A 106,687-nucleotide genomic window follows, 5' to 3' on the forward strand; every position below is an offset into this window, starting at 1 on the left:
CTATCAATATAAATATAGTAAACAATACACTTTAGAATGGTACCAAAATATAATTTACAATTTCACGTATTAAGAGTTTCTCAAATTTCAATCTCAAAAAAGTTTTTAAAGTTTAAGTAATGATTTTCATAAAAAAAGAAAAATCTCTTTTTCCCACAAAAAAAGAATGTTTTATCTGCATATAGTCAATACTATTGCATGGCACAGACAGTTCAAAACATTAAATATTGACTCAAAACCACTTTTAAGAAGTTTTTTCAAATTTCTCCTTTATGTTACTGCTTGAAAAATATCTATGGTTATACTTAAGTCTTACGAAGACTGTATCCAATTGAATTAAAGATGTCACATTCAATTTTCACACTCCTAGCAGATAATAACCATGAGTCATTTCTTAGAACTAGCTTTTCAGGTAATAGGGTAGGGACAGGCTGCACCATTTTGTACACTTCACAATTTTAGAAATATTTTATCACCATGACATGTGTAAGAACTTGTAATTACTTTATCTCCTTCAATCTGTGTCAAGAAGATAATAAATGTGCATTTTATACAGGGCACTAATACTTGGAACTGTGAGTTGAATAGCATCTCCTGTGTCTCTATTCACTAATACCTTGGGTAAAACACTTGACTGTCCTTCTAACCTAGTATCTCCACCAGAGTAATGTTATTGGTATCCATATATATTTAGATGTATCACAGAGCAAAAGGGCCATTATATGATCAATCTTTTACATCTTTGGTTGATAACTGTACTCTTTTTAGAAGAACCATTACGTTGAAAACCCCATTTTGCTACTATGCTAGACAGGCAATGATAATTGAAGGAGACCAGGGAGTCTCTAGAAGTAATGAAGGTCTAGCAATAAATAACACGAAACTGACCAGGCGCAGTGGCTCATGCTTGTAATCCCTTTGGGAGGCCAAGATGGGAAGACTGCTTGAGCCCAGGAGTTTGAAACCAGCCTGGGCAACATGGCAAAACCCCATCTCCACAAAAGTACAAAAATTAGCTGGACATGGTGGTGCACGTCTATAGTCCCAGCTCTTGAGAGGCTGAGGTGGGAGGATCACATGAGTCTGGGGAGGTGAAGGCTGCAGTGAGCCATGATCAAACCCCTGCACTCCCGCCTGGGCAACAGAGTGAGGCCCTGTCAGTAATAAACAAATAAATAACATGGGACTAAATAAAGTTTTACTTGGAATATGTATGTGTATTTGCTAAAGTTACAAGGGAAAATATTGCAAATTATACATCACTTGAAAAATTATCCCTCTTTAGTTAATTTTCAGTCACAATGTTGGATACAGCAGCTCCAAATAGAGGTTACCTGATTATTGCTTTTATAATTGAATTCTTAAAGAGTTTATATCATAATTATATAATTATATTTTTGAAACATCACAGAAACCCAACATGTACTGATTGGTAATCATCAGAGTATATACATCTGATTAGGACTCAGCTATGTTCAAGGCCTCATCGAGCCCAACATACAATTATCATTTGCATTTTCTGCCACAATCAAAGAAAACACATTGTGTGCTATTAGTTGCCATTGCAAGAAGGAAGATGCTGTTTTCAATAAAAGGAAATCAAGAACAAACAAAATAATCATCTTCCATTTAAAAAAAAAGCCTACAGAAAAGAGAAAAGGACAGGGTCCTAAAAACATCTAGTGATGCCAATAAAATGGAATGTTTTTTAAAAAGTGATTTGTCTCACTGAAGCTGCAGAAGGGTATCCCACACTTATATATTATGTGACTGCACTAAAAACAGACCCTTTTTGTGCACTGAGCGTTACAAAAAGGCAGAAGGCTCACAGATAGATGCAATTTCAGGTATGGGAATAAAATGACATAAAGAAACTGACCTTGTTATCAGTTTCACTATAGAGGTGAAAGATAAGGATATTTCAAGGAAAAACCTATTACAGGTAGTATATAGAGTACTTGGGCCCAGGTGAAGCCCAGGTAATGTGATGACAGTAATGATAATTGTCCACTGAATGCTAACAGGCAAGTATATATAGTTACAGCTGTACATGGATATCACAACCTTACACACAAATTCTAGAAAGATAATTGTGAAAATGACATTCCATAAATCACAGGGAATCAGCACCAAGTGTGTCTTTATGCATGCCCAAAAAGGAAGGAGAAACTGACATCTATCAATAATGAACAATGACTTATTTCAAATCTAATATCTAGTGCCGATAAATTTATTTTGTTGTTGTTGTTTAAACTAGAATGTTTCTATGGGCCTCCTAAGTCATCTTATGCCTAAAAATAGCAGCTCTTTTTTTGTGTCTTTCCAAGAGAGGTAATATTAAGAATTAATAGGTATTTCAGAACCTCCAAAACGAACTCACTAAACAAGTACCAACAAGTTACAACCTGAGCTGGATTTTATTTTTATATGATAAGCAAAAGCAATAAGACAATCCATATTCTATAAGCTACTTTTGTTACACATTAATGACTAAAACAGCTTCTGTGCAGATTTCAAATTAATCGGACAAAGAATATCAGCTTTATGGAATTAAACTCATTTGAAAAAGGAGTGGATGGCAGTAAAACAAAAGTTTTACCAGAAAACAAGAGTTATCTAAGCAATAATCCAGCAAGAAAAGAGAACTACTTCTGATTTCCTAGAATACATCCCTAACAGGTTATTATTTCTGATTACCATGGTAGCACACAGCATTTTTCATCTAACACTTCACAAAGATGCTTGGTCACCCCATGCTCTGCTGTATTAAACGATCTTTGTTGAAACCATTCATTTCCATTTCTCTTACACCTATAAAATGTCAAATAAGAGTAATAAGACAGTCATTTACCCTCAATTTTCTCTATAATGTAAGGTTTAGAGGAGTGTATTAGAACTCTAAAATAATAGACTAATATATTTTCTCAATTCTCCCTTCCTCCTTTCTTTCCACTGGAAGGAAATCTATTTCTGATAGCATCTCTTCTAAAGTTTAGGGAACTAAAAAGTGCTGCTGTTTAACCGAAAAAAAAAAAAAAAAAAAAAAAAAAAAAGTTCTAAAGCACAGTTATTTTGAGTAAATATCTTTCCAAAAACTCTACAAAAAAATATAAAATCTTCCCTGGAGTGCTTATAAAAGGTAACATAAAAGTAGCTATGAGTGAAAAAAAGAAATAATGTTTTAAGGACTGAAAAAAAAAAAAATCAAACGCAAGTAGTTCTACCCTACCCATCTCTTTTTTACCCTTCTTTTACACATGCAGAGACACACACACCAACCACAAGTTTTAAGAGCATGTATAAAGAAGCATACAAGAAAATCAATCTTTGTTTTACAAAGAGAGAAAGGTGGCCATAGAAATCAACACGCCACAGGAATCTTCCTTCCCTTACTCAGAGGATCAAAAAAAAAAAAAAAAAAAACAATGCTTCTAGACCAAACCAATAAGGGGCATAATTCACCTTTCATTTTCTGAACATATCGTGTTCAAACTAGGATAACACAGTGAAGATGCTATGAGGTAAATCATACTCTAATCCCAGTTTACGTTAAGATTTTGAAAAAAAAAAAAACTACAAAGCTATCGAAATCAACGATTTATATGTGAAAAACAAAGCATGGGTATTAATGGAAAAGAAAATCATCTATCTAGAAATACTCCTTAAAACTTACTTTTAAAAACCTTTTGAATGAATATTACAATTGATCCTTATTTAGATTATTTCTGTTAAGCATACTACATCAGCAACGTTAAAAAGTGCCCAGAAATCAAAATTACCAAAATTATATTTCAAAGAATATACTCCACACACATGAAATTAAACCAGAGTTAGTAAAGGTGTCCAAAAACAGATCTTATAGGACTTTTAAAAAAAGAGAAAAAAAAGAACGATGGGTCGTTTCTTCAGAGATGGAGTGTACACATCATAATCCTCTTCGTTTGGCATCACCAATGACTCCCCAAACATCAAAGACAAATTCGTCTGGGAACGCAAAGTCTCCAAGAGTTTCGTCAAGAGCCACAGCAAATTCATCTGGATTAACTTTGTCCTTTCCAGCTTCAAACATTGTGGTGGCTATCAAAAATAATATTTAAAAAATTAACAATAAATGAAATAGCATCAAAGGACTGAGAAAAATGGCAACAGGAAAATTACTTGCTAAAAGTAACATGCATAAATATATTTCAAGTGAAATGCAAAATTAAATGCAAATTAAAACAGTAAGATACCCTCTCTCACACACACACATCAAGGTGGCAAAGATACTTTTCAACAATGTGTCCACTGCACCCAGGTTTGCAGCTGCCACCCTTGCCCTCTACCCAACCTTGGAGCCCATCAGTTGGGAACCTCTAGCATTCCCATAGAACAAGATCCCCTGAAAGAAACCCTGTGGCTATGACTAACCCTAGCAGGAAACTAAAAAACACCCCTTCCCCAACCTCCTGAAAGTCACTACTCTTTCTCCCTCCTCCACCAGTCCCCCACTGCCAACTGAGATGGAGTCCAGTCCTCCCTACCCAAAGACAAAAAGACAAAGGATGACAGCTTGCACTGGAGCGTCAAGCTGGGGAGAAGCAGAGGAAGACATCTGTCCACCTGTGGAATCAAGGTACCTTTTCTGAGCCCCTCTCCAGTTTGGGATAGAATGTGAAAGTGGCGGCCGTGTTCAGTTTTTCTACTAAGTTGCCTAGGTTCCATATTCTATGTCTTGGAACCGGCATCTTCAGGAGTACTTAGGACTTGCCCCAGCTGCCTGGGAGCCCAGGAGGCTCAGTGGATTTCCACTCAGCACCCTAGAAGTGAGAGGTGACAGCGTGCTGGCAGCCCTCACAGCCCTCACTCACTCTCGGTGCCCCCTTGGCCTCGGCGCCCATTCTGGCCATGCTTGAGGAGCCCTTCAGCCCACCACTGCAACCTGGGAGCCCTTCTCTGGGCTGGCCGAGGCCAGAGCTGGCTCCTTCAGCTTGCCAGGAAGTGTGGAGGGAGAGGCGCGGGCGGGAACCAGGGCTGCACGCGGGCTTGCGGGCTAGCTAGAGCTCCAGATGGGCGTGGGCTTGGCGGGCCCCGCACTTGGAGCAGCCAGCCGGCCCCAGGCAGTGAGGGGCTTAGCACCTGGGCCAGCAGCTGCGGAGGATGCGCCGGGTCCCCCAGCAGTGGTGGCCCACTGACACTGCGCTCAATTTCTCGCCAGGCCTTAGCTGCCTTCCCGCAGGGCAGGGCTTGGGACCTGCAGCCCGCCATGCCTGAGCCTCCCCCACTGCTGCCATGGACTCCTGCGTGGTCCAAGCCTCCCCTACGAGCACTGCCCCCTGCTCCACGGCGCCCAGTCCCAGCGACCACCCAATGGCTGAGGAGTGCGGGTGCATGGCACAGGACTGGCAGGCAGCTCCACCTGCAACCCCGGTGCGGGATCCACTGGGTGAAGCCAGCTGGGCTCCTGAGTCTAGTGGGGACTTGGAGAACCTTTATGTCTAGTTAAGGGATTGTAAACACACCAATTAGCACCCTGTGTCTAGCTCGGGGTTTGTGGATGCATCAATCGGCACTCTGTATCTAGCTAATCTGGTGGGGACTTGGAGAATCTTTATGTCTAGCTAAGGGATTGTGAATACACCAATCGGCACTCTGTGTCTAGCTCAAGGTTTGTAAATGCACCAATCAGCACCCTGTCAAAACAGACCAATCGGCTCTCTGTAAAATGGACCAATCAGCAGGATGTGGGTGGGGCCAGATAAGAGAATAAAAGCAGGCTGCCCGAGCCAGCAGTGGCAACCCGCTCTGGTCCCCTTCCACCCTGTAGAAGCTTTGTTCTTTTGCTCTTTGCAATAAATCTTGCTGCTGCTCACTCTTTGGGTCCGCACTGCCTTTATGAGCTATAACACTCACTGCAAAGGTCTGCAGCTTCACTCCTGAGCCAGTGAGACCACGAACCCACCAGAAGGAAGAAACTCAGAACACATCCGAACATCAGAAGGAACAAACTCCGGACATGCCGCCTTTATGAGCTGTAACACTCACTACGAGGGTCCATGGCTTCATTGTTGAAGTCAGTGAGACCAAGAACCCACCAATTCCGGACACAGAAGCACCAGCAACCAGAAAGAGACCGTGTAAATGTGATGTGGGACTTGGGTGAAAAACCTCCATGTGAAAGAGAAACGCCAAAGGCCCAGGGAAAAGCTCCAGCATCTCCTTTCCTTCCAGGATAAGGATGAACTAATCCAAGTTTGTATGCCTTCTCTGAATGAGTCACAAGGTCTAGACAGATAAAAGCTATGCCTCTTCCCATCAGTTCAGTCCTAACACAAGGCAGGCTAGGAAGAAAGGGAGAGGTGTGGCCTATAGAAGGGCACCAGGATCAGAGCAGAAGTAGGGTGGGGGTGCAGTGAACTAGTAGAGGGATCAAACCTCTAGTAAGGTAAGGAGGGCTTCTATATGGCCAGGCAGCCTGGCGTGGGGTGGGAGAGCACAGATGTGGTGAGGAGGGCATGGGAATGGGGAGGGAGTACAGCAGCCACGGTGATGAGAGATTGGTTACACATGTGGGGATGGATCACATACATACATACATACACACACACATACATACAGAACAATAAGAATCAGGTTTGTCACTGCCGGAGAAGGATAAATAAGGAAAGGGAGAAAATAAGAATGAACCCTATGGAATTAGAATTGTAGATATCACTGGAAATATATATCTCCAATTGAGGTGTTATAAAAATATAGACATAAACACATACATGCACATGTATACACATTCCTCAGTCCTAGAAGCATGACACCCCAACAACAATGAGTACACAAAGCACCCAAATCTTGGTTCTTAAATACCATTCTCCATTAGAAAGACTAAGACTTCCTCAGAAAAATGGCAGATTCCAGGGCTGGAGCAGGCAAAGTGCAATATGAACCAAGAATATCTTGTACTAGAAAGTAAGAAAGTGTCACAAAATGATGGGAACATGTGAAAAGGATATAGATGTCAGAGTGCAAGAGTTCACACTGACCAAATCAGGGATAATTTAAACATCCAAATAAGTAATGATGGTAATATATTATAACTCCAGTGAATAAAACAGGAAGCCATGAATCCATAATACACAACTGACTGAAGAGATAGATTAAAGAAAAAATAAAGAAGCTGATTGATTCAAAAGGAACAGTATATTTACATAGTTTCAAAATGTCTCCCCACCAATACCTATCAATGAAACAGAATAATTTTACAGTGCAGAAGCCTAACAAACACCACCTTAAGTGATCAAAGCGAACATCCCTAAGAAAAAAATAAAAAACCTGTGCTTCCCCATAAGATGTAATGAAAAGAATACACAATCACATTTGTGACGTTCCTGCCAAAGAGGTGTAACCTGAGTGTACTTATGAAAAAAATATTAGACAAACCAACGTTGCGAACATTCTACAAAATAACTGGCTTGTACCCTCCAAAACATCAAGGTCATGAAAACTTAGTAAAGAACAAAGAACTATTCCAAATTGGCACAACATGATAAGTAAATGCAACATGTGATTTTGAACACATTCTTTTGCAATAACAGATATTAAGGAACTTGGTAAAACATACATAGAATATGAATATTAAATGGCAGTAATGTATCAATGTTAATTTCATGGTTTGGATGGTTATGGTTCAATAGGAGAATATCTTTGTTTTTAGGAAATACACACCAAAGTATTTGGGGGCAATGAGACATCATTAAGGTAACTTACTCTCAAATAGTTCAAGAGGAAAAAGTCTTTGTACTGTATTTGTATCTTTTCTGTAAATTTAAGATTGTTTCTATATATATAAAAGAATGGCAGTGAAGAAGAGAAATTGAATCTCTTCTCTTTATTATCATCACCTCTCTCTCCATCTTGCCCCAGATCTCAGCCATTACTCAAAGCCTTCTTCATTTACCATCAATCTGGAAGCAAACACTTCACAAAGGAGCTGGAACCTCTGCTCCAGCCCAAGGGTCCTGCCAAGTTACCCAGACTCTTCCAAAGCTCCCGAGTGTATTAAAACTTTTCTGTAATGATATGTCAAGGATGGCCAGGATATACTGAAGCAAACACTCAGACACACTGGTTTGACTTTGTAAGTTTGGCTTTTGAAAAAAGTTTGGCAACAAGTATCAAAAGCCGTAAAAGTGTTTGTATCCTTTGATCTACCTAGAATTTTTACTTCTGGAAATCTAGACGTCAAAAATAAAATTTTAAAAACAGAAAAGAATTTAGCATAAAGATGTACCTAACAGAATCCAAAAAAAAATTCTAAAATGTAGGGTCATTAAATTACCTCTGCTATGATGAAATATATTAGGTGAAATATTTTTAAATCATTTTAAATAATGTTTATAAATAATTCATAATAACTTAGGGAAATATTTTTATTCTAATATTTACTGAAAAAGCAGTACATATCTTTTTTATTATAATCACAACTATATTTTTATAAAAATATTTATATAGAATGACTAAATCAGGAGGCAGGTGATAAAGTAATTATAGTAAAATATTAACGGTAGAGTCTAGGTGACAGGTATATACAGAGGTATTCACTAAAAAGTCTTTCAACTGTCTATCTGTTTGAAAATTACCTTAGTAAAATATTGGGAGAAACCTCTATGAAGCCAATGGAAGAAAACTTAGCAAAACCTAGTACATAAATTCAAAGTAGAGAGAAAAAAATTTTTCAGTTAGCGCTGTGTTTGATGCAGTAAAACTATACCTGACTTGTAATATTTATTGTGTGCCCATAGGTATTAGCTGTATTTGGGAAATTATTTCCTAAGCCACTAAGGGATGCCTTAATGTCTGTAAGGAATGTTTCACTTCTTTCAACAGACAGTCATGGTACTATAGTTAAGAAAGGAAAAAAGCTGCCCTTAGAGTGCATTTTCACACCATCAGATAAGAAGCCAACTGCTCAGGGAAGCAGTGCCCTACAGTATTCTATCGGTCTTTCAAATAAGTCTGGAGGTTCTGTCTGTGTCTCTTCTCAGACTATCTTGCCTTGGAGATCTTATCCACAACCCCAGGTTAAGCATGACCATGGTGCAGAGAAGTCCCAAATTTTGCTTCCACCTCCAACTTCTTTCATGAGTTCCACACACTCATTTCTGAGTAACTGGTGGGCAATTCTTCCTAGGTGCTCCATTAGCATCTCAAACAACATGTCCAGAAACCAAATATCACTTTCCCTTCTAAAGAAACTGCTACTCTTTCTCTCGTTTCCACCACTATTTTTTTCTTCTCCCAGGTCTTCACCCTGTACACCAAACACTTGTCTCCCTTCATTCTACCTTTGCAAACTCTCTAATCCAATTCTTTCCATTTCATTCCCACTGCTGCCATGTTATTTCCTAATCTCCAAGTCCAGTCAGCAAACCATCCCACATAGGCACATTGGACTCCCTTTCCTAAAGTACGGCTTTGATCCCACTGGGTATTGAGACAAAAGGACCATGAAGCTCCTGTCCACCTCTGAGATTATCTGTCATTCCCATATACAAAAATATTCCTTCTGGGCATGGTGGCTCACGCCCACAATCCCAAGCTACTAGGGAGGCTGAGACAGGAAGATCACATGAGGCCAGAGGTTTGAGACCAGCCTGAGCAACACAGCAACATCTTGTCTCTTAAAATAATATGTTTAATTAAAAAAATAAAAAAAATGACAGTGCACATCTGTAGTTCCAGATACTCAGGAGGCTGAGGCAAGAGGATCACTTGAGCCCAAGAATCTGAGGCTACACTGAGCTATGATCATGCCACTTCACTCTAGGCTGCACAATGGAATGAGGGTCTGTCTCTTAAAAAATTTTTTTCAATAAATTTAAAACATATATTTGTGTATATATATTTTTAATGTCTGTATGTATGTGTGTACATACACACACACACACACACACACACAATCTTTTTTCCTTGTGTAACCAATGTTTATCTTTAAAACTAAATCCTAGTGGCAGTCTAAAGAACCCTTGGTTCTCACTACACTACGCTACATCAATGCTGTACCCTCATACCACTCAAACTACTACTCAAACTACTACTACTCAAACTGCTACTCAAACTACTACTCAAACTACTACTCAAACTACTACTCAAACTACTAAAACTACTACTACTCAAACTGCTACTCAAACTACTACTCAAACTACTACTACTCAAACTACTACTACTCAAACTGCTACTCAAACTACTACTCAAACTACTACTCAAACTACTACTACTCAAACTACTACTACTCAAACTACTACTACTCAAACTACTACTACTCAAACTACTACTCAAACTACTACTACTCAAACTACTGCTACCCTCTAACTACTCAAAATGCTGTCTTCGCTGCTTTCTGCCTTTGCCCAGGATAACCTCCTCCTAGGCACCAGCACCACCATCAAAATCCTTTCTCTCCTTCAAGGCTGTCTCCTCCATGAAATCCTTTGTCCACAGCTGGAAGATACATCTCCATTCTCTAAACCCTTCTGCCAGTGTTTTTCATGCTTAAATGCACAAACAAATCGCCTAGGATCTTGGCAAAATGCAGATTTGGGTTCAGTAGTTCTGCAGCCCTGAGATTCTGCATTTTCTACTCCCAGGCGATGCTGGTCCTCAGGCAACACTTTGAATAAAAAGGTCTTAGACTGCAAATTCAACATTGCTCTGCACTGACATTTATTTTTCTGTGTATTTTTTCTCTCCTACTAAAAGAATAAACTCCCAACAGATTTTGAGTAGCTTATTCAGTCTTTTATGCCCATAGTAACTAACTCAGTGTCTCATGCATAATAAATGCTAGTGAATGGGCGGTGCAAGAGGAGGGTTTGTAATTACACTTACATACTTTTTGCACAGGCACAGTTAGCATGCATTGGGGAAAGTGAAGTCCAGAACCCTGGTCTCATAGCCAGAATGTAAAAGAAGAGTAGCCAGAACGTAAAGGTGAAGTATTGCTGAAGTAGAACTCCAGTTCAGAATTTTGCTTACTCTACCATTTTAACTCTGTCGCATAGGCTTTACAGGTGGCATTTATTAAGACAACAACCTAAAGATTATAATGACATATGGGTAACACATGTTAAGGAAGAAAGCTAGCTGAGGAAGAAATAAAATGCATACAGATAAAGACATAAGAAAATGTACAGACCATTCAGAAACAGAAAATAACAGTATAGATGACACTCTTAAATGCTGGGGCAGACAATGACAAACACACACACACACACACACACACACACCCTTGGCTATAAGAGGGAAAAAGAAACAACTTGGTATATGGTTTTTTATACCTGAGGAAGCTCAGCAGCATTGTCTAGTGCACTAAGCCCGGGAACTCCATGTTGTAGATCTGACCTGCACTGACTTGCAATGTCTGCTTTGGGTTTCTAGTCACAAAAATGAAAGAAAATGCTGCTTCAAGATGCCCACAGTCTAACTTCACAGTCCAAAATGCATAATCTCGCTCATGCACTCATTCTGGCACAGCAGAAAAGTGAAGAAAAACCCCCACACTGGCTACTCAGGAGGCTGAGGCAGGAGAATGGAGTGAACCCGGGAGGCGGAGCTTGCAGTGAGCCGAGATTGCGCCACTGCACTCCAGCCTGGGCGACAGAGCGAGGCTCCGTCTCGAATAAAAAAAAAAAAAAGAAAAACCCCCACACTTAGTACTGCCCAGAGCTGCTGATACAGTCTAGTTATACAGCTCCACACGTTCTCCCTCTATTACCACTGCTGTTACAACTACTAATAATCATTAGTGATCATCACTAAGAATGATAATACCTACGCCCATTATTATTTATGATGTGATAGGAACTTTATGCAGATTATTTAATTTGATTCCTTGGCAACCCTATAAGATTATTTTTATTATGCCCCTTTTATAGATGTGAAAATTAGGATTCTAAGTTTAATAATTTGCCCAAGGGCCAAAGCTCCAAACTAATAAAATTAGGACTCATGCTCCCTGTGAATTCACTACTTTTGTGACTCTCAAAAGACATTTAACAAGTACTTACTCTTGGAGAGGTACTGTGGTAAGAGCTGGGATTAAAACTGAGTAAGATATGGTATCTGCCTTCAAGAAATACCTGATCTTGTAGAAGCAACAAAAAATGCCAATTAGACAGCTACATAATTGTGCTGGAAATACTGCATGTAATATAGTGCTCTATACATCTTTTTTTTTTTTTTTTTTTTTTGAGACGGAGTCTCGCTCTGTCGCCCAGGCTGGAGTGCAGTGGTGCAATCTTGCCTCACTGCAAGCTCCACCTCCCGGGTTCACGCCATTCTCTTGCCTCAGCCTCTCCGAGTAGCTGGGACTACAGGCACCCGCCACCACGCCCGGCTAATTTTTTGTATTTTTAGTAGAGACGGGGTTTCACCGTGGTCTCGATCTCCTGACCTCGTGATCCACCCGCCTCGGCCTCCCAAAGTGCTGGGATTACAAGCATGAGCCACCGCGCCCGGCTCTATACATCTTTTAAAAGCCAGTAATTTGCTATATGAATTCAAAAATGGAGCATGCAACTAAATATGTTATATATTTTTCCTAATGCATAAAAATTGCTTTTTTATTTCTCATCCTCAACTGGGTTTGGTAAACATAGCTTTTAAGACATCTTTACAGGAAAAGTAAATGGTAAAATTCACCCTTTTTGATAAAATATTATAGCTCTGATTTAAGACAAAAGCAAAAGAAACTTTAGCAAAATAAAACACTTTTTATAAAGGTACAGCATATTAACATAAGATAGCTACTAAGATTATTTTCGTCTGTTGATTATAATAAAATTGCAGTATACTGCATAAATAAACCTGAATGCAATCTGGCAAAAAATATTCCATTAAAAGAGTAGGATTTTCTTATAATATAATGTTTAGAAACACATGAGAAAAAAGAAAAAAAATAGATTTTAAAAAATAGTAAAAATTTTAACCTGTAATCCCTGCTATTTGGGAGGGTGATGCAGGGAGATTGCTTGAGTCCAGGATTTTGAGATCAGCCTGGGCAACATAGTAAGACCCCATCTCAAAAAGAATTTTTTTAATTGTGTAGAGAATTTTTTTACCACATATAGCAGCTAAGTGCTGACCTCTGGTGGCCGTTTTTATTACTGCCACTGAACCACATTTACATTATTATTAATGACAAACCTGTTTTGGTGATATAGATCAACATATAATTTCCATTAACTTTTTAAACACTTAAACAGAACTTTTAAATATAAAATATCACTTTATGGTTAAAAATCTTAGTATCAGTTTCAGAATTAAATCTTAGTTTTTAACTTATTAGGTGACTTTGGGCAAGTTATCAAACTCTGAATTTCAGTTTTCAAATCTATAAAATGGCAAATAGCAAGATTTAAAGATTAGTTATCATTATTGTTAGTTTAATCATAAAATATGCAACTATATCTCATTCGGTGGAAGGTCTTCAAGGCTTACTTTTCCTAAGACTATTTATAAATATCAATGCTTTTCAAACAACTCACAAGTCAAACAGCAAAAATGCAGTCAATGTAGAATGTTTTCTAACAAAAATTTCTAAAACTTCATTGGATTTATCTGAAAGGGATGACTTTCTACACTGTTCACTGTTTTGAATTCACTATAAAAAGAAAGTGATCTGGCCAGGCATGGTGGCTCATGCCTGTAATCCTAGCACTTTGGGAGGCCGAGGCAGGCAGATCACAAGGTCAGTAGTTCGAGACCAGCCTGGTCAACATAGTGAAACTTTTTGTACTAAAAGTACAAAAAATCAGCTGGGCATGGTGGCAGGCACCTATAATCCCAGCTACACAGCAGGCTGAGGCAGGAGAATCGCTTGAACCCAGGAGGCGGAGGTTGCAGTGAGCGAGATTGCGCCACTGCACTCCAGCCTGGGTGACAAAGCAAGACTCCATCTCAAAAAAAAAAAAAAAAAGAGAAAGAAAAAAAAACAGTGATCCTAGGAAGAAAGGAAGAAATGTAATTCTCACTATTAAAACACCATTATTGCATACTTTTTCAAGAGCTATAACAGACTTCCTATCTTCTCCAAAAGCAAAGTAGTAAAATTTTTAAAAAGAAAAGATGTTATAGAATAAATGACTTAGAAATAATCAATTTCTTTTCACACATCTCAGGATCTCAATAAATTTGAAATCCTAAAATTCTGAAGTTGCTTGGATGATCTCCAAACTCCTAAATTGGTATCATCAGAAAACATTATAATTCTATATACAATTTACACAGTTTCCTTAAACATTCAAGAAGAAACTTGTATGATACAACTTTCTACTGAGTTAGGTCAAGACTATATGAGGCCTTATAGGACTCAACGTCTTTTAGAACGTTTTTTGTTTTCATGGATAACATCTCAAGGTGACCTGTGTTGACACTGGTTGGTAGAAAAGTCATAGTTCACAACTTAACTTTACAATCAAATGAAGCACTTTCATCTTCAGGATTACTCTCTACAAAAATTCATTTAAATTGCCGGGCGCGGCGGCTCACGCGTGTAATCCCAGCACTTTGGGAGGCCAAGGCGGGCATATCACGAGGTCAGCAGATCAAGATCATCCTGACTAACATGGTGAAATCCCGCCTCTACTAAAAATACAAAAAATTAGCAGGGCATGGTGGCAGGCGCCTGTAGTCCCAGCTACTCGGGAGGCTAAGGCAGGAGAATGGCGTGAACCCAGGAGGAGGAGCTTGCAGTGAGCCGAGATCGCACCACTCCACTCCAGCCTGGGCAACAGAGCGAGACTCCGTCTCAAAAAAAAAAAAAAAAAATTCATTTAAATTATTTTCCATTTTCAAATAATAAAACCTCTTAATCCTTTTTTGAGGATAGCGTTCTAAGTCACATTGTTGCCATATTACTTTTTAAATTTTTAAAATATATACTTACATTAACAAATACAGGAAAATGTGATGTCAATGTAATTTGCATTAAGAATTAATATTTCTGAAAGCTAAGAAACACTGAGAATATTTATATAAGTAAATATATTTGTCTGTTAAGTCAGTATCACACTTGTGATTTACGTTTCATGCTAATCAGATCTGAATAATGAAAGAAATTCCTAATGTAACAATGGTTTACATTCTGCAAATAATTACTTTCTTACACTTTACCTCCCTAGGTAACTTATCACATTGCTAATCATGTGTAATGATAATGGCTTTTCATGTCAATTAGAGGAATTTCTTGCAGATGACTAATTCACTTTACAAAGAAATTCCTAGTGAATTTACAAAGAATTTGTAAGGAATGTTTAGTGCCCTGAATTTCCTTTTTTAAAGCTGCATTTTCTTTTTTTTTTATTTACTTATTTGTTTTTGTTTTTTTAGAAACAGGGTCTCGCTCTGTTGCCCAGTCTAAAGTGCAGTGGCACCATCCTAGCTCACTGCAGCTTCAAACTCTCGGACTCAAGCAATCCTCCTGCCTCAGACTCTCAAGTGGCTAGGACTTCAGGTGCACGCCACCATGCCTGGCTAATTTTTTTTTTTTTTACTAGAGACAGGGTCTCCTCTCACTATGTTGCCCAGGCTGGTCGATTTTAGGGTTAGGTTTAGGGCCTCGAGCCAAATACATATGCCTGTAAGCAATACTACATCATATCTCTGTTACTGTGTGTGAGCATAAATACACCTATGCATATGTGTGTATGTATATGTAAAAATTCATGTATGCATACATATATTTGCTTCCCTCCTATATGGCAAAATACCATTAAAGAATGGCCCACAGCCCAAGACTGTTGTATGAATAAACATTTCTATTCTAAATCTGATTTATGTACATGTTGATGCCTCTATTTATATGTTACATATTTCCTTATATGTCTAGAAGTATTCATGTTTATGTGTATGTTTGTCTTTATTCCTAGTTAAATCTTTTCCTAGGCCCTGTGTCTGTGATTCACTCCAGACCATAGCATGGATTCTATTGTTCCTTGAGAGCTGCAGTTTCAAAACCGGAGACTGAGGCTGGGCTCCGTGGCTCAACGCCTGAAATTCCAACACTTTGGGAGACCAAGGCAAGAGGATGGCTTGAGCCCAGGAGTTCAAGACCAGCCTAGGTAACACAGGTAGACCCCATCTCTACAAAAATTAAAATTAAAAAAATTAGCCAGGCAAAAGGATTGGAAAGAGAAGTTCTGAGACATTGGTTTTCAGCTTTAACTTCTTGTCCGCACAGAGGATAAAAGTATCCACATGAAAATTTTATATTTTTCTCTAAGGAGCAAGGAACAAACTACCAATGTTTTTAAGTTGCAGACAGCATCTGTACATCCAGCACAGAAATTTTATTTTAAGAGTTCACTCAGGGCTGGCAATGATGGCTCACACCTGTAATCTCTCCCTGCACTTTGACAGACAAGACAGGGGGATCACTTGAGCCTGAGCAACATAGCAAGACCCCATCTCTACCAAAAAAAAATTTTTTAAAGTAAAATAAAATGAACAGGTATGGAGGCACACACCTGTGGTCCTAGCTACATGTGAGGCTGAGGTAGGGGAAGTGCTTGGGCCCAGGAGACCAAGGCTGCAGTGAGCTATGATTGTGCCACTGCACTCCAGCCTGGGTGACAGAGTGAGATCCTGTCTCAAAAATTAAAGATAAATAAAAGTTCACATAGGCAAGAAAGAAAATAAGAATAGATTGCTAAATAAAATTTATAGGAGGTGATTGGTTTGGACTGAGCTCCTGTACTAGGCCTAACAGATCAAACCAAAATGGAGTTACTCATGCTGAAGTTCCACTCACTAAGCCAAACTAAGTTGTTTATCTGACCTTCCACGAAATCAGGAGAAAGAGAGGTAATAGCCAAATCCCCAAATGGGCCAGTTTTAGCTGGTGTGATAAGGAAATTCCCTCTGCTTTCACCTTTACAAAGAAAGTAACCTTGCAACGGGAACCCACTTTTTGTTGTTTCTGATTTCTTCAGCCATTTTCTGACTCTAAAGTCAACTTCCTCTGCGCAGCTCATCAGAGCACTCATTTCAAGGTGTTGCCTGATACTAGAGTTGCAAATAAAAGCCAATTAAGATTTTTAAGCTAAATTTGTTTCTGCTCAGCTCATCAGAGCACTCATTTTGAGGTGTTGCCTGATACTAGAGTTGCAAATAAAAGCCAATTGAGATTTTTAAGCTAAATTTATTTTGTCTTTTGGTAATTCTATAAGGAAAATGGAAAATGAGTGGAAGTAGAAAAGGATAAACGAGCTTCAAATACTCTACCTGGTAGCAGATAAACAAAATAGTCAAGTTCTTACCTTTAAAAAATGTAGAAAGTACCTGATTCAAATGCATACCTGTGGATGCATGCAGACATAAACCCCCACACTGGAGTGCACATTTACTCTCTTTTCTCTACCCAGCATGCAACTGCCCTACTTAGTGGAACATTTATCTTGCTTCTGCGTGGGAAGGGTCAGGCCTTTTTCACACTCTTGACCCTTGTATTTCAGGGTCACTCAGTTCCAGAGCGTTCAACCCAGGCCTAACCATCATCTTGGCCTCAGTGACTGGCTCACTTGAGCCAATCAGACCAACCAGAGACAATATTGGGCATTTTGCTTGAATGATTTGGAAGAGGTCCTCCCTCTTTCTCATTGTGCTTGATGCCACGAGGATGCAGAGGGTGGAGCAATAGCAGTCATTTTGGCCCCATGAGGGAGAGACTGAAGCTGCCAGGGGATACCACAGGGACCTGAAATGAAGCCACCACTGAGAGAAGAGAAGAGAAATCATACCCTGATGACAGCATGAGAACTTGGGATCCAGCCATTCTTTTTTTTTTTTTTTTAAGTGAATACTTACTTAAATTTTTTTTTTTATTAATTTTTTTTGCACACAAAAACAATAAACATTTTCTAAAAATACATACAAACAAAAAGATGCGTATCAAACATATTAGGAAGGTTACACATGGGAAGTCGGGGAATAGAAATGGGGGGTGGGAGTTAAAATAAATGAGAGAGGGACTTTATATGGATCAGTGATAATAACTCAATCCTCTATTTGACAAAGAAGAGGGAGAAGGAAGAGGAAGAAAAAGAAAGTGGGATAAAGGATCAGAAAGGGAGGAAAATAGAAAAAATTAGAGTATGACTCCAGGGTAGACCTGTTTTGTTGTCACTGGGTTGGTTGGTTTGTCTGTTGTATTTTTCATGTTTCGCCAAGTTGGCCAGACTGGTCTCGAACTCCTAGCCCGAAGTGATCAACTCGCCTCGCCCCCCAGAGTGCCGGGACCACAGGCGTGAGCCACCACGTCCAGCCCGCACATTGCTTCTGGCCTCCGTGGTAGACCTCCCAGACGGAGCAGCCAGGCAGAGGCGCTCCTCACTTCCCAGACGATGGGTGGCCGGGCAGAGGCGCTCCTCACTTCCCAGACGATGGGTGGCCGGGCAGAGGCGCTCCTCACTTCCCAGACAGGGCGGCCGGGCCGAGGCACTACTCACTTCCCAGACGATGGGTGGCCGGGCAGAGGCACTCCTCACTTCCCAGACGATGGGTGGCCAGGCAGAGGCTCTCCTCATTTCCCAGATGGGGTGGCCGGGCAGAGGCGCTCCTCACTTCTTCCCGGGCGGGTCAGCCGGGCAGAGGCGCTCCTCACTTCTTCCCGGACGGGGCGGCCGGGCAGAGACGCTCCTCACTTCTTCCCGGACGGGGCGGCCGGGCAGAGGCGCTCCTCACTTCTTCCCGGACGGGGCGGCCGGGCAGAGGCGCTCCTCACTTCTTCCCGGACGGGGCGGCCGGGCAGAGGCGCTCCTCACCTCCCAGACGATAGGTGGCCGGGCAGAGGCGCTCCTCACTTCCCAGACGATGGGTGGCCGGGCAGAGGCGCTCCTCACTTCCCAGACGGTGGGTGGTCGGGCAGAGGCGCTCCTCACTTCCCAGACAGTGGGTGGCCAGGCAGAGGCGCTCCTCACTTCCCAGATGGGGGGGCCGGGCAGAGGTGCTCCTCACTTCCCAGACGGGGCGGCCGGGCCGAGGCGCTCCTCACTTCCCAGACGATGGGTGGCCGGGCAGAGGCGCTCCTCACTTCCCAGATGGGGGGGCCGGGCAGAGGTGCTCCTCACTTCCCAGACGGGGCGGCCGGGCAGAGGCGCTCCTCACTTCCCAGACGATGGGTGGCCGGGCAGAGGCGCTCCTCACTTCCCAGACGATGGGTGGCCGGGCAGAGGCGCTCCTCACTTCCCAGACGGGGCGGCCGGGCAGAGGCGCTCCTCACCTCCCAGACGATGGGTGGCCGGGCAGAGGCGCTCCTCACCTCCCAGACGATGGGTGGCCGGGCAGAGGCGCTCCTCACTTCCCAGACGGTGGGTGGTCGGGCAGAGGCGCTCCTCACTTCCCAGACGGTGGGTGGCCGGGCAGAGGCGCTCCTCACTTCCCAGACGGTGGGTGGCCGGGCAGAGGCGCTCCTCACTTCCCAGATGATGGGTGGCCGGGCAGAGGCGCTCCTCACTTCCCAGACGGTGGGTGGCCGGGCAGAGGCACTCCTCACTTCTTCCCGGACGGGGCGGCCGGGCAGAGGCGCTCCTCACTTCTTCCCGGACGGGGCGGCCGGGCAGAGGCGCTCCTCACTTCCCAGATGGGGGGGCCGGGCAGAGGCGCTCCTCACTTCCCAGACGGGGCGGCCGGGCAGAGGCGCTCCTCATTTCCCAGACGATGGGTGGCCGAGCAGAGGCACTCCTCACTTCCCAGACGATGAATGGCCGGGCAGAGGCGCTCCTCACTTCCCAGACGGGGTGGCCGGGCAGAGGCGCTCCTCACTTCCCAGACGATGTGTGGCCGGGCAGAGGCGCTCCTCACTTCCCAGACGATGGGTGGCCGGGCAGAGGCGCTCCTCACTTCCCAGACGATGTGTGGCCGGGCAGAGGCGCTCCTCACTTCCCAGACGGGGTGGCCGGGCAGAGGCGCTCCTCACTTCCCAGACGGTGGGTGGCCGGGCAGAGGCGCTCCTCACTTCCCAGACGATGTGTGGCCGGGCAGAGGCGCTCCTCACTTCCCAGACGATGGGTGGCCGGGCAGAGGCGCTCCTCCCTTCCCAGACGATGGGTGGCCGGGCAGAGGCGCTCCTCACTTCCCAGACGATGGGTGGTCGGGCAGAGGTGCTCCTCACTTCCCAGACGGGGCGGCCGGGCAGAGGCGCTCCTCACTTCCCAGACGATGCGTGGCCGGGCAGAGGCGCTCCTCACTTCCCAGACGGGGCGGCCGGGCAGAGGGGCTCCTCACTTCTTCCCGGACGGGGCGGCCGGGCAGAGGCGCTCCTCCCTTCTTCCCGGACAGGGCGGCAGGGCAGAGGCGCTCCTCCCTTCTTCCCGGACGGGGCGGCCGGGCAGAGGTGCTCTTCACTTCCCAGACGGGGCGGCCGGGCAGAGGCGCTCCTCACTTCTTCCCAGACGGGGCAGCCAGGCAGAGGCGCTCCTCACTTCCCAGACGATGGGTGGCCGGGCAGAAGCGCTCCTCACTTCCCAGACGATGGGTGGCCGGGCAGAGGCGCTCCTCACCTCCCAGACGATGGGTGGCCGGGCAGAAGCGCTCCTCACTTCCCAGACGATGGGTGGCCGGGCAGAGGCGCTCCTCACCTCCCAGACGATGGGTGGCCGGGATCCAGCCATTCTTGAAGCCAAGGTCTAGCTCTAGACTTTACTTTTTTTTTTTTTTTTTTGAGACGGAGTCTTGCTCTGTCACCCAGGCTGGAGTGCAGTGGCACAATCTCCGCTCACTGCAAGCTCCGTCTCCCAGGTTCACGCCATTCTCCTGCCTCAGCCTCCTGAGTAGCTGGGACTACAGGCACCCACCACCACGCCCGGCTAATTTTTTTGTATTTTTAGTAGAGACGGAGTTTCACCGTGTTAGCCAGGACGATCTCGATCTCCTGACCTCGTGATCCGCCCACCTCGGCCTCCCAAAGTGCTGGGATTACAGGCTTGAGCCACCGCACCCAGCCTAGACTTTTCAATTATAAGAACCAATAAGTTTCTCCTTTTTTTTTTTTTTTCCATAAGCCAGCTGGAATTAGGGTTTTTTTGTTGGGTTTTTGTTTTAGTCATTTGCAACTGGTAGAGTCTTAACTGATAAACAAGACCCTGACAAGCTAATGATGACATAATAGCAGAAAAGCAACTGCTCAACTGCCCTTCTCAGTCATACGCCAAGTGTGTCCTCTTTCTTCATATTTCTAATTCCTTGTTCATAGAGCTTCAGTAACCCTGTTAAAGGGTGCAATACAACCAGTGTACATCTGATATATCAAATAATAATGCCTTTTATATGTATCGTCTACAAAATTCATTTTATGTATATTTTTTAAATCCAAAAAAAAAAAACACCAAAGGAGATAGTAGTCACAGTTTAATGACTAAGAACTAACTAAAATGTTTTAAAGTTTACTTGGCACTAAGACCTCATAGCTAGAAGGCAGTAAGGGCCAGGTCCTCGTTATTCTTATTTTTATGTACGTTATTCTTTTCATCACACCACAAATATTTTTATCTTCAAAAGTATAATTGGCTGTATGTACAAACAAGACATAAACATTAAGCAGATTAAGAGATATAAGACTTTTTTAAATAGTATAATCTTACCTAAATCAGTATCTCGAATTCCCATGTACAACTCAAGAACATCATCAATCTTTTCAATTGCCTTTGCTTTGGTTTCAGAAGGCTTTATCAAAAAAAGAGAGAAATAAGATATTATATAACAAAATCTCTTGATTGTCAGGGCATACACAAGAGAAAGCCTGATGTGGAGCCAGTTCATGACTGTGTATTTCAGCTAATTTTAATGGAAATATATCTAGAATGTGCTCTGTAACTAAATACAAATCAATACTGTAAATACCTGTTTTTAGTGTCAGCACTAAGTGTTATGGATTCAAAAAAGAAAAGCCAGGAACATGATCCCCAAGTAGCTAACAATCTAGAAGAGGAAACAGATGTGAAAATAAATAACATGTAACAGTTTTTAAAGGATATAAAAGGCACAGAAGCATCACAGGGGAGGAAGCAAATTTATATCTCTAACAGTCATGGAAGACTTTAGAAAGAAGGTGACTTGGCTGAGCACAGTGGCTCATGCCTGTAATCCCAGCACTTTGGAAGGCCAAGGTGGGAGAGTTGCTTCAGCCTAGGAGTTCAAGACCAGCCCAGGCAACATGGTGAGACTCCATCTCTACAAAAAAAAATTCATTAAAATAATTAGCTGGGTGTGGTGACACATGCTTGTAATCCCAGCCACTTGGGAGGCTGAAATGGGAGGATCACTTGACCCTGAGAGGTCTAGACAAGCCTGGGCAACATGGCAAGATTCTATCTCTACTAATTAATTAACTTAATTAAAAAGTAACCAGGTGTGGTGGTATGCACCTTTAGTCCCAGCCACTCAGGAGTCTAAAGTGGGAAGATCACTTGAGCCCAGGATGACGAGGCTGTAGTGAGCCATAATTCTGCCACTGCCCTCCAGCCTGGCAATAGGACAAGACCCTGTATCAGAAAAAAAGAAGGATGTCTTAAGAACTGTGGCGGGGTTTGTTTTGTTTTGTTGTTTTGTTTTGTTTGAGACACAGTCTCATTCTGTTGCCCAGGCTGAAGTGTAGTGGTGTGATCTCAGCTCACTGTAACCTCTGCCTCCCAAGTAGCTGGGATTACAGGTGCGCGCCACCATGCCCAGCTAATTTTTTGTATTTTTTTAGTAGAGACGGGGTTTCACCATGTTGGCCAGGCTGGTCTCAAATTCCTGGACTCAAGTGATCCGCCCACCTCGGCCTCCTAAAGTGCTGGAATTACAGGCATGAGCCACCACACTCAGCCAAGAACTGTGTTTTCAATGACGAAAAGGAGATAAGCAGGAGAGGACACTTCAAGTAGGATGCAATAGATAGGCAAAGTCTAAGTAAGGTCACAGAGTCATGTTAGAGGGATGCCAGAAGTCCCATGTAGCTGGAGAACACAGTGACAAATATGGCTAGATCTTGAGGGGTTCTGTGTACCATGAAAAGGACTTTGGTCTTTATTGTGCAGGCCGGGGTCTCCAAACTTTTGATGGCTCATCCCAATAGTAAAACATTTCTGAACAAATACCCTTATTGTGTATTTTTAACTTTATTGTATGTATTGCTTATAAATTACACATTTATTACCATATTAATATATTGTATACATTATAAAAATATACCAAAAAAGGAAATTTTATAAGAATGAGATGATAAAATAATATTTTTAAATCATTTTTGTGTTATGTATTAATGGTACCAAAACATTTTTGTTCTTCCCAAAACAATTACTAAACATTTCAGTAAAAATATTATTTTAACTTTTTGGTTTAATATTTGGTAAATTCTGCTCAGTTTATTTCAATACTTGGCTTCAAATGGCATCATAGCTGAAAATGGAATTGCCCAAAGATGTTAACTACTCAACTATATGTGCAAATGTAGAATTCATTATTTAGATTATAAGAATTTCATGTTACTTTCAATACTGTTATAAATATATGTTGTTTTGTAGTCTCAAATTTTATTAAAATCATGCATTTTATAGCAAATAAAAATCTATTTCCTTGAAGATATTAGTACAACTTTCCCATATTTTTCTTTACAAGAACTAAACCTTAAAAACAATAAGAGACAATATATTGCTCTTGCCTTCATTACAATGTATCTTGAATTGTCTGTATAAAGCAACAGGCTATGCAAACTAACAGGCATTAACCTTTATATCTATCCAGGCACATTTTAAGTTACGGTGACAAGTGTCAGTACGCCTCATACACAAATGGCCACCAATATTTTACCATTCTAATATTTCCTATTTGCTACGGAACAGATCTGGATCTATCACCTCTTCTCCATCCACATTCTGTTTGCCAGTGTTTAGTCCTCATCTTTTTTGATTTGCAGAGGTTTCCTATTTTGTCTCCCTGCCTTTGGTCTTCACCCTCTCAAATCCAAGCTGCTCAACAACCCATTCCCTGGAACCAAGGGATTTTTCTAAAACACAAAACTGATTGTGTTACTCCCCTCATAATTCTTAAATGGCTCCGTCATTATCCACAAGGCCCTTCACATCCTAACCCCGGCCTATGCCTCGAGCTTCATCACCCCTACCTAACCAGTATTTCCAGCACCCCACACTCCAATCTCATTAACAGCTTACAGGTCCCCAAAACCCATTATTGTTCCATGCCTAGAACACTCTTCTTCCCCATTTTGAACTCACTCACTCATTTCTTCCAGAGAGAAACTCTTTCTGACCTCCTTTTTTTTTTTTTTTTTTTTTTTTGAGATGGAGTCTCACTCTGTCGCCCAGGCTGGAGTGCAATGGCATAATCTCGGCTCACTGCAACCTCCGCCTCCTGGGCTCAAGTGATTCTCCTGCCTCAGCCTCCCAAGTAGCTGGGATTACAGGTGCCCGCCACCATGCCCAGCTAATTTTTATGTTTTTAGTAGAGAGGGGGTTTCATCATGTTGGCCAGGCTAGTCTCGAACTCCTGACCTCAGGTAACCCACCCACATCAGTCTCCCAAAGTTCTGGGATTACAGGCATGAGCCACTGCACCCAGCCTTCTGACCTCCTTTCTTTCCCCAATCCCTGTCAATGGTCGATCAGCCCCTTCTTTGTGACACTGTGTATCCTGCACCTGCTTCCATTAAACCTATCCCACTGGGTTGTAATAGCTTCTTTTCATGCTTCTCCTTTTAGAAGAGAAACAGGGTCTTTATTCTTCTTTGTATCACCAGCACTTAGACTGTGCCTGTCTCAGCAAGCACATATTGAATAAAGTGTGAGGTTATGCAAGTGGAGAATTGATATGGTTTGGCTCTGTGTGCCCACCCAAATCCCATCTTGAATTGTAATCCCCACATGTCAAGGGAGGGACCTGGTGGGAGGTGAATGCATCATGAGGTGGTTTCCCCCATGCTGTTCTCATGATGGTGAGGGAGTTCTCACAAGATCTGATGGTTTCACAAGTGACAGTTTCTCCTGCACACTCACTCTCTCCTGCCACCATGTAAGATGTGCCTTGCTTCCCTTCACCTTCTGCCATGATTGTAAGTTTCTTGAGGCCTTCCAGCCATGAGGAAATGTGAGTTAATTGAATCTCTTTACTTTATAAATTACCCAGTCTCAGGTATTCTTTATAGCAGTGTGAAAACGGACTAATACAGAGAATCTTACACCATTTTCAGAATTTGTGCTAGGTGATTAAAGGAGTGATTTGTTTCAAATCCCATAAATCCTTTAAATCCTTAAAGTGTTTGAAATTAGATTTTAGGTCATTTGTATCAAATTTAATATTAGCACCAAACAGCTTTTTCCTTTCATTATGAGCTATTTTTAATTGCCCTATTTTACTAAACAGGCTATGAAAATAGGAATGGATTTTTAGATGTTTATCTTTGAATGAATCTTTCCTACCTCCCCAGGTAGATCTTAAGCTGCTCTTTTTCCATTCCGGCACCTTTGCCACAGCAGGTGCTTAACAAAGAGTGATGAATGATTTAACCCTTAGAAGATGCTCCTCCTCCTGAAGGGACATGGTGTTTTTCCTGCTGACCTGCTTCCTTTGTGAGCTGTTTAAAGGTCTGCTCATTTTTCCTCACAGCCTCCAGCAAAAGGCAGAGCTGACATTCTCCCAGCTCCCCACAGCCAGCTCCTTCCCTCTGTTCTTCCTTCTCTGATAAATTCCTTTCTTCCACTGAGATTTGCTTATTCATTCAATAAACATTTACCAGCCTTCAGCAATATACCAGGCAGTGTGCTGGGCCACAGAGGGAAAATAACAGCTCCAAACGCCCAGAAGTCACTGCCCTGGGTTTCCTTCACATACCTTATCATATCTCCTTTTCAAAACACTTTTTGCTCTATCAGGTCTCTTCATTGCCGTTTGCCTCTGATCGGTCCTTTCATTCTCCCAGAACCCAGGCATTTGACTCAGGATCTTCCTCTAGATCCCCCCAAAACTGAAAACACCCTGGGTGACTCGACACTCCTAAGGACAGCCTTGGCCTCAGGTGTTCCTTAAGTGTCTTCTTCAACAAACCACCCCCATGACCAACCCTGGACATTGTCACCCAACAAGTTTTGGGATCCCACTCTGTGAAACAGCCTCAAAACTGTTTACCTGTCTTTTTTCCTTCAAACGCATAGGAACCCGGACAGCATTCACATACAGAGAGACCCTAGAAGGGCCCAGTGCCTTGCCCGTGCCCCCCGGAGCTCGCAGGCATCAGTCACCTACTCGACATCCCGTCTGCCCACAGGAGGGCTTTGACCCCCAGGCCTTTGCTGCTGTTGTGGGCCTGCTGCTTGCCACTTGGAATCCTTACCATCACCACCCCAACCTTGCAGTTTTCTTCCTCCACCCTTCTTGCCTCTAGTTGTCACTTGTCCTTCTGGTGTTTTTCACTCAAACACTGACCTATATATAGACAAAGTCATTCAAAGGGAAAAACCCTTGCTTTTCTCAAACTAAAAGGAATCATTTATTAATTCATTAATGCACCAAAGATTTCCATTCCTTTGGTATATCAGGTCCTATTCTAGGTGCTGGGGATGCGGCAGTGAACAAGACATGTGAGCAAGGAGCTAGACAGTAGACAAAATTAATCAAAGATATAGAGTCCTAGGGTGTTTAGTGCTGATATGGTTTGGCTGTGTCCCCACCCAAATCTCAACTTGAATTGTAGCTCCCATAATCCCCACATGTTGTAGGAGGGACCTGGTGGGAGGTAACTGAATCATGGGGGCAGGTTTTTCCCATGCCACTGTTAAGTCTCACGAGATCTGACGGTTTTATAAAGGGCAGTTCCCTGCACACACTCTCTTGCCTGCTGCCATGTAAGTCATGCCTTTGCTCCTCCTTCACCTTCAACCATGATTGTGAGGCCTCCCCAGCCATGTGGAATTGTGAGTCCATTAAACCTCTTTTTCTTTATAAATCACCCAGTCTCAAGTATGTCTTTATTAGCAGTGTGCAAACAGACTAATACAATTGCTTTGACAAAAATTAAGGGCATGGAAGAGTGGGCAGTGGGAGGGATGGAGGGAGTTGCTGTTTATACAGGATGCTCGGGAAAGGCCTTTGAGATAGACAATGTGTGGGCAGAAACCTAATGATGGCAAGGGAGCAAGCTATTCAGATAAATGGGCAAAACATTCAGGCAGAGACAACAGCAGTACCGAGAGCCTGAGATGGGGATACACCTGAAGTGTTTGGGAACAGCAAGGAGACCAGCATGACTGAAGCAGAGGAAGCCAGGGCAAAGGGATAGGAAATGAGAACAGAGAAGAAAAATAGAGTTCGGTCATGTTGGTCATTCTGAGGACTTTAGCTTTTATTCTTAGTGTCATGGGAAGCCACTGGAGGGCTGTGAACAGAAAAGTGACATAATTTCTCCTGCATATTTTAAGGATCATTCTGAGGGTTGTGCTGAGCACAGGTGGAAAGAAGGCAAGGGTGAACACACGTGGACTAAACAGAAGGTGATTGCAAAATCCAGGATAAGATGATGGTGCCTTGGGGCACAGTGGTGGGCAGGGGTGGTGAGAAGTCATTGGACTCCAGTATCTTATAGAGGTAGATCCACTAGGATCTGCTGATGGAAGTGACTTGGGACATGAACGAAAAGAGTCAAAGATGACTACAGGTGTTTTATGTGAGGAGTTTATGAATATAATCTTTCATTATCAATATCTTCTTTTGTTTACTCCTACAGGTGGCTCTGAAACTTTTTCTTGGTTCTCAGAGAGCTTTGGTTGACTTAGGTTTTTGAGATAGTCCAGCTATCTATAGAGTCTAGAAAAGTCACCTACAGGTAGCTGAGAATTTCTATAGATCACAATCTCTTCTCATGTCCTTAATTTCTATATTTCCTTTTTAAATACCTTCAGTAATTTCCAGATTGTTTAAATAGACAATGAATTAAAAGTCCAAGTTTTGATTAGAATGAATGGAATTTTATCTAACTCAACATTTCCAAGCAGAACAGGAAGTAAATGAACATAACATACCATTTCTTCCACGGTGGCAGGACCTTTTGATCTCAGGCGAAGTGTTGCCCTTCCACAACCAATTTTTTCTCCTGATGACTTTCCAGCCTTTGACCTCGGCTCTATTTCTACAATACAAAGAACAGAGAAACATACATATACACAGAAAGCATCCCAACAGATTACTGTGAAGGCTAATGTAGTTTCTATCACAAAACTATATACAATTGTTATAGAAATTTGATAAAAGGTAGGCCTTCTTATAGAATTTCCTGAAGCAAAATAAATGTACTTGTCATCCATTATTCTTATAAGAGAGTCTTTATGAGAGAGTTCTAACTCCAAGAAAAGGGAATATGTGAAATGTAGAGATGGGAAAGACAAAGTTACAAGGAAGAAAAAACAGTAGGCTTTATAAAAAGAGTAAAGAGGAGCAAGTGGTTTCATCAAAATCACAAAAAAAGGGAAAGAATCATGTCTTGAAAGAAGAGAGGTTTCTTCTCCCAATGGACCAATAGAAAAAGAAGAAACAAAAAAAATTTAAAGAAAAAAAAGAGAAGAGAGGGACAAGAGCACTATTATTTGAGGATCTACCCTCTGCGTGATGCTTTACATTAAAAAATCCCATTTAATACTCATACCAACCTACGAGACAGGTGATTGCCCTCATTTTACTGATAAGGGAACTGAAGGCGGTAAGAAATGGGGCTGGGATTCAAAACCAGGTCTTGCAGATACAGACCAGATTTCAAAGTTCATATGCTTTCCTGAACAACGCTCCAGCCCACACTTCTTGGAAGCACAAGGGATAAAATCAGAGTTGACGTACTAACAGAAATAGGGTCCAAAAGAAAAAGAGCCTGAAAGCAGGTTCCAAGGAAGGAATTCCCTGCAGACAGCAAGGACAAGAGCAGGGAGCAAGAGTCCACAGGGAGCCACTACTTTCCTTATGCTTGTTTTTTCTGTTGTGTCTTATCCTGTATTTGCAACAAACTAAGCATCACCACCAAATATGTTACCAAGCAGTAACATAAATGAGTGAAAGGGAAGGGCGAAGAAAGAGGATAATTGGAAGAAATGTGCCCTACCTAGGCCCCACTCCAATAACTTATTGCACTGTGGGAATATAAGCCCTGCATAGCCAGATCATTCACTTTTTTTTTTTTTTTCTGCAAAGAAACTGGAGACTCAGGCCAGGGCGATTACAGTAATCTCATGCCTGAATCTCAGCACTTTAAGAGACCAAAGCAGGCAGATCGCTTGAGCCCAGGAGTTCAAGACCAGCCTGGGCAACAGGGTGAAATTTCATCTCTGCTAAAAATACAAAAATTAACCAGGCATGGTGGCATGCACCTGTAGTCTCAGCTACTCAGGAGGCTGAGGTGGGAGGATTGCTTGAGCTCAGGTGGTCAAGGCTGCAGTGAGCCATGACTGCAACACAATGAGACCCTGTGAAAGAAAGAAAAGAAAAGAAAAGAGAGAGAGGGAAAGAAGGAAAGAAAGAAAGAGGATGCTCAGAGTTTCGTGTGCATCTCCTGATTTTTAAATTTTTTAAGTTTGGACAATTAAATCAAACTTTTAAAAACAACATATTGGCAAAAACAAAAGAGATCTATGGGTCAGATTCCAACCACAGGATACTAATTAATAACCTCTGCAAATACCGTGCGCTTCCTTTACTGAGCACTCCACATGGCAGCAGCTCAGGGGAAGAGGCAGGTGGGGAGGGGATGCTGCACTGAAGTAGGGGTCTCCAACCTCCAGGGCCGCAGACTGGTATCAGCCCGTGGTCTGTTAGAAACTGGGCCACACAGCATTACCTTATACCCTGAGCTCTGCCTCCCTTCAGTTCAGCAGTGGCATGAGATTCTCATAGAAAATGAACCCTACTGTGAGCTGTGCATGTGAGAGATCTAGATTGTGCATTCCTTATGAATCTACCTAATGCCTGATGATCTGAGGTCGAACAGTTTTATCCCAAAACCATTCTCTCCTGCCTGCCCCATCTGTGGAAAAATTGTCTTCCATGAAACCAGTCCCTGGTGCCAAAAAGGGACTGCACTAAAAAAGGGTTCCCTAAAAAGAGGACCGGACCCCTGCACTAAAGAACTGGAGATAACTGAGCACTCCAGTGAGGCATCACAGGACAGGCTCGTGAGTACGAGTAGGCAGTGAGGTCTGTGCAAAGCTCTCATGACACAGACATGAAGTGGCCTGCATTCTTACTTAGAACCTAGGCGATATGTCTTCTTTTGAGAAGTGTCTGTTGATATCCTTTGCCCGCTTTTTGATGGGGTTTTTTTTTCTTGTAAATTTGTTTGAGTTATTTGTAGATTGTGGATATTAGCCCTTTGTCAGATGAGTAGATTGCAAAAATTTTCTCACAATGAGATACCATCTCACACCAGTTAGAATGGCGATCATTAAAAAGTCAGGAAACAACAGGTGTGGAGAGGATGTGGTGAAATAGGAACACTTTTACACTGTTGGTGGGACTGTAAACTAGTTCAACCATTGTGGAAGACAGTGTGGCTATTCCTCAAGGATCTAGAACTAGAAATACCATTTGACCCAGCCATCCTATTACTGGGTATATAACCAAAGGACTATAAATCATGCTGCTACAAAGACACATGCACACATATGTTTATTGCAGCACTATTCACAATAGCAAAGACTTGGAACCAACCCAAATGTCCAACAACAATAGACTGGATTAAGAAAATGTGGCACATATACACCATGGAATACTATGCAGCCATAAAAAATGATGAGTTCATGTCCTTTATAGGGACATGGATGAAGTTGGAAACCATCATTCTCAGCAAACTATCACAAGGACAGAAAACCAAACACCACATGTTCTCATTCATAGGTGGGAATTGAACAATGAGAACACTTGGACACAGGAAGGGGAAGGTCACACGTGGGGACCTGTCATGGGGTGGGGGGATGGGGGAGGGATAGCATTAGGAGATATACCTAATGTAAATGACGAGTTAATGGGTGCAGCACACCAACATGGCACATGTATACATATGTAACAAACCTGCACGTTGTGCACATGTACCCTAGAACTTAAAGTATAAAAAAAAAAAAAAAAGAACCTAGGCAATATAGTTTGGCTCTGTGTCCCTACCCAAATCTCATCTTGAATGGTAATCTCCATAATCCCCACACATATAGGGAGAGACCAGGTGGGAGGTGATCGGATCAGAGGAGTGGTTTCTCCCATGCTGTTCTCACAATAGTGAATCAGTTCTCATGAAATCTGATGGTTTTGTAAAGCAGTTTTCCCTGCTCTTGCATGCTGTCTTTCGTCTGTTGCCATATAAGACATGCCTGCTTCCCCTTCCGCCATGATTTTAAGTTTCCTGAGGCCTCCCCAGCCATATGGAACTGTGAATCAATTAAACCTCTTTTCTTTATAAATTACCCAGTCTCAGGTATGTCTTTACAGCAGTGTGAGAACAGACTAATAAACCAGGATAATCCCCATCTTCAGCCAAGTACTGTTTTGCTATTAGGAATCTATGCCAAAGTGATTAAGGATTTTGCATATTAATTTTGACCTGTATTCAGGAACAGAATCACCAAAACATAAAACATAAGTCTTCCTCTGAGAATAAAATTATTAAAAATTAGCATGTAATTAGTACACTAGCCCCGCCTAACCAAAAACCTATAAATGGTGGCTGATGATTTGGGGAACATCCAAATGCTAATCCGGGTGACACAACATTCACAGGAGACCAGAGCTGTAGTAGCACACCTACAGTATTGGCCTTGCCAGTTATAGTATGTCCTGTGTGAGGGAAGAAAGAATTCTCATGCACTCAGCATAGAGTTTCAAAAAGAGTACCCAAAGATTAAGTTGACCTATCATCAGCACTGTCCAGGATTCTGTACTGCCTAGCAATGTAAGTATCCCCAGCCCAGAGTCATGTATATCCCTCAAGTGGTGAAGATAGCTTCGTCTTAATGGTAGTAACCTTAAGACATGCAACCTCCTTCCCCAACCCTACTGCAATTTCACCAACCTACTTGGTATAGTTCGTCTGCCCGTATACATTTCCTGAAGGGTGAAAAATGAACTTCTCATCTACCACATGTGCTTTGGTTTACCATTGATTACACATTTCTAATTGTAAAATAATATATTGCCAATCTGACTGTTCAAAAAGTGTCTCTTGTAAGTTTGGTGAGCATGATATAGCCCTGAAAAACTGAACAACTCTACATACATTGAAAAAAAAAAATAAAAATAAAAAGGTTTCTGGGACTTACAAAGCTAAGGACCCAGCCTCTGGAGTGTGGGGCTTCATAAAGATTGTCTCATCCCTGCCCAAGAAGTCAGCTGGCCCCTCTACATGATGTTTCTATCTTATCTTGCTCTTACCTGCAACACTGGTAGCCAGAAGGGAAAATGTATGTAGCATAGAAGACTTTTCATTAATAAATCTTATTTGATAGAGCAGTTTTAGGTTCAGAGCAAAACTGAGCAGAAAGTACAGAAGGTTTCCATATGCTCCCTATCCCCACCACACAGGCACAGCCTCTCCCATTATCAGCCTCCAACACCAGAGTAAGACTTTTGCTACAACTGATGAACCTACATTGACACATCATAATCACCCAATGTCCGTAGTTTAGAGTTCACTCTTGGTGTTACACATTCTATGAATTTGAATAAATGTATAATATATATCCACCATTGTAGTATTACACAAAATGGTGTTACTGCCCTGAAAATCCTCTGAGCTCCTCCTATACATCCCAGATTTTTTTTTTATCATTATGTATTTGCCAAGCCATCGTCTCAAAAGTGGCATCTCAAAGCTAACCACTTGGTGGCAACAAAGCAAAAGTTAAATTTTAAATTCTGGCTTGGACCAGCCTCCAGAAAGGTGGTTTTCACCTCTAAGGAAACAGAAGCCGTGTTTGTCTATGAGCCTATGATCCAGGTACATAAATCAATCTGTTTATACACAAAAACAAGCAGGATGGTCCTGTTCATCCACAGGGGAAAAAACAGGTTTTGTGTTTTTGAAATGTTTTGGAGACCACAAATATTTATAGCCTGGCCTACTTTTGGGGTGCTGGCCTGTCTAAGCACATCTGGCCAACCAGGCCAAGCCCTAAATCAGTCACTTCACATAAATGAATCTGCACGAGGCTTCTCTTGGGGCTGAGCTATGAGAGGGATGCAGTGGATACAGGAGGCACTGGTAACCAGCCTGCACCTGCAGCTAGCTGACTCACTATATGCACCAGGGCTCCCCAGTTGAGGGTACTGGCCATCCGCCTGCCATACGTCACTTAGGGCACAGGAATACATGGCTTGTGGGTGCCTAACCGCTACCCCAGTGGAGTTGCACATAGCCTAGAAGCAGTCAGGTTTGTTCCCAGACCTTTTTGTGGCAATTGTATCTGTTACTCTAATTATGTGCTTTAATTTAAAAGTACATGAGCTGATGAAATGAGTGTAAAACAAGGAGTTATTAATGCTATGAAAACTAGGTTGATGGTTGACTGCCTTGGATAGACTCCATAAGGGTGAGTTGCAAAAAAAAAAAAAATTAGGTGTGGGCAAGATGACTCTAGGAGATTAGAAAAAATATTTTTGGCTGGGTTCAGTGGCTCACGCCTGTAATCTCAACACATTAGCAGGCCAAGGCAGGAGGATCACTTGACCTCAGGAGTTCAGGACCAGCCTGGGCAACAGAGCAAGACCTTGTCTCTATTAGAAATTTTAGGCTAGGTGCCGTGGCTCACGCCTCTAATCCCAGTGTTTTGGGAGGCCAAGGGTGGCGGATCACTTGAGCCCAGGAATTCGAGACCAGCCTAGGCAATATGGTGAAACCCCATCTCTACAAAAATTACAAAAATTAGCCAGACAGGGTAGCGTGCACCTGCAGTCCCAGCTACTAAGGAGGCTGAAGCAGGAGGATTGCTTGAGCCCAGGACATCGAGGCTGCAGTGAGCTGTGATCATGCCACCGTGCTTCAGCCTGGGTGACAGAGCAAGAGCTTGTCTCAAAAAAAAAAAAAAAAAGAAAAGAAAAACAAAATGTTTCATCAGCCAGGCATGATGGGACATGCCTGTGGTCCAAGCTACTCAGGAGACTATGGTGTGAAGATCATTTAAGCCTGGGAGTTTGAGACTGCAGTGAACCATGATTGAAAAGAAAAAAGAAAAAATATTTTTAAACAGCCATCATTTCACATATCTGTTTTTTTTAAATGAAATAGAACCCACACATATGCATTAAGGTTGTGATTACATAAGACAGACATCTTAGAATTCCAATTTGTGTCCTCTACTCAAAGAAAAGGCCTTTTACATTAAGAGTGATAAGAGAATGTACACTTCTATGTTTTAAAACATAGAAGTGGGATCTTTCTGTACTTTCTGCTCAGTTTTGCTATGAACCTAAACATTGATTTTTAGTTTTTATGTCGGGAGCACGAGTGCAGGTTTCTTACATGCATATGCTGCTAGTGGTGAAGTCTGGGCTTTTCATGTACCCATCACCCAAATAATGAATGCTGTTCACTATTCACATCTATGTTTTAAATTAAAATAAAATGTTTATATACACATGTATCATTCTTTGCAAGAGCTATTTTAACTGACATTTTCAATAAACAGGCAAACCCCTAGTTTTTGCTATTTGATGAAGCTCAGGTAGAGAGATAGGGAAATGGAAAAGGCAGAAAGGTATCTGTCTTCCTCCCAAAAGCCTGTGCCTGGGCCCCAGGGAAAGAAGTGCTGGCAGAAGACAAAAGCACTGTTTTCAGGAGTAGCACATGCAACACGGCTTAGATCCTCAACTGTTGAAGGACCAGGCAGTGGGGAGGCTGGATATTCTCCCCACTTCCGCACAAAACGAGGCCTTGTTCTGGTCCCATGAGAGCCCTGGCTGGCCTGGAGTACGGAGCAGCACCTATGGGGCCTGGGCAGAGACCATAATTTCAACATGAAGTGGGCACAGATGGACACTGCTGTATCCAAGTTGCTCAGTGAACAAGAAATAGCCCAAAGATGCCCAGAGGGAAGAATGGGATGCTACGGACACAGAGAAGGTCAACAAGGTTGCCTAACAGGATCATACTTCCTTGGAGCACATGTGAAACCCTTTAGAACATCTGGAAATAGTCGTAAAGGGGGAACACTGTAGTGGGCTGAGCGCCTGTGTGAAAATGAGGTAGGAGAAAAAAATAATGAGTGGCATTTTGGTGACAAAAAGGAAACAAACCAATTACTTTCAGTTCCAAACTGTGAAATAAAAGTTGTTCTAATATTTCTGATTAGATCTCTGCTGAAAGGAAGACCCTGATAAAATTTTCCTGACTTCTCAAAAGCCTATTATCTGGCTCTCTTAAAACATCTTACGAGGACTTTGGTACTGAGGTCTGATTATCTCTACCATGACTCTGTTTTCAAATGTGGTATCACGATGCTTGTAAGTAATGTTCTCAGTTGCATTCTGATCACTGATATCTACTGGTTTACTTATGAGAAAATTAGTATTTTGGTTCAATCTGTACTGTTATTCACAGTGTTGTGGTTAAGAACATGGACTTTGGAATCAGAGCACCTTAGTTAAAACCCCAGCTCCTCACCTTGCAAGTTGTGTGAACTTGAGGAATAAGTTCTTATCTACAAAATATTTACACCTATTTACAGCATAGTTTTAAGCACTCAAATGACCACTGTATGAAAGATGCTTTGCCCAGTGGCCTGGCTCATGTTAATAGAATGCTGCTGCTAGAGTTTATAATTTGCTTCTGCTGGTGTGTTTCAACCTGTAGAGAGGGAAATGTGCCCTTCCACTCTCTCCTAACAAAACAACTTATGTAGGTTTTCTCTTAAAAATGAAACATGCAAAGGTTCCTCTTAAAATGTTCAGAAAGCTGTCACTTGAAATGCCAGGGGCAAAGGTCTCTTCTTTATTCTATTTTATTTCTTCTTTAAAACAGTATGATTTCTCCCTAAAATTTAGAGGAGGGTGGAAACAACAGATGGCCCCTCCCATTGCTCCATCCGAGGTCCTCTGAAGTGGATGAGTGTAAGCCCAGCCCCTCACAGGGCACTTAGTAATGGGCTCCTTCCAGTGAGGATGGGGAAGAAGAGCCCTCTGAGGGGCCCAGAGAAAAGAGTAAAATCCTTGGACTCTGTGGTCTCTGTCCAGTACCTCCCGCTGCCCCGATATCCCCTATTACAGTTTTATCACACCATGTGAGCAAGTGACCATCCACATCACCACTCCATCCCAGAAAAGTAAACATGCCGCTCCTTCCCCTAACCACCCATGTAGGGTGAACTCAGCTATCTCATCAAATTCGACCAACAGTTTCTGTACTTTCCATCTCTGAAGTTACAGAGCACCAAGAGAAACATCAAAAGGTGGGCCAGGTGGCAACTCAGCAGCACTCTGCAGGGTGTGTACACCAACAATCCTCAGCATTGCAGACCCAGGAATGCTTGTTTTTTTCAGTGTTCCCAGAGCTGATCTGAATCTTAGGGATTGATTCACACTAACCAAATTCACAAAGAACAGATCTCACCAAATCAGCTTATTAATCCATAGGGAGAAATGTTATCAAAGGCCCAAGTAGGCTCCCATGCTTCATTCTCACACGCCTGAGACTTCCTGGAGAAAGTGATTTATAAGCAGAGACTCAACCATCACAGGTAAAGATAGCAAGGCTAGATGGGTAAAGGGGAGGAGTAGAGAGGGGAAAGTGTTCCAGGCTATATAGTTCAGCAAGTTCAAAGATTCCAAAAGCGATGAATGGAGAGTTTACATTTCCAAGTCCCTCCCATTTAGGCAACTCTCAGTTCATTTGTTCTCTATCCCTTCCAGAAATGATTCCTTTCAAGTTTTCTACTCACAGGGTACCTGAGAGGTTTATTGTGCATGTCACCAGAGCAAGGACTTTGGCATTAAGGACAATTCTCTCAGGACAAGACTACAAACAGGGAGTTCACAGTTACATATAGTATACAGACATATTTGTTGGATGTGCAGTGTTTTCAGATTTTTTAATTAGTCGCAACCTTTTAAATATTGGGTGATTTCTTATAAAAATTCAAATTTTAGGTTTCTCTTGGAGAATGACGCATTTCTACAAAGCAATAATAATTAGAGGCAACAGCTCTACCTGGGCTTTGTGGCTTTCTGCCTTCATTTTCAGATATCTCTCAAGGTGTAGAGGTTCCCTCTACAGATGGCTACCTATCAAGCATCATAGGCTCTTTTTTTTTTCTTTTTTATTATACTTTAAGTTCTAGGGTACATGTGCACAACGTGCAGGTTAGTTACATATGTATACATGTGCCATGCTGGTGTGCTGCACCCATTAACTCATCATTTAATATCAGGTATATCTCCTGATGCTGCCCCTCTCCCCTCCCCCCACCCCACAACAGGCCCCCGTGTGTGAAGTTCCCCTTCCTGTGTCCATGTGTTTTCATTGTTCAATGCCCACCTGTGAGTGAGAACATGCAGCGTTTGGTTTTTTGTCCTTGCGATAGTTTTCTGAGAATGATGGTTTCCAGCTTCATCCATGTCCCTATAAAGGACATTAACTCATCATTTTTTATGGCTGCATAGTATTCCATGGTGTATATGTGCCACATTTTCTTAATCCAGTCTATCATTGTTGGACATTTGGGTTGGTTCTAAACTAGCATTATTCTTAAAGACCAATTTTATTTCAAAAGAAAAAAAATACACTATATTCATCTAGGTAAGGTAAATTATTTGGGGTAAGTCAAAGGTAATGCCTTTTTATTAACTGAGCATTGACTATATCCCAGGTAACAGCATATAAAATTATTTACATGTTTTTAATACTCATAAAACTATTATGAGATAGGTATGATTATTATCCTAATTTCATGATTCAGGAAACCAAGGCTTGGAAAAGTGAAATGATTTCACCAGGATCACAGACAACCAAGTAAGTGGGCAGAGCTGGAATAAAAGGCCAGGCAGGTCCACTCTAGAAACACTACCTCATTTTGCATTCTATTAAAACTTATGAGTTGTCATTGGTAAATAACTTTCATTGGTTGTTTTAGTACCCATTGGTCATTTAAGGATCACTGTGGTTCAGGGGAAGCTGACCGCTCCTAGCTTCAGATATGGGCCAAGCCAAACTGATCCCCTTCATCACAGTGATTGTTTCAGAGGCAAGCATGTGACTAAAGGCTGCAAGATCAGAATAAATCTCAGGACTTTTGCTAGAAATTCTGAGCCAAAGTCTCTCCTTTTCTGCTCTGCAGGAATAAGAAAGCAGATGGTCCCAGCAGTTGCTGACCACCATCTTGGGCCACAGTGTGTAGCTAACCTTAATATGATGATACCTAAATGATGAAGCAGGTACATCAGACAGAACATCAGCACAGAGAGAAAAGGCAAGGAACTGGGTCCTAGTCACATTGTATGGGCCCCACAAGCCTAAAGAAAAACAGTCAGCCGGGCATGGTAGGTCATGCCTGTAATCCTAACAGTTTGGGAGGCCAAGGCTGGCATACTGCTTGAGCCCAGGAGTTCAAGACCAGCCTGGGCAAAAAAGTGAGATACTATCTCTACAAAACACTGAAAAATTAGCTAGGTTGGTGGCCTGCACCTGTGGTCCCAGCTACTTGGGAGGCTGAAGTGGGAGGATCTCTTGAGCCCTGCAGTGAACTGTGACTGCACTACTGCACTCCACCCTCAGAGAGTGAGAGTGAGACTCTGGAAGGAGGGAGGGAGGGAGCGAGGGGGAGAGCGAGGGAGAGAGGGAAGGAGGGAAAGAAAAGGAAAAAGGTAGGGAAAGAAAGGGAGGGAAAGAGGGAGGGAGAAAGAGAGAGAGGGAGAGTAAGGAAGGAAAGAAGGGAAGGAAAGAAGGAAAGGAGGAAGGGAGGGAGGGAGGGAGGGAGGGAAGGAGAAGAAAGAAAAAGGAAAGAGAAAGAAAAGCCATCCATAAACTCACCACCTAGGCCGGACACAGTGGCTCACGCCTGTAATCCCAGCACCTTGGGAGGCCGAGGCAGGTGGATCACCTGAGGTCACGAGTTCGAGACCAGCCTGACCAACATGGAGAAACCCCATCTCTACTAAAAATACAAAATTAGTCATGGTGGCACATGCCTGTAATCCTAGCTACTTGAGAGGCTGAAGCAGGAGAATCACCTGAACCTGGGCAACAGAGGTTGCGGAGAGCCGAGATAGCGCCATCGCACTCCACCCTGGGCAACAAGAACTAAACTCTGTCTCAAATAAATAAATAAATAAATAATACACTGTAAGGTATTTTTCTTCTACACTTAAACATAGTTTTTGCAAAACTGGGATATTACAGCACGTTGTGTTGTAATCTGTCTTTTTTTTTTTTTTTGAGACAGAGTCTTGCTCTGTTGCCCAGGCTGGAGTGCAGTGGCGCGATCTCCACTCACTGCAAGCCCCGGCCCCTGGGTTCATGCCATTCTCCTGCCTCGTCCTTCCAAGTAGCTGGGACTACAGGCGCCTGTCACCATGCCTGGCTAATTTTTTTGTATTTTTAGTAGAGATGGGGTTTCACAGTGTTCACCAGGATGGTCTCAATCTCCTGACCTCGTGATCCGCCCGCCTCGGCCTCCCAAAGTGCTGGGATTACAGGCGTGAGCCACCACGCCCTGCCATAATCTGCCTTTTCACATTTTTCTTTCTCTTTTATTTTTTTTTTTTTTTTTTGAGACAGAGTCTTACTCTGTCACCCAGGCTGGAATGTAGTGGCGCGATCTCAGCTCATTGCAACCTCCGCCTCCCAGGTTCAAGCGATTCTCCTGCCTCAGCCTCCCAAGTAGCTGGAATTACAGGAGACTGCCACTATGCCCTGCTAATTTTTTGCATTTTTAGTGGAGACGGGATTTCACCATAATAGCCAGGCTGTCTCAAACTCCTGACCTCAGGTGATCCGCCCGCCTCAGCCTCCAAAGTGCTGGGATTATAAGCATAAGCCACCGTGCCCAGCCTCACAAACATTTTTCCACACATAAATCAACTTGCTTATCTGCCTAACTTATCTGAAAACATACTCTGACTACGATTTTTAACATAATTTATTAGATCCATTTTCCTATAATTAAATGACAATTCCCATTGTAAAAATACTCTTGGGTAGAATATGTATTATTTATATAATTGCTGTTTTCTAATAAGTAACACTGTAGTCATACTATTCAGTTAGATTAGAAAAGCCACTTACATTTAAGCATCATTTTTTACCCCTTCATCTCACATTGCTATTTTAATTAATAAGCTTAAAAATAGTTGAAAACTATGATGTACCTCCTATTCATGGTTGTTATTAGCTCTAAATGGTCCTTAAAAAACATTACAGTTCTGGTCGGGCAAGGTGGCTTATGCCTGTAATCCCAGCACTTTGGGAGGCCGAGGTGGGCGGATCACAAGGGCAAAAGATTGAGACCATCTTGGCCAACATGGTGAAACCCCGTCTCTACTAAAAATACAAAAAATTAGCTGGGCGTGGTGGTGCGTGCCTGTAGTCCCAGCTACTCAGGAGGCTGAGGCAGGAGAATGGCTTGAACCCAGGAGGCGGAGGTTGCAGTGAGCCAAGATGGCGCCACTCCACTCCAGCCTGGTGACACAGCGAGACTCCATCTCAAAAAAAAAAAAAAAAATTACAGTTACAAGACATCAATCACTGTTTAGGGTAAATGTCTTGAAAAATATAGCTTACAAAGTTTTTAGTATTATAGATTATAATAGTTTCATTTTTCTCAGATTAAAAACTGAGCATTCGATAAAAAAATGTTTAATGCAAGTTTATGACCAGAGTAGAAAGGATCTATATTTAGGTATCCAGCTGGGTCTCTACCTTGAAAACCAATTTATCAATTACACTCAGCACTTGTCCAACACATCTGTGACACTCCACAAAAGGGAACTTGGATTTTTTTATTCATCTTCTCCCATAGTATCTTTGTGACAAATGCTAAGCCAAAGTGTAGCTAGATATGAAGAGGCCAGGAGAAACTCTACTACATAATAAGATGATCGACAGTATGCTCTGCCCCTCAAAATCTGTCACTGTGTACACTTACTTTGCCAAAAAATACATGAGAGTACCACTGTCAGATAGAATGCAATACACCTGAAACTGAACTTTTATCCCTGACTGTCCCTCAAACCATTTCTACATCCCAACTGCCTCATTTCCAATTATAGCATCATTGTTATCACAGGCTCCTAGGATAGAAATCTTGGGAGTGACATTTGCTTCTGAACCTTCTCCCTTTTCCCCTTTAGCTAAGTGTCATCAGCCCACCTCCTACCCCATTTTTACCCTTACAATATTACTCACACTTTTTTATTTCCTTTGAATTCCCACTGCTGCCCCTAATCCCAGCCCTGATCATTTCCTCCTGAACTGTTCCAACAGCCTCTTACATGGTTTCTCCTCTAGTCATATGTAGCCACATTGGTCTCCTGGGCTTAATTCCCAAATATCTGCTTCATCATGTCATTCTTCAGTTCTAATATCATCTAAATGATTCCCTATTACTCTGTAAAACAAGCCTGGGTTCCCCACCTAGTTTTCAGAGCTTTTATTAATAGGGTCCTGAGCTGCTTTTGCAGCCCGATTTGCTACAGATTTGTGTAGTGGCTTTTAAATTTTACTCCACAATTCTGAATGTAAGAAATGCCTAATTGGCCAGGCGCGGTGGCTCACGCTTGTAATCCCAGCACTTTGGGAGGCTGAGGCAGGCAGATCACGAGGTCAGGAGATCGAGACCACGGTGAAACCCCATCTCTACTAAAAATACAAAAAATTAGCCAGGCGTGGTGGCGGGCACCTGTAGTCCCAGCTACTCGAAGAGGCTGAGGCAGGAGAATGGCGTGAACCTGGGAGGTGGAGCTTGCAGTGAGCCGAGATTGTGCCACTGCACTCCAGCCTGGGTAACAGAGCGAGACTCTGTCTCAAAAAAAAAAAAAAAAAAGAAAAGAAATGCCTAATTGAATCTGACTTTGAGCACCACCCCCCGCCCCCCCTCCCCCACTACACACCACCGGCATGGCACAGGTTTGGTGACAAATTTACTCCTGGTTTTGCTTTGAAGGCCTCTCCCCATCTCCCAGGCTTCAAAAGGCTGATGCTGCACTCTGTCTGTCATAGACCAGACCATGAAGCTCTACATCCAAGTCAGTGTGTGCACTCACAGGCCACCCCCACACCCACACCCAGTGTGTACAAGGGTCATTCACCTGAGATCGCAAAGCCACAGCACTTAAAAGCTCTAATATCCTTATGCCATTCTATCAGATGTCCTGTCGCCTTTCATGAGAATAGGACATTGATCCCTGATACTGGTGGGACCTGCCATAAATCACCTGTCTCATAGCTTTCTTTGTTGAGGGAGTTTCCTTCCAATCTTACCACCTCTCAATCCCTATCACTCTCTAAGCCTTAGAACCCCTCCCAATCATGGAGAAGTCAGCTCTCAGATAAACTTCACTGTTTAAATCTGCACTATAGCGTGTATCATGGTCTGCATTATGTTCTGAAGAGGCAGTAACACATAATGTTCAGAGCACAAGCCTCGAGAGCAAACAGGACTGGAGTGCTATGCCCACACTTACGCCTGCCACTGGGCAGTCTTAGTGAATTAACTGCCCAAGTCTCAGCTTACTTAGCTGAAAAACCCTCATAGGAATGGCATGAGGATTAAGTCAGGCCATAATAGCAGTAGTCCTAGTCGCAATGGGTTGCAATTACGTAACACTGTTCTAAGCACATACATACATTAACTCATTTCATCCTCAAAATACTTTATGGGTAAGTAAATAGGCTTACAGAAGGGTTAAATAACACCCCAAATCACACAGTTTAAAAGCAGCAAAGATAGGAATCAAATCCAGGTAACTGGGCTCACAGTCTATGCTCTTCACCACTATACTATATTTCATTCAACAAATGGTAGCTATTATTGTTAGTAGAATTACTTGATTCTTCATGTATCTGCCTCTTTATGTAAACTGTAAGTTCCCTGAGGACAGCAAGCACGCTGACTCACTGTAACAGCTGTTAGAGAGCTGGCTCTGGAGGCTGACTGCTTGGCTTAGAAGCGTGCCTCCCTCGCTCACTAGCTGTAACCTTAGGCAAACTGCTTCACCTTTTAGGTTGGTTGTGAGGACTAAATGATTTCCTACTTAGAAAGTCCTAGGAAAAGCGAATGGCAGCTACTATTATGATGTACTGACATATTTCATTAGTTGATATGAGATGTGATATTGCCACCTGTCTTTGCAGAATCCAAATAGTGCCAGAGTTCTCAACAAATAATTGTTGATCACCAATTCATCCACATTGCTTTTCCTGTTTCACATGGGTTTATCTTGTTTCTAAAATTATTCCTCAAAAAAAAAGGATACACCTTTATAATAATAGTAATAATAACAGATAACTCTTATTGAAGACTTACTATATACCAGAGACTGCTCTATGATTCATGTTTAATCATTTAATCCTCACAACAGCCCAATGTGGTAGACACATCTTCACATTTTATATGAGGAGACCAAGGCAGAGAAAGGTTAAATAACTTACCCAATGTCACATATCACAAGCCAGTCCCTGGCAGAGCCTACACACTTAACTACTGCAATTTATCGTCTCTTTTGTAACTTTTTTCATATTCCCAAATATATTCTGTAGAATTCAGTATATATGACAAGGTACCAAAAGTATTGATTGATTGAAATTTTTTCCCTAGATACAGCATGAATAATAAAAAGTAATTTTTAAATGTTTGAAATGTCTATCTAAAAAGTCATATAAAACTTAAAAGCCACAGTTTATCTAATATCAAATAGGCTTAGCCTCTGAAGTGAGTACATCAGTTAAGCTGAATCACGAAGATGAGGTCTGAGTTTTCCAGCTGTGAATGACTCAAAAGACTAAGATGCACTTCACATACTTAACATCCTATTCTGATGGATACACCGCACAGAAATGAACCTTCTAAAACAAGATATAACCCAATGATCTGTTACAAAATTTAACCCTAAAATAAAGACCACAAATGCTTTAGGAAGTAAGTTTCTTCTTCCAATTTTCTTCCTGCTTTTGAAAACTCTTACAGAAATATTTCAGGCCTCCTTCCTCAAACCTCTTTCCATAAAGGGCACGCAACAATCACAAATTGGAAATTTGCAGGATAAATGAAGTTGAGACTCATTTAAGTAAAACTAAATCAAAGCTTCATGGATTTGTTATTTTTCTACATTTAAAAGACCTTATAGGAAAACAAACGAGTTGGTCTTGTCTGGTCTTAGAGTCATTTAAATGGAAGAGGGATTTTCATGGCCTTGGGAAAACCTAGGTTTACAGGGCAAACTCTGCAAGGTTGAGCTCATTGTAAAGACATGTTCCTTTTCATTGGCAAAAGGAGAAAGGAAGTGAGCCATGCCCTAAAAAATACCACTACAGACATTCCAGCCGATACTTGATAAGGACTGGGAATGCTGCCATCAACTCATGGCTAGAAGAAGGAAAATTTGGATCAGTAACCAGCTGACCAGGAGAAACCATGTTAAGTATGGGAAAGATTTCCCATTCAACTACAAACTTTCAACAAGGGAGTCATTTAAGCCAGTGGCTTTCAAATGTTTTTTTCTGTGACCCACAGTAAGAAATACATACGTTATATCATGACCCATAAACATACACAAAGATAATAAAACTGAAACACACATATTTGTAACTGAAACAATATTTGCAATGTACAAAGCACAATATTTTCAACTCTGTTCTACTTTGTGTTCTAAACACACTGGTTGAAACCTACTGGCTGAAAAACAGTAATTTAAATTCTGACCAGCACAGAAGATTCTGAGGGTACATTTTCTAACGGCCTTTATTCCTCCCTCAGAGCCCCACAGCCAACTTGGGAAAGTGCAATGGAGCATCTGCTCGTGGGACAAGTGACTTGATCTTGAGAACTTGGATAAAGGCCACCCAGAAGGCCAGGTCCTCCATGTCTGGCCATTCCTCAGTGCTGGCTCCTCCTTCTCTTTCTGCCCCTTAAATGCTGGTGTTCCCCTCACTGTTCTGTTTTTGGTCCTTTTATCACTCTCAGTGATTGGATCTATTTCCATAGCTTCTGCTACCAATCAAAGAAAATTACTCATAAATCCATTCTCTAGGCCCCAATTATCAATGCTCATCTACCTCATGTGTGTGTGTGTGTGTGTGTGTGTGTGGTGTGTGGTGTGTGTGTGTGTATGTGTGTGTGTGTGTATTTTTTTTTGACAGGGTCTCACTCTGTTGCCCAGGCTGGAGTGCAGTGGCATGATCTCAGCTCACTGCAACCCCCACCTCCCAGATTCAAGTGATTCTCCTGCCTTAGCCTCCCAAGCAACTGGGACTAGAGGTGCTTGCCACCATTTCCAGCTAATTTTTGTATTTTTAGTAGAGACAGGGTTTCACCACATTGGCCAGGCTGGTCTCAAACTCCTGACCTCAATGACCTCCCTCCTCAACCTCCCAAAGGGCTGGGATTATAGGTGTGAACCACCGCACCCAGCCCTTTTGTACAAGTCTAACTGAATCATCCCACAGATTTCAAACTCATTTAGTCCAAAATTGTATTTATAATTTCTTTCCTATCCTATCTACTCGCCCATATCTATTTCTTTGCCAGCTTTCCTCATCTCAAAGAATGGCAGCATACTCCCTCCCTGAAGCCACAAATCGGAGATCATCATTTGCAGTCTCTCTTTCCTTTACTTCTATGTCGAACAGGTTACCAATTCAATCTTATTATTCAGTGGTGTGCAGATAAACATTTAACAATCAGCTCTCCACACTAAAAAAATTAAAATAAAGAGCCCTGACTTACAGGACTTACCTATTTCTCTTTTATAAATATCCCATTATAGCTCATTTGAAACAATCAACCTGATGCCAATGAAGGAGGAGTTGGGAAGAGATGTGTACAAATGGCTCCAGCACACCACCATCTATTCCTCCAAACCATTTCTCTTCTCTTCATGCCTACAGGCACTGCCTTAATTCATGTCTCTCGCACTGAACAAATTATAGTTATTATTGTTAATAGAACCTTTATGATCTCCTAAACTCTATCTTATATCCCTTTATCTAATAGTCTCCAAAATATCTTTGTAAAATTAAAGACTCATCATGTTACCCCTCTGCCTCTTCATTGCCCAGTCTTTGTCTTCATATATAAGGCCCTTGATATATTTGTTCTCTACTGACTCTTGAGCTTCATTTCCTGTGACACCACCACCTATAACCTCTAACCAAAAACACTGGCAAACACGGTGTTCCCAAATACATGATGCTATTCTGTACCTCTGTAACTTTGCTCATTCTGTTCCCACTTCCTAGGACAACCTTCCCCAATTCATCCACTAAGTAAGCACTATTCATCCCTTCAGACTCAACTCAAATCTCTTTCCTTAGAAAGCTTTTCCTGGCTGGGCGCAGTGACTCACGCCTGTAATCCTAGCACTTTGGGAGGCCGAGGTGGGTGGATCACGAGGTCAGGAGATTGAGACCATCCTGGCTAACATGATGAAACCTTGACTCTACTAAAAATACAAAAAATTAGCTGGGCATGGTGGCACGCGCCTGTAGTCCCAGCTACTTGGAAGGCTGAGGCAGGAGAATCGCTTGAACCTGGGAGGCGGAAGTGGCAGTGAGCTGAGATCGTGCCACTGCACTCCATCCTGGGTGACAGAGCAAAACTTCGTCTCAAAAAAAAAAAAAAAAAAAAAAAAAAAGAAAGAGAAAAGAAATGAAAGCTTTTCCTGAACTTCTTAAGTACACTTGATGTCTCCCACCTTTATACATCCAGTATATTTTAGCACCTCTAATCACCTTTATTAAATTTATTTATTTTTTCATATCCATCTCTTCTCACTAGACATGAGTTCCTAGATCTGGATCTTATTCATGCATGTACCAAGCAGGTGGTATGGTGATGGTATACAGTAGGCTTTCAATAAATGGTGACTACTATTGTCTAGGGAAACTAATACCCTAAGACAAGCATATACTAATTGCTCAACAAATGTCTGAATGGAAACATATCAGTGTGCTCCTGCTATCTTCCCAAGGCCAGAGGAATGCTAAAATACCTGTACCTTCTAGATTATTAGGAAGCCCAAGGTCTACTTCCATAGTCAAAGAACTGGTACTATAATTTTTTTCCTATTATCCTCTATAACTTCCTAGTGCTGCCATAACAAAGTACCATAGGCTAGGTGGCTTAAACAATAGAAATTTATTTTCTCAGAGTTCTAGAGGCCAGAAGTTCAGGATCAAGGTTTCTCTAGGGTTGGTTTCTTTTGAGGCCTCTCCTTGACTTACAGATAGATAGTTATCTTCATGTTCAAATGGCATCCTTCCTGTGTCTGTGTCTAAATTTCCTCTTCTAATAAGTACACCAGTCATACTGGATAAGGGCCCACCCTAATGATGTCATTTTAACCTAGTTACATCTTTAAAGGCCCTGTCTACAAATCCAGTTGCATTCTAAGGTACTGAAGATTAGGACTTCAACATGTGAATTTTGAAGGACACAATTCAGCCCATAACAGCCTCCTGCTAGATTATGAGCTCCTCAAAAGGCAGGAGCCCTGACTTAGTCTTCCTCCTTAGTATTTTCTATGCCACACAGAGTACCTGAAACACAGAAGAGTCTCAATAATTTGTGAGATACATAAATTTAAAATCTTCCTAGAAGTATAGTCAAAATTGGTAATTATGGTCCCCTCCAAATCTGATGGCCAGCACCAAGGAAAATGTGACTTTACTCTTTCTCTGAAAGAAAGTTGGATGCTGTCATCATCTCTAGATAGTCCACTGCTAAACAGCTATGTATGGGCACTCCGCTCATAGCAGAAAAATAAAATCCTTAAGGCCAAACACCCACAACCATTGACAATACCCTTCTCCCTCCAAATCTATTCGAATACTCCCAGACTGACAGATATCATACATGGCTACAGTCAGATTCAAAATCAAGAGAAAATCAATACTGCTGTGCCTGCAGAACAAGATATAACAGCTTAGAAGAAAGAGCAAAACGGGCATCTGCTACTTTTTTCCTACCTATAAGGAAACTTATCCCTTCCTGGTAGGTGTGATTTTGGTAGGTCTATCATATAGCCTGCCTTCCCCATTATCAAGATGGGCACAAGACCTACTTAGTTGCTCCACCTCTCCCAGGAATTTGAATCCTGAGTGAAGCGATATGAAAATAGAAAATAATTGCCAAGAGTCAATTCAGCCAGTGCCATGAAGGGTTCCTGGTACACACGTCCCTGAAACAGGCTTGGTTCCTGACCTTGTCAAGGCTCAATTGCCTGTTTCTGGGACCTACATGGTAGTCTTCAATAAATGCTTTTTCCTGAAATTAGATAGTGTTTATTATGTAGCTCTCCATCAAAGAATATTAACAGATGTAATGGCCCCTGGAAGTGGAGTGTAGCTAGCAGTGGACCTAAAATATGGAAATGAAGGGAGGCAGTAAGGATTTCCCTACCCACTACAAAGAAGTGGTGCTTGCAGTCCTAGTTACGCCATTGCAAAGCAGCCAACTATGCTCCTTCCTCTTGTGCTTTGGGATATAGTCCACATGCCTCTCCAGGCTAATTCTTTAGGGAAGTTGGTAGGAAAATGTCAAAATACTGGTGCATATAGCCATTTCTGACAGCTTTTGTTAAGATCCTATAAGTGACTTAGCTACAGCCAAGGTGGCCTATCTGAATGCAGAGAAAACTCTGCCTCACTAAGACTGGCCCTTCTCCTGGTAGAAATCCAAGAGGACAGAGAATTAGGCAATCATGAAGGACTATGAAATTTGAATTCTTGGCCCTGAGTCAATAATAATGCCAGAAAATACAGGAAAAAAAGGAAGGAAACATAGCAAAAGATAAGATTAGGACCAAGAGAATTGGGGGAAGCCTGATTCCCCAAGTACCCTCTGATGTATGTTCCCCTCTCTGGCAGAGCTAAGCGCTGGGATGAAGCCAAACGATGAGGAACAAAGTAGCTTTGTCTTTATCCCAGAGGCAAAACAATAAGCAGAAAAATTCAGGGCTGGAGGACAGGCAGAGCAGCCAGGCTTACTTTTAAGAAAGAAACCCCTCACGCTAGGGCCCAGAGTCAAGAATCAATCCACAGCACAGAAAATGCATAAAGACCAGCAGCTTGAGTTAAACTTCCATAGAAACCTTGGAAAATAAAAACTTATTCCTCCAAAGTCAATCTCTGGATGTCCTAACCAACAGCACTACCAGAATTCAGGATGCTCAAATAATATACCTTTATCAGGAAAATCCTACTCAGGGTACTTCGCAAATGTGTCCATTGATTTCATGAGGCAACAGAAAGCCAGTTCAATAGTAGTTAGGTACACAAGGCAGTGAAGTGTACTGACTCTACTCATGTCTACGACACTGAAGGGAAAATATAATCATGGAACAATAATAGCTAAATACAATGACCTTTGTAACATTTAAGACTATCACCAACCTAGCATCCAAGTTAAGGTATACCAACAACTTTCTTCAAAGACATAGGGTCCAAAAGATTTAGATGCAGACAATGGGGAAAAAAAACAGAGAGAAATTTACTCTGGAAACAGATTGTGTAGTGGAGATCCATACAGAAAAAAACAGATTTCTTGAGTTGTGCTAATAGAATGGCTTTGATTTACAAAGAGTCTAAATCAAATAAGAGTATTTATCTCAAACCATCTACACCCTGTCAATTTATTTCACCATGGTATCTGGGGAGTTAGGTTACCAAATGAAGCCATCTTGAAAGGAGTTACTGGATAGAAACCTGAGTGCTGCTTTCCTTCCTCTGTGAGAAGTGAGCTCAGATGCTGCAAGGCACCAGGCAGAATCACAGCATCTACAGAGGTAGTTCCTAGAGTGCTCCCTCCAGGAGGTACTGGTATAAGGCATCTTTTTCTTACACCTTCTGGAAAACTGTCTCCCACAGGTAATATAACCTACACTTGTATTTCTATTAAATGGTGCAGAAGCATGTAGAAGCAGAGAAAAAATTCTAATTCCATATGCCTAGGACCTGTCACTTACTTGCTAAGAGAGAGAAAACATAATTCCCCAGATCCACTGCATTCTTCCATTATTTCCAATAACTGCCCTGAGCAAATGGCATTAGAGACAAACTAAATGGAATATTTATGTTCTGTGAACAAAGGAAAGAACATAGGGTGCGTGGGGTCATGATGAGTAAGAGCAAGCCTGAGATGATTCTGCTAAAGATATTTTAACGCTGATGAATGCTAGGCCTTGGTTTGGCTTATTAAAATAGTCCTGGGTGGTAAGAGAGAAGCTGGCACATTTTTCTGTAGATGAGATAGCCCTGGGTGATTGAACAACAGTTGGAATACAGCTGCCATGGCTAAAACCAGGCAAGTACAGATGTCACCCCAAAGTGGAAATAATTTCATACCATCCCATGCTGCCAAATTTAAAATGCCAATGGAGGAAAGGTATTGGGGAAAGGGGTCTTTAAAATGGACTAGATAACTATTTTAAATACCATTCTGTATATAACTATAATTTTTGCTGCTGAGATCTGTAAGCAACAGTTATTATGGTTTAAAGAGCTCAGTCAAAAATCTTACTGCTCAGCAAAATGAAAACAATACAATGTGCTGTTCTCAGAGACAGGAACAGCCACATCAAATTCAGTCACTAGACATTAGACTTTGTAATTTCAAATGTTTGGAAAATGTCCTTTTACAAAGCAATAATTTTCTCTTTGTTCTTCCTTCAATAGTTGTCTTTCTTATAAGTAGTGCTACCATTTTCTATGTTTTTAACTGATATGTTAGATAAGAAGGCACTAAAAGCACATAGTACCGTATCACAGTACTCATTTCCCTTAGAAAGATAAACCAGGGAAAGGGAACATTTCACACACCCGCCCACCAACCCCTGACTTACCAAATGCCTTCTTAGGTTCTATTAACTTCATGGTGAAGAGTTCCTCCTTTTTTAATTCCTTTAACTTCTTAGCAACATCATAGTGACGCCACCCAACAATATTTTCTCCATTTATGGATTCAATATGATCCCCAACACAGATTGTTTTAACTGAGTCAATAACACCACCATCTTTAATTCTCTGAAAGAAAATTGATAACATAATATAAAATAGAACTGTGTAATGAATGCACCAATCTCATCTGATCTTGGAAGCTAAGCAGGTTTGGGCCTGGCTAGTACTTGGATGGGAGACTGCCTGGGAATATCAGGTGCCACAGGTTTAAAAAAAAAAAAACTGTGTAACAGTACTTTTTATGCTTTTGAGACATTAAATACAATGTATTGACATAACAATGCAGTCTGATGTTCAGTTAGAGATGGAAGACTGAGCAACCAAGAACCACTATCTTACCTCCAACCATTCTTCGTCTTCCTTATCATTCAGAATTCAGCTCACTCATACACCACCTCCTCTGGGAAGCTTTTCCTGACATTCCCAAACCACCCCCCCAAGAATGGGTAAGGTGCCACTCTCATGCTTCTACAGTACGTTTTGCTGTATATGCTGAATTCTAAACTAAGCACTTTACATTTGTTATTTCATTTAATTCTAACAACCTTTATGAGATTCTCATGTCACAGGTCAGGAAGATTAAAGCTTCAGAAGATCAAGTAATTTGCCAGATTCAACATACCACAGTGCGATTGTTCATTTACTTCTCAGTCTCCACTACTAAACTAATATCCTTGAGGACAGAGATGGTCTTATTCACTACTGCATGCCTGTGCCTAGTACGATATCTGCAAAGTCCCTTCATTAGTGATTACTGAATCATTTCAATTGAGGCCCATCACATAAGAATAGAGCTTGAGATTTTTCAATTGGCTGCATTTAGTTACAAATGCAAAGACACAAAGAATAATACCATCTTAGCTAAGATGCCTGATACCCAATAAAAGATAAGTATGGTTATCATTTTGGGAGCCAGTAAGGGTGATTTGATGCTATTGTTTTTCATTTATGTATTTTAGATGAAGAGAATGTAGGACCCCAAGGACAAACTTCAAGTTGGTCTTTCTTAAATCTATCTTACTTCTCTACAATACAACTGTAGGGTAGAGTCTCAAAATGATATCTAGTATTCCCAAGATGGCATCAAGAATTTCTGAAAGGATTTTAGGGGCAGGAGCTCCAGAAAACTCTTCCAGAATTGCAGAAAACAGCCCTGCAGAGGATGTACAAGTTCTTCCACGGTGATGAGGAATGGGGCAAAATGAAGGCCATAATCTGTCTCGGAAGTCCTAAATCCTTCATAGGAATGATAGCAATATCAGGAGTGGCTGCTATTGTATAATAAAGGTTGTGTATTCTTTACCCTTGCTAGGTGGAAGTATAACATCTTCTGAATCAGCAGGGTGATTGATCATTGTGTCCAAGAGCTAGGAGAAAACTGATCTCAACTACCTCCAGCATCTCTGTCATATGGTCATCAGGAACAAGAATAACTTCGGAAGGTTAAGCATTTTTAATGTTTAAATTGCATTATTATAAATCAAAACTCAAAATAGATTTCTCTTTTACCCCAAATTTTAAGAATATTGCTACGTTCATTCATTCTAATAGTGACTGTTAACACGCCATATGCAAATGTCACAATAATGCCAATTTACACAGAGCTCACTGTCATTAGAAATAGTTAAGCAAAGAAACCAGAAGTTTCATAATCTACTGACATTGTTTTATTAGAAACCCATATTAAACTTATATCTCTAACAGAAACAATGGGAACCACTTAGTACAACTAGAGTTTCTAAACTGTCATAGAAAAATAAGCAAGATTAAAGAAAAGACTAGAGTCTAAAGAAGAAAAAACTGTTAAATATTTTACACAATTCATAATTCATCAAAGAATTCAATAATCTATATTTAACTTTGATTTTTTTCTTAGTTCTTATTCTAATTTATCTCTTGATACATCTTGAACTTATTTTTTTCTTTGGTCAACTACACCATACAAATTTCAGAGTCTCATCACACAGTATTTTTAGCTTAAGATTTAGAGTTACAATTTTATTTAAAATAAGCATTATATAAAAGTTAAAGACTTTGAAGACACATCTGAATCTCACCAGTGAATTAAAGGTCAGAGTAACAGAAATCTAGGGTTGCAGAGGCCCATGAGTCGCCTCAGCAATCCTAGAGATGCCTCAGCAACCAGAAGAGTGCCCAGACAGAGGGAGGAAAGGCAGTTACCGGAAGTCAGAGCAGACAGCAGGGTGAGAATCCAGGTAGCAAGAGAAAAGTCACAGCACATTTCACTATCAGAGGCAGCAGATAAGAATCTGGAATGAAGACACAGGAAAATCAATATAGGAAACTTGGAGAAGACGAACCAGATAAAGAAGCAAAGTTGGAGACATGGATTATATATTTTATGGGTTACCTGAGCCTTAGCCTCCAAAGTGGGTAAAATAAACAATATGGAAGCAATGGAGACAAGTTTCTGAAACTTACTGTGCTTTGATAATCATACAATAACTTGACAGAGATTAATAATATTGCCAAAGGTACTAATCAGATGCAAAGGAATAAGAAGGAAAAAAGAGAGGCATTAATGCTATACTTTATTTACTGAGTTACTTATACTATTCTCTATAACACTTAGGAAATTTCACCTGTCTTTGAAGCTTGATGGTGCAAAAGGTAGAGAAGATTTATTTATTTATTGGAAGATAGGATTTACATTATTAAACACAGAAGTTTCCAACCATTTCAGATCATTATTATAATATCTCCCATTATGTTGATACCATATATTTAGAGAATTCTGCCTTCTCATCACAGATGTCAGCAGAAGTCTAGGGCAGCATACACTGTAATGCCCACATTAAAAAAGTTAGAAAGATCTCAAATTAACTACCTAACATCACAACTAAGAGAACTAGAGAAGCAAAAACAAATTAAGCCCAAAGTTAGTAGGACACAAGAAACAACCAAAACCAGAGCTGAACTGAACAAGACAAAAAAGAAAGCATTCAAAAGATCAATGGATCCAGGAGTTGGTTTTATGAAAAAAATTAGTTACATAGGCCACCAGCTAGACTAATAAAGAAGAAAAGAGAGAAGATCTAAATAAACACAATTAGAAATGATGAAGAAAATGTAACCACTGACCCCACAGAAATAAAAATAACCATCAGAAATTACTATAAACACCTCTATGCACACAAACTAGAAAACTAGAAGAGATGAATAAATTCCTGGACACATACACTCTCCCAAGATTGAACCAGGAAGAAACTGATTTCCTGAACAGACTAATAATGAAATTGAATCAGTAATAAATAACCTACCAACCAAAAAAAAAAAGCCTAGAACCTGATGGATTCACAACTGAATTCTACCAAATATACAAAGAAAAGCTGGTGCCATTCCTATCGAAACTATTGAGGAGGAGGGACTCCTCCCCAACTCATTCTATGAGGCCACCATCATCCTGATACCAAAACCTGGCAGAGACACAACAAAAAAAGGAAACTTCAGGCCAATATCCTTGGTGAACATTGATGTAAAAATCCTCAACGAAATACTTGCAAATCAAATCCAGCAGCACATCAAAAACCTAATCCAGCATGATCAAGTAGGCTTCATCCCCAGGATGCAAGATTGGTTCGACATAAGCATATCAATAAATGTGCTTCATCACATAAACAGAACTAAAGACAAAAACAACATGAGTATCTCAATAGATGCAGAAAAGTCTTTTGATAAAATTCAACACCCCTTCATGTTAAAAACTCTCCTCAAACTAGGTATTGAAGTAACATACATCAAAATAATAAGACCAATCTATGACAAACCCACAGCCAACATCATACTGAATGGAAAAAAGCCAGAAGCATTCCCCTTGAAAACCAGCACAAGACAAGGATGCTCTCTCTCACCACTCCTACTTAACATAGTACTGGAAGTCCTAGCCAGAGCAATCAGGCAGAAAAAGGCAATAAAGGGCATCCAAATAGGGAAAGAGGAAGTCAAACTATCTCTGTTTGCAGATGACGTGATTCTATATCTGGAAAACCCAATAGTCTTGACCCAAAAGCTCCTTCAGCTGATAAACAACTTCAGCAAAGTCTCAAGATACAAAATCAATGTACAAAAATGCCTAACTAGCATTCCTACACACCAACAGCCAAGCCAAGCACCAAATCAGAAAGACAATCTCATTCACAATTGTCACAAAAAGAATAAAATACCTAGGAATACAGCTAACCAGGAAGGTGAAAGATCTCTACAATGAGTAAATATTTTAACGACTTTGAAAGTAAAAATTTTGATGGGAAAGCCAAGAAATAATCCTGTGGGGCAGGACGACAATTAGAGGCATCGTTACGCATTCATAATTTTTTTTTTTTTGAGACAGTCTCCCTCTGTCACCCAGGCTGGAGTGCAGTGACATGATCTCGGCTCACTGCAACCTCCACCTCCCAGGCTCAAGTGATTCTCCTGTCTCGGCCTCCCAAGTAGCTGGAATTACAGGTGTGCACTACACCCAGCTAATTTTTGCATTTTTAGTAGAGACGGAGTTTCACCATGTTGGCCAGGTTGGTCTCGAACTCCTGACCTCAAGCTATCCACCTACCTCAGCCTCCCAAAGTGCTAGGATAACAGGTGTGAGCCACCATGCCTGGCCCAATTCATAACTTCTAATAAACACATTCTCTAATTCTACCACTGAAAGGATCTAGAAATAATGCACTCCAGTAGCAATGTATGAGCACAGCTAACACCAGAACTTGACTAACAATCTCTAGTAAAAATCAGAGCTTCTGAGAGAAATAGTTGATTCTAGGCCGGGGGAAAAGGAGATACAAGATGGGTCTAGAACATCTTGTTGTGTTCTAGAAAGTAAGAACCAACTCAATAAAATAACAGGAGCCATGTCAAAAGGACACGGGGGCCCACTTACAGGGGTTCCTGCAGGCCAAGTCTCAGGAAATTTGAGCATCAACATAATTGATAGTAATAGACTATAAACCACTGAGTAAAATACAAAGTCATGTACCCATGTTGACAACAAATAAGGGCAGCTTTTTCCCTACCACAAAATGCTTTCAGATAAACATATAAGGAGTGATGGAATTAGAAAAATCATCTTTTCCAACCATTATAGGAAAAACTAATTCAGGCAACACTCATCAACAGATGCTAAATTTGTGCCATGCAAGTAAGAAAACAGGATATTTTCATGATATCAAAGCATCTCTCCACAATTACGTATCACAAAGGAAAATAATTTTGTAGTGAAAAAGACTGATGGACACTACCTCAGACAAGTGACAAAAATTAACGTCACAAACAATGAGACAAACCAGTTTCATGTACCTTCTGATGTGGTGCACTGAGAAGGACACAGCATCACTTAAATTTTCCTGCCAAAAATGCACAATCTATTTATCAACATGAGGAAACCTCAGAAAAACCCAAATTCAGGGACATCCTATAAAAGGCTGAGGAACTATTCTAGATTAAGGAAGACTAAAAAGACATGACAACTATTCTAGATCATAAAGAAGACTAAAAAGACATAAATGAAATATAGGATCCTAAACTGGACCTGTAGGAGGGGAAAATAGTGAACACAATTAGGACAACTGATAAGACTACAGTGTGAACTATAGATTAGTTTGAAAGTATTATATCAATATTAGACCGTATGAATTTCATAATCGTACCATAGTTATATATAAGAGAATACCCTTGTTCTTAGTAATTACACTCTGAAGTACTAAGGGGTAAAGAGTATATATGTGTGTGTGTATGAGATAGAACAAAGAACTCAAACATGGCAAATGGTAAAAATTGGAGATTTGGATAAATGATTTATGGGAGTTCTTTGTATTATTATTGAAATCTTTATGTAAGTTTGAAATTACCCTCTCCCAATTTTTAAATAATTTCATCAACCATGTGTACAGTATAATATGCATCTCTCTTCTAAGTTGAACTATATGTTGGCAGTTTAGATTATGCCTTGCTTTCTCCTTTGCTAACATGCCCTTTATCTCCACAAGGCTAGTGACTAGTACTCTGAGGCAGGCACATGTTTGACGAAGCATTTTTTAAAAAATAGAAAGACAAACTCTGAATGTCAGAGGCTAAGATTTTAAAAATCCACACGTTTGTGAAACTTCCAAGCCCTTCTCTGCTGCCTGTGCCTCATGTCCTGAGCTTCCCTTGGATAATCCCATATGACTTTCCCAGTCACAGATTTTCCATTTGGTCACTCACTCAACCTTCAGCACAGTCATATCTTTTGCAGAGCTAAAAATAGCCATTCTATCAAGTGGGAAGTGAAAGTCCCATTTACAGTTAAGAAGATAACTTCCCTAAGATTATTTAATGGTGACAATGCATCAGCAAATCAAGATTTGGACAAAATAAAGGCACAAAATATTCTCTGTTGCATGAAGTCTATCAGTAATTCTTAATCGAGTAAATAGAAGTGCCAGCTCTGAAGTCAGACCTCATAGATCCAAATCCTGAATTTGTCCAGCTGTATAACTTTGGGCAAGCTACTTAACCTTCCTGATCCTGTTTCCACATCTGTAAAATAGAGTTAGAAATAGTACCTATCCATGGATCTCATAGGCATCTTTTTGAGCAAAAGAAGCCAAAAATTGTGGAGTATATAATATATGATTATATGAAGTTCATGGCAATAGATGCCAGAATAATGGCTACTTTGCACGGAAAGATTATTGACTGGGAAGGGGCACAAATGAGCCTTCTGGGTGGCAGAAATTTATCCTGGTCTGGGTGATGGTTAAACAGGGATAAGTATGTAAACATTCATTAAGCTGTACATTAAAAATGTCTTATACTGCAACAAAAAAAAAATACAAAGAAAAAACATAATACCAACCAAATAGAATTGTGAGAATTAAGTGAGAAATTGTATGTAAAGTACCTAGTACATGCATTCAATATAAGTCTGTCATTATTATAACTATTACAATAACAGAATTGTTATTTTTAAGAGATGAGTCTATCTTTCTCCTCAGTTCTTATTTTCACACCATTTCAAACTTTTATCTTGCCTTTGAAGCTCTATATCGATCTCTTTGTATTTGAATAAAGGAATTATAGTTGGCCCTGGGTATCCACAGGGGATTGGTTCCAGGACACGCCATCAATACTAAAATTCCACTGGTGTTCAAGTCCCTGGTATAAAATGGTGTAGTATTTGCATATAACCTATCTACATCCTGCTATATACTTTAAATCATCTCTAGATTATAATACCTAACACAATGGCAATGCTACATAAACAGTTGTACTGTATTGTTTAGGAAATAATGACAAGTAAAAAGGCCGTACATGCTCGGTACAGATGCCATTTTTTCAACTATCGTCAGTCTGTGCTTGGTTGAATCCACTAATACAGAACCTACAGATATGGAGATCCAACTTTATATACGTCCTAAAATTTTGAAGAACATTTTTAAAGAAGTAAATAAGGTAGTCAAAACTATGAACAGTTGGAAATAACACTAATTCAAGGGAAATAAACCTGAAATTCATCAGATGTTAAAACCTACAGACATGGAAAAGCTTATGTGGATAATGAGTAGGCACCAGGGTTAGACTTTCCTTTCAAATTCTAGGGGAAGTTTAAACTAAAGGGAAGAAATTAATAAAATAGTAAACATAAACTGATGTCTGAACATTTTTCAAATGAAAGTGAAACATTACCAATTCATGCATCCTTGCTGAGCTGGCTCTCACTCTGAAGATCATTTCTAACTTTCTTTGGCCTGGTAGATTCTCTTAAATGTTATCCTCAATTGGGTTACACTGTTATTTTTTAAAACTTACCTTTATAAAAGCATAGCCAACGCCGTTATCTGTAATGGTGAGACCAAGTGAATCTTCAGATTTATATACATTCACTTCTTTTTTGATTCCTTTCACATGGGCAAATATGAAATCTTCTAGTCCTACTTGTCCTCCTAAGAGTCTTTCCATGTCAATTTTAGGTGTGTTTAAAGTACAATATAAGATCTGCAAAGAAAAATAAAATGTCAGGTCCATTTCCACTTGGAATACATCTGACCATTAATTTATTTATAAATATTTATTGACTGAAATACTCCTCAATTTATGATGTAAAGAGCTACATCATAAAATGTGTTTTTATGTTGGCTAGAGAGATTCTGGGACACATTTTCAGAGAGTAGCATTAGGTAACATGTATTGAGGGTTTCCTGTAGGCCAGGCTTCACACTAGACAATTTACATCCTATTATCTCACTTCATCTTTACAGTAACTTTATAAAGTACATTGGTATCACCATATTACAAATGAGGAAACTGAAGCCTGGTAAAAATAAGTAATTTGCCTAAGGTCACACAGCCAGTACTTGTCAGAGCCAAGGATTTGAGTTCAGGTCTCACCAATTTCAAAGTGGTTTATGCCAAGGGACCTGACATTTTATAATGCTGAAATCAAAGGTTATAGTCCCAAAGGTCTGCATCATGCATACATTACAATTAAAATATAGGCAAGCCTATATTTGAAAGTTGGTAAATACATTTTTTAAATATAGACAATTTTATTTATCTTGCATTATAGTGCCTGAAAAAAAGCAATTTATTTAGTGAATGAGGTGTTAAAATCAATATGTTTTAGAACTAAAATGGACTTTAAAGACTATTAACCCAATTTTAAAAAAGGGTGAGAGGGGCCATGGAATTGGGGTCTGGAGATTTTAAGACAACTTGTACCAATTCATGTGACAGTAAAAAGAGAGAAAAAAGAAACCAAATGGTGAAAAGTGTGGAGATTTCAAAGGGGCTCTTTATGTTTACCAAGTTTTTATTTGACCTCATTTGCCTTCAAAAATATGACTCATTTGACTAAAATGTGCAGTGCTACTCAAGTTTGTCAACCACAATCTGGGTAACTTGTGGGGCCCAAATTATAGGAGAAGAGAAGCACGGTTGAAAAGGTATCATCGGTTAAGAAGCTAAGTTCAACAAACATGTATTGAGTAGCTTCTATTTAATAAGCCAAAAAGGGCATTTTAATATGGCTGTTTCATGCCAAAATAACTAAATGAAATTTATCAGGTAATGCCCACCACAGACATTCCAAGCCTCTTCCTCCATCCCGGATTCTTACCTCAGGCCTCACTCTCAACCCTCTCCCAGTATCCTGGAGTTTCACACCAGTCCTAATTCCTACCAGAACCTTGATTGAGCCTGCATCCATAACCTGCATCCCGCTCAGAAATAGGGTGCACTTACTACTTACTGAATGGCTTTTTAGGCCATGTCAAAATGTGTCTGAATCAGAAGAGCTTCATAAAATAAAGCTGTCCCTGCTATACAATCAAAGGTCAAGAGTGTTCCGCCAAGCTCAGAGCAAATCCCAGAGGTGTGTTAAAGGAGCTAGTGATGAGGACAAAACAAAGGCCACTGGCTACAAAATAGTGAATGCCTACAGGGAACAACTATGGCCCCCACCTTGTCCTCTTTTCATCCCAGTCTTTGTTGAGCCTTCAATTTAACCCTTTATGTTCCTGGCAAGGGCAAAATACATTCAGCTTTGTAGATAATAAGTTTTTGCACATATTCTCTAGTGTAAAAATGATATTGTTCTCAGGCGGAAAAAATCGGTTAAGTCAAGAATGGTGCATATTTCTGATCCTAACTGTAAAATCAATGGCATATTAGTTTGCTAACAAAAATCACTGTGAATGGGTAGAGGGGGAAGGGAGTATGTGTAGAAAACAGCTTTTCTGACTCTCCTTCACAAAATGATCGGAAGTAAGTAGAAGAAACAACATTTTTCTCCTCCTTATTTTGTTTTGTTTTATTTCCAGTGAATCTGTCCATGGTATTCATGGTGGGTCCCAAACACCAATATAAAAGCAATTTACCCATTAGCTAGGAAAAAAAAAATTAAAATACCACGATGGTATAACAGGATAGAGAAAAACAAAAGAAAAAAAAAGGAAATCTCACACAAACTGAACTTCTAATGACCAAGCCTCTTCCTTTGCTTCCTTTCTTTCAACTTTTCACATGCTTCAGTACAGAGCAAACATTAGATTTCCTGCAGGTAGAAGAACCCTTTTCCATCGTGCTTCCTCCCGTGCAGAGTAACATTCCATTCTAGACAGCCAAAAGTTGGCAAGCAGGGCATTAGTTTCTTTTTTCTGGAAGGAATGGAGCCAGCTATATCTTTCAGTGAATGGAACTCCATGGGAAGCTGTGTTGAAAACCTGTAGGAATGTGATAGCCACTGCAAGGTGGAATAAGAGCAGCAGGTAACTAAAGCTCCATGACTTCAGATCAGTTCTTCATGGGAGAATAGGAAGCTATCACAGTATCAATGCACAACTATCAGGAAATATACCTCTAAGTATGTGATAAAGGTCTAGAAATTCAAGCAACCTCAAAGATTTTATATTTTGAACTGCAAAATAAGAAAGTGATACACTAGTTTCTAAAGAATGCAAAGTTCCTGCTCATTCACTCATCAAAACATAATGAACATTTAAGTCAAAAGGAACCTTAAGAAGCTACTGTGAGCTTTCATACCCTCACTCATACTCATATGAGAACAATAAAATTAACAGTGAAGTGGCCATATTATCAATGCTCCTCTAAGAAATATTTGCTTCCAGAATCTAAGTAAGCTACACAACAGGCAGTGAAAGGCAGCATTTAATTTTTTTTAATATATAACACTCTCTGATGGACAAACTAAACTAAATCAAAAAAGATTTGGAAAGTAAACTCATAACAAGGTATCACACAACAAGGAAAATGACTGATTCAGTAGACATAATCTTAATGATGTTTTTCATTGTAAAATGAAACGCTTAACACCTTCTGGGGTAATCTGTATTTGTTGCTTTACTGTCATCATTGCCTATTTCCATAACTGATGGAGTACCCATGACTATTTCATTTTCTAGAGCATCACTGCCCAATAGAAATACAATGTAAGCTAAATAATTTTAAATTTTCTAATAGTCATAGCAACAAAAGTAATAGCTGAATTAATTTAATTTAAAATTATATAACCCAGTATATCCAAAATATTGTCATTTCAGCCTATAATCAGTGTAAAAATTATTAAGATGGTTTTCATTTTTTAAATTAAGTTTTTAAGATCCAACATGTATTTACCCTTACATCTTGTCTCAATTTGGAAGAACCAGCTACATTTAAAGTGCTCAGTATCCAAACTCGGCTAGTGGTTACAACATTGGGCAGTTCAGCTTTAGAATTTCATGTCTTTAGGCTGGGTGCAGTGACTCACGCCTGTAATCCCAGGCTTTGGAATTACTTTGGGAGGCTGAGGTGGGCAGATCACCTAAGGTCAGGAGTTCGAGACTAGCCTGGCCAACACAGTGAAAACCTATCTCTAAAAATAAAAAAAAAAAATTAGCCAGGCATGGTGGCAGGTGCCTGTAATCCCAGCTACTCAGGAGGCTGAGGCAGGAGAATTGCTTGAACCCAGGAGACAGAGGTTGCAGTGAGCCGAGATTGCACCACTGCACCTCAGCCTGGGTGACAGAGCGAGACTCTATCTCAAAAAAAATAAAAATAAAAATAAAACGTTTTAGTAAGTAGGGATTTTATCTTATTAGCCTTATTTGTCTTATTGCAGGGGTCCCCAACCCCTAGGCTGCAGACTGGTACCAGCCCTTGGCCTGTTAGGAACCAGGCCACACAGCAGGAGGTGAGTGGCAGGCAGGCAGGCATTAGTGACTGAGTTCAGCCTTCTGTCAGATCAGCAGTGGCATTACACTCTCATAGGAGCATGAACCCTAATGTGAGCTGCACATGCGAGGGATCTAGATTGCCTGCCCCTTATGATAATCTAACGCCTGATGATCTGAGGTGGAATAGTTTCATCCCGAGACCATCCCACTTGTCCCAATACATGGAAAAATTGTCTTCCATGAAACCAGTCCCTGGTGCCATAAAGATTGGGGACTGCAAGCTTATGACTCTGCCTTATCTATATGGAAGACAGACTAATTGAAGGAGAAAGCTATTGCCCTTTGGGGCCAGAAGATGGAGGGCCTTGAATTGTTATTATTGTGCTAGACATCAACATCTTCGATATCTATTCCCTTTCCCCCTAATTTTCCTTTGGAAACTTCTCTTCCCCATTTTAAGCCATATGGTAGCTTGGGTGGGAGTGACCACATCCTCAGTTTAAATTGCTTAATGACTACCAATTTAGGCCAAGAAAATCCAAGAATGAACTTATTGGGGGTTTGGGGAAAGAATCCTCTTCTCTTTTCCATAGAAGCTACCAAACGGTGGTTCTCTCTCCCTCACTTCTTCTAAATTATATGAAGTCTAAAACGACTGCAGTTATCACTGCAAACATTAGAAGAGGGCTGGCAACAACGCTGACATGAGGAAAGCAGAGCCTCTGGCTCCAGTCTTACTTCAAGACAGTCAGGAGTGGGCACTGGAGATTGTCCACTCTTTTCCCCTCCTAACACAATTCCCAGATGTGTACAGATTGCAAGCACTTTGGAGGAAAATGACTCACATCCCCTGTTCCAGGCATAAAAGCGAACTAGCCTAAGTGGTGGTTTAGGTGTAAGCATGTGGCCCAATGCCAGTTTATAAGACATAGGAGGAAGATGTCCAGGAAGCTCTGAAAAAGATTTTTTCACGCCTAACAAAGAAACACGGAAAGAGACAGTCCCTTTCTTCCTCTGTATTTTGCCCTATCTGTGGGTGATCTAGGAATTTCTACCACCATCTTCCTGCCAGCTGAGAAAGACACCAATGCCAAGAATGGCAAAGCAAAAAGAAGAAATAAACCTAAGTCCTTGGTGACATCGGTGAGTTGCTCAGTTAACCAATTTGGAGCCCACTCTACCTCTTTTATTTATTTTGAGACAGGGTCTCACTCTATCTTCAAGGTTGGAACACAGTGGTGTGATCATGGCTTACTGCAGCCTCAACCCCCCAGACTCAAGTGATCCTCCTGCCTCAGCCTCCCTAGTAGCTGGGACCACAGGCACATACTACCAAACACAGCTAATTTTTTTATTTTTCATAGAGACATGGTCTCACCATGTTGCCTAGGCTGGTCTCAAACTCGTGGGCCTAAGCAATCCTCCTGCTTGGCCTCCAAAAGCGCTGGGATTACAGGCACAAGCCACCACACACAGCTCTCTTTTATGTAAAATAATAAGTTATCTTGCTTTAGCCAGTTTGAGTAAGTAGTTTTCTGTTACTTGCAGCTGAAAACACGCTGTCTGATACACAGTCCTATCCCAGAACGTTTAGTTACATGAGTCAATAAATTTCACCAAGCCATCCTGGGTTGGATTTTCTGTTACTTTCAACTAAAAGGTTCCTAACTGATAGAATCATTATGCCTTGTATCTTTATAATTCTTCATAGTTTAAAAGTTCTTTCTGCCTACCATCTCATTTTATCCTTTAAAAAATATCTAGCCGGGCACAGTGGCTCATGCTTGTAATCCCAGCACTTTGGGAGGCCGAGGCGGGCAGATCACGAGGTCAGGAGATCGAGACCACGGTGAAACCCCGTCTCTACTAAAAATACAAAAAAAAAAAAAAATTAGCCGGGCGTGGTGGCGGGCGCCTGTAGTCCCAGCTACTCGGAGAGGCTGAGGCAGGAGAATGGCGTGAACCCAGGAGGCGGAGCTTGCAGTGAGCCGAGATCGCGCCACTGCACTCCAGCCTGGGTGACACAGCAAAACTCTGTCTCAAAAAATAAATAAATAAATAAATATCTAAAGTACATGGTGAATTGTGTTTCTTTTAATACACTGAGGTATTATGGCATCCTAATTTCATATTCTATCACCCCTAACAAAAATTTCAGACGATCTCACCTCCTTACTTTCAATATCAGTAAAATAAATAAATCGATAGACTGGAACAGTCTCATTCTTGTAATGTGTTAAATAGAAAGAAGAGAAAAAGAAACGTAAGAGATGAAAATAATGGATTAAGAGTTAAGAGTTCTGGATCTAGTTCCAATTATGTACCCTTCAATCTCAGAGGGTTTAGTTGAGTCATTTGGCCTCCTTGATCCTCATGTAAATTGTGGCATTATTAAAGTTTGGTCTACATCAAATGGTCATTACAAAAATTCAGTAACTGTATAAATATACTTTTTAAACTAAAAAGCTCTCAGGAGGCTGAAGTGGGAGGATCGCTTAAGGTCAGGAGTTCAAGACCAGCCTAGTCGCCTCAGCGAGACTACATCTCTTAAAATAAAATAAAAAAATAATTATCTGACACATGCCTATAGTCTCAACTACTTAGGACTGCGGCAGGAATACTGCTTGAACCCAAGAGTTCAAGACTGCAGTGAGCTATGTGCTGTGTGCTATTACACTCTAGCCTGGGTGACAAAGCAAGATCCTATCTCTAAAAAATAAGTAAATAAATAAAAAGACTCAATTTAAAGGTTTTTATTATTATTCCTGGAATACAGGGCTTCTTGAATAATGATATTTATACTTACGCTTGAAAGCTTCTTAAAGTGCATGAATTTTCCTGAAGTATCAGATTTTGCTCCTTTTTAATATCATAACCAGGATAAATTGCATTTTTCCTCATAAAAAATTATCCTTCAACTTTTGTTGTTGAAGGATAACTTGCAGACAGTTTTCTTGCTGTGCATTTATATTAAATTGCTACTTTCCTCAGTATTTTCAAATTCTTAACACATGGTTATGATTATTCATCACTGAAACTCAATATGGCTAGGAAGATAAAAGTTTGAACTATTGCACAGAGCCATTAATATCAATTAATATTGCTTTTTCTCTGGTGGCACCATTATATACTCCACAATGTGCTTTGTGAATAGCATTAAATAAATCATTTGTCATTAGTGTTTCAAAAGATATTCTGGTCCAGAAACAGGTTAACAAATCTCTCCCAAAACACATCAAATTCATGTTTAAAACTCCAGGAAGTCCACTTCCAACTTTCTTTTGTTGAATGCCTTCCTTAAACAAGAACTGAGCTGGCCAAAGATTCTACATGTTCCAAAGATCTCTGGAACAAATTATGGGCTTCTGCAGCTAGAGTTACATTATTTGTATATGTGATTTTAAACATAAGCAGTATTATTATTTTTATATGACTACCCTCCTACATCTCAATCTAACCCCAAAATTTTGCTTTTTTATACTGTATCTCAAATAAACATAGAAATATCAGCCAATGTCATTACAGAAAATAAAGAGAAAGTCTGCGTGTGATGGCTCACACCTGAAATCCCAGCACTTTGGGAGGCCGAGACGGGTGGATCATTTGAGGTCAGGAGCAAGAGACCAGCTTGGCCAACATGGTGAAACCCCATCTCTACTAAAAATTAAAAAATTAGCCAGGTGTGGTGGCATGCACCTGTAGTCCCAGCTACTCAGGAGGCTGAAGCAGGAGAACTGCTTGAACCCAGGAGGTGGAGGTTGTAGTGAGCTGAGATTGGGCCACTGTACTCCAGCCTGGGCAACAGAGTGATACTCTGTCTCGAAAAAAAAAAAAAAAAAAAGGCCAGGTATGGTGGCTCACGCCTGTAATCCTAACACTTTGGGAGGCCGAGGCAGGCAGATCACGACGTCAGGAGATCGAGACCATCCTGGCTAATACAGTGAATCCCCGTCTCTACTAAAAATGCAAAAAAAAATTAGCTGGGCGTGGTGGCAGGCGCCTGTAGTCCCAGCTACTCAGGAGGCTGAGACAGGAGAATGGCGTGAACCTGGGAGGTGGAGCTTACAGTGAGCCAAGATCATGCCACTGCATTCCAGCCTGGGCGACAGAGCAAGGCTCCGTCTCGAAAAAAAAAAGAAAGAGAGAAAAGAAACCATACTTTCTTCAGAAGTTAGTACCACATATTTATACATAAGAAAACCACCTGGATTATGGTTCCTTTGTTAGGGACTAAGGTTTTATCTGGGTTGTTCTTATTATCTAAGTCTCAAAGACTTTTCCTCAAAGAGAAAAAATAATAATTATTTGACCTCCATCTAAATTACTGTCCTTAAAGTTACAGGAATTAAAAACAACCTGAAACTAAGAATAAAATAATTATGAGGGAGAAAAAAATAGTCATGTACCCTAAGTGCTTGAAAAGAAAGGATCAGCTCTACCTAAGCCACAGGGGCAGAATCACACTGCTCAAAACTCTTCCAAAAAGCTCTGAGTGTCTTATGCTACATAATCGCCCCAAAATATTTGGTAAATGTGTCATATCAAGGAACTTCTAGAACTCAAACTAGTCTTCAATTATATGCATAGACTGGGCAACTGCTCGTCTCTCTTATTTGTACACAGTTTGGATACTGGCTCCCACTTCCAGTGAAGTGCTGTATCGTGAAAGTAAATGAGCTGGGGAGAGGAAGGTCAGCAAGGACTTTTTTCAAAATCAACATTAAGGTCCAAGAAACACTGATTAATGTACCAGCTACTTTCATATGTTACCTCATTTAATTCTCAACAACAATTTCATGTGAGATGTATCATAATACCATTTTTTTATAGATTAGAAAACAAAGGTTTAGAGGAGAAAATGGCTTGTGTAGGGTCACATATGTAGTAATTGGTGCAACTGGGATTCCAGCCCTGGTTGTCCAACTCCAAGGTGTTTTCCCGGCAATGCCTCTCTGACAATGATTGTCTGTGTGGGGACATCTAAGTTACTGGTCACTTCCTAATGCATTAGCTGAACTAAATCCTTGTGAGTCAGGTCATGAAGACAAGTATCAATATGCCCTGTGCAGAGAAGAAAACCAGCTCAGACATGTCAAGTGATTTGTGTAGGGTCACACAGCTAGCGAATGACAAAGTCAGAACTAGAATTCAGGCTTTTTCTAACCCAGGATACTGTAGCTGTGATGTAAATATAAACACAGCTTTGAATTTAAAACTTTTAGAAGACAGGCATGACGGCACACACCTATAGTCCCAGCCAAGGTAGGAGGATCACTTGCGCTCAGGAGTTCGAGACAGCCTGGGCAACTCAGTGGGACCTCTTCTTTTCTTAAAAAAAAAAAGAAGAAGAAGAAGAAAGAAGAAGAAGAAAAAAGAAGAAGAAGGAGAAGGAAGGAGGAGGAGGAGAAAGAAGGAGAGGAAGAGCAGAAGAGGAGGAGGAGCAAAAAAAAAAAACCTTCTAGAAGAGACTATACAGTTTTATACTCTATATGGAGCCAAATATACTGTGTTCATTTAATAAACCCCTCACTTTCTAAAAGGAGTAAGACCGTTTGCATAATATAACTATTTATAATTAGACTTTAAAAGCCAAATATAAATATCAAAATAACAATATTAATTAAAATTATTATAAATGATTTTAAAATTTATTCCCACTAGTTTTAAAAATGACTAGTTACATTTGTTTCTTTGTATTATAAACACAGTAATTTAAAATCTCAGCCTATTATTTTCCCAGTATAATGCGTGTACTAAAATTTCTAGGATTAGTTTTAAAATACGCATTATTTTATATCTACAGTGCCTCTGACTTCATCTTGTCAATAGCTACAGTCATCTAGAAACAAGTTTCACAGGCTGGAAAAGATATAACATTGGCAACAAGACAGATATTTAGAAACATGATACCGTATGCTCTATTTAGACCTTCATGAGTATATTGTATAAAGCCCTGTCCTGAACTGTGTAGAACTTTCTATAAATGATTCACTTCTAAATTAGCTGCCCTGGGTCAGCAGTGGCAAGCCTTAAATAAAAGGTGAATCATCACTCTTTGTGTTCTTCTCCAGTAGAACTACTTTTTTCAGTATTACTAATGAGTAAAATAATATGACAAATAAGAATTCTATCCAAAAAAAGAAAAACAGTCAAATTCATATTTTGAATCTACCAAATGACTTCCCAGCATAACCAAAAGAACATTTTTTTTACTAATGAAATATAACAAAGGAAACCGTGTATCCAAGAAAATCAAAATCCCAAAGCAATACTTGAGACACAAGAAAAGGATAACCAAAGCCTGGCAGAGACATAACCAAAAAAGAGAATTTCAGACCAATATCCTTGATGAACATTGATGCAAAAATCCTCAATAAAATACTGGCAAACCGAATCCAGCAGCACATCAAAAAGCTTATCCACCATGATCAAGTGGGCTTCATCCCTGGGATGCAAGGCTGGTTCAACATACGCAAATCAATAAATGTAATCCAGCATATAAACAGAACCAAAGACAAAAACCACATGATTATCTCAATAGATGCAGAAAAGGCCTTTGACAAAATTCAACAACCCTTCATGCTAAAAACTCTCAATAAATTAGGTATTGATGGGACGTATCTCAAAATAATAAGAGCTATCTATGACAAACCCACAGACAATATCATACTGAATGGGCAAAAACTGGAAGCATTCCCTTTGAAAACTGGCACAAGACAGGGATGCCCTCTCTCACCACTCCTATTCAACATAGTGCTGGAAGTTCTGGCCAGGGCAGTCAGGCAGGAGAAGGAAATAAAGGGGATTCAATTAGGAAAAGAGGAAGTCAAATTGTCCCTGTTTGCAGATGACATGATTGTATATCTAGAAAACCCCATCATCTCAGCCCAAAATCTCCTTAAGCTGATTAGCAACTTCAGCAAAGTCTCAGGATACAAAATCAATGTACAAAAATCACAAGCATTCTTGTACACCAATCACAGACAGAGAGCCAAATCATGAGTGAACTCCCATTCACAATTGCTTCAAAGAGAATAAAATACCTAGGAATCCAACTTACAAGGGATGTGAAGGACCTCTTCAAGGAGAACTACAAACCACTGCTCAATGAAATAAAAGAGGATACAAACAAATGGAAGAACATTCCATGCTCATGGGTTGGAAGAATCAATATCGTGAAAATGGACATACTGCCCAAGGTAATTTATAGATTCAATGCCATCCCCATCAAGCTACCAATGACTTTCTTCACAGAATTGGAAAAAACTACTTTAAAGTTCATATATAACCAAAAAAGAGCTCGCATCACCAAGTCAATCCTAAGCCAAAAGAACAAAGCTGGAGGCATCACGCTACCTGACTTCAAACTATACTACAAGGTTACAGTAACCAAAACAGCATGGTACTGGTACCACAACAGAGACATAGATCAATGGAACAGAACAGAGCCCTCAGAAATAATGCCACATATCTACAACTATCTGATCTTTGACAAACCTGACAAAAACAAGAAATGGGGAAAGGATTCCCTATTTAATAAATGGTGCTGGGAAAACTGGCTAGCCATATGTAGAAAGCTGAAACTGGATCCCTTCCTTACACTTTATACAAAAATTAATTCAAGATGGATTAAAGACTTAAATGTTAGACCTAAAACCATTAAAATCCTACAAGAAAACCTAGGCAATACCATTCAGGACATAGGCGTGGGCAAGGACTTCATGTCTAAAACACCAAAAGCAATGGCAACAAAAGCCAAAATTGACAAATGGGATCTAATTAAACTAAAGAGCTTCTGCACAGCAAAAGAAACTACCATCAGAGTGAACAGGCAACCCATAGAATGGGACAAAATTTTTGCAACCTACTCATCTGACAAAGGGCTAATATCCAGAATCTACAATGAACTCAAACAAATTTACAAGAAAAAAACAAATAACCCCATCAAAAAGTGGATGAAGGACATGAACAGACACTTCTCAAAAGAAGACATTTATGCAGCCAAAAAACACATGAAAAAATGCTCATCATCACTGGCCATCAGAGAAATGCAAATCAAAACCACAGTGAGAACCATCTCACACCAGTTAGAATGGCCATCATTAAAAAGTCAGGAAACAACAGGTGCTGGAGAGGATGTGGAGAAATAGGAACACTTTTACATTGTTGGTGGGACTGTAAACTAGTTCAACCATTGTGGAAGTCAGTGTGGCGATTCCTCAGGGATCTAAAACTAGAAATACCATTTGACCCAGCCATCCCATTACTGGGTATATACCCAAAGGACTATAAATCATGCTGCTATAAAGACACATGCACACGTATGTTTATTGCGGCACTATTCACAATAGCAAAGACTTGGAACCAACCCAAATGTCCAACAACAATAGACTGGATTAAGAAAATGTGGCACATATCACCATGGAATACTATGCAGCCATAAAAAATGATGAGTTCATGTCCTTTGTAGGGACATGGATGAAACTGGAAAACATCATTCTCAGTAAACTATCGCAAGGACAAAAAACCAAACACCGCATGTTCTCACTCATAGGTGGGAATTGAACAATGAGAACTCATGGACACAGCAAGGGGAACATCACACTCCGGGGACTGTTGTGGGGTGGGGGGAGGGGGGAGGGACAGCATTAGGAGATATACCTAATGCTAAATGACGAGTTAATGGGTGCAGCACACCAACGTGGCACATGGATACATATGTAACAAACCTGCACATTGTGCACATGTACCCTAAAACCTAAAGTATAATAACAATAAAAAAAAAAAAGAAAAGGATAAAGAATTGGAATAGGTGTAAGTCTTGCCTTTGTGGACGTTACACAAATATAAACCAACGAATAAAATAAATCAAATGCATATAGCCATATATACATCATCCTCTCCCACAATCTTTCTACACTCAGAGGAGATACCTGAGCTTATCCTAGTCTAATAATGCTGCAACACTGCATGCCAATTTGAAAGACATAATAAATCACTGCTATTTCCCCCTGTCAGGTGCTATTAAATTTTGCATGCTTTCTGAACCACTTATCTTCTTAAAAGCCTCCTCTTGTTTAACATTAAAGATGGAAGAGATTCTAAACAGGCAAGGAGAGACTATAACAGGGGATTTTATATGCTGGAATAGGATGGTTTATAAAACATCGTAATTATACATTATAATTATTAGTAAAGAGATTTGTAGATTAAACGTTCCAAATTACCAAACAAATATACAAATATAACTTGTAAAAGATTGCCATTAGACCTCAAAAGGATCCTTAAACAAAACTTTAAAATTTGTTTGGCAGAAGTTCGTAGAGCACTGCGTTCATTTTGGCCCACGAGGCTGAATTGTAACCCCTACAATGAAATGTCTGAAGAGAGTGTGATATTTAAAAACCAGCCAAATGAATCATGGAAAATTGGAAAGTAAGCATGGTGAGCCATTCAGGTGTCAAGAGGGAGTGATGGGGGAAGACAGTCTATTCCTTACTACATCCTACAACAGGAATTCTGACAGAAAGAGACGAGCACTCTATGGGGAAAATATGGGCCACCTGAGAAAATATCAAACATCTTGAGAGAAAAAGATGTTTCTTCTAAACTAAAACACCTAAAAGGCATCATAAAAATGTACTACAGGGGCCGGGTGCAGGGGCTCATGCCTGTAATCCCAGCACTTTGGGAGGCTGAGGCAGGCAGATGATCTGAGGTCAGGAGTTCAAGACCAGCCTGGCCAACGTGGTGAAAGCCCGTCTCTACTAAAAATACAAAAATTAGCCAGGTGTGGTGGCAGGTGCCTGTAATCCCAGCTACTCAGGAGGCTGAGGTATGAGAATCACTCGAAACTGGGAGGCAGAGGTTGCAGTGAGCCAAGATTGTACCACTGCACTCCAGCCTGGGAGATAGCGAGAGACTCTGTCGAAAAAAAAAAAAAAAAAAAAAAAAAAATATGAGGAAGCCAAATGATCTGGGAGAAAAGGGTGAAGGCAAATTCACTGACCACCTTATACACTTAAATTTTTCATTAGGAAGTTTGAGAGCATAAGAAAATTCACCTATGGGTAGGCCTGATAGGACTGAATCCACAAGTGAGGTTAGCCCTCAATCTGGAGTGTGTGTGAGGATTCTTCTAGGTTCAGACTTTTCAAGTTTGAACCACCTCCTGCCCCAGGGATAGAGTAAGCCCAGGAAACTGAGAATGGGAAAGGGTGAAGAGCAGCCAAGAACAGAATTCTGTCACAGACTTGGAGGTACCCAGGCACTGCCCTGGCTGACTGACCTTTGCTCGGAGTTGTTGATTATCAGCAACCTGTTCCCTACTCTCACCAAGCAGTTTCTTCCAACTCTCTGCTTGCCAACATTACCGCCGTTCCTGCCTGCAAGACTCACGATGCTAGGGGAGGCAGAGCACTTAGAAAAGAGAAGTAGAAGACCAAGCAGGGGCAGGAGCTGAAGAAGCTGACAGGCTACCATGGGACTCCATCCTCAACTCCCAGGAATGTGTCACCAAGCCAGAGCCAGGACGAGGAGTACCAGTCTCCTGGCTCCAGTCTGGGTGCTGACACTGAGCCCTTGCTACCTGCTTCCATTTTTAGGAGCACACATACTCCCTCTCCCTAGTCTTCCAAAAATGCCTATAATGCAAAACCTTCCTTATTCCCCAGGAAAATGGCCTATATATTGTTGGCAATTAATAATTATATGATAAACTTTCTCACATCATATTTTTCTTCTTTCTCCTTTTCTAGCAAGCAGTTTGGTTATAACTGGGATAACTCTAGGTCCCAGTTTATCCCTGTTGTTCCAGAGTAATTATAAATACTATCCTTTCACTCTCCGAAGCATCTGGGTTGGTTTGAAATATCAATTTTACACTAACCTGTTTATATTAAGCTGATCAAATAAGAACACTCCCACTTCAAGATGCTGAGACTAAGACAGCACGGGATAAAAGGAAAATCATGTGATTCGGATGTTAAGGAAAGGCAGTGGTAGAGTTCTTCTATCCCTTGGTATTGAAGTAATCTTCCCCACATGCCCCAATCCTGGGCTTCTCGGGAGAAAATACAAGTCCCCACAACTTGAGCATAATGACCAAGATTCTAGGAGACTTAATGAGTATGGGGAGAGTTGGATATTAACTCTACATGTTCAGTGGGGGAAAGAAGTAGAATAACGGAATTATATGCTGAAACAAATTCTGTCACAGGTACTCTCTATGCCTAGAAATACGACATGAAGAACTATGTGTATTACTAAAAGGGTTTTTTTGGCTTAGAAGAATAAGCATTGACAAACGCAATACAAAACAATTCTGAATAAATTGTATTATTGCCCAAGTTTAACTGAAATGTTCAACTTAGTTGACTGACATTGCTTATTAGGTTGATACTAAATTTGATTGAAAGAGCCCTCATCAGAAGAGTCCAGGCTAGTTACTATAAAAGAATCCATGCAGGTAGTTTAGACTAAGGACCATCCACAGAGAGTCCGGGTTAGTTACTATAACAGAATCCACACAGGTAGTTTAGACTGAGGACCATCTACAGAGATAGACGTTAAATTTGTTCTTATTTTCTGGATGTAGGCAAAGGGTGGGAGAATGAAAACTGTACCTGGTCTAGAATAGAAAAATTATAAGAAAAATTTGAGGCAAGGTGCAGTGGCTCACGCCTATAATCCCAGCACTTTGGGAGGCCGAGGCAGATGGATCACAAGGTCAGGAGATCGAGACCATCCTGGCCAACATGGTGAAACCCTGTCTCTACTCATAATACAAAAATTGGCTGGGCATGGTGGTGGGCACCTGTAATCCCAGCTACTTGGGGGGCTGAGGTGGGAGAATCGCTTGAACTAGGGAGGCGGAGGTTACATTGAGCTGAGACCACACCACTACACTTCAGCCTGGGCAACAGAGCAAGATTCTGTCTCAAAAAAAAAAAAAGAAAAGAAAAAAGAAAGAAAGAAAAGAAAAATGTGCAAAAATAAGTGTCATCCAGTATCTTTTTTGAGGAAAAGAGGAGTAACATTTATTGAACCATTGTACCATTGTTCTGGACACCTAACATGCTATTTCATTTAATTTTCACAACAGTCCTATAAGGTAATTCATTGTACATTTTATTAGTGAGAAAATGGCTAGAAGGTGTCATCTCCAGGAATCAAACCCAGGACAAGCCACCCTACCCTGAAACCCTCCTCCTCATCTGATCTCAAACCCTACGCTTCCCTGTCATTCCACCCTAACTTTTGCACCTGCTATAGGACTCTATAACCTGTCAAATAGCCACAGCAACAGGTGACACTTCAAGATATTACAAAAGATTGAGACATCATAAATTTTTCTAAAGTTGCTACGCAATTTTGCATATTTTTTTTAATTTAAAGTTCGGGGTACATGTGCAGGTTGTACAGATAAACTTGTGTCATGGGAGTTTGTTGCACAGATTGTTTCATCACCCAGGTATTAAGCCTAGTACCCATTAGTTATTCTCCCTGATCTTCTCCCTCCTCCCATCCTCCACCTTCCACTAGGCCCCAGGGTCTGTTGTTTCTCTCTATGTGTCCATGCATTCTCATCATTTCACTTCTACTTATAAGTAAGAATAGGCAGTATGTGGTTTTCTGTTTCTGCATTAGTTTACTAAGGATAATAACCTCCAGCTCCATCCACATTCCTGCAAAGGGCATGATCTTGTTCACGATCTTGGGCAACAGAGTGAGACTCCATCTCAAAGAAAAAAAAAAAAAGTTGCAGTGAGTTTTGATTGTACCACTGCACTCCAACCTGGGTGATAGAACAAGACCCTCTCTCTAAAAAACATTTTTAAAAAGATGGATCCTAAAACTAAAAGTACAAAACCAACAGGAGGTCTTTCTCCTTGTTCGCCCTCTTATTGTTTCCCATCCCCACTCACTCCCGCACCTCCCTTTTTATCATCTTCTAACTTCACAGTGTAGGACAATTACTTAACCTCTAGCAACCAGGTATAAAGTAGTATTGCTGGAGGTGACAGCCAATACCAGCCTCTAAGGAAACAGGTGGAAATATCAAGGGGTCTCTTTGGTTGTTAAAATGATTGTATGGCACCACTGGCATTTGAGGGAAGCAGGGCATGGGTCAAAGATTCTGTATGAATTGCAATGCTTGAGAAGCCCAGCTTGATGAAGAACTGCTTTGTATTCCACATGATGCTCAAATGTCCTATTAGACATTCATGCTGGAAGGGTGGGGGGAAACTATTACTATTTAAGCCTAGCCCTGAATTCTGTGTTACACACAGAGTTTTTTTTATTCTGAATTTCTATGGGCTGCAATTACCATGTAAATCAAGGGAAGACTGTACTTTTTTATGCAGTGTCTTACCAAGAGTTGTTTATCATTTCAGAAAATCAAGTCATTGACAGCAATGCTGCCCATGTTATTTGGGTTTGTAACATAAAATATTTATATCAGTCTGCTCCTGTTGTTGCACTATGGCAATTCTATGAGCATTTACAAATATTAATATCTCTTATTTTAAAATGTTGAATATGAGGAAAAAGAGACAAAAACAATCAATTGAATCCCGTCCTTTTTTTTTTTTTTTTTTTTTTTGAGACAGAGTCTTGCTCTGTCACCCAGGCTGGAGTGCAGTGGCACAATCTCAGCTCACTGCAGCCTCCACCTCCCAGGTTCAAGCGATTCTCCTGTCTCAGCCTTCCGAGTAGCTGAGTAGCTGGAATTACAGGCATGCACCACCATACCTGGCAAATTTTTGTATTTTTAGTAGAGATGGGTTTCACTGTGTTGGCCAGGCTGGTTTCGAACCGCTGACCTCAAGTGATCTGCCCGCCTCAGCCTCCCAAAGTGCTGGGATTACAGGCATGAGCCACGGCACCCGGCCGCTTGATGCCTTTTAAGATAACTTTTCCAAATACTTGGATATTAAAATCCATATTTGTTTTTAATATTAGAGTTAAGAAATCAATTATGTGTATAGGTAGAAAACATTGTTTAAAATCCTATTTCAGGACAGTAAAGATGGTATCACAAAATATTTGTTATTAGAGGAAGCCTTTGGGTCTGCTAAGGTTAAGAATCACTTATGTAAAGGAAAGAATACAGACTTTGACGTCAGATAGACCTCAAGTCAAAGATATCCCTCTGGGCTGTGCAACTTGAGTAATTTACTTTTACTCTAAGCTCTAGTTGCCTCTTCTATAGATTGTAATAATTTCTGGGAATTCTGGCAAGAATTACCATTTCCGTTAAGATAGCACAGGTTAAGTGGTAATAGGTGTTCAATAATAATTCCTTGGCCAGGCACGATGGCTCATGCATGTAATCCCAGCACTTTGGGTGGGTGGATCACCTGAGCTCAGGAGTTCAAGACCAGCCTGGGCAACATGGTAAAACCCCATCTCTACCAAAAATACAAAAAAAAAAATTAGCCGGGCACTGTGGCGCGTGCCTGTGGTCCCGGCTACTTAGGAGGCTGAGGTGACAGGATCACTTGAGCCTGGGAGGTGGAGGTTACAGTGGGCCGAGATCGTGCCACTGCACTGCAGTCTGGGTTACAGACTGAGATCCCCTCTCGAATAAAAAAAAGAAAAGAAAAGAAAAAAAACACAGTAATTCCCTTCTCCTCAATTCTTAAGATATGCTTCCCTTCCTCCATCCACTTTTACATACAGGCAGGAAAATGGAGAAAGGAAGGGGAAAGCACAGAGGACACAGAAGAAGGAAGGAAATAACAGGAATCATGACTAGCACCTAATACCCGAACACACTACTAGTGTCAAATGTGAGAAGCTTCAGGTGGTTAAATTAAGGTTCTGGCCCTGGATCATGAGGGACATAGTGTTAATGCCAGTTATACAACCACTACTACATTAGTGAAATATATGGATATGTAAACCGTTTTAAGAATAGATACACAATTATCATTTCCTCAACTTTGTTACTGTGTATCTCTTTAAGGCTACTTTAACACTGTAACTTAAGAACCTGTGACTTTTATAGACTGAGATGTAGAGCCTGGATTTTAGTCATCCCTCTCCATGTGCTTTGATTTATCTCCAGGGAGATTTTTATACACATAGCAAATACACATTCTGAATGCTTGAGTTCTTAAGCCTCTTAGCCACGCCACTTACAGAGGGTCAAATATGTTTCTAAAAAGCAAACATTCAGGCTGGGTGCAGCAGCTCATGCCTGTAATCTCAGCACTTTGGGTGGCCGAGGCAGGCGGATAACCTGAGGTCAGGAGTTGAAGACCAGCCTGGCCAACATGGCGAAACCCTATCTCTACTAAAAATACAAAAATTAGCCGGGCATGGTGGTGTGCACCTATGATCCCAGCTCCTCAGGAGGCTGAGGCAGGAAAATCGCTTGAAACTGTGGCCTAACTCAGTGTTTAAAATTAGTGTAAAGAACACTTTATTATAAATTAGCCGGGCTTGGTGGCTCGCACTGTAGTCCCAGCTACTCGGAAGGCTGAAACAGGAGAATCACTTGAACCCTGGAAGCAGAGGTTGCAGTGAGCTCAGATTGCACCACTGCACCCCAGACTGGGCGACAGAGGGAAACTCCGTCTCAAAAAAAAAAAAAAAAAACCGTTCTACCACTGACAAAGCTCTAAGTCCCTTCAACTTCCCACTCCACATTTTAATCACCCAAACCTCAGAATACTCCGCACACCCCAAACAGCAGGGCTAGAGTTTCTGAGATGAGTAATGAAGGCCAGTTTCTTGGATCCCAATTCAGACAAACAGTAACAGAGCCATCCACCTTCAGTTGGCTGCTTCTTTTCTTTGTCTGAGTGAGCAACTAGCCCAAAGGTGTTTGTTAGTTACTTCTCTCTGAATAAGCAGTGTCAAGGAGCATGTTTGGTTATGTCAAGTGATGGGGGTTTACACTACGGAGACACAGGGAAACAAAGGCAGCACAAGAAACCCTTTCAGGAAACAGGCAGACTTCTTAGAAATTATTAAAATTTGGCTAATCACCATTAAAGACACAGTGGCAGCACTCCTTGCACAAGGACTCCCTGGTGGCCCTATGAGACACTGCAAGGATACAGTGACTGCCATTCCCAGGCCTCAGCATTTCTTTCTTAGGGCTACCCCTCTTCTTCTCCCACTACCAACCATACAGAACAGAACACAACATGCTCCTAATTGAGTTAAAAAAAAAAAAAGAAGATAAAGTGGGGGGATATACCCACACAAATATGAATGTTTTATACACACACACACACACACACACACACACAAATTTATAGAGTATTTTTCTGGAAGGACAGTAAAGAAAGTGGTTACAATAGATGGTTCTGTGTGGCCCACATGTTTTGGATGTTTACCATGTAAAAATTAAATTTATATACTTTACTTTTTCAATTAAAATAATCATTTACTGTGTAGCTCCACTGTGGACTTCAGCTTTATAGAGAGTAATTTCTGCTAGTAACTTCAGTAAATGAATGCAACACAAAAGCAAGAGATCACTTTCCTTTGGCTGCCTCTGGTCAAACATTATGGATGCCCTCATTAACTGAGAGCCAACAGGTTAATGGGAAGAGGAGGACTTGAGAGGTAGGTTGCAGTTAACACTGAGATAAAATCAAGAGATGACAGAGGGTTGGTCGGCTGCAGTGGTACACACCTATAATTCCAGTACTTTGGGAGGCTGAGGCGGGAGAATTGCTTGAGCTCAGGAGTTTGAGACCAGCCTGGGCAACATGACAAAACCCCATCTCTACTAAAAACACAAAAACTAGCCACACATGGTGGTGCACACCTATAATCCTAGTTACTTGGGAGGCTGAGGTGGGAGGATCGCTTGAGCCTAGGAGGTTGAGGCTTCAGTAAGTGATGATCACTGTGGGTCCCAAAAAAAAAAAGGAGATGAGACAGGTTAGATTAGGAATAGATCTTATGAATTGATTACAGCCCACCTATATCCTTTACCTATAAAGCTTTGAAGTAACTATAAAAGAATTTGTGTAATATCACCATCCCAAATTTCCAAACATTACATTTGATGTCAGAAAAGCAGAAAATATGCTTCAGCTTCTAAAAAAATTCTTATTTCAAGTTTATACTACTATGCCTTACTGAATTATATTCATAAAATTCTATTTTCCAAAAGTCCTCATTAAGTTCAAAAATACTACATCTTCATTTTTTAATCTCTAATTCACAGAGTGCTATTGGCACTTCAGTTTTAAACTCTCTGTCTAGCACATCTCTAACAAGAAGTGATCTCTAAATGACTTTATTTTTTTATTTTTTTATTTTTGTTATTGTTTTTTGTTTTTTCTCACTCTTGTTACCCAGGCTGGAGGGCAGTGGCACAATCATGGCTCACTGCAGCCTCAACCTCCATGGGCTCAAGCAATCCTCTTGCCTCAGCCTCCCGAGTCCTATCCAAGCTTCAACTTGGGACTACAGCTGGAACTACAGGCACACATCACCATGCCTTACTAATTTTTGTATTTTTTGTAGAGAGGGGGTTTCACCATGTTGCCCAGGCTGGTCTTGAATCCCTGAACTCAAGCGATCCACTGACCTTGGCCTCCCAAAGTACTTGGATTACAGGCATGTATGTGCCACTGCACCCAGCCTAAATGACTTTAGATGCACCAGGGTCTCTACCATTTCAAGGATTTCTATAGTCAATCCACTTGCAAAACACTGTCATAGTCATCATTGTATGTCCCTCAATACTTTGTACATAAAGAAGACACTGGAATATTTTTAATTGAATGCACAAGCTCTGGAGGAACATTCAAGCTAGAAAAGACCTTGGATCTCTTCATTTAATTCAGTGGCTTCCAAACACACAATCTACCAATGGATGACAAGCCAGCCACCTAAGTATATCAGGGAAGCTTTTTTAAAATGACAACATTCTCAGGCCCTAGTCAAAATCTGTAGGGGTGAGGCCCAGAAGCCTGTGTTCTTTAAAAAGGTCACCAAGGTGATTCTAAGAGGCAACTGGCTTTGGGAACCACTGGTCTAGTTCACCTACCCCAACAAGAGGGAAGATTTGCCCAAAGTTGGATAGTGAGGAAGACAGGGCAGCAAAAGGATCAGTAAAGGACAAGGACAAAATGGAAGCTATTTGGCAGAGTTCTTTGGTGCTAAATGGACATTCACTATAATAGTTAGAATGTTATGAGTTATCATAGAGTCCCTTTTTATCACAGAATAACTGATGAATCATTTTTGAAAAAACATACCAGCAGGTTTTTGAAGTATATATCTTGGAATATTGGTCCACGGAGTGTTTGTTATGCAGGAAAAAAGGGAGAGCGCCATACTCAAATAAGTGAGGGGAATAATAAACATCAAGATTCTTGGATTTTTAAATTTTTAGTGGACTTCTCAAAGCCATTAATATGGATTATGAACTTACAAAATACAGTTCCCAAAGTTATTTGACAACTGGAGGCATTTTTTCTATAATACGTCAAGGGATTCATGTTGCTTGGAACACATTTTAGGAAACCTGCACTAGCTTGTCAAATTGTTTGTCATTGAACCGCACTCGACTGGAGGATGGGGCTATGTCATCTTCACCTTTAAGTTCCCAGCATCAAGCACAATGCTGAACTCCTAATAAGTGCTCTGAGTGACTCCTTCAATTAAAAAAAAATCAGTTAAAAGTAACTAAAGATGAGTTGTCTATTTGGTAAACAAGTTCAAAAGTTAGAATATAATAAAGACTCTTCCAACTCTAGAATTATAACTACCATTTAAAAAATACCTACTATGTGCCAGGCACAGATCTTACATATATGATTTTTCATGTACCCCTCACAACAACCTTTTGTGATGACAAGTATCATTAACCCCACTTTACAGATGAGGAACAGAAACAAAGAGCAGCCAATAACTTGCCCAAGGTCTCAGAGATAGTAAGCGGCACTCCTAACCACTAAGCTATACTATAATTCAATGCTTCCAAACAGAAGGGAGGTTTAAGAGTATATGGCACAGAGGGGGTATTAAGAGTGGCCATATAAATGATGGAACATTTTCCAGCAAAAAGTATAAACATACTTATGTTTTCCTCTTGCTTAGCAAAAGCTTCTAGGTCCTTTTTTCTAGGTCCTTAAGGAAAGAAATGTGGGTATAAAAAGAAAACCTATAAGAGTTCAGAGAATAACCCAACAATGTCTATTGCATTCAGTCTCATTGACTCAAGAAGTACCCATCTCATAGGATGGAGGACTGGAATGTAAGCTCCATGTAGCCGAGGATTATTGTGTTTTATTCATTGATGTAGACCAACATTTGGGGCAGTGACTGGCACAAAGCCAATAACCAATAAGTTTTCTAATGAAGAATAAAATTGAACATGCCTAAATTATCTACCTTCCATTTTAAAACCGTATTATAATCACTCTTTCCAGTTATAAATTCATAACATGTACAAATGATCAAAGTAAACTTTTTTGACATGATATACACCTTTTATTAGAGAGTTTTTAGTTCTTTCTTCCCTGTATTTGGTTCTTTACACACGTAACAGGAAGAAATATCTCTACAGTGATTTCTTTTGAAAAATTAAAATTCCCCATCCTGGCTAACACGGAGAAACCCCGTTTCTACTAAAAATACAAAAAATTAGCCGGGCATGGTGGCGGACGCCTGTAGTCCCAGCTACTCGGAAGGCTGAGGCAGGAGAATGGCGTGAACCCAGGAGTCGGAGCTTGCAGTGAGCTGAGATCACGCCACTGTACTCCAGCCTGGGCAACAGAGCGAGACTCCATCTCAAAAAAAAAAAAAAAAAAAAAGAAAGAAAGAAAAATTAAAATTCCACCAGTAATTCTAAATTCCCTGACTTTATCATTACATATTGCATGCCTGTATCAAAATCTCACACATATCCCATAAATATGTACAATTATAATGCATCAAAAAAATTCTGCCAGCATTCAGATGTAGGAAAAGCACATCTGGCTCTGCTGAGGGTATAGCTGAGAGGGTTTCTTAGGGATGAAGGGCTCACAGATAGTCCCAGCCATACATTCAGAGGGTTATAGAAAAACACAGTTGCTTCACTGTACAGACAACTGAAACAAAAAACATAGGAGAGACTTTTCAAAATCAGATGGAGTCTATTCCAGTAGAACAGAACTGATGACATTTTAAAAGGTAAGACCCCTAATTTATCTGTTGATTTTATTCATCCAATATAAAATTTTAACTACACTTTTGATATTGTCTCATCAGGGAAAAAAATCAAACCCCATCTGATTAAACCTAGACTACAACTATTAATTTATAGGAAATACAGTGACAGGGCATGCCAAACTAGACTACAGGAATGCAATCAGCAAAAAACAAACTGTGAAACACACAGGGTAAAAGATCAGGCTTCTTCAACAAATACACTGGAAAGAGAACAAGACGAAGGGGAATCTATAGATTGAGAAAGACTCAAAAACATATTTAAAAGAAGTCTAAATTACGGTGTTTAGGAAAGCACACAAATGAAAAAACTATATAATGGAATTCATTACCATGAAAGTCAGGATAGTGGTTACTCTTGGGTGCAAGTAGGAAGGGGCACATGGAAGGTTCTCAGGTGGCTGATAAAGTCTATCTCCTGACATAGGTGTGGTTACAAGGGTGTTCAATTTATCCATTAATTTACACATTTGTTTTATGTGCTTTTCTCTACTTGTGTTATATTTAATAAAAATTTTGTTAATGAGGGAAGAAAAGAAATGTTGGCAAATGTTGACAATCGCCGAAGCTGGGCACATGGAGTTAATTACACTATTTCCTTGATTTTGCATGTATTTAAAATTTCTGTAATTTTTTTTTTTTTTTTTTTTTTTTTGAGACAGGGCTTTTGTCGCCCAGGCTGGAGTACACTGGTGCAATCTCAGCTCACTGCAACCTCCACCTCCCAGACTCAAGCCATACTCACACCTCAGCCTCCCGAGTGGCTGGGACTACAGGCTCACACCACCATTCCCAGCTCATTTGTTTGTATTTTTTGTGGAGATGGGGTTTCACCATGTTGCCCAGGTGGTCAAGAACTCCTGAGCTCAAGTGATCCTCCTGCCTCAGCCTCCCAAACTTCTGGGATTACAGGCATGAGCCACTATGCCCAGCCATAAGTTTTACTGCATACTAACTGCCAGTTTTTGCCCAGAGTGGCTGTCAATCTTATGGAAGAGACAGACATTAAATCAACAATGACCATTAAGTCTGATAAGAGTTATGGAACTTTAGAGGATAGGCACAGAACCCAGTCCTGAGGTAGTGGGGAGGCTTTAGGTAATGACCTACAAGTCCTGCAACACAAGTAGGAGTTAACAGGGAAGGAGTAGGGGAGAGATTTCCAGATAAAGAGAACAACGCATAAAGGTCACAGAGAACGGAAAATGGTTTCATTTTCTAAACAGGCCATGGACAGTGTCTGCCATTTACATTCCCCTAAATCAAGATGTCTCAGAATACCTGCCAAGTGCACAGCTCTCTCCTGCAGGACTCCTTATCCACTGCTCACCTACCTCTGTACCACATGACCCTGTAGGCTCGACCAGAGACGAACCCGACCCACAGGCCCAAGGGTCCTGTCCCACCTGTGCTGTACCCTGACACAACAAAGACTCTTTCTTAGGAAGTTTAATAAGACACACAGGCAGGGCACAGAAAGTAGAGAGGTAAAGACACAGTGGGGTGAGGTAATAACGGGAGGAGCAAAGTCAAGAGGATGAGAAGAAAGAATCAGTCAAAAGTAGAATAAGCAGGGAGAGAGAGAGGCTGAGACAGCAGGTTAAGGACAACTAGACTTGCTCTCAGTTCTCCACAGTATAGAGCTACTGCTTTAACCTCAACAGAATGGGCAACGTTCCAACTGTCCATGGAACCTGACCGTGCAGCTGCAGAAGCTGTCCTAAGCTTCCTTACCTCCCTATACATTTTAATAATATAAATACTTATATGGACTGAACGTGTGTGTGTCCCCAAGCCTAATCCCCCACCTCCTACCAGGTGATGGTATTTGGAGGTGGGGTCTTTGGGAGGTGACTGGGTCATGAGGTTCAAGCCTTCAGGAATAGGATTAGTGCCTGTATAGAAGAGGCCCTAGAGAGAGCTCCCTTTCCCCTTCTGTTACATGAGGATGCAACAAGATGGCTGTCTATGAACCAGGAAGTGGGCTCCCACAAGATACCACATTGCCGGCACATCAATCTAGGACTTCCCAGTCAATAAATTTTTGTTGTTTATAGGCAACTCAGTTTATGATAGTTTGTTACAGCAGCCAGACAGACATACACATACATACAAATTGCCCAAGATAACCTGCAAGAGCCTTCCACTCCACTCAGGGTAGCTGGGTTGGTGATTGCAGGCGAGAGAATGTGAAGGGGCTGGCTATTAACCTACAGGTAGCCAGGGCTTGAAGAGGAGTCTACCCCTGCCCAAGGGTGTAAACTTTATTTTAGGGTTGTTCAGATATCTTCTTCTGGGTACTTCTAGCACAACAGCAGTCTTATCCATTTCATACCCTCCTGACAGCAATGAGGTCTATAAGGCAGCTGGTTGGATCCTCCTCCCACTTCTCAAAATGAGTCATGTTTTTCTTGCCTGAATTTTTCATATAAAAATGAGGTTGGTGCTCAGGAGGGGATATCAAGCCTACATAATGATTGTGATATATTTATAACTTCTCAGATGGTATGATGTAAATCCAGAAAATGCCACTATATTCCATTTAAACTGAATATTATTTAGAAAGAAAATAGAATAAATGGTTGAGTGTGCTTCTACTTTGTAAAACATGTGTCAGGGATCCTTGCTTCTTCCGAAAAAGATCTGAATTATTCTCATTGCCTACAGAATAAAATCCATACAACTTCAAGGACATTTGTAGTCTTACTACTATCTATATCCTCAGCTTCCTCTCCTACTGTATCCATTATCTACTTTTATTTAGTAAACTTTTAAGGAGCAGCTAAACCATCTAGCTAACCATCTAAGAATAAGATTTAAAAAGGAAAAAAGTCCCAGCCCTCAGGAAGAAATAGAGGAGTAACTAAATTCAATCTTATGTGCAAATGCTATGTTAAAAATCATGCAATAGCGGGTATCCAGATTTGTGGATTCACAGGGCAGGCTTCTTGGAGGAAATTACAGAACTAGAAAAGTGAGTAGGACTTACTGGAACAAAGAGCAGCATGAGAAAAAGCACAATGGAATGAAACAGTTAAATATTGTTGAATGTAAAGGGGATTATTAAGAAGTGAGATTGGAACAGTGGGCATAGGAGAGGACTCAAGAGGCAGACAGGAATATGAGACATTGTTTGGCTGGTAGTAATTGGTTTGTAAGTAATGGGGAACCCTTGCAGGTTTTTGTTTGTTTAGACAGTCTTGCTCTGTTGCCCAGGCTGGAGTGTAGCAGCACAATCATAGCTCACTGCAGCCTCAAACTCCTGCTTGAGTGATCTTCCCACCTCAGCCTCCTGAATAGCTGGGACTACAGGTGCGTACCACCACTTCTAGCTAATTATTTTTTTATTTTTGGCTTTTTTTTTTTTTTTAGAGGCAGGGTATCGCTACGTTGCCCAGGCTGTTCTCAATCAAACTCCTGGCTTCAAGGATTCTCCCTTCTCAGCCTTCCAAAGTGCTAAGATTAGACTGGTATGATCACAGCATTAAAATACTAAAAGAGGATGAGTGGAGTCAGGGAAACCAAATTCAGGCTGCCTCTTTAGAATCTGCATTGTAATAACCCAACAGTGACAAGTGACAACTGTCAATACCTTCCAGGCAAAGACCACCAGGAATTCTCACCTGCAGTTTATTGCTCCTTGTGAGGGGGGTGACAGCACTCTGTGGGAAATCCAGGGGGTTTCAGAAAGAGACATTAGAAAGGATTTGGGCTTGTGTTAGGTGATTTGGGAGAGGGTCCAAAGCATGGGTTTGTTCCGGATAGGGTGCTGTAAGGAAGTGGGTGCAATTCCATGACCAGGAATCTTAGTAAACCTATCTGTAAGGTAGGAGAAATTACCACAGTCAGAGCAGTCTTATCTGCTGTTGACATTCTGTGCAATTGTTTATGTGCAACAGAATGCCAAGGCCTTCCTGCAAGTGCCAAGGCCCCTACCAGGTGTCAGGGACTGCTTCTCACACTTTTTCTACTCAATTTTGATGGGCTTACGCCATATTCCTCAGACCTCAATAGTAATATTCGTGCCCAATTCCCAATTCTTTCATTTTTTGTAGATTTTTGTAAGTTGTTTTTCCAGGGCAGGGGGTGCTATATGCAAATCAGTAAAACCCTATTTTGCTCTATTCGTCCCAGTTTCCCATTTGTGAACCAGAAAGATAACAGTTCCACTTGCCAGTTATTTGCACTGCTGGGAAACGATAAAGTCTGCAGAACATTTCATGTCTTCTAGAAGTACCACATAAATACAGAATATTGACTTTCAAAAGAGCTCAGTGCTAGTGTCAGCAAGTTGAGAAAAGGAAGCAGCTTCTGGGAAGCCTCAGGAAGCAGCTCCTCATATGCTGTAACTCATTTAGGAAGTGACTTTGCTTGCAAACAGAGCCTCAAATTTCAGTTTCTTAGATGGATATATTTATCAGCTTGACTGTAATACTTATTTCACTATTTATATCAAAACATCGTGTTGTATACCTTAAATATATATTTATTTTCAAAAAAAATTTAAAGATATGAGTGATGTTCCTCACTACCCCCACCTAAAGGCTAGTCTCTTTCCTCATAGCAGAACATAAAAAAAATTAACACCTACATAAGATACTAGTATTGTAACCAATACTAAAGCTTTATGCTAAAGACACTAGGTTTTAACTACTGAATTGGTGAGGATCCTTTTATTCAACAAATATTTTTTAAACTCCAACTATAATATGTTTCAGGCACAGTCTAGGCCCTTGAGGGCCACATCAGTAAACAAAGACAAAAATCCTTGCCTTTGTGGAGCTTCTATTGAGGCAAGGGGGCAGACCATAAACAAAATAAGTTAAATATACGTAGGATAGTACGCTATGGAGAAAAGTTAAGCAAAGAAGGGAACAGGGAGTGTTGTAGCTAGAGACGATCAGTGCTAGCCTCACCAAGAAGATGACGTTTGAACAGACTTAAGGAAAGGCATTCTGTAGGAAGAGGTTCTGGCAGAGGCAAAAACCAATGCAAAAGCCTTAAGGCTCCAGCATTCAAGGAGACCAGTCTGGCTGGAGCACCAGGAGCAACGATTCTGAAGAGGTAACAGACCCCGTAGCCCATTGTAGTATTTTGGTTTGTTCCAAGTGAGAGGGGAAGCCATGAAAGGTTTAGAGCAGAAAATGAGATAGAAATTGTATCTCAGAGACAGCAACTTTTGAAGAGTTTTGCTATAAAGGAGAAATGAGGTGGTAATATAGGAGATGGGAACAGGTGTCAAAAGAAGGTTGGTCTGTTGAAGAGAAATAATAGCATGCTTGTAAGGATAAAATCTCACCTTAAAAATCACAATTCTAGGCCAGGTGCGGTGGCTCATGCCTGTAATCCTAGCACTTTGGGAGGCTGAGGCAGGCAGATCACCTGAGGTCAGGAGTTCGAGACAGGCCTGGCCAACATGGCAAAACCCTGTATCTACTAAAAATACAAAAATTAGCTGGGCATGGTGGCATGCACCTGTAGTCCCAGCTACTCAGGAGGCTGAGGCAGGAGAATCACTTGAACCCGGGAGGCAGAGGTTGCAGTGAGCCAAGATCACACCACTGCACTCCAGCCTGGTGACAGAGTGAGACTCCATTTCAAAAAAAAAAAAAAAAAAAAAAAGAATCACAATTCTTGCCTTTTCTGCTTCTCAAGTACTCTGCTTTCTTTGACTGCTTTATGTATGGGGAGAGAATAAGTCACTGAATTACTCATTTATTATTCAGTGAACTATTTGGTATCTAATATCACATACAAACTAAACAAGTAAAAGGAAATAATTTCTGAATTCTGCAGAGAAACTGCATCTGAATTTCCAGTTTCTGGACATGTAAAATTTCTAACTATAAAACTTATCTTTTTTTGTTAATAATATTTCTTTGTTATTCTTTTAATGTCCAAGGGTCAATAATGATGACATCATTTCTTTTTTCTTTTTTTTACATTTTACAAAATGAATTTATAGAGCAAAGTGGGGTTAACTTCTTTTTTTTTATTATACATCTTTTCTTAAGAAGTTTTCGCATTCATTATTTTTTCCTACAATCTTTCCACATAACAGAGAATTAGCAAAATATATCATGGTAAAAACTACTTGCCAAACAATTACAGTAGTCAAATATTCAAAATGCCCCTTCAACAAAATTTATGACCATAGCTCAAGAGTTTCATGTAACCTGGATATTTTAAAAGATGGTATGCATTGGCCGGGCGCAGTGGCTCACACCTGTAATCCCAGCACTTTGGGAGGCCGAGGCGGGCGGATCACGAGGTCAGGAGATCGAGACAATCCTGGCTAACACGGTGAAACTCTGCCTCTACTAAAAATACAAAAAATTAACCGGGCATGGTGGCAGGCACCTGTAGTCCCAGCTACTCGGGAGGTTGAGGCAGGAGAATGGTGTGAACCCAGGAGGTGGAGCTTGTAGTGAGCTGAGATAGCACCACTGCACTCCAGCCTGGGCAACAGAGAGAGACTCTGTCTCAAAAAAAAAAAAAAAAAAAAAAAAAAGATGGTATGTATTAAACTTTCTCAAGAAGAGTCTTTGCATTTATGTAGTAGTTAACGTTCTTTAGATGAGATTAATTTACAGGGTTTTCTTTTTACTGAATTATTCATTTAATTGTTTTGAAAAAAGGCATCAGATATGAGGGATTTTTGCATAACTGGCCATCTGTCTCAACTTAATAACAAATCTTAACTGATTCATAGGCTTCATTAGCTTATTCCTTCAGGGACCACAAAACACTAGCTGAAGTCCACAACTGTCAGTCTCACATCAGCATCTTTTTGAGGTGTTAAATATTTTTGTGGTTAAGTCTGAGGCTTTTATTGAAAAAAAAAAATTGTTTACAAAAGAGGTTTTTCCAGGTTTGTGTTTAGAATTTGAATGCAGCTACCAAGAATCTCACAGCTGCTATGTAATAGAACCAGGAAACCAGAATTCAAATCCTGGCTTAGCCACATACTAGCCTATTTAACTTCTCAGAGTCTCACTTCACTCAACTGTAAAATGAGAAGATTCTGGTGAGGATGGAGTGAACACACTGTAGGCTTACAGGCCTAGCACAGCTGTGGGCACATTATGGGCCCTGATTATCTGCTCCACTTGACATCAAGTCTTTTCCCTTTCTCCTCAATAAAGAGTGGCTAGCTCTTCATATAGTGCTACTTATATCCTTACAGCCACCACTCTAGAAAAAAGGCAGGACTTCTGAGTTAACTATCTATTCAATCCTATTAAGGGGGGCAAATGTTTTTGTTCCCATTGACATCTCAAAAGTTATTTACATCACAGGGCTGGGCATGGTGGTTCACGCACTTTGGGAGGCTGAGGCGGGCAGATCACCTGAGGTCAGGAATTCAATTCAAGACCAGCCTGGCCAACATGGTGAAACCCCGTCTCTACTAAAAATACAAAAATTAGCCAGGCATGGTGGTGTGTAATCCCAGCTATTAGGCAGGCTGAGGCAGGAGAATCACTTGAACCCAGGAGGTGGAGGTTGCAGTCAGCCAAGATCGTGCCACTGCACTCCAGCCTGGGCGACAGAACAAGACTCCATCTCAAAAAACAAAAACCAACAACAAAAAAAAAAGCTAGGCCGGGCGCGGTGGCTCACGCTTGTAATCCCAGCACTTTGGGAGGCCGAGGCGGGCGGATCACGAGGTCAGGAGATCGAGACCACAGTGAAACCCCGTCTCTACTAAAAATACAAAAAAAAAATTAGCCGGGCGTGGTGGCGGGCGCCTGTAGTCCCAGCTACTCGGAGAGGCTGAGGCAGGAGAATGGCATGAACCCGGGAGGCGGAGCTTGCAGTGAGCCGAGATCGCGCCACTGCACTCCAGCCTGGGGGACAGAGCGAGACTCCGTCTCAAAAAAAAAAAAAAAGCTGTTTACATCATTATTGCTGAGGTAATTGCTTGCTGGGGAAATGGGCTATGAAAATGGAATCTCCTTAGTGTGCATTTCATTTTAATAAGTTACTTCTGTTTCAGAGTGAACCACTGAAACATTATGCTATGATGACCGATACTTTATTCTACATATAATTAACTTTTTCTAATCCAGATGGAAAACTTGCATTAATGTTGGTTATATGCATAACCATGGTAAAACTGGGGTTTTACCCATATACCCCATATCCTGGGGTTATAAAATGTTATAAACTCTGATATAACACATGAAAACAACTCGTGTATATTATCTTGGAAACTGACCTTGCAAGTCAGTGCACTGAAAATGTTGAACGTGGCTACCAAGCTATTGCCGAGACTCTGGAAAACTTGGAAAACAATATAGCTTCATGGGAGGAAAAAAAAAAGATGGGTACAGTGGCTCCATGTCTGTGCTATTCAAGAGACTGAGGTAGGAGGATCACTTGAGAGTAGGAGTTTCAAACCACCCGAGCAACACAGAAAAACCACGTCTCTAAAAAAAAGTTTTTTTAATTAGCCAGATGCGGTGGCACATGCCTGTAGTCCCAGCTACTTGGGAGGTTGAAGCAGGAGGATTGCTTGAGCCTAGGAGTTTGAAGCTGTAGTGGGCTATAATCGCACCACTGCACTCCAGCCTGGGCAACAGAGTGAGACCCCATCTCATTAAAAAAAAGAAAAACAGAAAACAAAAATAAAGAATACACCGAATTCAAATCCAGGCTCTGCCACTTGCTATGTGCAATTCTGAAAAAATTCTGAACCTCAAAGTCTGTTTCCTCTCTGTGAAGAGGGGATATTAATAATAATACTTACTTCTTAGGGATTAAGTAGATTGAATAAAACCATGTACCTTGAGCTCAGAATAATGTCATATATAATGATGAGAAGTGTTAATGCAAAATACATATGCTCCTCTACTTACCAAGGTGTTATGTCTCAATAAATCCATTGTAAGTCAAAAATATCATAAGTCAAAAATGCATTCCATATCCCAATAAACCCATAAAGTGGAAAAAGCTTAAGTCCAGGAAGTTACATCCTAATAAATCCATGCCAAAGTCAAAAATCTTAAGTCTAACTATCATAAACCCAGGACCATCTGTAACTAAAACTGAAGTCCCTGGTTACAGCAAAGACATTTCAAGTTGTCCATTAAGTATGCTAACAAGCTCACTAGCTTAGGAATCAGAAGATCCAAGTTTAAATTACAGCCAAGATTTTTTCTTGTTAGGTATGTGACCTTGGCTAAGGGCCAATCACTTTGTACTTCAGTCCTTCATTTAACTGTTAGGTATTAATAATATTAGTTACCACGTATTAAGCCCTGACCATAAACTATGCAATCTGATACGTTTATATATGGACTCCACTCTTCACAACACTCTTCAAGACAAATATTCTAATCTCTATTTTATAGATGGCTAAAACTGAGAGAAGTTAAACTCATTCAAGCCCACACAGCTAGTAAAGGGTAGAACCTGGCTTCATGTCCAAGTTATCGTATTTAACCTGCCACCTGCCTCCCCTAGAGATCAAAGGAAAGTGTCCTGTGAAAGTGTTTTTTGAAAAAAAAAAAAATCCTATATAAATGTAAAGTATTATTATTAGTATCCTATATCAATACAAATAATTCACAGATGGGTTTGCGATTTGCCCCTTAGTGCCTGGGAACTTCGAAAGAACAAAGGGTTATACTTTAAGCTCTCTTTCGTCTCCTCTTGGAATTTTGCCTTGACCTCAATTTCCCTTGAACAGACCTGATAAACAACTAATTAAAGAACTCCAGGTGCCGCTGTATGCCTCAAAGACGGCTCTCTGCACTCCTCGGAGTCCAGGGCAACAAAATTATATGCTTTTCCTAGAAATGTGGACAAAATATTTTGTTGAGCTAAATTCTCACACCTACCTTTGCAGTTCACCTGGGTTAGCACAAATAAATTGGTCAGATAAACGTTCACATAAACTAGTGCTTTAGGTCATGCCTGTGTCAAACTTAGTTCCAGGCCCCCATGCAATCTAATTAAAGCAAATTTCAGTCCCTTTTTAAGGATATGATGTAAAAGAGCTGATCTTCCTCATGAAAATTTTGTTAACTAGTCCCACGTGATTAAGTATGAATCTCTAGGTTATCCACTCTTGGAATAACAGCCCAGCTTTTTAAACTTCTTGGAAATATCACCAAAGGGTTTCTGGTGTTGATGTTAGAAATGACAGATTGGAGGAAAGTGGGCCTCCGTTTAGTATTACCTGGAAGGCTCTTCAATTTTTTCCCCCCACTTAATCTAGGTATCACCTGGAAGGCACTTCAATTTTTTTTCCCGTTAATCTAGGGAGATGACCTGAGTGACTCTCATGCCTGCGGAGGAAACAGGGGAGTCAAGTCTAGATGAAGTGGAGGGTGTTAATCTGCCCCGCCAGATCTCGGGTCTGGGAAGGTGCTCACGCCTTGAACGGCCAGCGGAATCCGGGACACCTGGAGCAAACACATTTGCAAGCGGAAGAAAGGTTGCCTCCCCCAACCCGCTTCCCAAAGGCCAGATCTCGGAGCAAGGGGGAATGTGACTTTCTCCGTTCCTGCCAAGTTAAATTTTCCCTTCCAGGGAAGGCACACTCACTTCCCCCAGGGCGCCCCCGGCGAACTCAACACGGCCTCGGATTTCGCGCTCTGGGAAACGCCGCTCAACCCTCCAGGGCCCACCGAAGTACGTGCGGCGCGGCGGAGAGGCGGGAGAGCCTGAGCACCTGGCGCCTTACCTCCGACGGCGAGATTTCAAACGCGCGCGCGATCTGGGCGTAGAGCTCCTGGATGCTGGAGAAGCCCTCCACTCGACCTGTGGCGCTACCGTGCGCCAGCTGCGCGTGGAAGACCAGCCTGCGTGCGGGAGCCCGGGACGCTGAGAGGCTCCCGCCGCCCGCGCCCGTCGGCTCGCCCACCACCAGCCCGGCGGTCTCCTTGGACTTGGCCTTCTTCTTCCCCCGCAGCCTCAGGGGCATCTTGCAGGGCCGAGGGCGCGGGCCCACCTGCGCTACTGTCCGCCGCCTCCTCCCCCCGGCGCCTCGGACTTTGCGCCTCGGGCCCCGCGCAGGTAAAAGCAGCCTCCAATGGCAGCCGCGCTTCCGCCTGACTGCGTCGGGTCAGGGCTCCGACCTCCACCCCTGGAACGGAGCAGCCGCCCTCCCGCCCAGCCTCCCCCGGGATGGATCTGGAAAGAAAGTTACGTAGTCCCTCATCCTATCACCAGGTTTATCCCTACTCCTTGTAAAAAATGGCTTTATTTGCGTGAAGGCCTGAGGATGGCGACGCTACAGAACAGTACGCCTTAGAAGGCAAACACGCTGGCCCTTCTGTGCTTTTCATAAATCTGTAGTAGGCACCCACGCACGATTTGGCCACAGGCCTTCGAGTCCGTACGTCTGGGCTTTGGGGGATAGGGATTTAAGTACAAGTCAACCTTCGTCTGCATTTTCTGCGTCTTACACTCTGCAGGGCAGAATCGGAAGAGGAAGTCACATAACGTTGAGCTTGGTGCTACGTTGAATTCATAAACACCCTCAGCCGGGTCCTCGGCACCTCTGAGTTTCCCTTTTGCCTATTTCCTGGGCCGCTTCCTTTCCCAACATCCAGCACGCCTCCAAAGTCACTTGCCCCAGCTCTGCCCTTCTTAGTCTCTACAGAGGACCTTGCCTCATATAGTACAAAGAAAATTGAGGCCGTTCGCTGTTAAGTGTGAGTTCCCTCAATTCCCCACCTCGCGTTTATTGCATTGTTTTCAAGTCCAGTCCCTTCCAACTACGTTTTTTACAACAAAGCAAAACAGTCTTGAATTATTAGCTAGGAAATTTCCTCACTTCTTCTCTGCTCTTAGAAACACTGTGATCAGACTTTGCCCCCGCACTCTACTGAAATTTCACTTACTATGCAATTTCAGTGGAGTGAAATCACTACCATATCTTAATTACCAAACACAAGTAATTCTTTTAGGTCTTCATCTTACTTATCTGCGTTGTCCATTTCATTCTTCTTAAATTCTGTCCTCTTTTGGCTTCCTTACCTCTCCTCTCCCCGTCCCCCACCCTGCTCCTTGCTAACTGCTACTCTCCAGGAGTTGCATTCACCGACAGTTTTTCCTCGACAAACTTCCCCTCTTACTTAGCTTTGCATGTTCTTCCTGTGTGGTCATATCAACATTCTCGGTTTCACAGACGTTGTTGTCTACCAAATGTCTCCACCTCCAGCTTATTCTACCAGAAAGGAAATGTACTGTAGGAAACTCAAATTGAGACTGAACAAAACTGACCTCATCATTTCTCCTGCATCTCTTTTCTTTTTTTTACTCCTGATTTCAGTTAATAGGATCACCAAGCACTCCCAGACCAGACATTGTGGAGTCCTCGTGTCAGGATTTTTCCTCTTCCCTCACCTTTCACATCAATTCAGTCCTGAAAATCCACGTTTCTCAACTTAAGGTTAGCAGATGTACTGGGGGAGGAGAGTCTTAAGAATTCTTTAGGAGACCAGCGCGGTGGCTCACGCCTGTAATCCCAGCACTTTGGGAGGTGGAGGCAGGTGGATCACCTGAGGTCAGGAGTTCGAGATTAGCCTGGCCAACATGGTGAAACCCCATCTCTACTGAAAATACAAAAATTACCCGGGCTTGGTGGCGCATGCCGGTAGTCCCAGCTACTCAGGAGGCTGAGGCAGGAGAATTGCTTGAACCCGGCAGGCGGAGGTTGCAGTGAGCCGAGATTGTGCCACTGCACTCCAGCCTGGGCAACAGAGCGAGACTCAAAAAAAAAAAAAACTTTAGGATAACTTTAACATTTTTGTTTTATGTTTCTGTGACTTAGAAAAGTAATACAGGGACACCTGCACTCAGCCAGTGCTGCTGCTGTTGCTTCCCAGGAGAGCCAGGGCAACTTTCCACTTGGCCCTCATCCAGCTTCAAGTTTCTTCATCAAATCAGATAACAACACTTGAGCTTGTAGCCTTGTCCGGGAGACAGCAACACAAGGAGCAAAATAGTTTGTTTGTTGGAATGCTTTAATTCTCCCTATGGCACAAAATATTTTCCTGAATATGCAGCGAAAATTCCTGGTAAATCCACACAGAAGCTTTCTGAAGTAGCAAAGGAATACAGCGTCACTAGAGGGTCCATCCCTGAAAAGGATGCTGGGAAATTAGATAACACCTGTGCTGTGTTTGTACCTCATGGAACTTTACTAGTAAAGCAAAGAAAGGTCCATCTGCTTGACACTGGTGTTCCTAGAAAAATGACGTTTCAAGAATCCACAATGTTGAATCCCGGCAATAGTTTCTCCACATTTGATACTCCGTACTGCAGAATGAGTCGGGGCATCTGCTATGACGTTGGTTTGCAGAGCTTGCACAAATCTACACACGGAGAGGCTGCCAGCTGTTGGTTTATCCAGGGGATTTCAGTTTGACCACTGGACCAGCCCACTGGGAATTGCTTCAGGCTCTTGATAATCAGGTGTATGTGGCCACACTCTCCTGCCCGAGATGACAAAGCCTCCTATGTTGCCTGGGAACACAGCACCGTAGTGAACCTTTGCTGCTAGGGCTCTCAAGGAAGAAACAATCATGTATTCAGACATAGACCTGAAGAAGCTGGCTGAAATCCGTCAGCAGATCCCCATTTTTAAACAGAAGCAATCAGACCTCTGTGCGGTGGAGACGAAAAAGCTCTGAAGTTTATGTTTCCAATGTGTCACAAAACAAGAAGATATGATTCTGCAACATAATCAACTCCCTATTCTTTAATGAAGATCCTTTTTTTAAATTTCAGCCTTTGCCTTCCCAAGGAGCTCTCTATTAAGATGATAAATCCTCAGCAAGCTGATGTTTTCCACACCACATTAAGTAGTTGAAAAGGAGCCTAGAGTCGAAGAGCTGGCTCTGAATTTCCTTCCATATTTAAGTTGCCTCAGAGCAGTTTGTGAAAATAACAGATCTTGGTATCCTGGTGATTGATTCACCTAATACAAATATATTTGTGTCATGAACCTCTTATCCCACTTGCTGGAGTTGGAATCCATTATCTGGAAAACTTGATCTGATGCCATTCTTTTCCTAGCAGTACCTTAAAGTTCCATTTTTGGTCCACAAGTAGCTATAGGACGTAAGGTGATAGATCCTTGGTATTTGCTAGAGGAGGTTGCAGCCCCTTCCTTCCTAGCAGCCTTTGGGCTCTTCAAATTTAAGAAGAAGCTCATCATTCAACCCCAGACCCTGCTGGTCTTTGGGGGAAAGACTGGGTCAACATTGACCCCCATGGGAGAATGGCAGTGGTGGCATTTGGTGAAGGCAACAGTATGAATCTCTGCAAAAGATTTGATAGGGTGGAATATCTGGAAGTCCAAAGTCCCTTTTTTTTTTTTTTTTTTTTCACCTAGTAAGACTTTCTCTCTCCATAGATAAGCAATCACTATACCAAGTGATTCTTAGACTTTTTAGTCTCAGAATTCTTTTACACAGTTAAAAATTAAGGACTGAAGCCTGGCGTGGTGGCTTACACCTGTAATCCCAGCACTTTGAGAGGCAGAAGCAGGCCAGGACCTGGCCAACATAGTGAAACCCTGTCTCTACTAAAAATACAAAAATTAGCCTTGCGTGGTGGCACATGCCTGTAGTCCCAGCTACTCTGGAGGATGAGGCATGAGAATCGCTTGCACACGGGAGGTGGAGGTTGCAGTGAGCCGAGATCTCACCACTGTATTCCAGCCTAGGCAACGGAGCAAGACTGCCTCAAAAAAATAAAAAATAAAATAAAAATTTTAAAAATGAATTAAGGACTGAGGCCCAGCACAGTGGCTCACACCTGTAATCCCAGCACTTTGGGAGACCGAGGCGGGAGGATAGCTTGAGTCTAGGAGTTCGAGACCAGCCTGGGCAAAGTGGTGAAACCCTGTCTCTACAAAAGAATACAAAAAAAAAATCAGCTAGGTGTGGTGGTGCATGCCTACGATCCCAGCTATTCAGGAGGCTGAGATGGGAGGATTGCCTGAGCTTGGGAGGCAGAGGTTGCAGTGAGCTGAGATCGTGCCACTGCACTCCAGCCTGGGTGACAGAGTGAGACACACACACACACAAAATTAAGGATTGTCAGGCACAGTAGCAGGCATCTGTAGTCCTAGCTACCTGAGAGGCTGAGGCCAGAGGAACCTTTGAGTCCAGAACCTTGAGTTCAACCTGAGACCCCATGTCAAAAATATATATGTATTATAGGACTGCAATGAGTCTTTGTTTATGTTAACAGCTAGTGATGGGCTGGTAATTGTTTAACCAGCTATTCATGAAAAAGCCCCAATTTTGCTAATTTTCATTGTATAAATACTTCACCATGGCTGAGTTCAAGCTATCTACATGACACCTCTAAACAGAGTTGGGAATATATGTACACGATCAGCTCTCAGGAGCTGGCGTAATAAAGACATTGTGTCATTTAACCATTGGAAAACAGCACTGGGTACTCCGAACAAGAATGAAAAAGACAAATGACTTTTAAATATTTTTAAAATTGTAATCGATGCATAATTGTATGGACTTTTCTTTTTCTTTTGATTTTTTGTAGAGATGGGATTTCCCTATGTTGCCCAGGCTGGTCTCAAACTCCTGGGCTCAAGCAATTCTCCCACTTCAGCCTCCCAAAGTACTGGGATTACAGGTGTGAGCCACTGCTCCTGGCCTGTACTGACTTTTTTTTTTTTTAAATTAGGTGTACAATTTGGTAAAATCTGACATATATATATAGAGAGAGAGAGAGAGAGTGATAAACCACTTCAATGAAGATAATGTACATATTTTACCACCTCCTCCCCAAAAAGTAATGTAATATATTCTGGTTCATCTGAATAACTCTTTGAAAACAGGACACTACCACAGAGTTTCAGGGCTCAAATTTGCCTTCGTGGTTATGATTGCTATAGCACTAAATAGTATTACTTTGTCTTGGACTAATGAGAAAAGAGTAGAGAAAACCTGTAATAATAAGCAAAGGATGCATTCCCATCAAGTGAAAGCACAATGACTTCACAGTACGTTGTATGAATAAAGAGCTCACAGAAATTTGACTAAAGTAGGAAGAGAAGTGAATCATCATAAGGTACATAGCAGGTTCATTATCAATATCTGCGAGCATATGACAGAACACCAGAAGGTGTGAAACTAAGAAAAACTTCAAAGAGAAGAATATCTGTCAGCCATGTCAAAATATCAAAGGAAGAGGCCAATGTATTGACAGAGGGTGGAAAGGTTGGATTCTATAATCTTTTGTGTCCTTTCAATTTCTAAATTCTATTTTTTCTTACTTAGAAAGTAAAAGTTCCCCTCAAGCCTACGTCGAATTCACCTTTGCTGTAAAATCTCAATTAAGGAACCAGCTGTATTGGGCACGCTCACACAGGAAACAAATGGTACATTCAAGTTAAGGTATTTGGTGATGGTTTAATAAAGAGACTGGGCAGGTCGTGGTCAGAGAGTAAGCATAATATTAGTACCCCAGGGCTGTTTCTTTTTTTCTTTTTTTTTTTTTTCTTATTTTGAGACAGAGTTTTACTCTTGCTGCCCAGGCTGGAGTGCAGTGGCGTGATAGCTCACTGCAACCTCCGCCTCCCAGGTTCAAGTGATTCTCCTGCCTCGACCTCCCAAGTAGCTGGGATTACAGACATGTGCCACCACGCCCAGCTAATTTTTGTATTTTTAGTAGAGACAGGGCTTCACCATGTTGGTCAGGCTGGTCTCGAGCTCCTGACCTCGTGATCAACCCTCCTTGCACTCCCAAAGTGCTGGGATTACAGGCATGAGCCACCACGCCCAGCCGCCAGGGCTGTTTTTATCCCCAAATCCAAAGAGATGAGGAATTAAAAAGTTCTGTAGAGAAGAGTTCATTTCAAGAGGAGCTATGACATTTGCTTGAAGGAAACATGTAGGCCAAGGCAATCTAGAAGGAAAGCACTTGGGGAAATTAATACCTTGACCCAATATTACCCTTAGAGCTGGGCAGAAGTTCTGCTCTGGCATGCCTTTAGCTGCATACCACCCAAGATAGGGAGCCCACAAGGGCAAGGGGGAATGGCCACCCGGAATTCATGCCCTCCTTTCTAGACCACGTTCTACACACCCAGGATCCCTGATTTCCCTGCCCAAGTGGCCCCCAGCCTGCCTCCAGAATGTGCGTAGGCTTCACCAGGGTCCAGGCAGCCAGCATCCCTATGTCTGAGAGATGGCTAAGGAGCAGCTTTTGGCCAGGGTAAAGTGGGAATTAGGGAAGGACAGAACAGAGCTGGATAGAAAAAGAATGGGGTAGGCTTCAGGCAGAGACCTGTTTCTCTCACATCCCTATATTCCAGTGTGGAACTATTGAATTGGAGAACTCTAAATTTGGACTTATCCATTCAGATCACTATGAAGATATATTGGCCAAAATAGTAGTATAAAACATATATTATTTGACAGTTGATTATCAAGCAGTTTTAAATAGTTAGCTTATGGTATCTGGGTCTGTATTTGTACTCTGGTCCCAGGTTCCACAAATGTGCCTACCGACCTCATTCCAGTCCCACCCTCAGATTACCTACCTAGACTCAACATTGAATTAAGCCCAAGGCTAGAGGGAATGGAGTCTCTGCTGATATGGCCCAGGCTGCACATGCCTCCAGGAGAGAGGAGAGGGTCGGAGGCTGGATCTAGAGATGTAAATAGAAACGGTGGCATACCAGCCCACCTAGTCTCTCATTTTTCTGAGTTCCTAATACACATCTATTGTAAAAAAACTTTATTTACAACAAAGTTTTGTTTGTATATATGCTGACTTTTTCCCATATGGTAAATTATGAAATCCAGCAAGATAAGTCCTTGATGATAGAAACCATGTTTCATATTCCTCTTTGGTATTCTGTCCAGATTCTCCCATAGTATTATATATATATATATAACAGATATCAGTAAATATAATTGGATAACATTGATTAACCTTTGTTATTACTTAAGATAAAAACAATTAATTAAAAGTATTAGGTCTTCAATTTATATCTAGGCTTAGAGTTCAACCCACATTCTCAATCTACAATATTTCCACTCGGCATCCGGTGTTCCTAACAACCTTAAAGTCAACTATAAAGCATGAGTCATTAAAAATTATATGATTAATGTCTGCCAAAAGCAATATTATTTATACGACATTGTCTTATTTATAAGAAATTGTCTTGTTTATAAGAAGCTATAAATGAATCATAAGATAAATTTACTAACTTGTTTTTCCCAGCAAATATAGCCTCTAATTACAACATGTAACATTAGGAGTTCTGAAGAAACACACACTGATCACCTCCCTCTATGCCCCACTCTCCATTATGTATGTATCCAGTAAGCAAATACTTGGGAGAAAATAAACACAGGATTTGTTAAACCATATGCAGTTTTCCCACGGACTAAAGACAGCATGTTTTATAGTTGCATGGCAACAATGAACAACTGAAGGTGGCAAATGGGGGAGGAAATAATTCTTAGCTGAAATTCCGATAAATTTTATTATCAGTAATTGGAAATACAGAAATGGAAAATGGAAAGAGGAAAAGGAGGTGGGGTGATAGAGGGGGAAGAATAAATTTAATAATAAGAATACGTAGGTGCCCCTTGAGCACCTACCGTGTGTCTGGCTTAGTCCTCAATATTTTACATGCATTATCTCATCTGTGTATAATTAGAGGAAACCCTTTGGCATGGACTCCAGATTACTCCACATCTCCAAGGTTATGGTGAATAAACATTGAAGAGACAAGAACAAGTGTGAACAGTAAGCTAATTTAACACTAGTTCTACAATAACATAAATATGGAAAAACTGCATGAGGTTTAAAGCACAGCCACATTCAAAGGTCACACATTTAAATCATTCAAGCACTGTATGCAAAACTGAAAAATAGTAATAGTAATTGGTTGACATACAAGCCTTTGATGACTCAGAGTTGAACAAATAATTTCTTTTATACAGACCCAAAATACTGTATAGAATTAAACAATTTTTTTTTTTTTTTTTATGAGATGGAGTCTCACTCTATCACCCAGGCTGGAGTGCAGTGGCACGATCTTGGCTTACTGCAACCTCTGCCACCCAGGTTCAACCGATACTCCTGCCTCAGCCTCTCAAGTAGCTGAGATAACAAGCGCCTGCCACCACGCCCAGCTAATTTTTGTATTTTTAGTAGAGACGGGATTTCACCATCTTGGCCAGGCTGGTCTTGAACTCCTGACCTCGTGATCCACCTGCCTTGGCCTCCCAAAGTGCTGGGATTACAGGCATGAGCCACTGCACCCAGCCCAAATATTTTCAATGAAAAGAATAACTTAAAGCTATTGAAGATAATCATTACAGTAATTTTAAAGCCAAGATATAGCAATGACAAAAATAAATATAATGTCTTTAAGAAAAAAACATTTCATATAAGAGTAGAAATTTTTGAGTAATTCAATTATAGACCAAAAACATGAAACCTGGAGTCAATCTTCCTTCCATTTGCTGGGGTGGTAAAAGATTGTCAACCCCTAAAAGTCATTAGCTGGTAATGAGATAATTTTCTCCATTTTAAACTTGAAATAAATGCAAATTGTAAGTTCCCAAACACCGCCAAATATTTTTCATTTTGTTCCTCAGTTATACTGGAAAAAGTATGCTAGTAAATGTTATCCAAAAATATTTTGTCACGTTTGGTAATTAATTTTAGAACACTGAACTTACCCAGTACATTTTTTTAAATTAAGAATTTGACCTGAAAACCAGCATTAAAATATAACCCTAATAGTTCAATATAACATAATTAAGGTTTTGTTGTAATTTTAGCAGAAGCAGGGCTGAAGTTTATATCTGCCAACCAAAAATGCAGAGAATGTTGATTTATATGGATTAGAGATAATGTGAAAATCCAGGTAAAATTTTTTGGTGGGCCTTCTGCGTTCTACTTTTCCTTCAAAATTCAAGTTAACAAATTGAAATGATGAGATGTGTCACTTTTCTATGGTTTCCACAGCTATTACAACTGAAGGAAGCTGTTCCGTATGCCAATTAAGAGCATGAGTTTTAGATTGAACCAACAGACCTGGTTCAAGTCATTGTGCTGTTTGTACAATGGTAATTGATTACAATCTTGGGCAAATCTTTTCATCTCTCTTGGTTAATTTTTCATACTTAAAGATATTTAGTTGTTATAGCTAAAATAAATATTGCATAAAACATACTGTAAATATACTTGTATTGTGTATCAGGTGGCATAGCACCTACCACATAATGATTTAAAATATTAGTTATTATTGCACAATAGACGTTCATAATGAAAATGAATGACATACTCTAAGATCCTGTAGTATCTTCTTTTTTTTCTTTGAGGCAGAGTCTCACTTTATGTCATCCAGGCTGGAATGCAGTAGCACAAACATGGCTCACTGCAGCCAGGAACTCCTGGGCTCAAGTGATCCTCCCACCCCAGCCTCCTGAGTACATGGGACGACAGGTATGTGCCACCGTGCCTGGCCAATTTTTTATATTTAATTTTTTGTAGAGATGGGGGGGGTCTCACTCTGTTGCCCAGGCTGGATGTAGTATCTTCTGAATCAACTACATGCTCTGTTTTTTATCATAATTTTCATATGGCATATTTCACTGTACTCTTAAGCATTGAAAGTAGGCTAACAGAACATGGCATATATTTAAGTTGTTCAAAAATAATGAATGACAATATTCTAATTCAAGCATTTTGGACTAAGAAAAGTTTATTTAAATAGTGAATATAAGTTATAAGGGAAATGTTAAAAACACTTGCAATCATTTTGAAGTTTAGTCAGAAATTTCAACAATTGGCATGCTAATCACATTTTTAATCTGTTTATTAAATCAAGTCCTGAAGTACATTTACTTGACAAATGAATATTTCAAGTTATCAACTAAACTATCACTCTGTGATAAACTGTATTTAATATTTAATTCAGAATAGTCTAGTTTTCTAAAATTATTCCAATTCATTGTGTTTCAAAAACATTTTATATAATCTGCCTCCTTGGACGTCTTTCTTAAATAAAAATGTCAACGAATTAATTTCACAAAATGTCTACTATTTCAATTATTCAGCATAAATTAGACAAACATTTGTTGAGAAATTGTTTTCTATAAGGACTGACCTAAATGTGGGGGAAGAAAAGTCCATTTTCAAGGAGGCTCAATCTAATGAGGAAGATTAACATAATTATTATTATGCAAAGCAGATTATAATAAGCACTACAAGGAGATGAGCAGAATAAGAAAATGACTGGTTCTCAAAAACATCAGGAATGTCTCACATATGAGCTGGACCTTGATTTTAACAAATAGAAGATGGGAGTAGAATGGGAACCACATGAAGAGAAAAATTGTTGGGCATTCTTTCTTGCAGAGGCTAAACATAACTAGATGGTTTATGTATGGCTTATCTTACAAACAAGCCTAGAGTTGGAGTTTCAATATGTAAAACGGAAAAGGTAAGTTGATATCAGATTATAAACCGTCATAAATACTAGGAAGAAGTTGAATTTTATTTTTAGCCATTGACAATAACCAATTATGTGGTTACTGCAAAACACCAGACCAGCATCGAGTAAACCCAGTTTAAGCTCTACTACCCATTAGCTTGTGGCAAGTCATTTACCAGCATTAGGCAACATTTTCCTCACTTGTTTAAAAAGATATATTATCAAAAGCTAAGTGTTTGACTGAATGATGTGATTCTTTTATATACAAGATTAATATAATTCTATGATTCAATATAAAACTATAGAACCATAACTTTTTATCATTCAGCATCATTTAGAAGGTGAAAATGGATTCTTTCTTCGCAAATAGAAAATCTAAAATTTTTCTATCCTGTGGCTGTTAAAATATAATTTCGTTTTGCTGATACCTGGTTCTAAGTTTGTTACAAACATTTTCTTTCTAGCTGGGATTAAATCACATTTATGTTCCCCCAAAGAAAGTTTATCCTATTCTCTGCCATTATAGCACTTCCTTCTCTGCCAAGATTTCAGATCCTTTGAAAAAATCCAGAGAGACATCAAAATTCAAAGCAGAGTACCTGGCATTTAATAAGTGCTAAATACTCATTGAAATGAGGTTTTTTCCCTATTTCTCAATTCTATTGCTAACTTTAACGCAAGCCCTTTACTTTCCTAACACAATCATTTTGATTGTCTTCCAACTAGCCTTATTCCTCCTGTGCTGTGTCTTTCCTATCTATCTGCCATGCATCTACCTGTGAGTGATCTTGGTTAACTTAAATCTGATTGTGTTAGTCTCCTGTTTAAAACTGCTTGTTTTCTGTAGTGCTCAAAGTGTAGTTCCCAAATCAGCACTATCAGCATCACCCAGGAACTTTTGTAAATACAAAATCTCCGATCCCACCCCAAACCCACAATCCATGTTTTACCAAGTCTCCCAGCACTCTGATGCACCCTACAGTTTGGAAACTACTGGCTTACAGGATAAAATATAAATACCTAGGATAGCATACATTCAGCACTGGTTCCCCACCTATTTCTCTACCTCTCTCCCAAATCAAATGATATACTTTAGCTCTGTTACAGTGCTAGAAGTTCCGAAACACCACTGTGCCCGTTGCTCATAGAACTCCTAGAAAGCACTTTCCCAACATGGCAGCCTGAGAGTTCCCTGCTCATCTTTCAAAATTCACTCAAGAGTATCTGAAGTGTTGTGGCAGATATAGCTATATGGAGCTTCTGACAAATCCCAATAGGAGAATCCGGGTGCAGAGTCCTAGGATTTTGGAGTAAGCCATGTCCTCTGCTGCCAACAGGCTTTTTCCCATTGAAAAGCAACTCCTGACTTGCTGGTGAGTTCTGGGAGAGACTGACAACTTTATGATAGACTACCATGTAACTGGAGCTACTCCTCAACCAAATCTTCAAGTCGAAACACGCATTCCATTATTTAATATGAATGATATATGCAAGACTGGACGTATGTAATGACTAGTTAATAAAAGAGAAAAAGTACAGGCCTGCTCTGCACATTATGCTGGCACAGCCAGAAGTAGACAGCTACTACACTCATGGGTGGCCCTGAAAGACATGGTAACAGGAAATTCCCCTTGGGCTATAGAACTTATGGCCATTCACTTGTCCACTTTGAATGAAAAAAAAAAAATGGTCTGATATCTATTTACATTGGCCACATTCCCCTTGATCCTCTAGCTGATAAGGTGAATTGAGGAAGGGGCTGCAACAAGAACCCTAGCTGAATCAGTGAGTTGAAGGGTGTGGGAGATGACCCCAAAGGCACAGAACCCCAGGCACCACGTAAATACTACTGATCATTCTGGTTTGCTGCTTATGCATTCATTAGGCAACTCCTGATTCAGAGTTTTTACTTTAAATCCTTAGTGAGAAGCCTCCTTGGGAGAGGAATACGCCAGCCCAAGGGTTTTGGAAAGAGGAGGAGGAATGAATATCCAAGGACTACAAGTCAGTCTACATTTGTTTCCATCAATACTTCTTGCTACCAAGGCTTTTGCACTGCCTGATAATACTGTGCAGTATCAGCACACACACCCTGAGCTTTTGTCTCCAATTTTGGCAGTGAAGCTGCAGGCAATATCTGTTACAAGGTAATTCTGGAAAAAGTCAAGAGCACACTTAAAAAGCTTTCCTCTGACTAACCCTCTCACCAGCCTACCCTAACACTCAAAATGGTTCAAA

The 106,687-nt window shown here is 40.9% G+C and overlaps 1 protein-coding gene and 1 pseudogene across 1 annotated transcript; one reads left to right on the plus strand and one right to left on the minus strand.

Moving 5' to 3' along the window:
- Positions 1-1,191: 1,191 nt before the first annotated feature.
- GIPC2 (GIPC PDZ domain containing family member 2) lies at positions 1,192-94,142 on the minus strand. Its single transcript, XM_030825142.1, has 6 exons — positions 93,689-94,142; positions 58,946-59,131; positions 51,025-51,205; positions 28,038-28,144; positions 21,609-21,690; positions 1,192-4,077 (listed from the first exon to the last, which is right to left on the minus strand). Exons 1-6 carry the CDS (start codon positions 93,926-93,928, stop codon positions 3,926-3,928), a joined length of 948 nt encoding a protein of 315 aa, XP_030681002.1. The 5' UTR covers positions 93,929-94,142; the 3' UTR covers positions 1,192-3,925.
- On the plus strand, positions 94,132-96,644 carry LOC100592959 (annotated as a pseudogene).
- The last annotated feature ends 10,043 nt before the right edge of the window (positions 96,645-106,687 follow it).

The sequence above is a fragment of the Nomascus leucogenys genome, chromosome 12, assembly GCF_006542625.1.
Source record: "Nomascus leucogenys isolate Asia chromosome 12, Asia_NLE_v1, whole genome shotgun sequence".
Classification (NCBI taxonomy): domain Eukaryota; kingdom Metazoa; phylum Chordata; class Mammalia; order Primates; family Hylobatidae; genus Nomascus; species Nomascus leucogenys.

What these genes read in the sequence shown, in the direction of transcription:
- GIPC2 (XM_030825142.1), bottom strand. Translation starts at nt 93,928, where the DNA reads ATGCCCCTGAGGCTGCGGGGGAAGAAGAAGGCCAAGTCCAAGGAGACC. An exon ending in TTGAAATCTCGCCGTCGGAG is followed by an intron (nt 59,132 to 93,688) that starts GTAAGGCGCCAG and finishes TTTTCTTTGCAG; the next exon opens with ATCTTATATTGTACTTTAAA. An exon ending in AATTCGAGATACTGATTTAG is followed by an intron (nt 4,078 to 21,608) that starts GTAAGATTATAC and finishes TATTTTTGATAG; the next exon opens with CCACCACAATGTTTGAAGCT.